At 39.8% G+C, this 144,179-nt stretch overlaps 2 protein-coding genes across 3 annotated transcripts; one reads left to right on the top strand and one right to left on the bottom strand.

Annotated features, from left to right (window-relative positions):
• The first annotated feature begins 27,613 nt into the window (after window positions 1–27,613).
• On the top strand, window positions 27,614–73,387 carry LOC123829141 (cytochrome P450 2C21-like). Of its 2 annotated transcripts, none has more exons than XM_045854697.1 (9): window positions 27,614–27,811; window positions 31,247–31,409; window positions 33,127–33,276; window positions 36,018–36,178; window positions 37,528–37,704; window positions 39,777–39,918; window positions 50,152–50,339; window positions 51,177–51,318; window positions 73,365–73,387. In XM_045854697.1, the coding sequence occupies exons 1-9, from the start codon at window positions 27,629–27,631 to the stop codon at window positions 73,370–73,372; spliced, it is 1,314 nt and encodes a 437-aa protein (XP_045710653.1). In that variant the 5' UTR covers window positions 27,614–27,628; the 3' UTR covers window positions 73,373–73,387. The 2 variants fall into 2 exon arrangements, with proteins under 2 accessions (XP_045710653.1, XP_045710652.1); XM_045854696.1 differs by lacking the exon at window positions 73,365–73,387 and adding an exon at window positions 56,905–57,808.
• LOC123829142 (cytochrome P450 2C19-like) lies at window positions 63,141–131,266 on the bottom strand. Its single transcript, XM_045854698.1, has 9 exons — window positions 131,032–131,266; window positions 122,421–122,583; window positions 122,096–122,245; window positions 85,355–85,515; window positions 83,832–84,008; window positions 79,941–80,082; window positions 73,595–73,779; window positions 64,231–64,372; window positions 63,141–63,489 (listed from the first exon to the last, which is right to left on the bottom strand). Exons 1-9 carry the CDS (start codon window positions 131,191–131,193, stop codon window positions 63,308–63,310), a joined length of 1,464 nt encoding a protein of 487 aa, XP_045710654.1. The 5' UTR covers window positions 131,194–131,266; the 3' UTR covers window positions 63,141–63,307.
• Window positions 131,267–144,179: the final 12,913 nt, after the last annotated feature.

Raw genomic sequence — 144,179 nt, 5'->3', positions numbered from 1 at the left:
ACTTTTACCCTGAGCTGTACTCCCTGCAATGTTGTCTGCTCCATTATTTCCAGAATAGTTTTGATTATAAAGATCATAATCTTCTTAACATAATGGAAATGTTTGATGAGAATGTCAGGATTCTGAGCTCTCCATGGATACAGGTGAAGCAAAGAACATTTCTTCACAGGGAATCCTTTATGCTCTTTTCTCACAAAAGCCCAAATCTCTGTATGTATCAAGCTGTAAAGTGAATGGGTGGACACCATAGTCCTTCCCAGAGCTCAGAATCATGAAGTGCTCATCTGGGAAATTTGGCCAAGTCCTTTAATGATAGACTGGAAAAGGCATGTTCAGAATACAGAACTGGAATTCAATCCATCGACCCTGTCCAGTGGATTTTCTACTAAATTCTAAAGCCCAGTTTCTCATAAAGTACTTTGTTAACATCCCCAAAACATGCCCATAGTACTAAATGGACTTTTCAGTTCTTTTTGAAGGGCTTCCATTACCCACAAGTCTTGTCATCTAATCAACAGTTAGTGAGTTCTTCAGTACCTTAGTTGGCATTTAGGAAGGAAGAGAATACTTCCTTCTAAAAGAGAGAGTATTTGGGACCACAGATACTGCTATAGAACACTAAGGGTAAGAGTATTTGATGTTTCACTTGGCATCCTGACAAGGTAATTGTTTTGGGGATGACAAAATGATTGCTCATATAGTGTATGAAACATAAACAAACATCACAATTTTTACCCTGTGCTGAGATGATAGTCTGCCTAATAAATGGTGATGTCATCATAGAGACATCATTTAACTACTCTGGTCACAGTTATTTTATGTATAAAATGTTATTTTTAAAATTTTATTTTAATTATTGTTCAAGTACAATTTTCTGTCTTTTACTCCCATCCCAGCCCACCCACCTTGCCCTCCCCACCTCCCACCCATTTTCACCTGCCCCTAGTTTTTGTCCATGTGTCCTTTATACTTGTTCCTGTAAACCCTTTTCCTTTTCCCCTGAAATTCCTTCCCCTCTCCCCTCTGGTCACTGTCAGCCTGTTTTCTATTTCAGTGTCTTTGGTTATATTTTGCTTGTTTCTTTGTTTTGTTGATTAGGTTCCTGTTAAAGGTGAGATCATATGGTATTTGTCTTTCACCACCTGGCTTATTTTGCTTAGCATAACGCTTTCCAGTTGCATCCATGCTGTTGCAAAGGGTAGGAGCTCCTTCTTTTTTTCTGCTGCATAGAATTCCATTGTGTAAATGTACCATATTTTTTTGATCCATTCATTTACTGATGGGCACCGAGGTTGCTTTCAACACTTGGCTACTGTAAATTGTGCTGCTATGAACATTGGGGTGCATAGGTCCTTTTGGATTGGTGTTTCAGTATATCTTAGGATATAGTGGAATCATAGCCAGCAGTGGAATTGCTGGGTCAAGAGGCAGATCCATTTTTAGTTTTCTGAGGAAATTCCATAGTGTTTTCCATAGTGGTTGTACCAGTCGGCAATCCCACCAACAGTGCACTAGGGTCCCCTTTTCTTCACAACCTCTCCAACACTTGTTATTTGTTGATTTGTTTATGATGGGCATTCTGACTGGCGTAAAGTGGTATCTCTTTGTGGTTTTAATTTGTATCTGTCTGATAGCTAGCAATATTGAGAACATTAAACCCAAAACACTCAAAATCATGGAGATTAAATAGCATGCTATTAAATAACGAATGGGTCAAGATTGAAATTAGGGAAAAAATAAAAAAGTTTCTGGAAAAAAATGAAAATGAACTCACAACAACCCAAAACATATGGGACACAGTGAAGACAGTCCTGAGAGGGAAATTCATAGTGATACAGGCCTACCTAAAAAAGAGAAACATTGTGAACAAACAACCTAACCCTATGTCTACAAGAACTCGAGGAACAACAACAAAAACAGCCCAGAGCAAGTAGAAGGAAGGAAATAACCAAGATAAGAGCAGAATTAAATGACATAGAGACTAAAAGCACAATTCTAAGGATCATGAACCCAGGAGCTGGTTCTTTGAAATGATAAACAAAATTGACAAGTCTTTAAGCAGACTCATGAAGAAAAAAAGAGAGAAGACCCAAATAATACAATCAGAAATTATAGAGGAGAGATTACAACTGACACCACAGAAATACAAAGGATTGTAAGAAATTACTATGAAGAACTGTATGTTAAATTTGAAATTTGAAAACTTAGGTGATATGGACAAATTTCTGGAAAAATATAATCTTCTGAAACGCAATCAAGAAGCAGATGGCCTAAACAAACCAATAACAGCAGATGGAATTGAAGCAGTAATCAAAAAACTCCCAACACACAAAAGCCCTTGACTGGATGGTTTCACAGGAGAATTCTACAAAGCATTTAAGGAAGAGCTAACCCCTATCCTTCACAGACTATTCTAAAAAACCCAGAATGATGGAAGACTCCCAAACTCTTTTTATGAAGCCAGCATCATTCTAATCCAAAAACCAGATAAAGACAATAAAGAAAGGAAACCTCAGGCCTATATTGCTGATGAACATAGTGCTAAAATCCTCAACAAAATATAGGCAAACCACATCCAGCAATACATTAAAAAGATCATACACCATGACCAAGTGGGATTCATATCAAGGATGCAAGGATGGTACAACATTAACAAATCAATAAAAGTAATACATCACATAGACAAAAAACAAAGACAAAAATCACACAATCATATCAGTTGATTTAGAAAAAGCATTTGATAAGGTGAAGCACCCATTTATGATAAAAACACTCAGCAAAGTGGGAAGAGAGGGAGAATTCCTCAACATAATAAAGGCCATATATGAGATCCCTACAGCCAACATCATACTCAATGGGCAAAAACTAAAATCTTTCCCACTAAGATCAGGAACAAGACAATGTTGTCCACTTTCACCACTTCTATTCAACATAGTATTTTAAGTTTTAGCCACAGCAATCAGACAAAAAAAAAAGAAATAAAAGGCATTCAAATTGGAAAGGAGGAAACAAACTCATTGTTTGCAGATGACATGATAGTGTACATAGAAAATCCTATAGACTCCACAAAAAAGACTGCTTGACCTAATAAATGAATTTGACAAAACAGCATAATACAAAGTCAATATCCAGAAATCAAAGGCACTTTTGTATACCAATGTTGAAACATCAGAAGCAGAAATCAAGAAAAAAATCCCATTTGATATAGTAACAAGGAAAATAAAATACCTAGGAATAAACCTAACCAAGGAGATAAAAGACCTGTACTCAGAAAACTATACAAAACTATAGAAGAAATCAAGGAAGATACAAACAAAAGGAAACATGTACTGTGTTCATGGGTCAGAAGAATTAACATCACCCAAATGTGCATACTACCCAAAGCAATTTATAGATTCAATGCAATACCTACTAAAGTACCAATGGCATATTTCACAGATATAGAGCGAACACTTCAAAAATTTATACAGAACCTTAAATGACCCTGAATAGCTGCTTCAATTTTGAGATAGAAGAGCAAAGTAGGAGGGATCACAATACCTGATACCAAACTGTATTACAAAGCCACTGTAATCAAAACAGTCTAGTACTAGCATAAAAACAGAGAGATAGGCCAATGGAACAAAACTGAGAGCCCAGAAATAAACCTAAGTCTCTATGGTTAGTTAATTTTTGACAAAGGGAGCAGCAGCATAAAATTGAGTAAAAATAACCTCTTCAACATATGGTGTTGGGAGAACTGGACAGCTACATGCAAAAAAAAAAAAAAAGGAACATGAGCACCAAGTTACATCATACACAAAAATAATTCAAGGTTGATAAGACACTCAAATATATGTCATGACACCATAAAAGTCCTTCAGGAGCACATAGGCAAGAAAATCTCAGATATTTCACACAGGAGTATTTTCGTTGATATGTCTTGTAGAGCAAGGACATACAACACAGTATAAACAAATAGGATGTTATCAAAATATAAAGCATCTGCACGGCTAAAGAAAACAGCATTAAAGTGAAAAGAGAACCAACTATATGAGAAAACATATTTGCCAAGGATACCTCAGACAAGGGTTTGATCTCCAAAATATATAAAGAACTCATACAACTCCAGTCCAGGAAGACAAACAACCCAATTAAGAAATGGGCAAAAGACTTGAACAGTCACTTCTCCAAGGAGGACCTACAGAAGGCCCAGAGACATAGGAAAAGTTGCTCAGCATCACTAGCCACCAGAGAGATGCAAATTAAAAACACAGTGAGATACCATCTTGCGCTAGTCAGAATGCCCATCAAACAAATCAACAAACAAGTGTTGGAGAGGATGTGGAGAAAAGGGAACCCTGGTGTACTGTTGGTGGGAATGAAGACTGGTGCAGCCACTGTGGAAAACAGTATGGAATTTCCTCAGAAAACTAAAAATGGAACTGCCTTTTGACCCAGCAACTCCAGTGCTGGGATTAGACCCTAAGAGCCTTGTAACACCAATTCAAAAGAACCTATGCACCTCAATGTTGATAGCAGCAAAATTTACAATAGCCAAGGGCTGGAAGTAACCTAAGTGCCCATCAGTAAATGAATGGATCAAAACACTATGATACATTTACATAATGGAATTCTACACAGCAAAGAGAAAGAAAGAGTTCCTACCCTTTGCAACAGCATAGATGGAATTGGAGAGCGTTATGCTAAGTGAAATAAGTCAGGCAGTGAGCGACAAATACCACATGATCTCACCTTTAACTTGAACATAATTTTTTAAAAAAACAAACAAACAAGATATAACCTGGAGACATTGAAATTAAGAACAATCTAACAAGAGCCAGAGGGAAGGGGGATAGGGCAGTAGGGGAAAGGATTTTCAGGAACTACTATAAAGGACAAATGGACAAACCAAGGGGGAAGGTGGAAGCAAGGGAGGGAGGTAGCATTGGCTGGGATGGGAGGGAGTGGGAGGGGGCAAAATGTAGACAACTGTCCTTGAACAACAATAAAGGAATTTAAAATATATGTATACATGTAAAAAATCTTATATTTAAGGAAACAAAGATTGTTCAACTAGGAGCTCTGATATTAACTCACTATGTGACTATATGCAAAGCTTTTTGCCTCTGTGTGCCATTATTATACTGCTCTTAAAATAAGGAAGTAATAAATTTTATTAGATTATTTCTAAGATCTATTCCTGCTCAATTACTCCTACATTTTCTTCCTTCTTTGAAGAGAAAAATGGCCAAATATATGAACCCCCAGGAAAGTTGCATAGGCTGAGCTAAGGTGTGAGTTTGTTACACCAAGTGATGGCTCTGAAGAGAGACAGCAAGAAAAAGACAGAATTCAAGATATATATGTATATAAACTATTTTAAAATCGACTCTTCTTCCAGGACTAGAAATGTCCTGAGGGCACTGTATATTAGATATGGGATGGGACAGCTGATGACAATATTTCTTAGAAATCAAGTTCTCTGACTCTTTGAACCCAGGATTTCTTCAGTTCTAAAGATGACAAAAGGAAAACTTTTCTAAGCTCTCATTTTTATTTACCCATGGTGAAATCAGTGATCAGTAACAGTTTAATCTTAAATCAAATATCTAATGCCTAAGTACAATGGTAAGATACATAATAATTGTTCAACAAATGTTTGTGAAATATAATTAAATTAAAATACTTTCCAATGCAGAGTTCACAAATTATAAAACCAGAGCTGGAGTTCTTACCATGCCTTAGAAGTGGAAATTTGGGTGAATTCCATCGGTTCTGATTCTGATTTTCCTCTGTAAAGTGAATAAAGAATACCTGTCCCATGGATTGATTATGAGATTCAAATAAGATGTTCACAAAAGTGCTTCATAAACTTCATAGAAACCTACACATAAAAGGGATTATTTTTTAAAAATATATTTTATTGATTATGCTATTACAGTTGTCCCATTTCTCCCCCTTCATTCCCCTCTACCCTGCACATCCTGTCTCACCCACGTTCCTGCCTTTTAGTTCATGTCCATGTGTCATAAGTTCTTTAGCTTCTATATTTCCATACTTTTCTTGCCTTCCCCCTATTTTCTACCTACCACCTATGCTACTTATTCTCTGTACTTTTACCCCCTCTCTCTTCCTCCCACTCCCCTGTTGTTAACCCTCCATGTGATCTCCATTTCTGTGGTTCTGTTCCTGTTCTGGTTGTTTGCTTAGTTTGTTTTTGTTTTTGTTTTCGGTGTGGTTGTTAATAATGGTGAGCTTTCTGTCATTTTACTATACATGTTCTTTATCTTCTTTTTCTTAGATAAGTCCCTTTAACATTTCATATAATAAGGGCTTGGTGATGATGAACTCCTTTAACTTGACTTTATCTGAGAAGCACTTTATCTGCCCTTCTATTCTAAAAGAAAGCTTTGCTGGATAGAGCAATCTTGGATGTAGGTCCTTGCCTTTCATGACTTGGAATACTTCTTTCCAGCCCCTTCTTGCATGCAAGGTCTCTTTTGAGAAATCAGCTGACAGTTTGATGGGAACTCCTTTGTAGGTTACTCTCTCCTTATCTCTTGCTGTTTCTAGGATTCTCTCCTTCATCTCCTTGGCTAATGTAATTATGATGTGCCTTGGTGTATTCCTTCTTGGTTCCAACTTCTTTGGGACTCTCTGAGCTTCCTGGACTTCCTGGAAGTCTATTTCCCTTTGCCTTAAATAATTAAGGGAAGTTCTCCTTAATTATTTGTTTAAATAAGTTTTCCACTTGTTGCTCTTGCTCTTCCCCTTTTGGTACCCCTATAATTCGGGTGCTGCAACTTTCAAAGATGTCCTAGAAGTTCCTAAGCCTCTCATTTTTTTGAATTCTTGTTTCTTCATTGTTTTCTGATTGGATTTTTTTTTCTTCCTTCTGGTCCACTCCATTGATTTGAGTCCCAGTTTTCTTCCCATCACTATTGGTTCCCTGTGCATTTTTCTTCATTTCACTTAGTGTAGCCTTCATTTTTTCATCTAATCTGTGACCAAAATCAACCAATTCTGTGAACATCCTGATCACCAGTGCTTTGAACTGTGCATCTAATAGGTTGGCTGTCTCTTAGTTACTCAGTTGTATTTGCTGTGGAGCTTTGATCTGTTCTTTCATTTGGGCCTTTTTTTTTGTCTTGTCACACCTGTTGCATATGGGGGGAGGAGATTTAGGTGGAGCAACCAGAGTGGGGCAACCCAGTTTCTGGGCTGTGACTCTTATGGGGGGGCAGAGACCAAAAGGGAACAATGGTGTTTGCTCCACTCTCTGTGGGATTTCATTCCCTTCTGCCACTTCCCCCAAGCAAACTGGGCCTTTCTGGTGCTGATTCCCATGTGGTTTGGCTTCTGTACATTCTAGGACCCTGTGGGTCTCTCCAACAAACTCTCCCATGAGGCTGGGAGTCTCTTCCTGTGCCTCAATGCCCACAGGTGTTTTCAATCAGTGCCCTGAGGCTCTATTTTCCAGTGCTGGGAATCTGGGTTGTGTGGTATGTCTCGCTCCCCAGCCTCGCCTGGTTTATCTGTTGGACCTCTGGGTCAGCCAGCCACCTTGCATGCTGTGCCTCACTTCACAATTGCCACCTTGCTGGGTCTGCCTGTAGCCACCCCGTGCCCAGGGTCTGCCAGCTGCCACCTGCGCTTGCCCCAGGTCTGCCCACTTCCATCTGGCGCACCCAGTGCCATGGCTTTTTGTGCTGCCACCCCTCTCTGCCTGGCCGCCTGACTCCACCCCGCCTGCTAGTCTGGATGAATGTGTCTATTTTAACTCCTTGGTTGTCGAATTTCCATACAGATAAATTTTCTATCAGTTTTGGTTGTTATTTTGTTTTTAAATTGTTGTTGTCCTTATTTTGGTTGTGTGAGGAGGCACAATGTGTCTACCTACGCCTCCATCTTGGCCGGAAGATCAGGAATTATTCTTTTTAAATTAAAGAACGCATTTTATTTTCTTTTAATAAAGTACATTAAGATTCTGGGCACTTTATATAAAAATCTAATAGTGGTTTTACAAAATACATTTCAAAGAAGGTCTTTTATGTGGTATAAAGTGGAATTTTAATTTTATTAGATGCTGATTTAAATATATTATGTTCTTGTCTGTGGAATCTGTATATGATGGTCCTTCCAGACTGAGGTATTTTTGATGTAGTTAGTTCCCCACACTCCAACTTAAGCTCAAATACCAGGTGACAGCTTATTAGACTTGCTTCTTTGCCAAGACAGAGGCCATGGAGGGATGCTCTTGTCTCACAGGAATGCCCTGCTGACTTCCTCTGAGGTGGACTCTTTCCACTGCAGGACTGAGTGCACTTCATTATTAGCTGTACAGATGATAACAACAGTGGGAGTCCTGTGTTGTGTCCACATCTCCATGGCTCCTAAAATGGGAACTTCTTTCCTTTGGGCTACTGTAGTATCAGCATTCATTTCTTCTTGTTTTGTTTTGTTTTTTTATCTTCACCTGAGGACATGTCCACTGATTTTAGAGAGAGGGGAAGGGTGGGAGAAAGGAAGGGAGAGAAAAATTGATGTAAGAGAGAAATATTGATTGGTTGCTTTTTCTTATGTGTGCAGACCAGGTCAAAACTAGAAACCTAGGTATGTGCCCAACAGGGAATTGAACTGGCAAACTTTTTGTTTGTGAGGTGATGTCCAACCAACTGAGCTACAGAAAGGAGGGCTCTTTTCTTCTTTTCTTTTCTTTTCTTTTCTTTTCTTTTCTTTTCTTTTCTTTTCTTTTCTTTTCTCTTTTCCTTCCTTCCTTCCTTCCTTCCTTCCTTCCTTCCTTCCTTCCTTCCTTCCTTCCTTCCTTTCTTTCTTTCTTTCTTTCTTGTGAAAAGGAAAGGAATTATTTATTCAAAAGTTACACAGACTTAAGAGTAATGTCTTAACATCTTCCTTGAAATCCCAAAGTCCCTTAAAACACCCACAAACACACACAGTCCTTCTTTTCCCCCTTTGCCCAGTCAGGGGTACTGTATCTCAGGAAAAGAAATAGAAGTCCTTGGCTTAGGTCCCACCTCCCACCATTATTACTGTGCTCTGCTGGCAGGCCTCACGCAGTTCCCAGCACCATCAACTGTGTCACCACCATGATCTCTAGTTCTTAATCCAAACCCATGTGGCACCTTCTCCTGGCCCACCAGGAAGAGTCCTTTTACTCCTTTCCTTCCCGCAGCATCTCTTCTGCATTCTTTCAAACTGCTAAGAGAGAGCTCTGCATCATGGCTACAGCTTGCTTCCCAGCTTCCTAAGCTGCATGGCAAAGGGAGCCCCAAAGCCGAGCGGTTCTCCCTTTCTTGACAAAAGCTGCATAGTCCCTCAGAAAGGTTCTTCTTTTCTTCATTTAGAACTGATGTATGTGATGTATTAGACATGCTAGGTTCAAATTCCAGTTTTACCATTTATGAAGTAGGAGGTATCTGTGTTGACTCAGGCATCTCTTTTGAGAATAAGTGGTGTCAGAACTACTGACTTATATAGAAAAGGGCTTTGTCAAGTAGTTGGGCTATCTCTATTCTAAGACAAGACTAGCTCCCTACAACCTTCTTTTTAACCCCACCTTCTCTCTATCTTTGATTCTGTCCCTTTCCTGAGACAAAGCACTAAGAGAGTACTTTTTTTTCTTCCGACTATATGATGGTTAATGTTGATATGAGATATTCTCTTTCATAATTTGTCAAAATTATAAATTTTAGCTCTTTGAAAATCTGCTAGCTTTCAATTTCACTATTAAAATATAACTCATGTTTTATATATTTGAGTTATATTTCATATAACTCATATTCTGAAGAAGTGAGAGTTAATTTTCAGTTGGAATTTTCACTGAAAATGTAGGTGACTTTAAAATTTTTTATTTATTGATTTTAGAGAGACAAAGAGGAAGGGAGAGAGACAGAGACAGAGAGAGATATTTCTTGTTCCACCTGCTTATGCATTCATTGGTTAATTCTTGTATGTATGTACCCTGACCAAAAAACAACCTGCAATCTTGGCATATAAGGACAGCACTCTATCCAAGTTACCTGGCCAAGGCAAGGTCACTATTTTTTCTAATTAAATTTATTAGGGTAACATTGGTTAATAACCTTATATAAATTTCAGGTATACAACTTTAAAAAAATACAACATCTGTATATTCTATTGTGAGTCCACCACCCTAAGTCTAGTCTCCTTCTATTACTGTATATTTCACAACCTTTATCTTCCTTGTCATATCCCTGTGCCCCTTCCTTTCTGGTAACTACAGTTCTGTTGTCTGTATCTATGAATTTGTGTTTTTGTTATTGTTGTTGTTGTTTTGCTCTACTCTCTATCAGCAGGCCAAAGTACACTGAAGATAAAACAATATTTACCCCAAAGTTCACAGATTTAGTGCATGTTGGAAGATCAGTTAGCACTTAGTATTTATAAAATCTTTGGATTAATAACTTTCAATTGGATTTATGCAAAGCACATCAGTGGATCTCTTCATATTCCTAGAGATTTATCTTTCTTGTTTGATTCCCCTTTTCCTATGGATCCAAAGCTGTGCCCAAGGGAAGCTTCCACCTGGGCTCACTCCTCTTCCAATCATTGGAAGTATTCTACAGATAAATATTCAGAACATCAACAAGTCTATAAACAAGGTTAAATATGACTAATTTTCTTCCGATTGTTTGCAGTGAGTAAATAAGACAGATGTATATCTAAGTAAAATGTGGTTTCAACACCATGCTTTACAGAAGTAGTTTGAAAGGGAAGTGTCCACTGGACACTCAGATATAATTTTATTTTTAAATTTAATGAAATATAATGGGGTAACATTGATTAATAACATTTTACAGATTTTAGGTGTACAAATCCATAATACATCACCTGTGTATTGCATTGTGGGCTCACCACACAAAGTCTAGTGTCCTTCCATCACCATGTGTCTCACCTTCTTTCTCCTCCACTCAAACCTCCTCCTCTTTTGGTAACTACCATACTGTTTGTGTATATGAGTTTGTTCATTTGTTCATTTGTTGCTTTCTGTTTTATGTCCCACACATGAATGAAATTCATTTGGTCCTTGTGCTTTTTCACCAGATGTGATATTAAATGGTGTACCAGAAATCAGCCAGAAGAGAATGAGAAGTATGAGATGATTATTAAAATTGCCAAAGGTAGGAATTCCTTGTCCATATTGTGAACTAGATCTTCTTTCTAGTAATTAATTTTCAGTGAACTCTAATAGCAATGAAGCTATTTTCAATTAAAAATAAATCTGCTAACTTAGAGAGTCACAACACTAAGTTTTCCTAAAAGCACACTGATGTGAAATTAAGGAAATAACTAAAGGTTCAGGAACTTTCACAATTTCTATTATATTTGCTCAACAAATGAGTGAATAACTGCTCTACTCTTTGCTATTTATTGAGCAACAGTGCTCTAAATCTTGAAGGGATTTTCTAAAATTTGTCTTCCCTGAGATAGGTAGTTATCAGAGCTCTGTCCCTGGAAGCTCCTTCTTCTTGTGTTTCAGGCTCTGGATTCAAAGAGACTGTGTCAGCACCCTATGCATCCATTCATTAACCCACAGCCTTGGGAGTTTTTAAATCTCTCCAAGCTTTAATTTCCATTTCTTTAAAAGGTGAATAATAATGTCATGGAGAGGAAGATGGCAGTGAGGTAGGAGGGAGCAGACTCTACTTCTGCTCATGGGAGAAAACCTAGCTGATCTACGGAGGAACAAAGCAAACAGCCAACAGTACTTCAGGATATATAAAAATAGGAGACCAAAAATTGTAGCAGACAGTGAAAAACCAGACAGGAAGGAGACTACTTCAGGACAATAAGGTCCCAGGGACCAGCATGAGGACCATGGCGGCTGCAGCCCCAGACCCAGTGCCTGCTGTCAGGTGTACTACGGGGTTCTTGGGAGAGAGCTGGGTCAACTTCTCCCTCAGTGGCGAAACAAAGTTGGAGAAGCACCAGGAGAGATCTGGTTACTTGAAGTCTCAGAGAGGGGAATAAGGACTAAGTGGCAAAAACACAGGGGCTGTGAGGACCCACAGAGTTGAGAGTCGCACCATGATGGGCCCTGACCTGGTAGTCCCCAGTATGGCTGGAGAATTGGGCTGTGGGAGAGGCCAGGCCATTGTATGGAGCGGCAAGCTTGAGTAAGAGGAATTTCTCAAAAAGAAAAAGTGAAAAAAAAAAGACACTGGGGAATTCTCCTGCACTCTGGCCTCATCCCCACCCAGCCAGGCAGTGCTTCTGAGGGGGCATAGGAAAACACTGGGAAGGGTGTGTGCCCAAACCCATAGGGCCAGAGGCAGCCTGGCCAGCTGCGTGCCTGCAACCCAGGGCGAACACACTCAGCAGAAGGCCCCAGCACACAGCGGTACCCCTGGGGGGAGAGTGCACTCTGAGGAAGACCTGGATCCCACACCCAAGGCCCTGTGGAGAGGAACCAGGCTAGCTCTAGGGAGAGTACTCACCAGGCTGACTGAGTGCTGATTGGGAAAGGAGAAGAGCCCCTGAGCAGCCAACAAGACCAGAAAAACAGGTGTGGCCAGTTTGAAACAAGCAAGAGGTTTTTTTGTTTTGGGGTTTTTTTTAGAGTTTTAATTTTTTTAATTTTTATTATTTTCTTATCTCTCAATTCCCTTTTCCTCTCTCTCCTTCTTTATTATTTTATTTCTTCTTTCTTTCTTTCCAACTTTATCTCTTCTTCCTTCCTTCTGCATTTTTTTAATACCCACAAGTGAGACAAAAAACCTGGAACTGTGAAAAGACCAGAGTTGGACCCAAAGAGGGGGCATCCCAACAGCTGAGACAGTGGGACAAATTTCACTTTGCTATTACAGAGAACCTGCAAGTTATTGCATATCTATATGATCATTTTTCATTATTCTTACATCTTTTAATTCAATAGTATTTTTGTATTCCTCTTCTTCCTGTTTAGTCTCTTTTGCTTGGTTGTTTATATTGTATTATTTAATAGGTTTCCCCTGTTCTCTCTTTCACAGTGTATTGCTAATTTACTGTCCTTCACTTCACTTGTGTCCCATTAGCACACTACTCAAGGTTTTATACTCCCTATTCTTGTTATCTAGATCTCATAGATTCTGTCATATGATTGTTGCTCTAATATTATTGTAAATAATAGCTGTTCCATAAAATCATAGATACTACACAACACCCCTCCCAGATCTTAGCCCACTTCACGGTTTCCTGAACTCTATTACTGTAGTGGTTGACTCTATTCTCTCACACACTACACCTATTTATTATCCTTTACTCTCACCTTACCTCAGAATCTGACTTCCCACAACCTCGCTGCCTCCTAGATCCAAATCATAACTCTTCCCTCCCCAACAAGAGTCTTATCTTCTTTCCATCCTTTCTAAAAAGTGGCTAGTTGGGTGGAAGATCACGGTTAACACTATACATAGCCAAAGGATCTTCTATCTCTTCTCTACTGGCTGCTACTGTAAATATCATAGAATAGTCTCTTGCTGTCTTAAACCATTTTTCCTTCCCCCTCCAACTGATCACAAAAAAGAGTAGGTGGAAGTGGTGAACACCAGGATACCCACTGGAAGAGGAAACCCAACAACAAAGGAACCACAAACAGATAACAACAGAAGAAGGTGAAGCAGGGAGTGAAAGCCACACTAACCTCAATCCAGGGCCTATCTGGAGATACAACTAAATAGTGGAGAAATAACCCAGAACAAACAACTGAACAAGAGCAAGAGAAAATCCTCAAAATCTTGTATACACAGAAGAACAAGCTTCAACACAACCTGTTCACACCTGCACAACAGAATTCAAGACATGGTGGACAGAGTGACCCTCAGTTAACCAACTGGAGAGAAGGACCCACCAAAGAAATGCCCAACAACAATCAAAACTCAAAGACATACAGAGAGCCAACTTAAAGGACATCCCAAGACCAGCGAGCTCAGGAGATCAAGGAGACTGCACAACTGAATCTCACAGTCTTCTACCATAGAAGTTCACATGATAATCACAGGGAGCTAGAACAAATCAATTTAAGAAGCTGAGGCTAACAAGAAGAGTCTCACTCTCAATGGGAAACAATCCCCAAATGAAAGGAAAGGAGGAAGCCTCAGAAAGTATGCTAAATGAAATATAGTCACAGCAAGTATCAGATATTGACTTCAAAGCAATGGTTATAAGGAAGCTCAATGAGCTCGCTGAGTATTACCAAAAATTACAGGGAAACTACAGTGAACTCACTGCAAACTATATCAATGTAAAAAAGGAAGTAGAAACTATCAACAAAGACTAAGAGGAAATGAAGAATACAATTTCTGAACTCAAGAACACAGTAGAAGGTATCAAGAGCAGGCTCAGTGAAGCAGAGGATTGGATCAGCGAGTTGGGAAAAGTAGAAAAAACACTCAGAAAAAAGCAAGAAAAAGAGACTCAGAAAGAACAAAGAGGAGTTAAGGAATCTGCAGGACAACATATGAAATGTAAAATCACACAAATCCAGGAAACACAGAGTCCCAATCAAGAGGAACACAAAGAAGCCCACTTCAAGACACATAATTAAAATGGCAAAATTCCAAGACAAAGAGAGAATCTTAAAGGCAGCAAAGGAGAAACAAGAAATAATATAAAAGGGAGCCCTGATAAGACTAGCAGCTGACCTCTCAATGGAATGCTCCAAGCCAGAAGAGAATGGCAAGAAATATTGCAAGTAATGAAAACCAAGGGCCTGAAATTGAGACTACTCTATCCAGCAAGGCTCTCAATTAAAATGGGAGGCCAAATAAGGAGCTTCTTAGACAAAAGAAGCTTCAAAGAATGTACCTCCTCCAAACCAGTTCTGCAAGAGATGCTAAAGGGTCTGATTTAAGAACAGGAAGATAAACAGTGAGAAAGAGAGAAACACAGGTATGAAAAAATGGCAATGAATAAGTACCTACCAATAATAACCTTAAATGTAAATGGTTTAAATGCTCCAATCAAAAGACATAGAATAGTTGAATGGATATGAAATCATGACCCACACATATGCTTCCTACAAGAGACACACCTCAGAACAAAAGACCTACACAGACTGAAAGTGAAGGGCTCCAAACAAATATTCCAAGCAAATGGACAGGGAAAAAAAAACCCAGGGTAGTAATACTCCTATCAGACAAAGTAGACTTCAAGAAAAAGGCCATAAAAAGAGACCCAGAAGGTCACTTCATAATACTCAAGGGAAGAATCCATCAAGAAGATATAAACATTGTAAATATATACGCACCCAACCTAGGAGCACCCAAACACATAAAGAAAATCTTAGAGGACTTCAAGGAAGATATTGACAGCAACACAATCACAGCAGGGGATTTTAAAACCCTACTGTCAAAAATGGGTAGATCTTCCAAACAAAATATCAACAAAAATATTGTGGCATTGAACAATGCCCTAGATCAAATGGACTTAACTGATATGTAGAGAAAGCCTTTCACCCCAAAGAAGCAACATACACATTCCTTTCAAATGCACATGGAACATTTTCAAAGATAGAACACATGATAGGACACAAAACAAGTCTCAACAATTCAAGAAAAGTGAAATCATATCAAGCATTTTCTCCAACCACAAGGGACAGAAACTAGAAATGAACCTTAAGGAAAAAAACCCAAAACACTCAAACTCATGGAGATTCAGTACTATGTTATTAAACAATGAATGGGTCAAGAATGAGATTAAGGAAGAAATCAGAAAGTTTCTGGAAACAAATGAAAATAAACTCACAACAATCCAAACTTTATGGGACACAGAAAAGGCAGTCCTGAGAGGAAAGTTGATTGTGATGCAGGCATATCTAAAAAGATAAAAATATCTTGAATAAACAACCTAACCCTACACCTACAAGACTAGAGCAAGTAAAAGAAAGGAAAAGAACCAAGATCAGAGCAAAATTAAATGACATAGACACTAAAAGCACAATTATAAGGACCAATAAATCCAGGAGCTGGTTCTTTGAAAAGATAAACAAAATCAACAAGCCTTTCAGCAGACTCATCAAGAAAAAAACAGAAAGGACCCCAATAAACACATTCAGAAATGAAAGATGAGAGATTACAACTGACACCACAGAAATACAAAGGATTGTAAGAATTACTACAAAGTACTACATGCCAAAAATATTTGAAAACCTAGGTAAAATGGACACATTTCTAGAAAAAGGTAATCTTCCAAAATAAAATGAAGAAGAAGCAGAAAGCCTGAGCAGATCAATAAGAGCTGATGAAATTGAAGCACTAATCAAAAAGCTCCCAACACACAAAAGTCTTGGAACGGGTAGTTTCACAGGAGAATTTTACAAAGCATTTAAGGAGGAGCTAACCACTATCCTTCACAGATTATTCCAAAAAGTTCAGGAAGATGAGAGACTTCCATACTCTTTTTATGAAGCCAACATCATCCTAATCCCAAAACCAGATTAAAACATAAGAAAGAAAGAAATGTGCAGGCCAGTATCATTGATAAACATAGACACTAAAACCCCCAACAAAATATCGGCAAACTCTATTCAGCCTTTGTTTAAAAGATCATACTTCATGATTAAGTGGGATTCATCCCAGGGATGCAAGGATGATACAATATTTGCAAATCAATAAATGTAATACATCACATAAACAAAGTGAAAGACAAAAATTACATGATCATATCAATAGATACAGAAAAAGCATTTGATAAGGTACAGCACCTATTTATGATAAAAACACTTAGCAAAGTGGGAATACATGGACATTCCTCAATGTAATAAAGGCCATATAGGAGAGACTTACAGCCAACATCATACTCAATAGGTAAAAACATACAGCTTTCCCTCTAGGATCAGGAAAAAGACAACGATGTCCACTTTACAACTCCTTTTCAATATAGTATTGAAAGTCCTAGCCACAGGGATCAGACAAGAAAAAGAAATAAAAGTCATGCAAATTGAAAATGAGGAAACAAAACGCCATTGTTTGCAGATGGCATGATAATGTACATAGAAAATCCTATAGAATCCATGAAAAAACTGCTCACCTAGTAAATGAATTTGGCAAAACAGCGGGATACAAAGTCAGTATTTAGAAAATAAAGGCATTTTTGTACACCAAGAATGAAATATCAGAAACAGAAATCAGGAAAAATATTCCATTTGATATAGCAACAAGAAAAATAAAGTACCAAAATAAACCTAACCAAGGAGGTAACAGACCTGTACTCAGAAAACTGCACAACACTGAGGGAAGAAATTAAAGAAGACACAAACAACTGGAAGAATGTCCCATGCTGATGGATTGAAAGAATTAACATCATCACAATATCTATACTACCCAAAGAAATTTATAGATTCAATGCAATATCTATTAAAGTACTAATGACATATTTCACAGATATAGAAAAAAAATTCAGAAATTTATATGGAATGATAAATGACCTTGAATAGCTGTAGCAATTTTGAGAAAGAAGAACAAAGTAGGAAGGATCACAAGACCTGATATCAAACTGTTACAAAACCACTGTAATCAAAAGAGCCTGGTCCTGGCATAAGAATAGATATATGGACCAACAGAAGAGAATAAAGAGCCCAGAAATACACCCAAGTCTCTATGGTCAATTAATATTCAACAAAGGGAGCAGCAACATAAAATGGAGCAAAAATCCCCTCTTCAACAAATGGTGTTGGGAGACTTGGACAGCTACATGCAAAAAAATCAAACTTCAGCACTAACTTACACCATATACAAAAATAAACTCAAGGTGGATAAAAGATTAATGGTATGTCATGACACCACAAAAGTCCCAGTGGAGAACATAGGCAGAAAAATCTCAGACATTCCAAGCAACAATATTTTCACCAATATGTCCCCAAGAGCAAGAGACATAAATGAAAAAATAAACAAATGGGATCTAATCAAAATAAAAAGTTCTACATGGCTAGAGAAAACAGCATTAACTTCCAGACAAGATGGAGGCACAAGTAGACACACTGTGCCTCCTCGTACAACCAAAAGAAGGACAAAATCAATTTTAAAACAAAAAACAACCAGAACTGACAGAAAATCAAACTGTATGGGAAGTCCAACAACCAAAGAGTTAAAGAAGACACATTCATCCAGACCAGTAGGAGAGGTGGAGTCAGGCAGCCAGGGTGGAGAGGACTCCCAGAAAGGTAGCTGGAGGACCGGGGCAGGCAAATGGCTACTGCTGGACCCAGAGAGGCGGCTGATTGTGAAATGGGGCATGGAGCACAAGGCTGCAGCTGGCCAGCAAGGCAGAGGTTGGCTGACTGGGCAGTCCGACATTCATGAGCAGATAAACCAGGTGAAAATGGGGATCAGGATGGACTGCACAACCCAGGGTCCCAGTGCAGGGAAATAAAGCTTCAAAACACTGAGTGAAAACATGTGTGTGGGGGTGAGGTGGCAGCAGGAATAACTCCCAGCCTCACAGGAAAGTTCGTTGGAGAGACCCACAGGGTCCTAGAATGTACACAAACCCACCCACCCGGGAATCAGCACCAGAAAGGCCCAATTTGCTTGTGGGAAGCAGGGGGAGGTGACTGAAATCCGGCAGAGAGTGGAGCCAGTGTCATTGTTTCCTTTCAGACCTCTGCCCCACATACAGCATCACAACCCAGCAAAGTGGGTTACCCCACCCAGGGGGAATACCAAAGGCTCCACCCCTTACTATGTAGCAGGTGAGCCAAGACAAAAAAAAAATTGGCCCAAATGAAAGAACAGATAAAAGCTCCAGAACAAATACAACTAAGCGATAAAGACATAGCCAACCTATCAGATGCACAGTTCAAAACACTGGTAATCAGAATGCTCCCAGAATTGGTTGAATTTAGTTGCAAATTAGATGAAAAAATTAAGACTATGCTAAGTGAAGTGAAGGAAAATGTACAGGAAATAAATAGTGATGGGAGGGAAACTGGGACTCAAATCAGTGGTGTGGAACAGAAGGAAGAAACATCCAATCAGAAAAGAATGAAGAAACAAGAATTCAAAACAATGAGGAGAGGCTTAGGATCCTCCAGGACATCTTTAAATGTTCCAACATCCAAATTATAGGGGTACCAGAAGAGGAAGAGGAAGAGCAATGAGTGGAAAAGTTATTTGAACAAACAATAAAAGAGAACTTCCCCAATCTGGCAAAGGAAATAGACTTCCAGGAAGTCCAGGGAGCTCAAAGAGTCCCAAAGAAGTTGGACCCAAGGAGGAACACATCAAGGCACATCATAATTACATTACCCAAGATTAAAATGAAGGAGAGAATCCTAGAAGTAGCAGGAGATAAGGAGATAGTTACCTACAAAGAAGTTCCCATCAGACTGTCAGCTGATTTACCAAAAGAGATCTTACAGGAAAGAAGGGGCTGGAAAGAAGTATTCCAAGTCATGAAAGGCAAGGACCTACATCCAAGATTGCTCTATCCAGCAAAGCTCTCATTTAGAATGGAAGGGCAGATGAAGTACTTCCCAGATAAGGTCAAGTTAAAGGAGTTCATCATCACCAAGCCCTTATTATATGACATGTTAAAGGGATTTATCTAAGAAAAAGAAGATTAAAAAAACATGTAAACTAAAATGACAGCAAACACAATTATTAACAAACACACCTAAAACAAAACCAGAAACAGACTAAGCAAACAACTAGAAAAGGAACAGAACCACAGAAATGGAGGTCACATGGAGGGTTATCAACAGGGGAGTAGGAGGGGGAGAGAGGAGGAAAAGGCACAGAGAATAAGTAACATAGATGATAGGTAGAAAATAGACAGGGGGAGGGCAAGAATAGTATGGGAAATGCAGAAGCTCAAGAACTTATGACACATGGACATGAACTAAAGTGGGGGAATGTGGGTGAGAGAGGGTGTGTAAGGTGGAGGGGGGAAATGGGACAACTGTAATAGCATAATTAATAAAATATATTTTTAAAAAACTCCTTTAGGAAGAAGAAAAAATGGAGAGAAAGAGGAACACAGATACAAAGGGAAAAATGGCAGTGAATAAGTACTTATCATTAATAACCTTACATGTAAATGGATTAAATGATTCAATCAAAAGACATAGGGCAGCTGAATAGAAAATAGGACCTGCATATATACTGTCTGCAAAAGAACCACCTCAGAATAAAAAATTTACACAGACTGAAAGTGAACAGAGGGAAAAAATATTCAATGCAAATGAAGATGAAAAGAATGCTAGGGTAGCAATACTTCTATCTGAACAAATAGACTACAAACAAAGTCCATAGTAACAGACAAAGGGGGACACTACATAATATTTAAGGGTTCAGTCCAACAAAAGGATATGACCTTTCTAAACATATACGCACCCAATATAGAACCACCTAAATATATAAAGAAGGTCTTGCAGGACTTTAAGAAAGAGAATGATAGCCATGCAGTCATAGTCAGGGATTTTAACAGCCAATTGCCAGCAATGGACAGACCTTCCAGACAAAAAGTCAATAAGGATATAGCAGCATTAAATGACAATCTAGAGCAATTGGATTTAACTGATATCTACAGAACATTTCACCCCAAAGAAGCAAAATATACATTCTTCTCAAATGCACATGGATCATTCTCAGAGACAGACCACATGGTAGAACACAAATAAGCCTCAACAAATTCAAGGAAATTGAAATCATCAAGAATTTTTTTTGTTTAGCCACAGCAATCAGACAAGAAAAAGAAATAAAAGGCATCCGAATCAGAAAGGAGGAAACAAAACTGTCACTGTTTGCAGATGACATGATAGTGTATCTAGAAAATCCTATAGACTTTGCCAAAAAACTGCTTGACCTAATAAATGAATTTGGAAAAACAGCAGGATACAAAGTCAATATCCAGAAATCAAAGGCATTTCTGTACACCAACAATGAAACAGCAGAAGCAGAAATCAAGGAAAAAGTCCCATTTGAAATAGCAAAAAGAAAAATAAAATATCTAGGAATAAACCTAACCAAAGAGGTAAAAGACCTGTATTTAGAAAACTACATAACACTTAGGAAAGAAATCAAGGAAGACACAAACAAATAGAAACATATACCGTATTCATGGATTGGAAGAATTAATATCATCAAAATGTCCATACTACCCAAAGCAATTTACACATTCAATGCAATTCCTATTAAAATACCAATGGCTTATTTCACAGACATAGAACAAACACTTCAAACATTTATGTGGAACCATAAACAGCCCCGAATAGCTGCTGCAATTTTGAGAAAGAAGAGTAAAGTGGGAGGGATCACAATACCTGACACTAAACTATACTACAATGCCACTGTAATCAAAACAGCCTGGTACTGGCATAAAAACAGGCACATAGAGCAATGGAACAGAACAGAGAGCCCAGAAATAAACTCAAGTCTCTATGGTCAATTAATATTTGACAAAGGGGGCAGCAGCATAAAATGGAGTAAAAATAGCCTCTTCAACAAATGGTGTTGGGAGAACTGGACAGCCACATGCAAAAAATGAAACTTGAGCACCAACTTACACCATATACAAAAATAAATTCAAGGTGGATAAAAGACTTAAATATAAAACATGAAACCATTAAAGTCCTAGAGGAGAACGTAGGTAGGAAAATCTCAGATATTTCACACAGAAACTTTTTTACTGACTTGTCTCCTAGAGCAAGGGACATAAAGGAAAGAATAAACAAATGGGACCTCATCAAAATTAAAAGCTTTTGTACAGCTAAAGAAAACAGTATCAAAATAAAAAGAGAACCAACTGTATGGGAAAACATATTTGCCAAAGATATCTCAGACAAGGGTTTAATCTCCAAAATATATAAAGAACTTACACAACTCCACTCTAAGAAGACAAGCAACCCAATTAAAAAATGGGCAAAGGTCTTGAACAGACACTTCTCCAAGGAGGACATACAGAGGATCCAAAGACACATGAAATGATGTTCAATATCACTAGCTATCAGAGAGATGCAAATTAAAACCACAATGAGATACCACTTCACACCAGTCAGAATGGCCATCCTAAACAAAGCAACAAACAACAAGTGTTGGAGAGGTTGTGGAGAAAAGGGGTCCCTAGTGCACTGTTGGTGGGACTGCAGACTGGTACAACCACTATGGAAAGCAGTATGGAACTTCTTCAGAAAACTAAAAATGGATCTGCCTTTTGACCCAGCAATTCCACTGCTGGGACTCTATCCTAAGAATACTAAAACACCAATCCAAAAGAACCTATGCATCCCAATGTTCATAGCAGCACAATTTACAATAGCTAGATGCTGGAAGCAACCAAGGTGCCCATCAGTAAATGAATGGATCAAAAATCTATGGTACATTTACACAATGGAATTCTATGCAGCAGAAAGAAAGAAGGAGCTCCTACCCTTTGCAACAGCTTGGATGGAGCTGGAAAGCATTATGCTAAGCAAAACAAGCCAGGCAGTGAAAGACAAATACCATATGATCTCACCTTTAACAAGAACCTAAACAACAAAACAAAGAAACAAGCAAAATATAACCAAAGGCACTGAAATAGAGGACAGGTTGACAGTGACCAGAGGGGAGAGAAGAGGGAATTTCAGGGGACAATGGGAAGGGTTTACAGGAACAAATTTAAAGGACACATGGACAAAAACTAGGGGGAGGGTGGTAATGGAAGGAAGTGGGAGGGTTGGGAGGGTGGGCTGGATTGGAAGTAAAAGGGAGAAAACTGTACTTGAACAATAATTAAAATAAAATTTAAAAAAAGAATTTTTTTTTATCACAATGGCCTGAAACTAGAAATCTACATTTTAAAAAAACATTCAAATACATGGAGGATCAATAAAACGGTTTTAAATAAAGAACAGTTTAACAATGAGATCAAGAAAGAAATAAAAAATTACCAGGAAACAAATGAAAATAAACACATAACAACACAAAAGCTACAGGACACAGAGAATGCAGCAATGAGTGTGAAGTTCATAGCTATATAGGCCTACTTAAAAAGAAAGAAAAATCTCAAATAAACAACCTAAACCTATATCTAAAAGGACTAAAAAAGAACAAAGCTCTGAGTGAGTAGAAGGATAGAAATGATCAAAATCAGAACAGAATTAAATGAAATAGATACTAAACAAAAAAATTCAAAAGATTGATGAATCCAGGAGCTGGTATATTGAAACAAGTTAACAACCTTTAACCTGACTTATGAAGAAAAAAAAAAGAAAGAACCCACATGAGTAAAATCAGAAATGAAAGGTTAGAAGTAACAACTGATACCCCAGAACACAAAGGATTGTAAGAAATTACTATGAACAACTATACACCAAGAAATCGGATGACCTGGGGAAAATGGACAAGTTTCTAGAAACATATGGTCTTCCAAAACTGAATCAGGAAGAAGCGGAAAACCTGAGTAGACCAAAAACAACTAGAGAAATTGAAGGAGTAACCAGGAGGAGTGGGGAGAGGGATAATACAGGAAGGGCCATCAAGGAAAATGTATAAGGGACACCTGAACAAAAACAAAGGGAGAAGGTCAAGGGTGGGAGGCACGAATGGGTGGGATGGGTGGGACAGGTGGGGGGGAATGATGGGGTGTAAATGGAAAACACTGTACTTAAACAACAATAAAAATAATAACTTTTAATAATTTGAAAAATATGAAGAGGTATTGACTATTTTTAAAAAATCCCAGCACATAAAAGCTCCAATTCTATGCAGCAGAAAGAAAGAAGGAGCTCCCACCCTTTGCAACAGCATGGATGGAGCTGGAAAGCATCATGCTAAGCGAAATAAGCCAGGCAGTAAAAGACAAATACTATTGATCTCACCTTTAACAGGAACCTAAACAACAAAACAAAGAAACAAGCAAAATATAGTCAAAGACACTGAAACAGAGGACAGGTTGATAGTGACCAGAGGGGAGATGGGAGAGAATTTCAGGGGAGAATGGGAAGGGTATACAGGAGCAAATATAAAGGACACAAGGACAAAAACTAGGGGTGGGGGGTGGAAATGGGAAGGAGGTGGGAGGATTGGTGGGTGGGCTGGAATGGGAGTAAAGGACAGAAAACTGTACTTGAACAATGATTAAAATAAAATAAAATAAAATAAAATAAAATAAAATAAAATAAAATAAAATAAAAAAGCTCCAGACAGATGATTTCACAGGCAAATTTTAGCAATCATTCAAAGAGTTAACACCTATCCTTCTCAAAGTATCCCCAAAAATTCAAAACAAAGGAAAGTCTTCCAATTCCAAACTCTTTTTACAGGGCCAGTATTATCCTAATTCCAAACCAGGTAAAGACATAATAAAAAAAAGAAAATTTCAGGCTAATATCTCTGATGAACTTAGATGGTAAAATCCTCAACAAAATATTAGCAAACCAGATCCAACAACACACCAAAAAATCATATGCCCTGATCAAGTGGGTTTTATCCAGGGATGCAAGGAGGGTACAATATCCATAAGTCAACAAATGTGATACACCACATAAACAAAGTGGAGGACAAAAATTACATGATTACATCAATAGATATGGAAAAAGCATTTGATAAAATTCAGCACATATTTATTATAAAAACACTCAGCAAAGTGGGAATACTGGGGGGGCACCTCAACATAATAAAGGTCATATATGAAAAATATACTGCCAACATCAAACTCAATGGGCTAACCTAAAAGCATTTCCCTACTGCAATCACTCCTTGCATTCAACACAGTACTGCAATCACTACTTGCATAGGTCTGCAGTCACTACTTGCATTCAACATAGTACTGGAAGTCCTAGCCACAGTGATCAGACAAGAAATAAAGGGCATCCCAATTGAATATTAAAAAACAACAACAACAACAAAGCAACAGCTAAAATGAAAAACCTTTAAAAAGGGTGCATACAGATTGAAAAAGAGGAAGTAAGCTGTCATTATTCAAACTCAACATGATATCACATATAGAAAACTCTGTAGTTTCCCCCCCCCCCAAAATCTACTCATCCTAATAAATGCATTTGGCAAAGTAGCAGATTACAAAGTCAATATTTAGAAATCAATGCCATTTTTATACACCAATAATGAACTATCAGAAAGAGAAATTAATACAACAATTCCATTTACTATTGCAATAATAATAATAAAGAACCTAGGGATAAAATTGACAAGGAGGTAAAAGACCTATACTCACAAAACTATAGGATACTGAAGAAAGAAACTAAGGAGGCTACAAAGAAGTAGAAAAAAAATACCTTATTCACAGACTGGAAAAATTAACTTCATTAATATGTCCATAGTACCCAAGCAATCTATAGATTCAATGCAATTCCTACTAACATACCAAGGGCACATGACACAGATCTGGAACAAATATTCTAAAAATTTATATGGACCCAAAAATGAACCCCAAAAGCCTCAGCAATCTTGAGACAGAAGATACAAGTTGGAGGGATAACAATTCCTGATATCAAACAATACTACAAGGCCACTGTAGTCAAAGCAGTCTGGTACTGGCATAAGAACAGACACATAAATCAGTGCAATGGATGGAGAGCCCAGAAATAAACCCAAGTTTTTATGGTCAATTAATATTTGATAAAGGAGGCAAGAGCATTCAATGGAGTAAACAAAGTCTCTTCAATGAATGGTGTTGGAAGAACTGGACTGGTACATGCAAAACAAATGAATCTAGACCACCTTCTTACACAATACACCAGAAAAAAACTCAAGATGGATAAAAGACTTAAATATAAGTAATGATACCACAAAAATCTTAGAGGAAAGCACAAGCAGTAAAATTTTCAATATCTCACATAGTGATGTTTTTCACAATACAACTCCCAGGTCAAGGGAGATAAAGGAAAAATAACCACTTGGAACTATATCAAACTAAAAATCTTTGGCACAGTTAAACAAACCATCCTCAAAATGAAAAGGAGATCAACTGCATGGGAGAACACATTTGCCAAAGATACACTCAAAAAGGGTTTAACCTCCAAAATACATAAAGAGCTAATATGACTCAACACCGGGAAGACACAAAAAGCAACCAAAAAAAAAAAAAAAAGAGGGGACAAAGGAACTGAATAAACACTTCTCCAAGCAGGACATACAGATATCCCATAGACATATGAAAAAGTGCTCAACATCACTAGCCATCAGAGAGATGCAAATTAAAACCATAATGAGTTATCACCTCACACCCATCACAATGGCTATCATTAATAAATCAACAAACAAGTGCTGGTGAGCATGAGGAGAAAAGGTGGAACCCAAGTGCACTATAGAGGAATTTCTCACTGGTGCACCATTGTGGAAAATAGTATAGAAGTTCCTCAAAAACTAAACATGGAACTTCCTTTTGACCCAGCATTTTTGCTCCTGATATTATACCCTAAGAGTCCCAAACCACCAATTCCAAAGAATTTATGCACCCCCATTTGTATAGCAGTCCTATTTACAATAGCCAAGATTTGGAAACAGCCTAAGTGCCCATCAGTAATTGAGTGGATTAAAAACTGTGGTACATCTCCACAATGAAATACTAGGCAACAGAAAAAAAGGAATTCTGACCTTTTGCAACAGCATGGAAGGAACTGGAGAGTATTATGCTAAGTTAAATAAGCCAGTCAGTGAAAGACAAATACTGTATGATTTCAGTTATAAGAGGAATCTATGGACAAAATAAGCTAATGAGCAAAATAGAACCAGAGACATGGAATCATAGAACAGACTGACAGCTGTAAGAGGGGAGGGGAGAGGCAGGGACTGATTGAAAAAAGGTGAAGAGATGAGTAAATGAACATATATGAGAACCCATGGACATGGACTATGGGTGTGGGAATTGTCTAGGGAAGTGTGGTATGTGCTGGGCAAAGGGTGGCAAAGGGCCAACTGTAATAGCATAAACAATAGAAGAGTAAAAATGTAATATCTTCAGCAGATTCAAAGAGACAAATGATAGCAAACAGATTCAATGCTGTAAGAAATTATTAACCTAAGCTATTACATAAATCAATTATATTAACATGTGTTTTACATTTTAATTTTATATAACTTTAATGCTAAAAAGCAGATTTTTTAAAAAATTATTGACTTTAAAGAGAAAGGGATGGAGAAAGAGAGAAAACATGGATTTGTTCTTTCACTCATTTATGCACTCATTGATTGATTCTTGTATGTACTCTGACCAGAGATCAACTCAAAACCTTGGTGTGTAAGGACAATGCTCTAACAAACTGAGTTACTTGGCCAGGGCAACATGACAGTTTTAAAAATTAACTTTATTAGGGTAACATTGGTTAATAACCTATATCAATTTCAGATGTACAAGTTTAAAATAATACAGCATCTTTATATTCTATTGTGAATTCACCACCCAAAGTCTGGTCTCCTTCTGTCAGCATACATTTCATACCCTTTACCTTCCTTGTCCTACCCCCTACTGGTCTTCCCTCTGCTAACTACAATTCTGTTGTCTGCATCTATGAATTTGTGCGGTTTTTTTTGTTGTTGTTGTTTTTCTTCTACTCTCTACCAGCAGGTCAAAGAACACTGAAGATGAAACAATATTTAACCAAAAGATCACAGAGAGTGCTTGTTGGGAAATCAGTTTGCATTTAGTATTTAAAAAATTTTGAGGTTATAAACTTTCAATTGCACTTATGCAAAACACATCAATGGATCTCTTCATAGTCTTGGCGATTTGTCTTTCTTGTTTGATTCTCCTTTTCCTATGGAACCGAAGCTATGCCCAAGGGAAGCTGCCACCTGGTCCTACTCCTCTCCCAATTGTTGGAAACGTTCTACAGATAAATATTAAGAACATCAAGGAATCCATAAGCAAGGTTAAGTATGATTAATTTTCTTCCAATCATTTGCAATGAGTAAATAAGACAGTGCTATATCTAAGTAAAATATGGACCTAGACACCATGCGTTAAAGAAGTCGTTTGAAAGGGAAGTGTTCACTGGACATGCAGATACAATTCCATTTTTAAAATTTAATTAAATATTCTGGGGTAACACTGATTAATAACATTTTACATACCTCAGGTGTACAAATCCATAATACATCACCTATATATTGCATTGTGGGCTCACCACACAAAGTCTAATGTCCTTCTGTGACCGTGTATCTCACCCTCTTTATCTTCTTTCTCCTCCACTCAACCCTCCCACCCTTTTGGCAACTACCATACTGTTTGTGTCTAAAAGTTTAGTTTTTTGTTTATTTGCTGCTTTCTGCTTTGTATCCCACACATGGTCCTTGTCCTTTTCCACATGACATGATTTTAAGCATCTCACAGCTAGAGGTGTCCAAAAGGGAATGAGAACAATGAGGTGATTGTTAAAATCTTCAAAAGGAGGAATTCCCTGTCAATGTTGTGAGCTAGGTCTTCTTTGTAGTAATTAATCTTTGGTGAACTCTAATAACAATGAAAGTACTTTCAGATTTTGAAAAAAATTACTGATTTATAGATTCACAACACTAAATTTTCCTAAAAGCACACTGTTGTGGAGTTACGGAAATAACTATAGGTTCAGGAACTTTCACTTTCTATTAGATTTGCTCAACATGTAAGTGAATAACTGCTCTGCTCTTTGCTATTTATACAGTAATGGTTCTCTAAATATTGAGGGGCTTTTCTGAAATCTGTCTTCCCAGACACAGTTGGTTAACAGAGCTGTGCCCCTGGAAACTCCTTCCTGTGTTTCAGACTCTGGATTCCAAGGGATGTGTCAGAATCCTTTAACTTTCAGCCTTGGGCAAACTTTTTAAAATCCATCTGACTTCAGTTTCCATTTCTTTAAAAATGATCGCTAACCCTGGCTGGCGTAGCTCAGTGGATTGAGAGTGGGCTGTGAACCAAAGTGTCGCAGGTTTGATTCCCAGTCAGGGTACATGTGTGGGTTGCAGGGCATGGCCCCCAGCAACTGCACATTGATGTTTCTCTCTATCTCTTTCTCTCTCCCTTCCCTCTCTAAAAATAAATAAATAAAATCTTTAAAAAAATAAAAATAAGTAAAACATTAAAAAATTACTGATAATTATTCTGTACAAATTATTAGTTATATATTCAACAAGTTATCAAATTAATACTTTGTATTAGACACCATGTTAAGTGCTTGGAATTTTTTTCAATACTATTTTGTATTGGTTTCAAGGGTACAGCATAGTAATTTCACAATCACATACTTCACAAAGTGTTCACTCTAACATTTCAGGTAGGTAACCATCTGGCACACTACATAGTTATTACAATATTATTGACTGTATTCTCTATGCAGTACTTTACATGCAGTGACTGTTCTGTAAATACTGATTTCTACTTGTTTTAATTTTATTTTTTATTAAAGATTTTTATTTATTTATTTTTAGAGGGGGAATGGAGGGAGAAAGAGAGAGAGAGAGAGAAACATCAATGTGCGGTTGCTGGGGGTCATGGCCTGCAACCCAGGCATGTGCCCTGACTGGGAATCAAACCTGCGACACTTTGGTTCATAGCCCACGCTCAATCCACTGAACTACGCCAGCCAGGGTGATTTCTATTTCTTAACCCCTTCACCTCTTTCACCTGTTCCCCTAAACCCTCATTCCCTCTGGCAATTACCAGTCCTGCCTCAGTGTCTATCAGTCTGTTTCAATTTTGTTTGTTTGTTTTTGTTCTTTACATTTCACATATAAGCGAAATCATATGATATTTGTCTTCCTCTGACTGACTGATTTCACGTACCATAATAACCTTTTGATCCATCATGCTGTTGTAAATGGCAGGATTTTAGTCTTCTTTGGTGCACTAGGAATTTCCAATGGTGAATGGGGAAAAAAAGTCCCGAGAATTATAGAATTTACAATCTCAAGGGTAGGCATGAATTTATGATATAATATGCAAATAACTGTATGATGACAAATGAAGTGACAGGGATCCAATGGACACCAGCCATGGAGTTTGGCAGGCTAGGGGGAGGAGGACCAGTCAGCAAAGAGTTTTCTAAGGAATTGAATTTGGAGCTGAGATCTAAAGAATGATCAGGCATTAACTAGACAAAAATCAGATAAAAAATTTGTCTCAGGATTTTCCAATGTGGAGAAGAATGACTTGAGAGTCCTGGAAAAGGGAACAATTTGATTATAGCCCAGAAAGTATTGTAAAAATATACCATGAGTTGAAATTGAAGAGTTCAACTGGGACTAGAGCATGATGGTTTACAAGGATTTTAAGAATTGTGGTCTTTAGCAGAAGAGCAATGTGATGACTTTAACATGCTTAAAGGACTGTTGTGTTAACATTTGCCTTGTGGAAAGACCACTCTGGATAATGAATTGGAAAATGAATTGTAGTTGCAGAATGAATTTTAAGGTAGCAGAAGGACTCAAACATTGGATAGCTGGAAAGACTTCAAGTCCTACTATGCTGAATTAGCTGCCAGAAGAGAAAGACTCCCATAATGCAATGGCTTAAAAAAGTCAAGAGTTTATTTGTATCTCCATAAGATACAGAAGTGATTGCTGGTGGGCTGCCTTTCCTCTATGAAGCTATTCAGAGAACCAGTTTTTCTCAATCTTGTGGTTTACCTTCCTTTGCCCTTAGGCTCTTGTTTTCATTTTCATAGTCAGAGTGGACCATCTGCATGCTGGTTACCTCAACCCTGAGCAGTGGGAGAAGCAGAGAGCATGTTGTGACCATTTATGCCACAGTGTAGGATTTTCCCACGTGATCACTTCTGCTGACATCAGCTGATGGAAGCTTAGTCACATGGCCACACAGGGAAGCTGGGAAAGGTGTGTAACAAGGCTGCCATGTGCTTATGTAGTAATAGAACATAGAGGTCTCTGGTGCTAACGAGAAGATGCAGAGAATGGGTAGTGAGGGATGATTATTTGCCTGCACCTGGGACAAGATGGGAAAACTTCACTTAAACAGGAGATATGTATCACTTATCATAATGCAAGTATAGGAAGGAAGGAAATTTGGAGCAATTAAAGTTTGGCAGAAAGAAATTAATAAAATAACATGAACAAAATTTATGACAGAGTCATATAAGATAACTACTAAAGGTGATAATAATAATAGCAATATTACCAATACCATAATAATAATAATTACCATTTAAGTAATTGGTTTCTATTAAATTGCTGGATCTAGAAGATGAAATCTGGTATAATGAGTGAATGGATATTAAAATGTCTCTCAGTAAGATTAAAAGTATTTATCTCACTTATCTCCATTCTTAGTTTTGAAATTCTCACTCTTCTTGCATCTCCTATTTCTTTCTTAGCTAGCAAAAGTCTACGGCCCGGTGTTCACTGTGTACTTTGGAAGGAAGCCCACTGTGGTGCTCTATGGATATGAGGCAGTGAAGGAAGCCCTGATTGATCGGGCTGAGGAGTTCTCTGGCAGAGGCAGTTTTCCAATTATAGACAATATCTTCCAGGGATCAGGTATGCTTCAATCTGGGGAACGTGTGTGTATTCATAAGTTGCAAAGATTCCAAATAGGCTAAGGAACTGAGAGACTTAAACATAGAGAAATGTATGGAAAAATATACTTCCAAAATTTTCCATGAAGGATCATTAATCCATATTTAAAATTCTGAGGGTGACACAATGTCTCCATAAAACAATAAATGCAATTTAAAGAAATTCACAAAACACTAATGTTCTATGAATTTGTGACTAAGCTATGTTCATTATGCCTTTAAAGATTTTATTTGTTTTTAGAGAGGGAGAAGGGAGGGAGGAAGAGAGGGAGAGAAATATCAATGTGTGAGAGATAAATTGATTGTCTGCTCTCAAACACTCCCTACTAGGGACCTGGCCCACAACCCAGGCATGTGCTTTGACTGGGAATAGAACCAGAGATGTTTTAGTTCACAGGCTGGCACTCAATCCACTGAGCCATTCCAGCCATGGCTAAGCCATGTTCATTTTCAGTTATGGCCTGTTAAGAAAGAGAAAGAGGCAGAGAGAAAAGAGGGATGAGGATATTCACCAAATTATCCTATTCTCCAAATATTTTGCTTTCTATCCTGACTCATGGTTGCCAAGAGATTATTTTATAAAGCTTGCATTGTATGCATGGAACCAACATAACAATGGAATATTTCCAACCTTATCTTTAATTCTTCTCATATTCTAAAAAGGATAAGTAATATTTGGATTCAATAGAATACAAAGCATAAAGCACAAATATGCACTGAAAAGGGGACTATGGAGAAACACATAGTAAGAATGAATTGGAATTGATATTACAAAAAGCTGTTTAAAGTAATTACTTGAACTATCTTTCATCTGTGTTTGGAGCACACTTAAACTGTCCAGTCCTCTGGAGGGTCCCTGGGTTCTGACTAAATTAGATAAAGTCTGAATGGGGTCATTTTTTCTTCCACTTATTGTCAACAATCTTGATCAAATTTCCCATGAGCATTGTTTCCCAACCCTTCCCCACACACCCAACTCCCGTTGTCTTGACTCGGGAAGTCTGATGTTGAATTTCCTTGGTATTACAAGCACATTACAAAACTGGCCAGTAGCCAGTGGATTAGAGCATCATTGAGATACACCAAAGTTGTGGGTTGGATACCTGGTGAAGGCACATGAAAGAATGAACAATGACTGCATAAATAAGTAAAACAACTCTCTCTCTCACCTTGCCTGAGAATTAGATTTTCATGAGCATCCTTCTAATGCACAAGAGCTCTCTCTCCTTCTTTCAAGAATTGACTCCATTTGTTGCTGCTCCTAAAATTTACTTACAATGCATAGAAGTTGACCCTGAAAATTTAACCTGTTACTCAGGCTCACCACAATTTATTAGCTGTGTGATCAAGTAGTAAACATATTGCCTTTGTGATATTCAGCTTTCTTATCAGTTAAATGGTGACAATAACTAGGTCACAGAGTTATTGTGACACTTATAAGCATTAATGTATGAATAACAGTTTAATAATGTGTAAAGCCAAGAGTCTTGACAGTAAGCTTCTAGGCTGGGGTAATAGAGATGGCAGGCAAAGTAGGACTCAGTAGGAATTCCTAAAGCTGGTAACACTATATTTACATTTCTGCTTAAGTGACATTATCATTTCCTGAGATAAAAGTCCCTCACCTAGAATTAATGAAAATTGAAGTCTTCTTTAACATTTATGTTTTGTCATGATAGGTATTGTTTTCAGCAATGGGGAAATATGGAAACAAACTCGGCGATTCTCCCTCATGGTTTTGCGGAATATGGGAATGGGAAAGAAGACTATTGAAGACAGAATACAAGAAGAAGCCTTGTGTCTGGTGGAAGCATTACGAAAGACCAATGGTGTGTATGTCTTTGTATAATTACTAGGAATAGTTTGGGTAGACTGAATGCTGTTACAAGTAGATCAAATGTTGTTACAAGTAGATCATAGAGAGATACAATGGTTCAAGTGGGGCCTAAGTTTACTTTTTGCTCACATACCAGTAGTAAGAGGTGAAGGGGTTGGTTTTTTCAGGCCTTTCAGGTACCAGGCTGTTAGGGGCTTTGACATCTTCACCATGTGGCTTCCAGTGTTACCCAGGATTCATCTGTTTTCATGGTAGTGGGAGGAGCAAAGAACAAGGAAAGGAGCCAATAGTGTTTTGAATGGGCCAGTTAAGGCCATGGTCCACAAGCTTTCTTTCCCATTCCTTGGGCTGTAGCCTAATCAAAGGGCTACACCTACCTCTAAGAAGAACTGGGAACTATAGTTATCTAGGTATTCAGGAAGAAGAGAACACAGATTTTGCTAATCAACTAGTAGTTTTGGCCACAATAACTCGAAAAATTAAGGAACTTCTCTAGTAACTTCTTGAGAAACATTGCAAATATCTCACAATATATGTACATTAATTCATTATGCTGTGTATCTTAAACTTATACAGTGCTGAATGTCAATTATATCTCAGTATAACTGAAAACAAAGCACTGGTGGTTCAAGGTAGAATCCATGTCAAATTCTTTTCAATGCACAGGGCTGCATTACAGATGAGCTAGGAGTGTAGGGTGAAGAAAGGAGGGAGCTGTGGTAGCCCACATATGTTCAGTGTGTATATATCAGTGTATATGTGCAGTGTGTATGTGTCTATGTACACACAGGACTAGGAGAGAGGGTGGTAGAGAAAGGGGTGGGCAGGAGACTTGGCAAGAAAGTGGTAAGATCAGGAACATGAGACATATGTGGTTTTTAACCACAATATTTAAATATTTTCCAAAAACATTATTTATATAATAACTCATCTATGAGAGAGAGAAACATCAATTGGTTGCCTCCCACAACCAACTCAGCAATCTGGCTAGGACAGAGTTCTGTTTTTAAACTGTCTAGATGGGTTATTTCCCTTTCTCTAATATTAATATAAAAATGCTATGATTGCATACATTTGCATAATTCTGAGGTCTTCCTTAGAATGGATTTCAGGAAATAGTAGAAGATATCAATGAACAACATTGTTTGGAGTTTTGACACATATGACCTAGGAATGGGAGGAAGACCTGGCAGAAGAAGGGATAAGATTATGAGGCCTGTACTGGGTATATTGTTTTGTGACCTTATGTTTAAATTTAGTATATTAAATACCTATTTTTCACATGTTTAATTTTCAAATATTTTTAAAGAACATTATTAATGAAACAGCACACTATTCCACTATGTTGGATGTACCATAGTTTATTTAACTGGTCTTTTATTTTTGGCCAAATAGTCAATTTTCAGTGCCTTGTTGCTATTTATATAAAAATAATGCAATCCATATAAACCATTGCATATCCCTGAGTACTTTCCTGAGAACAAAATTTTGGAAATGGAATTAATATGTGAACAAATGTTGAGTTTTGATACATATTATCTGGAAAATGATTTTGTGTGCTTAATGTATATTTCAAGCAGAGTTCATTATTGACTGGTTCCTCTTTCCCCATAGTAATGCAACTCACACACCCAGCTTTTTAAAAAATTTTATGGATTTATTTTTAGAGAGAAGGTAAGGGAGAGAGAAAATGAGGGAGAGAAACTTCCATCAGTTGCCTCTGGCCTGCCCCTAACAGGGGACTTGGTGAGCACCTAGACATGTGCCCTGATGGGAATTGGACCACAGACATTTCAGTCTGCAGGACAGCATTCAAAACGATGATCCTCAGCAGTCAGGGCACATCCAACATCTTTCCACTGCATTTTGTAAAAAAGCATTGCAAGTCTGCTTGGTCTTCTGTATTTTCTTACTAGATTGCTCAATTTCTTGTGGGCACCATGAAGAAGAATTCATAATGAAGACTAAATTTTATACCTTTTAACATATACTTACCGCATAAAAATGAAATCTTACCATTTGTGAAAGCATGGAAGGACCAAGAGGACCTTATATTAAATAAAATAAGTCACCCAGAGAAGAAAAATACCATATATTTCACTTATATGTGGAATTTAAATAACAATATAAGCTAACAAGCAAAACAGAGATAGACTCATAGACACAGAGCACAGACTGGTGGATGCCAGAGGGGAGGAGGGCTGGGCGACTGAGTGAAGGGATTAAGAAGTAGGGAGGTGGGATGGCTGGGGTGGGGGTAGGATTGTTGTGGGGAAAAGGCAGACAACTGTACTTAAACAACACTAAAATAATAAGTATGTAAATATATCTATAAAGAGAGAGAAGTACAGATTTGCACTTACAGAATATGCATAGTCACGGGGATATAAAGTACAGCATAGGAAACAGTAACGTATATTGTAAATTTTTCAAGATATTTTTTAAAAACCTCCTTTTTGTGAATTACATTGTGGCTCTTATTTGGAGAATGCTGTAAACAGGAGAACACATTGTGGGGAGAATTAAGAAATAAATTGGACTGGATTAGACACTTCTGTCTGGGGAAACACAATAATGTTATTTTAGGCATGTTGAGTTTCGAGTGATGGTGGCATGTCTAGGTACTTCCTATACTTAAAAAGGCTTTGAGGTCAACCCATCTCAATGATTTTAAACAGTCAGCTGGAGACTAAAATGAAATTTCTAAACTAACTTAATTTATATTGTTTTTAGCATCTCCCTGTGATCCTACTTTCCTTCTGAGCTGTGTTCCCTGCAATGTGATCTGCTCCATTATTTTCCAAAACCGTTTTGAGTACAGTGACAAGCAATTTCTAACCTTGATAAACTATTTTCATGAGAACTTCAGAATTGTAAGCACCTTCTGGATACAGGTAAATTCAAGGTTCTCTTGAAGTAGGGAATAATTTTTTGACTAATCTATTGCTCATATATACCACATCCTTTTGCCCTATTTCACAATGTCTGAAGTGTTTATCACACTGTTGTTTTTTCCCAATTAGTGAGTTATCAAATCAATTCAATGTGCAAAAATTAAATTTAAAACATGAAATATAGTAATAGAAAGAAAATATTGTCATAGTGTACCAAATTATGCAAGGTAATTTTTTTTGAGGAATCATTTTTCCTGATTTTTACACACATAGAGGAAGAAGGTTCTGGTATAAAATATTTCTTTTTTTAACTTTCTTTTAATTGTCATTCAAGTACAGTTGTCTGCATTTCCCCACCACCACCACTTCCCCCAATACCAGCCATCCCCCCTTCCCTCCCCTGTTTCAACTGCCCATGATTTTGTCCATGTGTCCTTTATAGTTGTTTTGAAAACCCTTCCCAGCTTTTCCCTCATTATCCCCTCCTACCTTCCCTCTTATTATAGTACATTGTAGGAAAATATTAGTCGCCTATGATATATGATGATTAACAACTAAAATCCTGTGTGGATTATAAGGTCATGACAGGTTCCACCTGGAAGAGACCCTGGTGAACAAATAGTCAACTCATTTTTTAGAGCAGTAACTATCACCAACACATACGATGTATATTCTCCAAAGCAGCTTATCTGTCACAAAGAATGAGTCAACCTAGAATCTAGATTTCTCCATTCTCTATCTAGTCTGATACAAACTACCAGCCTGAATTAATTGTTTCAGTACCTACCAAGAGTATTATTAAGTCATGAAGGTACTGGTTACAGCAAATCAATAAACTCTGGGATGGGAAAGACCCAATAATTACAAGCAATGTGCATGTTCTTGAGGTTGTAAAATCCTAAATAAAACTATGCTAAGTAATTTGGGCATTCTCTTAATCTTCCCAATGTACTGTTTCTTCACTATAAAACTAGGGTATGAATGCTACAAACTTTTTTGATGCCTGTAGAAATAGGTGTAGGGTAAACTGTGGAGAACACTGACCTCTAGCTCTGTCACTACTTTGTCTTAGACTGGTGGACTATCCTTTCTGAAGTTCAGTAACCTCATCTGGAAAGAGGTGGTTGGCCCCTGAATTCCTTCAGAGAGTTATCATTAGGAAATGAATGTAAATGGTTTAGGAATTGCTTTGTAAATTGTGTGTTCTGTGACTCTAGACATTTTATCAGTTCCTTGTCTTTCAACTCTTTTTATCTTTATTTACTCAGCATGTAGCAAAGTCTCTGATTTGCAATATAGGCCTGTAAATGTAGGCTGAGTGACTAATGAATGGTTTTTTACTCTTTCAGCTCTACAATTCTTTCCCCTTTTTAATACATTATCTCCCAGGAAGTCATAATGAATTATTTAAAAACATTGCTGAACAGAAAAAATTTATTTTGGAGAAAGTAAAAGAACACCAGGAATCCCTAGACCTCAACAACCCTCGAGACTTTATTGACTACTTTCTGATTAAAATGGAAAAGGTATAAATAACCCTGTTTCAACTTCACCTTTTTTTCTTTGTTCTTTACTATTGTTTAAGTACAGTTCTCAATTTCCCCCTAAGCACTCCCCCCACCCCATGCATCTCCATGTCCCACCCACCATCCTAACCCCATTTGTGGCTTTGTTCATGTGTCCTTTACACATGTTCCTTGATGACCCTTCTCCTTTCCCCACCCACATTATCCCCTCATGCCTCCCCTCTGGTTACTGTCAGTGTGTTCTTTATTTCAATGTCTCTGGTTATATTTTGCTTGCTTTTTTAATTGTTATTGATTAGTTTCCCCTTATAGGTAATATCATGTGGTATTTGTCTTTCACCACCTGGCTTATTTCACTTAGCATAATGTTCTCCAGATCCATCCATGGTGTTAATGAAGTGTAGGAGCTCCTTCTTTCTGCTACGTAGTGTTCTATTGGGTAAATGTGCCATAGTTTTCCTCTTTGTGTGTGACGTGACTCATGGATTAGTTTTGATCTATCCTGTAAAATTAGGATATTAAAACAAGCCTATCCCTGGCTGGCCTAACTCAGTGGATTGAGCACGGGCCATGAACCAAAGCATCGCAGGTTCGATTCCAAGTCAGGGCACATGCCTGGGTTGCAGGCCACAGCCCCCAGCAACTGCACATTAATGTTTCTCTCTGTCTCTCTTTCTCCCTCCCTTCCCTCTCTAAAATTAAATAAATAAAATCTTTAAAAAAAAGAGTGAGGGCTTAATAACCAAAAGTACTATTAAAAAATTTTAAAATACTAAAACAAAAAAACCAGATGCCTCTTCCTAAAGAGGTATTAATTGTTTGTGCAACGTCTTACTAATGCAAACAATGCTTGATGGCTTGAGATAGTTTGAAATTCTCACTAAATATGACTTACAAGAGTTTATATTTACCTTTTTAAAGCTGATTTTTATTGTGAGCAGATTGAACTACATACATTCAGGAAGCACACACATTCTAGATTAATGATAAATGACACATGTCATTCATACACTAAGTTCCATAAATGCAAGATACAACATGTGAGGGAACACAGGAATGGATAGGAATCAAGAAAGACTTACCTTTGGAAAGATACCAGGACATCTTCCAAGATGAGGCAGTGTTAGAGGAAACTCTGGCTTAGAATAACAGATGAGACACAATAGGTCTAGGGAATGATGATCAAGTGTGTGGAATTCTCATAGAAGTTATCTTGACGTAATTGAGGAACTGTCATGGGTGTAATGACTGGTGACATTGGGAATAGTGATGCAATTACAGGGGATGGTTTGATGCTTGAATGAGAAATTTAGACGTGATAAAATAGACAAGAGATGCTAGAACTGAAAGTGAGTGGCCATGATGACTTGATAAAAACTATGTTTGAAAGAACTGATTGGCTCTCATGGATGAGAAAGTAGGGATATCAGAAATGACTCATTGAAAGTTTATAAATCTGATTTTATGTATGTAGGTATGTATTTATTTATTTATTATACATGTGTTTTTTTATTGCTATTTGGTTACTGTTGTGTCACCTTTCTCCCCATTTCTCTCCCCAGCCCTGTCCCCACCCCCACTTCCACAGAATTTGATAATGTTTATTGAGTTTATTTATTTAGTTAGTTCTTTATTTATGTGTTAATGGTGTTTTTTGTTGTTGTTCAAGTATAGTTCTCTCCATTTCCCCTCCACTGCTCACCCTCTCACACATCCCCACCTTGCACCATGGATCCTACTCCCGTTTGGATTTCTCCATGTGTCCTTTATACATGTTCCTTGATGACCCTTCCTCTTTCCCTTCCCCTCCCATTACCCCCACTCCCATCACTCTGGTTACTATTGGTTTCTTCTTTATTTCAATGTCTCTGGTTATATTTTGCTTGTTTCTTTCCACAGTTTAAAGGAACCTTAACAACTCATCTAACTTTACCTTTAGCTTTATATTCTCTAATATCTGACTTAATTTATCAAATAAGACAGTTAAGCAAATAATGATGTTGTACTGAGTTATGTTATGGTATCCCTAAGGCTCCTTTATTTATCAAGTAATTCTAATACATCATTCCTAGGAAAAGCACAATAAACACTCTATATTTACTATGGACCACTTGATCACCACCATATTGGATGTGTTTGGTGCAGGAACAGAAACCACGAGCTCCACCCTTAAATATGGAGTCTTGCTTCTGCTGAAGCACCCGGAAGTTACAGGTAAGACCACAGATGATGGGTGAGATGAAGTTCTGGGAAACTACTGGCAGGAAACACTGGTGACTATTCCACTCTTCACCTGCCTAGATGATGCACATGAAAAATTTCCATCAGTGATATATCTTCCTATCATTGGATGAGTTAAATTCAAATTAGATTATGGTACAAAAGGAGAAAAAAAGTATGTAACTAGCAGCACAGATTTGAAGGGCAGAGGTCATTGTTCTCCCTCCTATGGTGGAATGTCTGTGTATTGGGTCAGACCAGATGTATACACAGAATTGTCTTAGGATCTAGAGAGAACTAGTTTTCTTCTTTCCATAAAAAGATATCAACTGGTATATCTTCCATGTCCAGATGAACATATTTTTGGTAAAAGATACTTCTACTCAAATGCATTTGGAATTGAAAGAGTTACAACGAAATTGTAATCTTTCTTTTTTTTTAAAATTTAATTGTTGTCGCAGTAGAATTTTCTATCTTTTACTCCCATCCCAACTCATCCACACAGCCCTCCCCTCCTCCCTCCCATTTCCACTCACCCCTAGTTTTTATCCATGTGTCCTTTATACTTCTTCCTGTAAACCCTTCCCCTTTCCCCCTGAAATTCCCCTGAAACTCCCTCTCCTCTCCCCTCTGAACATTGTCAGACTGTTCTCTATTTCAGTGTCTTTGGTTATATTTTGCTTGTTTCTTTGTTTTGCTGATTAGGTTCCTGTTAAAGGTGAGATCATATGGTATTTGTCTTTCACCACCTGGCTTATTTTGCTTAGCATAATGCTATCCAGTTGCATCCATGCTGTTGCAAAGGGTAGGAGCTCCTTCATTCTTTCTGCTGCATAGAATTCCATTGTGTAAATGTACCATGGTTTTTTGATCCATTCATTTACTGATGGGCGCCTAGGTTGCTTCCAACACTTGGCTATTGTAAATTGTGCTGCTATGAACATTGGGGTGCATAGGTTCTTTTAGATTTGTGTTTCAGGGTTCTTAGGATATAACCCTAGCAGTGGAGTTGCTGGGTCAAAAGGAAGATCCATTGTTAGTTTTCTGAGAAAACTCAGTACTGTTTTCCATAGTGGTTGTACCAGTCTGCCATTCCACCAACAGTGCACTAGGGTCCCCTTTTCTCCACAACCTCTCCAACACTTGTTTGATGCTTTGTTTATGATGGCCACTCTGACTGGTGTGAAGTGGTATCTCATTGTGGTTTTAATTTGCATCTCTCTGATGGCTAGTGATGCTCAGCATCGTTTCATGTGTCTCTGGGCCCGCTGTATGTTCTTTTTGGAGAAGTGTCTGTTCAGGTCCTTTGCCCATTTTTTAATTGGGTTGCTTGTCTTCTTAGAGTGTAGTCATGTAAGTGCTTTATATATTTTGGAGATTAAACCCTTGTCTGAGGTATCATTGGCAAATATGTTTTCCCATACAATTGATTCTCTTTTTATTTGAATACTGTTTTCTTTAGCTGTGCAGAAGCTTTTTATTTTGATGAGATCCCATTTGTTTATTCTTTCCTTTATGTCCCTTGCTCTGGGGGACATATCAGTAAAAATGTTGCTGCGTGAAATATCTGAGATTTTCCTGCCTATGTTCTCCTCTAGGACTTTAATGGTGACATGACTTATATTTAGGTTTTTTATCCACCTTGAATTTATTTTTGTGTATGATGTAAGTTGGTGCTGGAGTTTCATTTTTTTTGCATGTAGCTGTCCAGTTCTCCCAACACCATTTGTTGAAGAGACTGTTTTTACTCCATTTTATGTTCCTGACCCCTTTGTCAAATATTAATTGGCCGTAGAAATAAGCCCAATTAACTTTGGTTTATTTCTGGACTCTCTGTTCTGTTCCATTGGTCCATATATCTGTTCTTATGCCAGTACCAGGCTGTTTTGATTACAGTGGCCTTGTAATACAGTTTGATATCAGGTATTGTGATCCCTCCTACTTTGCTCTTCTTTCTCAAACTTGCAGCAGCTATTCGAGGTCATTTACGGTTCCATATAAATTTTTGAAAGGTTTGTTCTTTGTCTGTGAAATATGCCATTGGTACTTTAATAGGTATTGCATTGAATCTATCTATAAATCTTTGGGTAGTGTGGACATTTTGATAATGTTAATTCTTCCAATCCATGAGCATGGTACGTGTTTCCATTTGTTTGTGTCTTCCTTAATTTCTTTCTTCAGTGTTGTGTAGTTTTCTGTATACAGGTCTTTTACTTCCTTGATTAGATTTATTCCTAGGTATTTTGTTTTTCTTTTTGCTATATAAAATGGGATTTTTTTCTTCATTTCTGCTTTTGCAGTTTCAATGTTGGTATACAAAAATGCCTTTGATTTCTGGATATTGACTTTGTATCTCGCTATTTTGCCAAATTCGTTTATTAGGTCAAGCAGTTTTTTGGTAGAGTCTATAGGATTTTCTACGTACACTATCATGTCATCTGCCAACAATGACAGTTTTGTTTCCTCCTTTATGATTTGGATGCCTTTTATTTCCTTTTCTTGTCTGATCGCTGTGGCTATACTTCCAATACTATATTGAATAAAAGTGCTGAAAGTGGAGAACCTTGTCTTGTTCCTGATCTTAGTGGAAAAGATTTTAGTTTTTGCCCATTGAGTATGATGTTGGCTGTAGGGCTCTCATATATGGCCTTTATTATGTTGAGGAATGCTCCCCCTATTCTCACTTTGCTGAGTGTTTTTATCATAAATGGGTGCTGTACCTTATGAAACGCTTTTTCTGAATCTATTGATATGATCATGTGATTTTTGTCTTTGTTTTTTATGTGATGTATTACATTTACTGATTTGCAAATATTAAACCATCCTTGCATCCCTGGGATGAATCCCACTTGGTCATGGTGTATGATCTTTTTAATGTATTGTTTGATGTGGTTTATCAATATTTTGTTGAGGATTTTAGCATCTATGTTTATCAGTGATATTGGCCTGAAGTTTTCTTACATTGTTGTGTCTTTATCTGGTTTTGGGATTAGGATGATGCTGGCTTCATAAAAAGAATTTGGGAGTCTTCCATCATTCTGGATTTTTTGGAATAGTCTGTGAAGGATAGGGGTTAGCTCTTCCTTAAATGCTTTGTAGAATTCTCCTGTGAAACCATCTGGACCCGGACTTTTGTGTGTCGGGAATTTTCTTGATTACTGCTTCAATTTCATCTCTGTTATTCGTTTGTTCAGGCTTTCTGCTTCTTTTTTTATTGAGTTTTGGAAGATTATACTTTTCTAGAAATTTGTCCATCTCACCTAGGTTTTCAAATTTCTTAGCATATGGTTCTTCATAGTAATTTCTTACAATCCTTTGTATTTCTGTGGTGTCCGTTGTAATCCCTGCTCTTTCATTTCTAATTGTGTTCATTTGGATCCTTTCTCTTTTTTTCTTGATGAGCCTGCTTAAAGGCTTGTCGATTTTATTTATCTTTTCAAAGAACCAGCTCCTGGATTCATTGATCCTTAGAATTGTGCTTTTAGTTTCTATGTCATTTAATTCTGCTCTGATCTTGGTTATTTCCTTCCTTCTGCTTGCTCTGGGCTCTTTGTTGTTGTTCCTCAAGTTCTTGTAGACATACGGTTAGGTTGTTTGTTTGAACTGTTTCTGTCATTTTTTTAAAGATTTTATTTATTTATGTTTTAGAAAGGGAAGGGAAGGAGGAAGAGAGAGAGAAACATCAATGTGTGGTTGCTGCGGGTCATGGCCTGCAACCCAGGCAGGTACCCTGACTGGGAATCGAACCTGCGACACTTTGGTTCACAGCCCATGCTCAATCCACTGAGCTACGCCAGCCAGGGCTGTTTCTGTCTTTTTTAGGTAGGCCTGTATCACTATGAACTTCCCTCTCAGGACTGTCTTGGCTGTGTCCCAAAAGTTTTGGGTTGTTGTGAGTTCATTTTTGTTTGTTTCCAGAAAATTTTTGATTTCTCCCTTTATTTTATTCTTTACCCATTGATTATTTAATAGTATGCTATTCAATCTCCATGATTTTGAGTGTTTTGGGTTTCTTCCCTTGGGGGTTGGTTTCTAGTTTCAGTCCTTTGTAGTCAGAGAAAATTCTTGGTATAATTTCCATTTTTTTTTTAATTTTTTGAGACTTGCTTTGTGTGCTATCCTGTGGTCTATCTTTGAAAATGTTGCATGTGCATTGGGAAAAAATGTGTATTTTATTTCTTTGGGATGAAGGGTTCTATATATATCAGTTAAGTCCATTTCCTCTAGGGTATTGTTCAATGCTACAATATCTTTGTAGATATTTTGTTTGGAAGATCTGTCCATTTTTGACAGTGGGGTGTTAAATTCCCCTGCTATAATTTTGTTGCTGTCAATATCTTTCTTGAAGTCCTCTAACATTTTCTTTATGTATTTGGGTGCTCCTATGTTGGGTGTATATATATTTACAATGTTTAAGTCTTCTTGGTGCATTCTTCCCCTGAGTATTATGAAGTGACCTTCTGGATCTCTTTTTATGGCCCCTCTTTTGAAGTCTATTTTGTCTGATATGAGTATTACTACCCCAGCTTTTTTTTTCCTGTCTGTTTGCTTGAAAAATTTGTTTCCAGCCCTTCGCTTTCAGCCTGTGCAGGTCTTTAATCCTGAGGTGGGTCTCTTGTAGGCAACATATGTGTGGGTCATTCTTTCATATCCATTCAGCTATTCTATGTCTTTTGATTAGAGCATTTAATCCATTTACATTTAAGGTTATTACTGATAGATACTTATTTATTGCCATTTTCATACCTGTGTTCCTCTCTCTCTCTCTCTTTTCCTTAAAACAGGGCCTTTAGCATCTCTTGCAGAGCTGGTTTGGTGGAGGTGTATTCTTTTACACTTCTTTTATCTGGGAAGCTTCTTATTTCACCTTCTATCTTGATTGAGAGCCCTGGTGGGTAAATTAGCCTTGGTTGGAGACCTCTGGTTCTCATTACCTGGAATATTTTTTGCCATTCTCTTCTGGCTTGGCGTGTTTCCATTGAGAAGTCAGCTGCTAACCTTATTGGAGCTCCCTTGTATGGTACTTCCTGTTTTTCCCTTGCTGCCTTTAAGATTCTCTCTTTGTCTTGAAATTTTGCCATTTTAATTATGGTGTGTCTTGAGGTGGGCCTCTTTGGGTTCCTCTTGATTGGGGCTCTCTGTGTTTCCTGGATTTGTGTGACTTTTTCTCTCATCAAATTAGGGAAGTTTTCCATCATTACTTTTTCAAATAGGTTTTCTATCCCTTGCTCTTCCTCTTCTCCTTCTGGTGTCCCTATTATATTGATATTATTAGGTTTTATATTGTCTTGCATTTCTCTTAACCCCTCTTCATTCTTTTTGAGCCTCTTTTCCTTTTGTTGCTCCCTCTGGGTGATTTCTTCTACTTTGTCCTCTAGCTTGCTGATCCAGTCTTCTGCTCTTCCAGTCAGTCCTGCTTTTCATTCCTTCTACTGTGTTCTTCAGTTCAGAAATTGTATTCTTCATTTCCTCTTGGCCCTTGTTGATAGTTTCTATTTCCTTTTTCATCTTGATATAGTTTGCAGTGAGCTCATTGTAGCTTCCCTGTAGTTTCTGGTAGCTCATTGTGAGCTTATTGAGCTTCCTGACATTCGTTACTTTGAACTCAATATCTGATAGTTGAGTTGTCTGTATTTCATTTAGCATTCTTCCTGAGACTTCCTCCTTTCCTTTCATTTGGGGATTGTTTCTTTGTCTTCCCATTGTTTGTGAGACTCTTCTTGTTAGCCTCAGCTTCTTAAATTGATCTGTTCTGGCTCCCTGGGTTTGTGGTGTGAACTTCTGTGGTAGACTACCTTTGAGATTCAGTGGTGCAGTCTCCTTGATCTCCCAAGCTCACTGGTCTTGGACTATCCTTTAAGTTGGCTCTGTGTTTGTCTTTGGGTTTTGATTGTTGTTGGGTCTTGCTTTGGTGGTTCCTTCCCACCAGCTGGTTAAATGAGGGTCACTCTGTCCACCACCTCTTGTATTTTGTTGTGCTGGTGAGGGCAGGTTGTGTTGAAGCTGGTTCTTTTATGTGTATAAGGTTTTGAGGATTCTCTCTTGCTCTTGTTCAGTTGTTTGTACTGGGTACTGTCTCTACTGTTTAGTTGTATTTCCAGATAGGTCCTGGATTGAGGTTTGTGTGGTTCCCACTCCCTCCTTCACCTTCTTCTGTTGTTATCTGTTAGTGGTTCCTTTGTTGTTGGGTTTCCTCTTCCAGTGGATATCCTGGTGTTCACCGCTTCCACCTACTCTTTTTTGTGATCAGTTGAAGGGGGGAGGAAAAATGGTGTAAAACAGCAAGAGAGTATTCTATGATATTTACAGTATCAGCCAGTAGAGAAGAGATAGGAGATCCTTTGACTATGTATAGTGTTGACCATGATCTTCTACCCAACTAGCTGATTTTTAGAAAAGAAGAAAAGAAAATAAGACTCTTGTTGTGGAAGGAAGGATTGTGAGTTGGATCTAGAAAGCAGTGAGGTTGTGGGAGGTCAGATTCTGAGGTAAGGTGAGAGCAAAGGATAGTAATGTGTAGTGTGTGAGAGACTAGAGTTAACCACTACAGTAATAGAGTTCAGGAAATCTTGAAGTGGGCTAGGTTCTGGGTGGGGTGTTGTAAAGTATTTACAATTGCATGAAACAGCAATTATTTACAATAATATTAGACCAACAATCATATGACAGAATCTATGAGGTCTACATAACAAGAACAGGGAGTATAGAACCTTGAGTAGTGTGCTAATGGGACACAGGTGAGGTGAAAGACAGTACATTAGCAATACACTATAAAAGAGATATCAGGGGAAACCTGTCAGGTGATACAATATACCAGTCTAGCAAAGCATACTATACAGAAAAAAGAGGAATACAAAAATACTATCTTAAAAAATCTAAGAATAACAGAAAAATAATAATAATACAAATATGCAATAACTTCCAGGTTCTCTAATAGCAGAGTGAAATTTGTCTCACTGTCACAGCTGTTGTGATTCCCCTTCTTTGGGTTCAACTCTTGTCTTTTCACAGATTCAGGTTTTTGTCCCACTTGTAGGTTTTTAAAAAATAAAAATAAAAAAGGCAGAGGAAGGAAGGAAGAAGAGATAAAATTGGAGGAGAGAAAGGAAGAAGGAATAAAACAAGAAAGCAGGAAAGAGAGAAAAAATAAATTAAAAGAGAATAAAAATAATGAAAATTAAAAATTTAAGAATTGTTTTTAAAAAATAGAATAAAATTAAAAAGTCTCTTGGATTCAAAGTGGCCAAACCAGTTTTTCTGGTCTTTCCTGCTGCCGCGGACTGAGGGGTGATTGGTATGGCTTTTCTACCTTCATTATCAGCACTCGGTCAGCCACGCGCACTGTCTGGGGATCTATTGTGGCTCTTGGGCCCTGCGCCCTGGGTGTGGGAATCAGGTCTTTCTGCAGGGTTACTGCTGTGGACTGGGGTGCGGAGATGCACTCCCATGCAAGAGCTGGAGCGTGTGTGCACCCTTGGCCAACGGCCTCACCCTTCCCAGTGCTATGGGGGTGCGCAGGGTTTTGCACAGAAGCACAACGCTCTGTGCAAAGTTGGGATGCTGCCTGGCTGGGTGTTAGGAAGGCCGGCGATTGCTGTAGGAGAATTCCCCAGTGTCTGTCTTTTCACTCCTTCCTCTTGAGAAATTCCTCCTATTCAAGCGCCTGCGGCTCCACACCGTGGCCTGGCTTCTCCTGCAGCCCAACTCTCCAGCTAGACCAGTGACTGTGGGGGTCAGGGCCTGTTGTGCAATCTAACCCCAATGGTGTCCACAGACTCTGAGGGTGCTCACAGCCCTTGTGTGTTTGCTAGTAACTGGGTTCCTCTCGGTACCACTCAGACCCTGTTTTGCTGGGGAGGGAACAATTGTGCCGGCTCTCTCCTAAGGACTCTGTGGCAAACCCAGCAGTGGGCGCTGGGCCTGGGGCTGCAGCCCTCCCCCCACCTCCCCATCCCTGAGCTGGTCCCTGGAACCCTACCGTGTTGCAGCACTCCTCTCAAAGACTGGTTTTTCGGTTCTGCCACAATCCTTGGTCCCCTGTTTTCACATATGCTGAAGTGTGTTGGTTGTTTGCTCTTCCACTCTGTAGATTGGCCAGGATTCTCTCCTGTGTGCAGAGGGAAGCCAAATCTGCTCCTTCCTACTCCGATGCCATTTTCCTTCCTCCGGAATTATAATCTTTCTCTACCAAAGAGACGCTCTAAAAATAAGTTATACACAAATAAGAATTATTATTTTTTTATAATTACCATATATCATTGTATACATTTTTTAAAGATATTATTTATTTATTTTTAGAGAGGGAAGGGAGGGAGAAAGAGAGAGAGAGACACACACACACACACACACATCAATGTGCGGTTGCTGGGGGTTCTGGCCTGCAACCCAGGAATGTACCCTGGCTGGGAATCGAACCTGGGACACTTTGGTTCCCAGCCTGCACTCAATCCACTGAGCTACACCAGCCAGGGCTAAATAAAAATTATTTTTAAATATACCTTTTTGTACAAATAACTTTTTCCTCACAAACATGACTTCTCTTACAAATGTAACTTTCCTATTTTCTCCCTCATTTCTATTGAGTACTCATCTAAGAGGATATTTCCTTCATTACTGTATCATTTTCTGTTTCTGACACTTTTAGTGTAATTAAATTTCATGAGCTTATCTCCATAACATCAGCATCAGATTTTTCTACTTCATGTGAAGTCCTCTGCCCTCCCTTATAAATGAAATGCTCTCCACATGGTGCAATTTAGAGGCATGGCCTCTAAGTTCCTTCACAGGTACACATTATGGAATATGATGATGATGTGTTTCTTTCATGTGACACATTCTTTTAGTCAAAATGCTTCACTAACACTTATAAGACCTATATTGCTTACAATCATCAAATTATATGATATTTCTCTCAAACATTTAAAGCCCTCATTGTGTCCTATTTCCTCATCACTCCCATTGTCATTTACCATTGGGGATTTTTCTTGCATCAGACCCATTATATTGTCTTTTTTTTTCTTCCCATCATCATTTCTTAATGTGACACTTTACTAAGAATATGATTTTTTATGCAGTTCCTAACCACTTTGTATGTTACCCTCTTCTGGACAAAATTCCAGACCCTCAAGTTGAGAAGGCAAAGTTTAAAACTCCTCTAAAATTTCTAACTTTTTCTTCCTTAAAGCTAATAAGACACAGAATTTCCACAAACTCCATTCAAAGACCCATTTTCAGGTGGTACATAAATCCCATTTGACTGAAGTAGCAATCTGGTATTAGAGAAGATGGGTTCCAGTCTCTAAAAATAGTGACTTCCAATTCTGACTCTACTGAGTAGCTCTGCAACCAGAGCCTCATGTACCTCTTCCATATGTAGGTCCCTCAAATCTTTAAGGGAAAAGAAAATAATTCCTAACATGCACAGTCTTTCCCACAAAGGAAAAGTTAATAAGAATTTGTTTAGAACTAATGAATAGTCTTAATTAAACTGTGTATGATTACTCTGAGGTACTTTGTAGATAAAAGAAAAATAATTCACTAACATGACTTACTTTCAGTAATCTTATTCATTTTCTAAGACTGTGGATTTGGGAATGAGAGAGACCACATAACACCTGGATGTCCTTAAGAAATATGTTTACTTTTCTGGACCTGTTTCCTCAGTTTTAAATATAAAAACTAATGCTCAAGACATAGAACTATTTTGAGAAATTATAAAGTAATATAATATATAGTGTGGCATGGTGTCAAGTTTTGCATGCTAAATAAATGTTAACTTCCTTCTTGTTTCTACTGCTGCATCAACTAAATGTTTTATTTAATTGTTCTGTTTATTAAGAATTTACTGTACTGGGTACTTCATAGCACCTTGGAAGTTACATACTTAAGGAAATAAAAACAATACATGCAAAGAAATTAAACTACATGGTTTGTAGTGAGTCTTCAAGATCCCAGACCTCTGAGTGTATAAAAAAAAAATACACAAAGTAGAGAGTCAGAGTAGACAACTAAATTTCAAGGTACCATTGTGTTTTACATGTACATACATTTAAGTATTTAATGAGATTCCAATTTCCCCTAAAGCTGAAATTCTGTCTCTTTTTTCCCCTTGTGGAGGTAGCCATATGTAATTTTCCCTTCTCCCCATCTCCACCACAAGAAACCAAAATTAAGGTCACTTCTAAAATATTATGCATTTCACATGAATTCTGATTCCTACATTGCCAGCTAAAGTCCAGGAAGAGATTGACCGTGTGGTTGGCAGAGAACGGAGCCCCTGCATGCAAGACAGGAGCCACATGCCCTACACAGATGCTGTGGTGCATGAGATCCAGAGATACATTGACCTCATCCCTAACAACCTGCCCCATGTGGTGAGCCAGGACATTGAGTTCAGAGACTACTTTATTCCAAAGGTGAGAGATATTCCATCTACACTCCTCCATAAGAATGTCAGGTTTTAACAATTGCTGTAGTAGAACTATAGACTGCCTAAATTTCTACAGGTATCGCATACTCAGAAATCAGGCACCTCACCCTCTGGCTACATGCTCTTTTGCTTCTAGTTTGTGGATACTATTTTATGAATATAATACTGCTTAGATTCCCACAGGATTTTTAGTTCAGTCCACCTACCCATCAGCCCAGTCTGCTGTTCACTTCTCTGCTTTCCAGGGTATGTTTTATCACTCTTACCTCTTAGCCAGATTCTTATACTCCCTTTACCACCTAAACTATCTGTTTCACTTACTTGTCAGTTATTTCAAGAAAGAACATATGCAACAAGTCAATTGAAGCTAGTAAGCAGTGGGAGGGGACACTTACCAGTTTCTCATTTTGATTGGGAAATAAGGGGTTTTCTAGAAGATAGCCACTCAGGTAGAGTTCTGAAAAAAGACCTCATACTTGGTTCCAAAGAGCATGAGCTGGATTTTCAGTGACACCAGCACTTTTAAACAATAGAGCATTTTATTTCAAACAATGAATTGCAGGGAGCTTCCTTAGTTTTCTGAAAAGCAAGTGCTGACGTTAGACTTCAAACTGAAGAGGATGGCCTCGGAGTCAGAGCAGTGTCCTGAACTGGCATGATATAAGACTTGTTAGGCTTGGTCATTGACATGAAATATATAAATTATCTTTTTGTATCTCAATATCCTCATGTATGAAACAAGAGGATTACATGAGGGACTAGTTTTTTTTCAGGCTCCATAACTTTCTTTATAACCCTGTTTATCTGCTTCTCTTTGTATCAGGGCACAACCATATTTACATCTCTGACTTCTGTCCTGCATGATGACAAAGAGTTCCCCAACCCAGATCAATTTGATCCCGGCCACTTCCTCGATGAAAGTGGCAACTTTAAGAAGAGTGACTACTTCATGCCTTTTTCAGCAGGTAAGGAAGCTTCATTTTTATCTGTACATGAGGGGCACAAGAGATGAGGGAAGGCTTCGCATAGAGGCTACTCTGGCCTGGACAAATGCACAATTGCATGAGGCCAGTGCCACCACCCCAAAAGTCCAGCTTATTTCTCCTTGGATTGGAGTCTGCTCCATGAGCTCTGTCCCACAACCCCCCACTGAGATTCCCCTAGAAGTCCAATTGCACCCAGACTTTTCTCACCTTCCCTTAGAAGCCAGTTCATTCAATGCACTTCGCTAAGGATCCTATATGTGGCAGCCTCATGCTCAGATCCAAGGATAAAACATGAGTAAGAAACAGATCATGTAGAGAGAGTAAGGCAAATTAACAGGCAATGTAACCCCAGAGAGATAAGTGGTCATTGAGGAGTTGTTGTGGGAGCTCAAGCAGAGGAGCTCCTGAATCTTGCCTTTTGGTGGGGTGGAGCAGAAGGCAACATAGGTGGAAGGTGAGGGAAATTTTCTTACAGGAAGTAGCATGTGAGTATCTTCCTTTAATTAGTCAGGGTCCTGGGAAGAAATAGGTGGTATGCTCAAAAAGGTCCACTAAAGAAAGTTTAATGAAAAGACTGTTTCCAGAGGTGTGGGGAGGATTAAAAGGAGTAACAGTGTGCTAAAGTCCTCAAGGGCTAGCACCTACAGAAGGACATTACCATCCTAGGATGGAAGAAATGAAGAAAGGGCTCTGTTACTGGAACCCAAATAGATCTTTAGGAAGGAGAGATGGGATGCCTCAATAATAGATCTGTCTATAGGTGGAGGAATACAACAACTGTCTAAACTGTGGCCTGACAGGGTGGTACTACAAAAAATAAATATTCTGGCTATTTCCATATCTAATCCTCTAAGTTCATTCATTGCCCAGAAGGAACTAACTTCTGGGTTTATGCAGGTCATAGAAATCAGCTTCCTGAACACAGAGTAAGCTTGAAAGACAAACGTGCACAGAATGGACCTGAAAGGATGGAGAAATAGAGAATATTCAGCACACTCCAAAGGAGAAAAAGTGGGAAGAGTAGAGGGTGATGGGCCTTTCTCATAAAAGTCACTGAAACAGAGAAAAAAATTATAGATTTGCATCTAATTGAAAGCTAAGAAAATAGGTATCAATCAACCCTTGGCTTTGTTGTCCCAAGATTATGAGCAATTCCAAGAGATGATCCTAAAGCTAGACATTGCTATGCTCCTTATCTTTCTTCCTATACAACGAGCCTGTTCAAGATTTCTATTCATATCATAAGACCTGCAGGCTAGCTTTTGTCTGGACACTGTGGGTATAGTCATCACTAGATATAAAGCCTCACCTTAAAAACTTAAATTGCAGAATTCTAGACAGATGAATAATTAGAATTTATTTTTAATATATTTTTTAATCCTTACCTGAGGACATTTTTTTCCTTGTTTTTTAGTGAGAAACAAAGCGGGGAGAGAGGGAGGGAGGGAAACATTGACATAAGAGAGAAACATCAATCTATTGCCTTTCTGATGCCTTCAAGCAGGGACCAAATCCCCAACCAAGGCATGTGCCCTGATGGGGAATAAAACCTGTGAACTTTTGGTTCACAGGCTGATGCTCCCACCACCTGAGCCACACCAGCCAGAGTGAATGATTAGAATTTCCTGTGAAGTGTGCTATATTAGAAGCATTAATGATGGTTGCAGAAATCAGATAAGCAAGTGAGTTATACATATCAAGAGCACATCAAGGAAGATTGTGTACAATATATGAAATCTGAACTGGTCTAGAAAAATTAAGAATAACAGCAGGCAGAGCAGAGAGGAAGATTTTCACTTGGAAAAATGAGTGGAATCTGAGATAAGATTGAAATATCCTGTCTGAATGGGGATTAGTGAAGAGTTATGCTTGTGACTAGTTTGTGATGTTTCTTCTTATACTTGGCAGTGATAAACTCTTGAAATTTTTGAAGTCAGGGTCATAACAAGGTTAAAATTGTCTTTTAGAAACTAGATGAGGAGAAATATACCTATTGATGAATCTTGGGTTGGAGATAGATGGAAAAGTATAATGTGTTTCTCGTACCAACTAGGGAAGGAAGGTGACTGTGTATGTTTGTGTATGTAAAAATGTCACAATGAAGACTTCAGCAAAGTAAATCCAATGTGGGTGCACACAAAAGATTTTTTCCTAAAGCATGCACACAGAAATATGTGCTCCAGTCAACATGGAGGCGTAGTTATACATGCTTTGCCTTCATGCACATCTATAGTAAAAAATACAGCTAAATTAGACAACTAGACAAAATACAACTAGACAAAACAAACATCACCCAGAATTGTCAGAAAATCAAGCTTTGTGGAAGTCTGACAACCAAGGATCTAACAAGCCACATTCATCCACACAGGTAGGAAAGGTGGAGATGCAGAGAGGAACAGAGAGGCTCAAGGAGATGTGTGGAGATGGAGAGGCATGTACACTTGGAGTGGAATGGAGAGGAGTGGAGATGGGAATGGGTGGTCCCACATCCACATTTGGTGGATAAAAAATGGGAGGAATATCTCAGAAGCAAGGTATTCCAGCCCCAGTCCAAACCACACAGCCCAGTGTCCTGGTGCCAGGAAAATAAGACCCCATAACTTCTGGCTGTGAAAACTAGTGGGGGTGGGTGCAGCAGAAGAAACTGCAGGGTTTTCAAGACACTCTTGTTAAAGGGCACTCAACAGACTTAAGACTCACACAGACACACCCACTCTGGGATACAGCAGAAGGGCAACAGCTGGAAGGGTACCAGTGACATATGGGGAGAAAGTGAAATGCAAGTGCTGGGAGACAGATTCCTCCTGCGCAAAACTCCAGAGGCTAGGCAGCAGTATTGCCACCTCTGTGCATCGATGCTCATGCAGAGTAACAGAGCAGTGACATGGGATGCCCCACCCTTGCGATTACGCAAGGCTCTGTCCCATATAACTTAACAAGTGAGCATTTCTACCATAGCCCACACTAAGACAGGGAGTCAAAGCAGTTCTATCTAATATACAGAAACAAACACTGGGAGAGTGCCAAAATGAAGAAGTATGGCTCGAATCAAAGAACAGAACAAAACTCCAGATAAAAACTAAATGAAATGGAGATGAGCAAACTCTCAGATGTACAGTTCAAAACACTGGTTATCAGGATGCTCCAGGAACTCACTGGGTACCTCATTGGCATAAAAAAGACCCAGAAATGAACATGGCATTAGAAATACAGCAAAATCTACAGGGAACCAACAGTGCAGAGGATGAAGCTGAGAATCAAATCATTGATTAGGAACACAAGGAAGGAAAAAGCATTCCATCAGAGCAACAGGAAGAAAAAAGAATTCAGAAAAACAAGGGTAGGCTTAGGAACCTCTGGGACATCTTTAAATGTACCAACATCTGAATCACAGGGGTACCAGAAGGAGAAGAGGAAGAGCAAGCAATGGAAACATGTTTGAAAAAAAACAATAAAAGGAAACTTCCCTAATTTGGTGAAGGTGATAGACATTTAAGTTCAGGAAGCACAGAAAGTCCCAAACAGGATGGACCCAAAGAGGACCACACCAACACACATCATAATTAAAATGCCAGAGATTAAAGGAAAGGAGAGAATCTTAAAAGCAGAAAGAGAAAAGCAGAGAGTTACCTACAAAGGAGTTCCCAGAAGACTGTCAGCTGGTCTCAAAAGTAACTTTGCAGGCTAGAAGGGACTGGCAAAAAGTGTTGAATGTGATGAAAAGCAAGGACCTACAGCCTAAATTACTCTATCCAGCAGAGCCATCATTTGGAATTGAAGGGCAGATAACATGGTTCCCAGACAAGGTAAAAGTAAAGGAGTTCATCATCACCAAACCATTATTACATGAAATGCTAAATGGAATTATGTAAGAAAGAGAAGATCAAAACAATGAACATTAAAATGGCAATAAATTCAGAGCTATCAAAATTGATTCCAAAATTTAAAAAACTAGGCAAACAAGAAGGACAGGGACATAATCGTAGCTAGGGAGATCATTTGGAGGAATATCAGTTGGGAGGGGAAAGGGGAAACATGGGGGAAAGGTGCAGGGATTAGGAAACTCAAATTGGTAGCTGCAAAATAGATAGGGGTATGTTAAGAATATTAGAGGTAATGGAGTAGCCAAAGAACTTATATGCAAGACTCCTGGACATGAACTAAGGAGAGGGGGATTGCTGGAACAAATGGGAGCACTGGGTGGAGGGGGCAAAGGAGAAAAAATGGGGAAAATTATGAGTATAATCAATAAAATATATTTATTAAAAGTATGTGCTGAGGAAATTAAGAGAACACAGCCTGGGTGTAGATAGGAGAAAACAGTTTAATTAGTCTTTCATTAATATATTTATTTATTTGCTATAATTATTTTATTGTTGTTCAAATGCAGTTTGTCTGCATTTACACCCCACCCCAGCCATCCCCACTTCCCTCTCCTGATTCCATCCCCCCCCCCTTTGGATTTGTCTGTGTGTCCTTTGTAGTTGTTCCTGAAAACACTTTCCTCTTTTCTCCCCCATTTATCACCTCCAACCTCCCCACTCTGGTTACTGTCAGATTATTCTTAATTTCAATGTCTCTGGTTATATTTTGCTTCTTTGTTTGTTTTGTTGATTGGGACCCACTTAAAGGTGAGATCATATGGTATTTGTTTTTGATGACTTGGCTTATTTCACTTAGCATGATGCTCTCCAATTCCATCCATGCTGTCACAAAGGGTAGAAGCTCCTTCTTTCTTTCTACTATGTAGAATTCTATTGTGTGACTGTACCATAGTTTTTTGATCCAACCATTTACTGATGGGCACTTAGGTTGCTTTCAGCACTTGGCTATTGTAAATTGTGCTGCTATGAACATGGGGTGCATAGGTTCTTTTAGATTGGATTTCAGGGTATAATCCCAGCACTGGAATAGCCGGGTCAAAAAGCAGTTCCATTTTTAGTTTTCTGAGGAAATTCCATACTGCTTGCCACAGTGGCTGCAGCAGTCTTCATTCCTGCCAACAGTGTACTAGGGTTTCCTTCACTCCACATCCTCTCCAACACTTGTTGTTTGTTGGTTTATTATGACCATTCTCACTGGTGTGAAGCAGTATCTCATTGTGGTTTTAATTTGCATCTCTCTGATGGCTAGTGCTGCTGAGCATCTTTTCATAGCCCTGGCCATTGTAGCTCAGTGTTTTGGAAGCCGGCCTGCCAACCAAAGGATTGCCAGTTCAATTCTCAGTCAGGGCACATGCCTGGGTTGCAGGCCCTGTCTCCAGTTGGGTGTGCTGGAGAGGCAACCACACATTGATGTTTCTTTCTTTCTCCCTCCCTTCCCGTCTCTAAAAATAAATAAATAAAATCTTTAAAAAATATGTTTACCTTTTTTATTCATTCCATTTTCAATACTTAGTATTTTGTTGTATTTTTTCCATTACCATTTATCCCCCATACCTTCTTTCACTTCCACCCACACTTCCCCCCCACAATTATCACACTGTTGTCATTCCATGTTTTTAAGACTGTATGCTAACTCAGGAACAGAAATAAAATGAATATTTAATTTGCATGTCATTTTTAGGAAAAAGAGTTTGTGCTGGAGAAGGCCTCGCCCGCATGGAGCTGTTTTTACTACTGACGCACATATTACAGCATTTTACCTTGAAATCTGTGGTTGATCCAAAGGACATCGACACCACTCCACTTCTCAGTGGGATAGGCTCTGTATCACCCTCCTATGAAGTCTGTTTCATTCCAGTCTGAAGAAGGACAAGCTGCCAACCACTGAGCCAGTTTTGCTAGCATTATCCGAACAAGCAGCTGCTGTACAACTAGTGTTTTAGCTGTTATCCACCTCTTTCTTAGCAGCAGGAATGGCATTTCTGAGCTGTCTCTTCTAATTCTTCCCATTCTTGAAAAACTATAAAGCCTCTAGTGTGAGATGTAAGACAATGTCTTTATGACTTAGACCTCTGCAAATATTTCTGAAAAATTAGGCTACAAAAGCACTAATGATGAGAGATCAACAAACAGGTCTTTCTTTAAATGAATATTTAAACTTCTATCTATTCATCACAAGATACCATTTAAGATAATCAAAAGGGACGATGCTCACTAAGTATTTGCAATGAATATATCCATGAAATGACTTATATTCAGATTTTTCAAAGAACTAAAAAAACAATCCCACAAAGACACCTCAAGTATTTTAAATGGGCAAACTCTTTGACTAGTTACTTCACAGAAGAGGGTTTTCAAGTGGACAATAAATAGGAGAAAGGATATGCAACTTTTTTAGTTATGTGGGAAGTAATAGTAAAATCACAGTGAATTACTAGTATGTACCTACCATCCACTAAAACCTATATCTATGTGAACAAGGATGAACAAGGATGTGTTTTGTTCACTAATAAATATCAATCACTTGAGCAGTGCCTGGCATATGTAGGCTCAATAAATACTTGACAAATGAATGATTACCTGAATACATGAATGAAAAATGAATGGTTTGTGGGAATATGAATTCATGCATTCTCCTTAAAGGACAGTTTGATCATATCTGTTAAAATGTAACTGCACACACCCATCTTTCAAGCAATTCCGTTCCTTAGGCATTTATTTGATGGCTATTCTTGAATGTGTACCTGGATCAATATGTATATGGGTGTTCATTTTATGACTATTCACAACAGATTTGAAAAAAGTTAAAGTGCTAATGGAGGGGCAATGTACATTATGGTACACTTTTACAATGGACAAATATGCGCAGGGTAAAAACAATTTTCACAATCACATAATTCTGAAGTATTCATGAGGTGGTAGGCTCTGTCCTCATATGAAAACAATTTGCTCAGTCCTTTTAATTCAGTGAAATTAGTACAGTTTAATTCACCCCCACTTAACTGATGAGGACACTGAGGCACAAGCATGTTTATTAACATGTCCGAAAGCAAAAGGCCAGTAAGTGACAGAGCTGGAGTGTGGAAAGAAGGTCTAACTCCATTGTTGACCTTTCAAAGTCTACAGTATGCTGGGTTTGATTCTGGGCAGTCTCCTCAGTGTAATCCTCCTGGACTGTAGGGCTGAGAGGAACAGCCTCTCTCCCGTCACGTAAAACCATCCTGATGTCAATGATCTCTTCTTCCTTTTCTTTTCTGCTATTTCAGAATCTGAGCAGAAATTTCCTAGCCTCTCAGTGCTAAGACTCAGTCCTGAGTCTTAAACATGGACTTTCTTTAACAAAATTAACATATTTTTTCTCTAGGTGTCCTGGAAAGAGGAGAGATTGGGGATTGTCTTCCTAGGTTTTCATACTTCCTGTGGTTTTCTGCCCTTGGCCTCACAGATGGGACCCCTGCATCCCTTTGTGGCTTTGTGTAATCTTGGTATCCTCAGCTTTTGAGATATTAATGTCCTTTGATATTTGTTGTTGCGGTCTTTTCTATCTTGGTTTGCTAGAAATTTTTGTAAAATTTGGATTTTTCTTTTCCAAAGCACTTACATATTTTATTTTATTTTTTAAATTATTTTATTGTTGTTCAATTAGAGTTGTCTGCATTTTCTCCCCACCCATCCCCCTCACCCCAGCCAAACCCACCTGCCTCTTATGCTTCCATTTTCCCCCTTGGTTTTGTCCATGTATCCTTTATAGTAGTTCCTGAAAACCCTTCTCCCTACTGTCCCCTCCCCCCTCCCCTCTGGCTATTGTTAGATTGTTCTTAATTTCTATGTTTCTGGTTAATTTTGTTTGCTTTTTTCATTTGTTGACAATTTACAATAGCCAATTGCTGGAAGCAACCTAAGTGCCCATCAGTAAATGAATGGATCAAAAAACTATGGTGCATTCACACAATGGAATTCTTAGCAGCAGAAAGAAAGAAGGAGCTCCTACCCTTTGGTACAGCATGGATGGAGCTGGGGAGCATTATGCTAAGTGAAATAAGCCAGATGGTGAAAGACAAATACCATATGATCTCACCTTTAACAGGAACCTAATCAACAAAACAAACAAGCAAGCAAAATATATCCAAAGACACTGAAATTAAAAACAGGCTGACAGTGACCAGAGGTGATTGAGGATGGGATTATAGGGGGGAAAGGGTGAAGGGTTTGCAGGAACAGTTATAAAGGACACATGGACAATAACAATGGCAGGATTGGAAATAGGGGTGGGAGGTAGGGACTGTTGGAGGGAAAGGCAGAAAACTGTACTTGAACAACAATAAATTTTTTTAAAAAAGGCAATTGCTTACTGCCAAACAATTACAATGTGTTACATATTGTGTGATCTCTAATACATGGAGCTATAAAAACGTCACAATAACACAAATGCTGGAGGCAGGAAAATAAAACTATATTGGGTAAGGATCTCAGAATATTTGGAAAGCAGTATAACATTGTTTTAGGGTGACTGTGATAAATTTATATATATATATATATATATTCCCTCTAGCAACCTCCAAATAAAAAAATGTTTGTATCAGATTTCTATTGTTGCTGCAACAATTACCACAAATATAGCAGATTAAAATTATATAAATTTATTATCTTACAAGTCTGTTTTTTCAGAAATCTAGCATACACCTCATTAGGTTAAAAGGCACACTATTGGCAAGGTTGCATTGGTTTATGCCTTTTCAAGCTTCTAGAGACTGTCCACATTCCTTGGCTTGTGGCCACCTTTTCCATCCACCAATCCAGCAATAAGAAGGAGCAAGTCTTTCTCAAGACACACGTCTGTGGCCATTCTTCTATCTTCTCTGTCTGCCCAGAGTCAGGAAAGCTTCTTGCTTGTACAGATGCAGGTAATTAGGTAAGAGAATCTGGGATAATCTTCCTATTTCAAGACCTCTAACCTTCATCACAAAGGCAAAATCCCTTTTGCTACCTAAGACAACATATGCAAGTTAGAGGGTTAGAGTGTGGACATTTTTAGGGGGCACGTTTTATGCTACCACAGAGTTGCAACTGATAGGCCATCAAATAAGATACAGTGAGAAAGAGAAGAGGGGACAATGAAAAGCTACTCTTTACATTAAATGCCAGCAAAAATACATAAAAGGAATAGTGTTAGAAAATAGCCATTTTGCCACCATTGGAATAATAATTAATTTAGACAGATTCTTTCATAAATTCTGAAATTGATGGAAAATTTCAGTGATACAGGATGTTTACAGCATCTCAAATGCTCTCCTCATGAATTACTGATGTTTTTCTGGACAGAACATTAACCAAAGCAAACATCACCAACAGTCAGGCAAATTTAAATCAAGTGCTTCTTGATCCTCTCTGCTGGCTGCACAACACAATGTACCTGATACTCCCCTCAGAAATGTATGACCAGAATTTAATAATGAGGAAATGATTAGGCAAACACAAATTGAGGGACATTACACAGAACACTAGGTGTGTACTCTGCAAATGATGGCTCCATTCTCCAAGGGGAAATGACATCCTTGCCCTTTGTGTTCCTAAGAGAATCCTGGGCCCAAAATTCATTATTTGACAGTGGCCTTGGCTTATTGGCTTCTACTAGAATTAGAGGCAGAGACACAATATTAGATGATCACATACAGTGAAAATGGCCAAATGAATGGCTGCTTAATCATCCTATCTGTCCACACATGCTATCTTCTTCCTAGAGATGTAAGGAGCCCAATCATCTGTTGACAAGTTGTTTTCTGATAAACTATTAAAAAATAGAATAAGACTGAAATAATCTGGGGGGGGATATACCATCCCCTTTTACCTAGTTATGATAAATAAAATAGAGCTGAAAGGCATTCTTTGACAATGTTGGGACATTTGAGGAAATTTGAATAAGGACTAAATAATAGATAACATAATAAAATAATTATTTTACAATAGTCATATGGTACTATGAGGAGGTCCTCATTCTCAGTGATTCATGCTGAAATCTCTGTGGATGAAGTGTTATGGTTCAATTCAAATAATTCAACAAAATCATTACATATGTAACTACATATAACTATATAATATTATTTGTTACAGTATATATGGTAAATTTATGCAAATGTTTGCATATTTATATTTATGTATATACAGATATGTATATATAAAATATATATAATTAGAGAGAATTCAAGCAAATGTGGGAGAAATTAGCTGGTGTTGACTCTGCTCCAGTGCAACTACTAGCTTTGGAGTCCAGGTGGGGAATATGTGATGATCATGATTCCCTTCTTTCAACCTTCTTCAGGCTTAAGCTTTCCCAGCTAAAAAAAATTGTGGTTCCTAGAGCCCTCTCCAAAATGCTAACAATTTTTTAGCTGTTTCTTAACTAGCCATTTCAAAAAGACTATCATGTATGTCCATTTTGCTCTGGGTAACTAGTACCCCAGGCAGCAGGGAGTCTGAAGAAGGAAGACATCTTCTTTCCCAAGGAACAACTGTTTCAGAGAATCAGCCTCAAGTGATAGGACAATGGATGCAAGGGCTCTTTATACCCTATTAAGTGAAAGTACCTTGATAACTAAGATTTTGTTCATATATTATGCATGATGGTAAATAAAAAAACAAAGAGCTATATTAAAATAATAACTGTTATTATCTCTGAGCAGTAAGGTTATCAGTGATTTTATGAAAATGTTAATCTATCCTAAATGCAAATGTCTTTTTTGGAGAAAACAGTTTAGGGAAAAAATATTGACTCGGGCCTTGTGCTTTACTGTTACCCCAGCCAGTCTCCTGAAAGCTAAGGTTCACACCATTGGTCCTGAGCAATAAGTCACTTATATACTTCTCTACATATTAGCCCTTTCAGTGGTGCAAGGATGACTCTGGGGGGACAAGCTTGGATCAGAAAACATTTGAAGTTGAAGCCCTACTTGATACCCACTTTTCTCCTCCTACCAACTCCAGCAATTCCTCTGAATAGGGTAAAGGTGTATGTTCTTTGAGTTTTTATTATTCAAACCTCATTTGACTAACACATAAAACTATTTTGTTTTAGAAAGCTCCCGAAAATGGTTCAAAAAATGAGTTGAGACAGGTATTGTTAAAGAGATGAAAAAAGATTACCAAAAACTATCCTATTTTATTGTTAACTTCTCCTCCAATCTCCAGGTTTTCATCCTCTTCCACTCTCTGCAACTGCAGATTCATGACTGAGAAACACTGAATTCATGCACTTCCTTCTACTCCTAGATAGCATTTCAACCAAGGAAATGATATCAAATAAAATCCTCCTGATTTTAGTAGGTAGATCCTTAGAAGGGAAAAGTTTGTTGACACATAAGAACACAAGCCAATATACTGTTCTTATGAACCTTGATCTCCATGATTCCCTGATTCCTCCAGTTGTGTTCTACCTACTGTTCTTCTTCTCTCTATCTGATTCTCTCTCTCTCTCTTTCTCTCTCTCTCTCATTCTCTCAAGACATACACCTACAGACCACAGACAAAACCATACAGACACACAAATATCCAAGAGATGTTTGAGTTAGCATTTAATATTAATAGTCTCTCTCTTCATGGGTTCATTTGATCCTTGTTCCAGTAATTATCATACCTATGTGACTGAGAAGAAGCTGAAGTGGGAGAGAAGCAGAATACAAAGAATAACAGAAAGCCCTGGCTGGTGTGGCTAAGTGAGATGAATGTTGTTCTGCAAACCAAAAGGCCATGGGTTCACTTCTTGGTCATGAAACATGCCTGGGTTGCAAGCCAGGTCCCAGGTTGGGAATGTGGGAGAGGCAACCGCTTGAGGTTTCTCTCACACATTGATGTTTCTCTCCCTCTCTTTTTTCCTGTCTTCCCCTGTCTATATAAATAAATAAAGAAGAGCAGATAAATCTGTGCAGTGAAATCAGGAAATTCTCTTTAATGAAGGTTGGATGTGAGAGGGAAGGTCAGAGAAGGCATTCCTGGGAAGGAAGTGAAGTGGGAAGGAAGTGAACAAAGCACCCAGGGGTGTGTGAGTTATAGATGACAGCACAGCAGAAGCCAGAAGTTCTGCTCTTCCTTCACACAGGAAGGAAACAGAGCTGGTAAGGAGGTGGCACAGAAAAAAACCCATTGAAAACTGGGGTAATGTCGATGTCCTCTGGGTCGACCATGGATTTCAAGGTAAATTTTTGTAAAATGGTGGTCAGGAATAAAAACAGCTCAATGCGGGCCAGGCCCTCTCCTGCACACGTCCGTTTTCCTGAAAATAAGACACACACAGAGAATTCCTTGAACACTTATTTTCTGGATGCCAGAAAGAGAATGTGCAATAATTATTTGATTAATGGTTGAATGGGTGAATGGAAGGCAAAATAGCTGGACAAACAGATTGATAAAGGGTGGACATATATCCTATCCACCTAACTTCTTATCCTAACAGGTACTCTTCTTTCAATAAATATTTATTGAGTATCAGCACTATGCCAAGTATTTTATTCAGTTTTTTCACAGTATTAACTTCTCTTTCAAGTTCCCATCAACCTTTTGTAGAAACACACATACTTTAGTTGTACTTTCTGTTTCTACTCTGATATTTCTTGAACTTTCTTCACATTCTTCTCAGCCTCTGTTCTTGCTCTAAGTATATTTACTCTTCATCAATCTCCAACACACCAGGAAGATTCAAGTTCTATACAACACTCTTCTTTTTGTTTGGGATGCATGTACTTCTCTTATGTTTTCAGTACCAAACTCCAATTTCATTTCTGATTTGGAAGAACTGAGTCACCTCTGCAAAGCGCCAGCAATCCAGCCTAATAGTGAGGCTGTACCACGAGGAGGGGAAGTTCATGGGCATTGGGAGTGGGGCTTCTGATCATGGACAAAGAGAAATTCTACCAATCCCAGGGTGAGCGATTCTACCAGTCCCATGGTGAGCATTACACAAGTTCCAACTGATCCCCAAAACATATCCTGTCCAAAGAAAATAAACTTTTATTACCTGCTGAGAAAGGCATGAAGTAGTCACTCTTCTTAAAGTTGCCTCTCTCATCCAGGAAGTGGCTGGGGTCAAACTTCTCTGGGTTAGGGAATTCTTTGTCATCATGCATTACGGAAGTCAAAGATGCTACTATGGTTGTGCCCTGGAAAGAAGGGAAGATTAACTGAGTTATGAAAAAGTCATGGAGCTAGAAGAAAGGTTGCAAGTCAGTTAGTGCAAAATTAGGATCTGTGGGTGAGGAATTTGAGGTCCAAAGAAGGGCAGTGGCACTTTCAACCGAAGAGAACAAGTAATAGTCTTCACCTGATAACTGTTTACTACTTAGTCCCTCTGGTTCAAAATGCTACTGCCCTTCTTTGGACCTAAGATTCTTCATCTGTAGATCATGAAATTGGAGTAAGCGAGTGGATCAAAAAACTCTGCTGAATTTACACAATGGAAAAGTATGCAGCAAAAAGAAAGGAGCTCCTGCCCTTCATGACAGGGTGAATGGAATTGGAGAGCATTATGCTAAGTGAAGTAACCCAGTTGGTGAAAGACAAATACCATATGATCTCACCTATAAGTGGAACCTAATCAACAAAACAAACAAGCAAGTAAAATATAACCAGAGACACTGAAATAAAGAACAAACTGAGAGTAACCCGAGGGGTGGGGGGAGGGGATAACAGGAGAATGAAAGAGAAGGGTCATCAAGGAACATGTATAAAGGACACATGGATAAATCCAAAGAGGGGTAGGATCGAGGGTGGGAGGAACATGGAGACAACTGTAGTTGGACAACAATAAAAATATATATAGAAAATTAAAAAGTCCATGATGTGATGTTGCTAAAGTAAATTACAAAATCACATTTGAAGAATTGAGTCCATGAGTCCTAGATATCCAACCTCCTGAATTCATTTGGCTTTTCACCATGTTTTGACACTGGTGCATGTCCTCACCTGCTACTTTATTTTATCACTTCAATATTCACCCATATAATACGTGGATTACAGTTTAAAATGGAAGTCTCTGCTGGAGCTTGAAATGCCTAGAGTTATCTGTTTATAAGGCATTTTAAAATAGACATCTGACCTAATTTTAAAAATCTCTTCTCTTCAAATGTTAGGAACTCCTTTCTTTCTGCTGTATAGTATGCCATCATGTAAGTGTACCACAGGTTTTTGATCCATTCATTTACTGATGTGCACTTAGGTGCTTCCAACACTTGGCTAATATAAGTCGTGCTGCTATGAACATTGGAGTGTAAAGGTTCTTTTGAAGGGGTGTTTCAGGGTTCCTAGGATATAATCTCAGCAGTGGAATTGCCAGGTCAAAAGGCAGTTCCATTTTCACTTTTCTGAGGAAATTCCATATGGTTTTCCACAGTAGCTGCACTAGTCTCCATTACCAGCAACAGTGTGCTAGGATTTCCTTTTCTTCACATCCTCTCCAACACTTGTTTGTTGATTTGGTTATAATGGCCATTCTGACTGGTGTGAAGTGGTATCTCCTTGTGGTTTTAATTTACATCTCTGTGATGTCTCTGGGCCCTCTGTATGTCCTCCTTGGAGAAGTGTCTGTTCAGTTCCTCTGCCTATTTTTTTAAAGATTTTATTTATTTATTTTTTAGAGAGGGAAGGGAGGGAGAAAGAGAGAGAGAAAAACATCAATGTATGGTTGCTGGGGGACGTGGCCTGCAACCCAGGCATGTGCCCTGACTGGGAATCGAACCTGCAACACTTTGGTTTGCAGCCAGCACTCAATCCACTGAGCCATGCCAGCCAGGGCCCCATTTTTTAATTTCATTGTTTTCTAGAGTGGAGTCATATGGGTTCTATACATATTTTGGGGATCAAACCCTTGTCTGAAGTATCATTTCTGAATATATTTTCCCATATAGTTGGTTCCCTTTTCGTTTTGCTGATGTTTTCTTTAGCCATGCAGAAGATTTTTCCTTTGATGAAGTCCCATTTTTATTCTTTCTTTTATGTCCCTTGCTGTGGGATTGAAACATTTGAAATAAACAACCTAACCCTACATCTACAAGATCTGGAAAAACAAGAACAAACAAAGCCCAGAGCAAGTAGAAGCAAGGAAATAAGCAAGATCAGAGCAGAATTAAATGACATAGAGTCTAAAAGAACAATTTTAAGGATCAATAAACCCAGGAGCTGATTCTTTGAAAAGATCAACAAAATCAACAAGCCTTTAAGCAGACTCATCAAGAAAAAGAGAAAGGACACAAATAAATAAAATCATAAATGAAAGAGGAGAGATTACAACTGATACCACAGAAATACAAAAGATTGTAAAGAAATTACTGTGAACAACTATATGCCAAAAGACTTGAAAACCTGGGTGAAATGGACAAATTTCTGAAAAAAGTACAATATTCCAATACTGAATGAAGAAGAGAAAAAAGCCTGAACATACTGATAACAGCTGGTGAAGTCAAACAGTAATAAAAAAACTCACAGCACACAAAAGCCCTGGACTGGACGGTTTCACAGGAGAACTTTACAAAACATTTAAGGAAGAGCTAACCCCTTTCTTCACAGACTATTTGAAAAAATTCCAAGCAGAAGAAAGGCTCTCAAACTCTATTTATGGAGCCAGCATCATCCTAAGTATATTGTACTGATAATGCTGTGAGAGTTATCCCAATTCTTACTCTTTGCTCCCCTCCACTCAGTACCCTCCTTCTCTCCATTGATACCTCCCACCCCATTAGCTCATGTTCATGGGTTGTGCATGTAAGTTCTTTGGCTTCTTTCTTTCCCATACATTCTTAACATCCTTGTCTATTTTCTTTCTACTAATTATGTTTCTTGATTGCTGCACCATTTTTTCCTTTCTTCCCCTTCCCTGTCCCATCTGACAGCCCTCCAAATTATCCCCATAGCTATGATTATAAATCTGTTCTGGGTGATTGTTTACATGGTTTTAGTTTTTACTTTTTACATTCAGTTGTTGATAGTTGTGAGTTTGTTGTCATTTTAATGTTCATAGATTTGATCTTCCTTTTCTTAAATAAGTCCCTTTAACATTTGATGTAATAATGTTGCAGGTGAATTCCTTTGGCCTTATCTTGTCTGGGAAGCACTTTACCTGCCCTTTGATGCTAAATGATATCTTTGCTGGATAGAGTGATCTTGGTTGTAGGTCTTTGCTTTTTTATCACTTTGAATACCTCTTGCCAGCCCCTTCTTGCCTGCATAGAGAAATCATCAGACAGTCTCATGGAATCTCCTTTGTTGGTAACTCTCTGCTTTACTCTTGCTGCTCTTAAGAGTCTCTCTTTGTCTTTAATCCTTGGCATTTTAATTATGATGAGTCTTAGAGTGGGCCTTTGGGTACAAGTTGTTTGGGACTTCCTGGACTTGTCTGTCTGTTTCCTTCACCAAATTAGGAAAGTTTTCTTTCATTATTGTTTCAAATGACTTCCAATTTCTCACTCTTGCTCTTCTCCTCTGGCCACCCATATGATATGATGTTGGACATCTTGAGGTTTCTTATACTGTCCTCTTTTGGGGATGATTCTTTTTTCTTCTTTTTGTTCTGACTGGTTGTTTATTGCTTCCTTATGTTCCATATCCTTGATTTGATTCTTGACTTCATATACTTTACTGTTGTTTCCCTGTAAAGTGTTCATCATTTCAGTTGGTGTATTCTTCATTTATCACTGGATCTTTATTATGTTTTCGGGGTCCTCACTAAGTTCCTTGATCATCCTTATAACCAGTGTTTTGAATTCTGCATCTGATAGATTGCTTATCTCCATTTTGTTTATCTCTTTTTCTGTAGTTTTAATCTGTTCTTTCTCCTGTGCCATGTTTCTTTGTCTCCTCATTTTGTCAGTCTCCCTCTGTTTGTTTCTATGTATTAGGCAGAGGTGCTTTGACTCATATCTTGGTAATATATGTAATGTAGTAGGTGTCCTGTAAGGTCCAGTGGCACAACTTCCCCTATCACCCAAGCTGGGTATTTGAGGGGTTCCTTTCAGGTAGGCTGAGTAATCCTCTCTTGTATTTGAGCCTTGGTTGCTGTTGGAAGATCAATGAGGGAGACTTACTCAGGCCATTCAGCTGTAGGGATTGGCTGTGACCACTTTCCACTGAACTCTTTTCCTCTGTTGAGGGTCAGCTGTGCAGGGGAATGGTGACGGTGCTCCTTTGTGGTCTGTTGATGTCCATTGGGTGAGCTGGCCATGTGGTTTCCCAGGCGGTAGAGGCTAAAGTCATCCCCTACCTGTGTCTTGTTCAGGGCTGCCCTTCCTGAGCTATAAAGCATCTGAGATGTCTGCTACCTGTGTTGGACATGGAGATTCCCAGGTAAAGCCAAGCTGTGAATCTAGACTGGCTGCTGCTAATGCCTACCCTGGAGCTCTGTGAAGCCAGCTATTCCTTATATGATAGCATTTAGGAAGTGTGCAGTATGAGCCAAGACCAGCCAGTCACATGGAAAAGCAGCTTGGGTGGGCTTGCAAATTGTGTAGGGAGGAGTCTCTGGGGATCTCCAAGGCAGGTCAAACAGTGTTACCCAGAATGATGGAGTCTCAGATATGGCAGCATCCTGCCAGCTGCATGGCACTGTGGCAAGAGGGCTCAGAAAAGGAACCATGGTGTTTCCTCACATTGATGCCAGACACTTCACACTCTCCCAGTATGCCCCTAGTGCCCTTCAAGCTGCCACCCTAGTGCTGAAACTCAGAGGAATGAGAATGAGTACGCAAGTTCGTATGTGGGGTTTTTTAAGAGGAACTTCTTGGAGCTCCAGAAACTTTTTCCACTGCCTCTATCCCTCCCTTATTTTTGCAGCCAGAAGTGTGGGGACTTATATTCCTGACAGTGTAGCCCTAGGTTGGAGGCCTGGTGTGGGGCTGGGTTGGCTCACTCCTGAGATGCCCCTCTCAAATTTATATCCACCACTTGTGGGTAAGAGACCAGCCCATTCTGTGTCTTTTCCCCTCTTAGCAGTCTTAGTGAATGCAGTTTATTTAATTCTGTAGTTGTCAGACTCCATTCAACTTGATTTAAGATGGTTCTGAGTAATGGTTGTTCTATATTTTAGTTGTAATTTTGATGTGGTTGTGCTAAGAGGTGAGCTATGTCTATCTATGCCACCATCTTGACCAGAAATCCCTATACATGTAGGTTGTTACATTTAAAAAAATTTATTCAAAGTTGGGGGAAAATTTCATCTTCTACATTTATCATGTAATAGTTCTATAACTCTAGTTTGAAAATTACTACCTTCTGTGTATACGTGTGTGTGTGTGTGTGTGTGTGTGTGTGTGTGTGTATTTTCAATCCTCACATCAGGAAATTTTTACATTATTTTTAGAGAAAGAGGAAGGGGAGGTGAGAGATAAAGAGAGAGAGAGAGAGAGAGAGGGAGACAGAGATATTGATGTAAGGGAGAAACATTGATTGGCTGTTCCCATATATGCCCTGAATGGGGATGAATCTGCAACCCAAGGATATGCCTTGACTAAGAACTGAACCCACAACCTCATGGTGTACAGGACAATGCTTCAACCAACTGAGCCACCCAGCCAGGGCTGCCCTGCATATTTTTCAAGAAATAATAAATGAAATATTTCTTTTTTTAAGATTTTATTTATTTATTTTTAGAGAGGAAAGGGAGGGAGAAAGAGAGAGAGAGAAACATCAGTGTGAGGTTGCTGGGGGCTGTGGTCTGCAACCCAGGCATGTACCCTGACTGGGAATTGAACCTGCGACACTTTGGTTCGCAGCCCATGCTCAATCCACTGAGCTACACTGGCCAAGGCTTGAAATATTTCTTTAAGATACAAAAAACACAGAGTTCCAGCCAAGATGGAGGCATAGGTAGAAACTCTTCACTTCCTTGCACAACCAAAAGGAGGATAACAACCAATCTAAAAACAATAAACAACCAGAAGTGCTATAAAATCAAATTGCATAGAACTCCAACAATGAAGGAATTAAAGAAACATTCAACCAGACCAGTAGGAGGGAGACAGGCAGCTGGGCAGGTAGAGAATACCCACGCCAAGGCTATGGACTGCGCAGGCAAGGCTGGCTGAAAGGTCCTGAAGCAAGGCAGCAGACTGTGTGAGTTAGGCAGGACTTGCTGAATGGTAAATTAAGACTCAAAGGTAGCTGTAAACTCCAGTGGGGGTTGCCACACTGGGAAAAACTCCCAGTCTCACATGAGAGTTCATTGGGAAGTGGGGGTAGAGCCGAGCAAGAGAGCCACATTTTTCCTTCTAACCCCTCCCCTACAGACAAGACAGCACAACAATGCAAAGAGGGTTGCCCTGCCCTGGAGAATATCTAAGGCCCCACCCTCTCATAACATATCAGGTGTGCTGAGACAAAGAAATGTGGCTCAAATGAAAGAACAGTTCAAAACTCCAGAAAAACAGCAGAGCAATAAGGAGATAGCCAACCTCTCTGATGCAGAATTCAAAACACTGTTAATCAAGATGCTCAGAGAATTGATTGACCTCAGTCCCAAAATGAAGGAACAAATGAAAGCTACCCAAAGTGAAATAAAGGAAAATATCAGGGAATCAACAGTGATGTGAAAGAAACTGGGACTCAAGTCAATGATCTGGAACAAAAGGAAGAAAGAAACATTCAATCAGAACAGAATGAAGAAACAATTTGAAAAGATGAGGAGAGGCTTAGGAACATCTGGGACAACTTTAAATGTTCCAATATGTGAATCACAGGGGTGCCAGAAGGAAATGAACAAGAGCAAGAAGTTGAACACTTATTTGAACAAATAATTAAGGGAAATTTCCCCAATCTCACAAAGGAAATAGATTTCCAGAAAGTCCTGGAAGCCCAGGGAGTCCCAAAGAAATTGGACCCAAGGAAGCACACACCAAGACACAACATCATTAAATTACCCGAAATTAAAGATAAAAGAGAATCTTAAAAACAGCAAGAGAAAAGGAGACAGTTCCCTACAAAGGAGTTCCCATAAGACTTTCAGCTCATTTCTCAAAAGAAACCTTACAGGCAAGAAGGGGCTGGAAAGAAGCATTTGAAGTCATGAAAGGCAAGGACCTACATCCAAGATTACTCTATTCAGCAAAGCTATCATTTACAATGGATGCACAGATGATATGTTCATAGAAAAGGTAAAGTTAAAGGAGGTCATCATCACCAGCCCTTATTACATGATGTGTTAAAGGGACTTATCGAAGAAATTGAAGAAGATCAAAAACCATGAACAGTCAAATGACAACAAACTCACAACTATCAACAACTGAACCTAAAAAAGAGAAGAACAACCAAACAAAAACTGAGAAAACAACTAGAACAGGAACAGAATTAGAGAAATGAACATCACATGGAGGGTTTTCAGTAGAGAAGGGGAAAAAAAGAATATGGTGGGAACTGTACAGGGAGTAAGAATCGTAATTGCGTAGGCATAAAATAGATGAGGAGAGGTTAAGAATGGTATAGGAAACAGAGAATTCAAAGAACTTATATGTACAACCCATGGACATGAACTAAGGTAGTGGAATGCTGGAGGGTTGGGGGGTACAGGGTGGAGGAGGGGTAAACAGGGGGAAATGGGAAAACTGTAATAGTGTAATGAATAAAACATACTTAAAAATAAAAAATAAGATAAAAAATTACAAAAGTCAGTATGTTTTGATCAAGTGTTGCTCAAATAATTGGATATTCATAAAGAGATAAAGAAAGCATGACAAGCGCTACACAACATAAGTACAATTTTACCTTAATGTATCAAATAATCAAAATGTAAGTACTACTACTATAAAGTTGTAGAAATAGATAATGGTAAATACTTAAGACCCTTTCTCCAAAATATTCTTCAGATAGAACAAAAAAAGCACAAATCAATCTCATATCATTACAGAGTGTTCTGCTGATAGTCTTAGACATTGACAAATAGTAAGCCATGCATTTCAAGGACATGGCTAGGTGGCCACAAGAAGAAGACAAGAAGACAATCAAAATAAACCCACATTATAGCACATTTCTCACCACTTTTATGAGGCCAACATTACCTTATATCAAAAATATTACAAGAACATTTTGAAGAGGAAAATCTATAGATCAAAAATGTCTTATCAATATAAATACAGAAGTCCTGAAAAAAAGTATCAAATCAAATACAGTTGAGTATGTATACTTAGAATATGTACATTGAGTGGGGAAAGTGAGGCCAATATCCAACTATTCCAATGGATGTAAAAAATTGATATGGAGGAGGGTGCACTCAGCTTGCACAAAGAGCACACCTCAGTTACTCAGCTTGGGTGATAAGAGAGGCTGTGCCACTGGCCCCTACAGCACACCTACTGTTTGAAAGTTTCCCCTTTTCTCTACATCCTCACCAGCACTTGTTTGTTGATTTATTAATGATATAAGAACAGTGATTGCAGACACCCCTGTATTGTTCCTGATCTTAAGGGAAATGCTTTTAGCTTTTGCCCATAGAGTATTATGTTGACAGTAGGTTTTTCATATACGGCCTTTATTATGTTGAGGTATCCTTCGTCTCTATCCACTTTGCTGAGGGTTTATATCATAACTATGTGCTGAATTTTATCAAATGTTTTTCCACATTTATTGATGTAATCATGCCTTTCTGACCTTCATTTTGTTTATGTTATGTATCACATTCTTTGGTTTGCACGCATTGTACCATCCTTGCATCCCTGTATAAAACCTATTTGATCAGGGTGTATGATTTTTTGATGTATTGTCAAATCTGGTTTGCTAATGTTTTGTTGAGGATTATACCATGAGCATATAGCATGTCTACTAATTGAAAGAGTCAATGTGCCATGATGTTAAGACTTGCCAAACTAATCTAACATCACAGCAGATTGTTTTGGTAAATTGACAAATAGATGCTAATATTGGTTAGGAAATGTAAATATCTAAGATTAGCCAAACAATGTGAAAGAAGTGGAACAGCCCTGACTGGTGTGCCTCATTGGGTTGAGCATAGTTCCACCAAAAAATGTTCCCTGGTTCGATTCTTGGTCAGGGCACATGCCTGGGTTGCAGATTTGGTCCCTCGGTGAGGGCATGTAAGAGAGCCAATCAACCCATATTCCTCACTCACATCCATGTTTCTCTCCTTCTCTTTCTCCCTCCCTTCCTGCCTCTCTAAAGATGAATAGATTTTTAAAAAGAAGCAGAACAAATTTGGAAGACCTACAGTGCCAGATGTCCAAACCTGTTATAAATGTGTATAATTTAAACTGGAAACCACAGCGTCCATCAAGCAGCTACATGTCTGATTTTTGCACTTCTCTCACCTTTGTTGGTGGAGGACAAAACCCATACTGTGAAAATGGGAACTTCAAGACCACTGAAGTCAGTATAAGAGAAACAAATCTTACCTTGGGGATGAGGTAGTTTCTGAATTTAATGTCACAAGTCACCGCATGGGGCACACTGGGGATGAGGTCAATGTATCTCTGGGTTTCATGCACCACAGCATCCAAGTAGGGCATGTGACTCCTGTCCTGCATGCAGGGGCTCCGGTCTCTGCCAACCACACGGTCAATCTCTTCTCGGACCTTAGCTGTAAGACACAAGCAAAACTGATGCAAAAAGAGAAAAATGCATACCAGAATTACATGATGATCCAAGGAACATGAAGCACTACCAACGTGTCTAGACATTATTACAAACACCAGTCATATGCCCCAAAATACACCTAGACAAAGAGAAATAATTGCTGGAGTAGATGCATGTGACTCTCCTACAAGCTAGGCTTAAGATACATCACCCATACCTATATATCAGCATACGTGATAATATAAACAGAAATGATGAAATGTTACAAAATATACACAGAACATAAGTCAAGAAAACACAGTTCTTGCCCAGAATGTCATGGCTCAGTTGGTTGAGCATCATCCTGCAAAATGAAAGGTTGCAAGTTTGATTCCTGGACAGGGCATATGTTTGGGTTGTGGTCCAGGTCCCTGGTTGGGGAGCAGGCAAGAGGCAGCTGACTGATATTTCTCTCACAAATCCATGTTTCTCCCCCTTGCTTATCTCCTTCTTTCCCCTCTCTCTAAAAACAAATCAGTAAAATCTTTTAAAACAGAAATACAATTGGAGACAACTGTATTTGAACAACAAAATAATTTTTTGAATTCTTTTATTTTATTTTATTGTTGTTCAAGTACAGTTGTCTGCCTTTTCCCCCCATCACTCCCCGCCACCAGTTATCCCCACCTCCCTCCCCTGATTCCACTCCCCCCTTGGTTTTGTCCACGTGTTCTTTATAGTTGTTGCTGAAAACGCTTCATTCTTTTCCCCCCATTATCCCTTCCCATTTCCCCTCTTGTTACTGTTCATTTATTCTTAATGTCAATGTTTCTGGTTATATTTTGCTTGCTTGTTTGTTTTGTAGATTAGGTTCCACTTAAAAGTGAGATCATATGGTATTTGTCTTTCATTGTCTGGCTTATTTCACTTAGCATAGTGCTCTCCAGTTCCATCCATTAAAATAGGACAAATCACATCCTTGCAGAAAAAAAAATAGGAATTCAAATATGAATTTTCTATAAAATAATGTGTGGGTTGAATAATTAAATTATAATGTATGTTTTGTGTGCATGTGTGTTTTGTGTTGTTTATACAATTTGTAATGGTACTCTCTTCATCCTCCAACTTGACAGTGTGACCAATTGAACACTCTACCTATTTCTCCTGAAATGCATTCTCAATTTCAGAACAATGATTCACTCTTTCTATTTCTTACTCACCTATTTTTAGGCTATATCTGATTTCCTGGTATGGAAGGTGAGAATTTACCTCCAACCCCACCTCATGCAAAATACAGACATGCATGCAATTTTCCTTACTACACTCCCCCCAACCAGTTAGGTTACATTTTAACAACATTCTGTCTACATAAACAATCTATAATTTTGTTTCACTTTTGGTACTTTCTTGGACTTAACCAAGATTCTTTTATTCAATTCATAATTTCCTGTATCTCAATTTTAATTATTTCTAACTACTGAGGTCAGTGTTTCTAACTCCTAATAATAATTACAGTATTAAGAAATCTCTGGCCCTGGCTGATGCAGCTCAGTGGATTGAGCGCAGGCCTGTGAACAGAAGAGTGGCCAGTTCAATTCTCAGTTAGGGCACATGCCTGGGTTGTGGGCTAGTTCCCCAGTAGGGGGACAAGCAAGAGGCAACCACACACTGATGTCTCTCTCCCTCTCTTAAAAAAAAAAGAAAAAGAAAAAGAAATCTCCGAACATTGGGGTGCTTAGGTTGTTTTGGATTGGTGTTTCAGGGCTCTTAGGGTGTAATCCCAGCAGTGGAATTGCTGGGTCAAAAGGCAGTCCCATTTTTATTTTTCTGAGGAAATTCCATACTGTTTTCCACAGTACCTACACCAGTCTGCATTCCCACCAACAGTACACTAGGGTTCCCTTTTCTCCACATCTTCTCCAACATTTGTTTGTTGTTTTATTTATGATGGCCATTCTCACTGGTGTGAAGTGGTCTCATTGTGGTTTTAGTTTGCATCTCTCTGATGGCTAGTGATGCTGAGCATCTTTCCATATGTCTCTGGGCCCTCTGTATGGCCCCCTTGAAGAAGTGTCTGTTCAAGTCTTTTGCCCATTTTCTAAAATTTTTATTTATTTATTTTTAGAGAGGGAAGGGAGGCAGATGGAGAGAGAGAAACATCAATGTGCGGTTGCTGGGGGTCATGGCCTGCAACCCAGGCATGTACCCTGACTGGGAATCGAACCTGCAACACTTTGGTTCGCAGCCCGCACTCAATCCACTGAGCTACGCCAGTCAGGGCTCCCATTTTTTAATTGGGTTTTTTATCTTCCTGGAGTGGAGTCCTGTGAGTTCTTTATATATTTTGGAGATCATAGCCAGGTGCTGGAAGCGACCTAAGTGCCCATCAGCAAATGAATGGATCAAAAACTATGGTACCTTCACACAATGGAATTCTATGCAGCAGAGAGAAAGAAGGAGCTCCTCCCCTTTGCAACAGCATGGATGGCACTGGAGAGCATTGTGCTAAGTGAAATCAGCCAGGCAGTGAGGGACAAATACCATATGACCTCACCTTTAACTGCAACATAATCAAGAAAAGAAAAAAGCAAGCAAAATATAACCAGAGACATTGAAATGAAGAACAATCTAACAATAGCCAGAGGGGAGAGGGGAAGGGGCAGTGGGGAGAAGGGTTTTCAGGAACTACTATAAAGGACACATGGGCAAAACCAAGGCTGAAGGTGGAAGCAAGGAAGGGAGGTGGGTTTAGCTGGGCTGGGAGAAGTGGTGGGGAGAAAATGCAATCAACTGTAATTGAACACAATAATTTCTGAAATAAATAAATAAAATGCAGAAAAAGAAATCACTGGTAATCAATCGCTTTTATTCTTCTTGGTATCCCTTCTCACACTTGTGTCATTCCCCTAATCATTTTGAAGTGGATATTTTCCAGGCCTGGTGTCTAACAATCCCCCAATTGACTTCCTTCCCCTTTGAGTCTTCCTGATTCCTGAGCCCATGGCTTCTAACATGATATAAGACATTTGGACAAAAAAGGGAAAAGAGTGAGCAAAGTTTCTGTCAAATGTACAGGTCTGAGAATATACCCTTTAATACATAATTTGACAGCTGCTCTTTAGAATACTGATGGCATTGTGAATGTTTATCCTTACATATGACATGATGCAGCTCTCTGGAAGCTTTTGCGATTTTCTTCTTAATCCTGGTGTTCTGAAATTCAATGATCATGTTTCTTGTATTAGATAGTTTTTTTTTTTTTCACTCATGCTGATCCATGTTTCAAGAGAACTTTCTATCCACATAACAAACTACAGAAGTCTTTCCTCCAGAGCTGTTCATTTTCTGGAGGTTTTTGTTTGTTTGTTTTTTAAACTGGCTGCTGAATTTCAGGAAACAGGATGGAGAAAGAAGTTAAGAGTCTCTTAACTCAAGAAAAAGATTGTTATCTAACCTTTCTTTTCAGCCCTACACCTCACTCTTTCCCTGTCCTTGTCCAATGTCCCTGAGTGGAGGGCCTCTCAGGTTCCATTTCTCCATAGAGTAAACTTCCCTCAATCTGTTGGGCTAAAGCAGTTATTTCATTAAAAAAAGCTGTCAATTTCAGTGTCTTTTGTTATATTTTACTTGTTTGTTTTGTTTTGTTTATTAAATTCCTGTTAAAGGTGAGATTATATGGTATTTGTCTTTCACCACCTGGCTTATTTTGCTTAGCATAATGCTTTCCAGTTTTATGGAGAGGGGAAGGAATTCAGGGGGAAAGGGAAAGGGTTTGCAGGAACAAGTATGAAGGACACCTGGACAATAACAGAGAGGGGGGGAACTGGAGGGAGGTGGGGAGGCCTGTGGGGTGGGGTGGGCTGGGATGGTGGTAAAAGGCAGAAAACTGTACCTGAACAACAATTAAAATTAAAAACAAAAAACTTCAAAAAATCCAAACCAATCTATAGTAATAGAAAAAAAAAAACCCATGGGGTTGTCAGGGGAAGGAGAGCGGTAGGAGGAAGGACTTCCAAGGGTGAGTGGACACTTTTGTGGCTGATTGGTAAGCTTGATTAATGTCAAAATCCATCTAACTATACACTTTAAATACATGTAATACATTGATTGTCAATTATATCAGAGTAAAACCATTTTTAAAAAGCCATCCAAGGGGCCCAGGGCAAGGAGAACTATCTTTTTCAGCTGGTTTATACCTCTACCTTCTTTGACACTTGGTACTTCTAAACACCAAAATGTACAGGGATGTAGGGATACACAAATATCTTTTCCTCATCATGTAACTTCTTCTGACACTGAGGTTATAATTTTATCCTCTCTATCGAGTTCATGATCTCCTCTCAGTATGCTGTCTGTGTTTCAGAAATTTGTTGGGATTTGTTGGCTATTTCCTGACTGCCTCTTATCCAGATTTAAAAGACTAATTCTCATTTGTAATTGATTACAATCATCTTAGTGGGAATTTGACACAGTACAAAATAATTATGTTTCTAAAACACTACGCACAACCATAACTTTTGCAAGGGTATCCAAACTTTTGGTGTCTCTGGGCCACACTAGAAGAAGAAGAGTTGTCTTGGACCACACATTAAATACACAAACACCAATGAAAACTGATGAGCAAAAAGAAGGGTTTTAAGTAAATTTATGACTTTGTGTTAGGCTGCATTCACAGCAATCCTGGGACACGTGCAGCTTGTAGGGTCCCAGTTCAGACAGACCTAAAGGTAAATTTCTGACATACACTGCTTTGTAAAAGATCGAATTATTGACACTTCTTCCAAAATTCTTTTTTTGTTTGTTCCTTTGTTTTCATTCATTTATTTATTTTGAATCATTCTTCTTTTTTTATTTAAATTGTTGTTCAAGCACAGTTTTCTGTCTTTTACTCCCATCCCAGCCCACCTCCCCAGTCCTCCTCACCTCCTCCTCCATTTCTACCCTCCCCCTAGTTTTTGTCCATTTGTCCTTTATACATGTTCTTGTAAACCCTTCCCCCTTTCCCCTGAAATTCCCTCTCCTCTCCCCTCTGGTCACTGTCAGCCTGTCCTCTATTTCAGTGTCTTTGGTTATATTTTGCTTGCTTCTTTGTTTTGTTGTTTAGGTTCCTGTTAAAGGTGAGATCATATGGTATTTGTCTTCCACTGCCTGGTTCATTTCGCTTAGCATAATGCTTTCCAGTTTCATCCATGCTGTTGCAAAGGGTAGGAGCTCCTTCTTTCTTTCTGCTGCATAGAATTGCATTGTGTAAATGTACCATAGTTTTTTGATCCATTTATTTACTGATGGGTATCTAGGTTGCTTCCAACACTTGACTATTGTAAATTGTGCTGCTATGAACATTGGGGTGCGTAGGTTATTTCAGATTGGTGTTTCAGGGTTCTTAGGACATTGTCCTAGCAGTGGAATTGCTGGGTCAAAAATCAGATCTATTTTTCATTTTCTGAGAAAATGCCATACTATTTTCCATAGTGGTTGCACCAGTCTGCAATCCCACCAACAGTGCCTGAGGGTCCCTTTTTCTTCACAATCTCGCCAACACTTGTTGTTTGTTGTTTTGTTTATGATGGCCATTCTCACCAGTATGAAGTGGGATCTCTTTGTGGTTTTAATTTGCATCACTACCTTTCTGGAAACAGACTTCTAAAATAACAAAATTCCTTCATAAAACATCTTAAGCTGGAATAGTAACACATTTCCTGTGAAACTGAATTTTTAGAACACTTTCTATACTGTGTAAATTGCCTCAGGCAGCCTCATTAAATCTCTAAGATTTTTAACTTATGCTTCAGTAAGATTTCCCATTAGAACCCTACATTTTCAGAAAGAGGAGAGATTTCTGCAATGATACACCTGCTGTTCAAAGTGACCCACCTATTTATAATAAAACTAGTATGCAGTGTCAGGTCAATACATGCTGGCTGTACCTGCCACAAATAACCTCCTGTGAAAGCCAGACTCTGCTTTACTGCTTCTGCTACTGCCCACCATGTCTTCACTCCTCTCAGTCATCTGCCTGTATTATAGAAAGATGTCCCATTATTATCTCTTCTTTAAACCTTTAAATTAATCAGGGCAAACAGAAATTTTAGTGATGACTCTTCTCTAAGACAAGCAAGATACAATGCACTAGCGCCACCCCTCCTCCCATTCTGAAATTCACTCCTCCTGCCAAGTCCAGCATACCTAAGACTTCTGGGTGCTTCAGCAGGAGTAGCAGACAGTATCTAATGGTAGTACTTGTTGTCTCTGTTCCAGCTCCAAAAAAATCAGATACAGTGACTGCCAAGTTTTCCAAAGTAAACACCGACTGTGGGTTGTGCTTTTCCTAGGAACAATGTGATTAAATTATTGCACTAATTCACTTGTCAGAGTTACAGTTAATCCAAAACAACTCACATTGATATAAAGTGAAGGCAACATATTAACTGCAAGGTGTAATTTTAGAAAAAAGACTTCTACAGGGTTTGCCAAGAGACTATAAATTATTTGATGCAAACATCATTTTCTACTGCCTTATCCCTCACTTGCCTGAATGTCATCCCATACATTGCCTCATTTGCAGGTGGAATTAGTCATGCCACATAGTTTTAACCACTGAGATATAAGCAGAAGCCTATTGATGTCATTTCTTCTACCTCCTCCTTTCTCCTCATAACAAAGGTGTGAAGGAAATGGTAAATAGCATCCTGGGGTGAGAAGATCCAATCATTAAGTGTGGCCTATCGACTAAGTGTGGGAGAAGAGAAATGCAAACTATTTGACTCTGAAGTTTTGGGGTTTCTGTACATCCCTCCACTGACACATCACAAGACTCCTTTTATGGGAGGTGAATGAACCCTCTATTTGGTAAAGCCATGGTTAAAATGTTTTCTTTTATTTGTAGACAAACACAATCTTAATTGGTAGAAATAGGTAAAGAGGTGAAAGGCCTGTACACTGAAAACTAAAGTCATTGTTAATCAAAATAAATAAATAAATGAAAAACCAGCCCACATATAAATATTAGAAGATTCAACATTGATAAAATGGTAATAGTCCCTGAAGCAATATAAAGGTACAATGAAACCCATCAAAATACCAAATGTGTTTTTGTAGTAATGGAAAAGCCTATCCTCCTAATTCACATGGAACTGCAGAGGAGGTCACAACTTCCCAATTTGAAAATTACTGCAAAGCTACCATAATCAAAGCAATACATTTCTGGCAAAAAAAAAATCAGAAAACAAGACTGATGGAATACAATTAAAATCTTTATATAAACCAACAGACTGTTAGCCTATTTATTTTCAACAGGGTACCAAGGCTATTTAGTTCATAAGAAGATGCTCTTCAACAAATTGTGCTAGAAGAAGTGGATAACCACATGAAAATGGATGAAGTTAGATCTCTGCTTCACTCCAAATGAAAAATAGAACTCAAAATAAATTAAAAAATTAAATATGAGAACAAAACCTATAAAACTCTTTGAAGAAAATGGGAAAATCTTCACAAATTCATCCTTGGAAATCAATTCTTAGATTTGACACCAGAGAAAAAAAAGAAAAAATATTTAAACCAGAATCTATCAAAATAAAAAAGGTTGTGCATCAATAAGGGGACAGTAACCTACAAAGGAGTTTCCATCAGACTCTCAGCTGATTTCTCAAAAGAGACCTTACAGGCAAGAAGGGGCTGAAAAGAAGTATTCCAAATCATGAAAGACAAGGACCTACATCCCAGATTGTTCTATCCAGCAAAGCTTTCATTTAGAATGGAAGGGCAGATAAAGTGCTTCTCAGATAAGGTCAAATTAAAGGAGTTCATCATCAACAAGCCCTTATTTTATGAAATATTAAAGGGACTTATCTAAGAAAAAGAAGATAAAAAGCATGTATAGTAAAATGACAGCAAACTCACAATTATTAACAACCACACCTAAAACAAAAACAAAAACAAAGTAAGCAATCAACTAGAACAGGAACATAACCACAGAAATGGAGATCACATGGAGGGTTAGCAACAGGGGGATGGGAGGAGGAGAGAGGAGAAAAAGGTCCAGAGAATAAGTAGCATAGATGGAAGGTAGAAAATAGACAGGGGGAGGGTAAGAATAATATGGGAAATGTAAAAACTAAAGAACTTATGACACATGGACATGAACTAAAGGGGAGAAATGTGGGTGGGAGAGGGTGTGCAGGGTGGAGGGGAGTGAAGGGGGGAATGGGGCAACTGTAATAACATAATGAATAAAATATATTTTTTAAAAAGGGTTGAGCATCAAAGGATATAATCAAGAATGTTGAGTGACAAGCTACATAATGGGAGAAAATATTTGCCTTTCACATCTGTATAAAGGTTTAATGCCTAAAATATACCAACAACTCTTACAGCTGTACAACAAAGACAAGCAACACAATGTTTAAGAGGCAAAGGACTTGAATGACATTTTTCCAAAGAAGATGGACAAATGGGGAACACCACATGAAAATATGTTCAACATCATTGGTCATCAAGGAAATGCAAATCAAAACCAAAGTTACATATTTATATTGACTAGAATAGCTTTAATAATTGCCAAAAAATAGAAAATAAATATTGGCCACTGTGTGGGAAAATAGGTACCTTGTTCAGACACTGCCAGTGGGAATGTAAATGTTGCAGTCACTGAGGAAAAGTTTGGCTGTTCCTCAAATGTTAGACATAAAATTACCATATGTCCCATTAACTCCTCTCCTAGGAATGTACCCAACAGAAATGAAAACACATACATGAAGAAACTTGTACAGAAAGTTTTATAGCATCATTATTCATAAGAGCCAAAGGTAGACACAATACAAATGTCTATCAATAGATGATGAAAAAATAAAGTATGATATGTCCATAAAATGGAATATTATTCAGCCACTAAAAATACATACCACAACTTGATGAACCTCTAAAAGACAGAGCAGATTACAGGTTAACAGGAGATGGAGTAGAATAAATGGGGAGAGATCATTTAATGAATCATCCAGTTTTTTCAGAGTAATGGAAATGTTTTGAAATTAGAGAAAGCTAGTGGTTATCTAATATCAAGGAATGTACTTAAATACCACTAAACTGTATACTGTAAAATGGTAAATTGCAGGGTATGTGAATTTCACTTCAGTTCTTAAAATGGTATTATTCTATGAATGATGTACAAATTTAATGCAATCCCTACCAGAGTCCCACTGACTTCTTTGCAGAACCTGACATATTTATCCTAAAATTCATATGGAAATTCAGAGGACCTAAAATAGCCAAAAGAATCTTGAAAAACAATAACAATGTTAAAAGACTCACAATATCAATTTCAAAACTCACTAAAAATCTAGTAATTAACACTATCAGAAGGTGTGTTACTGGCATTAGAATAATGCCACACAGATATTATTGGATTAGAATTGATATCAAAGAAATACACCCTCACATTTTCAGTCAATTCATATTTGATGAGGGTGCAAAGGCAACACATGTGGGAAAAATAGTCTTTTCAACAAATGGTATAAAACTCATGCTTACCAATATCAACCTCCACTTCCAATCCTATACCAATTCTTTCTATTTTGCACTCTATGAGGCTTCTCTCTTCCATCCACCTCTTTCTCACAACAACTTCTGCACCTCTCTCCTTCACTGTAAATTTATGAAGATTTGCTTCCAATCACTGGATAGGCAGGAAACCCAGCAGGCTAAGCCAGTCTTTTTCATTCTCTTATACATTGTATGTAATGATAATGTATGTTTTCATATTATGCCATTGTGTATTTTTTAATATGTTTGTAATTGTTTCCATGTGTCCTGAGGTGTCACTCTGTCTCCCCTCAGGTAGATTATTAGTACCTCAAAACAGGACTAATGTAGTCCAGTTAGTTAACAATTTGCTTTTTATTTCACTATTTAATATTGTATTTTCCATAATGCTTAGTGTAGATTCATACACACTTTATGTCCTTAAAATGCTTGACAGGATTGCTTGCTTAACCATTGAAATATCACTGGTAAATACAAAAAAATATTCAATGAACCACAAGAGGCACAATCAAAATAAGTGATCTCTTGAAAACTGTTTACCTGGTCCATTTTGATCAGGAAATAATCAATAAAGTCCTGAGGATTGTTAACGTCCAGGGATGCTTGATGTTCTTTTGCTTTCTCCATAATATATCTTCTTAAATTAGCAATATTTTCTAAATATTTGTTATGACTTCCTGGGAAATAGTCAAGGAGAATAGGGAAATTATTGCAGAGCTAGAAGAGAAAACAATAGTGTATTAGATAAGAAACATTTAATGAAGACATATACCATATCATAAGCCCTGGTTATAAATGGTACTCTATTAATGAAATGTGGTCTTTGTCTTGAGGGGAATTATTATTTTATAAGTAAGTAATTTTCTACATTGATAGGTTTATTTCTACATTGAGGGAGAAAATTCTGACTGAGGATCAAAGATGATAGTCATTCCTATACTCATACGGTGTGTTTATATTATAAAAACACCTGACCAGGGACTGACCCTGCAACCCAGGCATGTGCCCTGACTGGGAATCTGACCAGCAACCTTTCACTTTGAGGGATGATGCCCAACCAACTGAGCCACACTAGGCAGGGCAAAAAATAAACTCTTTAAAATAAAACAAATAAATCAAATAAAAACTTCTGTATATGTTTTCTCACTTTTTACATCAATTCTTCCCTGTAGTCTTGAAATATGGGGTGGCATAAAATACTATGATTAATATTTTGTAGATGATAGCAAAAGTGAAGAGAGTTAGGGAAGCCTGATAGAGCACACAAAAGTAAACCCTGATATTTCTATTTCTTTCCAGTAGCCTCAGACATCAAATCAGTAGTTAGAACTGGGAGGATGCTGACGAGACCATGAAACATGATTCAACATTTTACATATAAAATAATTGTGCACCAGAGCTGTTAAGTGACGTCTCTAAGATGACATCATCATTTTTTATGTAGACTGGAGAACGCAGCATCTAAGCACAAAGTAAAATTGTAATATTTGTTTATGGTTCATACAACATGTAACGAATCATTTGGTTTTCCCACAATAATTGTCAGGATGCCAAGTGAAGCATCAAATACTCCTCCTGCAGTTTGTGTTCACTAGCAGCATCTGTGGTCCAAACTATACTCCCTTCTTGAAGGAGATATTCTCTTCCTTCCTAATTTTATATGTTTCTGACAGCTAATTTTCTAAAGAAGTCACTAAGTGTTGATTAGATGACAAGACTTGAGGGTAATGGAAGCCTTTGAAGAAATGAGAAGTCCATTTAATGCTACAGCCATGTTTTGGGGAAGTTAACAAAGTACTTTATGGGAAATTGGGCTTTGGCATTTAGTAGCAAAACCACTGGAAATGGTCTATGGGATTGAATTCCAGTTCTGTATTCTGGAAATGCCTTTTCTGGTCTATCATTAAAAGGTTTGGCCAAATTTCCCAGATGAACATTTTATGATGATGAGTTCTGGGAAGGACTGTGGTGTCCACCCTCACTTCACCATTTGGCTAATATTGAAATTAGTACATTGGTAAAAGCATAAAGGAGGCCTTGGGGAGAAACAATCTTGGACTCACCCATATCCATGGAGTGCTAAGAATCTTAGCATTCTCCTCAAACCCTTCCACAATGGTTAGAAAATTATGATCTTTATAATCAAAACGATTCTGGAAAATAATGGAGCATATCACATTGCAGGGGGCACAGCCCAGGATAAAAGTGGGATCACACGGTGATGCTAAAGAATGAGAAACAATTTTAAAACATCATTAAAATGCACAAATGAAATGCTTTATTTATGAAATAACAGGGAAAGGTAATTTTAGATATTTTAAAGTAATGCCTTACCTACAAATTCTCTAACAGAAAAATATTCAACATGCAAAAAAGCAAGACATCACTTTTACCTTAACCTGAGTGTTCTATTTCAACCTAGCTAGTTAAATAACAGTTTTCTGAAAAATACTCAATTGGCATTCACTGCCTTTAGTTGTACCCTTTTGAACCTTTTGATTAGGAAGAAAAGAGAAAGAAAAAACATTTAAAGGGGACATTTTTATATCATTTTATAATTAAACTTATCAGTGGTGAACATCATTTGTCTGCAAGGACTGTAGAAAACTAAAGGGTGATATAGAGAAACAATAGGGACCCCACAATGTTTTATGCATAAGGAATAGTTAAAAAATCATGTGTACAAGCAAGAGCAGAGACTAAAGAGAAGGAGATCGTGGGTGAATCCATGTATTTGAAGAAATAAGTGTAAAAACACAGGACGCATTCATGTTGTATAAGAAAAACTAGTACAAGTGAACAATTATTATAAAATGGATTACTTTGTCTAAAATAAAAATAGAATGAGAAACTTTTATTTCAAAAATAAACCCAGATAAGTGAAACCAAAAAGGTAAACTAATAAATGGAGTTCTTTTAACCTTTTATTTTAATGTTTATTCACATTTATTTACTTTTTAGTGTTAAGTAGAGTTGTCTACAGTTTCCCCTTACCACTCCCCTCCCACACCACCCTTCTCCACCTACCACTCACAAAATTACCCCCTTTGCCTTTGCACATGTGTCCTTCATACATGTTCCTTGATGACCCTTCCTCCTTTCCCCATCATTATCCCTCTACCCACTCCCCTCTGGTTACTGTCACTTTGTTCTTTATTTCAATGTTTCTGCTTATATTTTGCTTGCTATTTGGTTTCTTCATTAGGTTCCACTTATAGATGAGATGATTTGGTATTTGCCTTTCACTACCTGGCTTATTTCACTTATCACAATGCTCTCAAATCTACCCATGTTATTGTGATGGGTAGGAGCTCTTACTTTATGCTGTGTAGTATTCCATTGTGTAAATGTGCCACAGATTTTTTATCCACTCATTTACTGGTGGGTGGTAAGGTTTCTTCCAACACTTGGCTATTATAAATTGTGCTGCTATGAACTTTGGGTTATATAGGCGCTTTTTGAATTGGTGTTTCAGGATTCTCATGGTATAAGTCCTAAAGTGGTATTGCTGGGTCAAAAGGCAGTTCTATTATTAGATTTCTGAGGAAATTCCATACTGTTTTCCACAGTGGCTGCACCAGTCTACATTCCCACCAAGAGTGCACAAGGGTTCCCTTTTCTTCACAACCTCACCAGCATTTGTTGTTTGTTGACTTATGATGGCCATTCTGACCAGTGTGAAGTGGTATCTCAATGTGGTTGTACTTAGCCTGTCTCTGATGGTTAGTGATTCTGAGCATCCTTTCATATAGCTCTGGGCCCTCTGTATGTCCTCCTTGGAGGAGTTCCTGTTCAAGTTCTTTGCCCATTTTTTAATTAGATTGGTTGTCTTTCTAGAGTAGAGTCACGTGAATTCTTTACGTACTTTAAAGATCAACACCTTGACCGAGGTATCATAGGCAAATATGTTTTCCCATATAGTTGGTCCTCTTTTCATTTTAATGCTGTTTTCTTTTTTCATTTTTTTTAAGATTTTACTTATTTATTTTTTTAGAGAGGGGAATGGAGGGAGAAAGAGAGAGAGAAACATCAATGTGTGGTTGCCTCTCACATGGCCCCCACTGGAGACCTGGCCTGCAACCCAGGCATGTGCCCTGACTGAGAATCGAACCTGTGATGCTTTGGTTCGCAGCCCGCGCTCAATCCACTGAGCTACGCCAGCAAGGGCTAATGCTGTTTTCTTTAGCTGTGCAGAAGCTTTTTATTTTGATGAGATCCCATTTGTTTATTCTTTCATTTATGTGCCTTGCTCTAGGGGACATATTGGTGAAAATATCACTGTGTGGAATATCTGAGATTTTCCTGCCTATGTTCTCCTGAAGGAGTTTTATGGTGTTGCCACTTACATTTAAGTCTTTTTCCCACCTTGAATTTATTTTTGTGTATGGTGTAAGTACAAGATCAAGTTTCATTTTTCTGCATGTAGCTGTTCAGCTTTCCCAACACCATTTGTTGAAGAGGCTATTTTTGCTGCATTTTATGCTGCTGCCAACTTGGTCAAATATTAATTGACCATAGAGACTTGGGTTTATTTTTGGGCTCTCTATTCTGTTCCATTGGTCCATATGTCTGTTCTTATGACAGCACCAAGCTCTTTTGATTACCATGGCCTTGTAATAGTGTTTGATATCAGGTATGTGATCCCTCCTACTTTGTCCCTCTTTCTCAAAATTGCTGCAGCTATTTGGGGTCATTTATTCTTCCATATAAATTTTTGAAGTGTTTGTTCTAGATCTGTGAAATATGTCATTGGTGTTTTAATAGGGATTGAATTGAATCTATAAATTGCTTTGGGTAGTATGAACATTGTGATGACGTTAATTCTTCCAATCATGAACATGGTATATGCTTCCATTTGTCTGTGTCTTCCTTAATTTCTTTCTTCAGTGTTGTGCAGTTGGCTGAGTACAGGTCTTTTACATCCTTGATTAGGTTTATTCTTAGGTACTTTATATTTCTTGTTGCTATATCAAATGAAATATTTTTCCTGATTTCTGTTTCTGCTATTTCATTCTTGGTGTACAAAAATGCCTTTGATTTCTGAATATTGACTTTGTATTCTGCCATTTTTCCAAATTCACTTATAAGATCAAGGAGTTTTTTGGTGGAGTCTATAGGATTTTCCATGTACACTATCATATCATCTGCAATTATTTTGCTTCCTCCTTTTGAATTTGAATGCCTTTGTTTCTTTTTCTTATCTGATTGCTGTTGCTTGGACTTCCAATACTATTTTGAATAGAAGTGGTGGGAGTGAACATCCTTGTCTTATTCCTGATCCTAGTGGGAACACTTTTAATTTTTTTCCATTGAGTATGATGTTTGCTGTAGGTTTCTCACATACAGCCTTTGTTATGTTAAGGAATGCTCCTCCTATTTACACTAAACACTTTGTTGAGTGTTTTTTTTTTTTTCATAAATGGATGTTGTACCTTATCAAATGCTTTTTCCACATCTATTGATATGATTGTATGATTTTTGTTTTTCCTTTGTAATGTGATGTATTATGTGTATTTATTTGTGAATATTGTACCATCCTTGCATCCCTGGGATGAACCCCACGAATGCAAGGAATATGATATTTTTAATGGTTTGCTACATGCAGTTTACCAATATTTTGTTTAGGATTTTAGCATCTATATTCATCAGTGGCATTGGCCTTCAGATATCTTTCTTTGTTGTGTCTTTATCTCATTTTGAAATTAGGATGAGGATGCCTTTCTAAAAAAGTTGGGGAATCTTCCCTCTTCTGGATATTTTGGAATAATCTGAGAAGAGGGATTAACTCTTTCTTATATGTTTTGTAAAATTCTCCTGTGAAACCATCCAGTTCAGGGCTTTAGTGTGATGGAAGTTTTTTTGATTACTGCTTTTGATTTCATCAGCAGTTATAGGTCTATTCAGGCTTTCTGCTTCTTCTTTATTAAGCTTTGGAAGATTACATTTTTCTAGAAATTTGTCTGCTTCACCCAGGTTTTAATATATCTTGGCATATGTTTGTTCCTAGTAATTTCTTACAATCCTTTGTATTTCTGTGGTATCAGTTGTAATCTCTCCTATTTCATTTCTGATTGTGTTTATTTGAATCCTCTCTTTTTTCCTTGATGAGTCTGCTTAAAGCCTTCTCAATTTTTTATCATTTCAGAGAAAAAGTTCCTGGATTTATAATACTGCAATTGTTCTTTAAGTCTATATGTCATTTAATTCTTCTCTGATGTTAGTTATTTCCTTCCTTGTACTTGTTCTAGGCTTTGTTTCTTGTTTTTCCTTCAGTTTTGTAGATGTAGGGTTGTGTTGTTTATTTGAAATATTTCTATCTTTCTTAAGTAGGTCTATATCACTATGTACATACCTCTTAGGACTACCTTTGCTCTGTTCTATAAGTTTTGGAGTATCCTGTGTTCATTTTCATTTGTTTCCAGAAATGTTTTGATTTCTTCTTTGGTCTCATTATTAACCCATTCATTGTTTAATAGCATGCTATTCAATCTCCACAAATTTGAGTGTTTTTTAGTTTTTTCCTTGAGGTTGGTTTATAGTTTCAGGCCCTTGTGGTCAGAAATGCTTGATATGGTTTCAATTGTCTTGAATTTGTTGAGGCTTGTTCTGTGTCCTATCATATGGTCTTTCAAAATATTCCACGTAACATTTCGAGTAGAAATATTCCAAAGAATGGAAAAAGCCTTGGAAAAGGATGTGTACTTTGTTTCTTTGGGATATAGGTTCTATATATATCTGTTAAGTCTATTTAATCTAGAGCATTGTTCAATGTCGCAATGTCCTTGTTGATATTTTGTTGGAAAATCTATCCATGTTTGACAGTGGGGTTTTAAAATCCTATAGTATAAGTGTGTTGCTATCTATATCTTTCTTGAAGTCCTATAAGATTTTCTGGATATATTTGGTGCTCCTGTGTTGGGTACATATATGTTAACAATGTTTATGTCTGCTTGGTAGATTCTCCCCTTGAGTATTATGAAGTATCTTTCAGTGTCTCTTTTTATGGCTTTTGTTTGAAGTCTATTTTGTCTAGTATAAGTATTACTACACCAGCTTCTTTTTCCTGTCCATTATCTTGGAATATTTTCTTGGAACCCTTCATTTTCAGTCTGTGTAGGTCTTTTTTTTCTGAGGTGGGTCTCTTCTAGGCAGCATATGTGTGGCTCATGTTTTCTTATCCATTCAGCTACCCTATGTCTTTTTATTGGAGCATTGAATATATTAACATTAAAGATTATTATTGATAAGTACATATTCATCTTTCCCCTTTTGTATCTGCGTTGCTCTCTCACTCTTTTCCTTCCTCTTTTTATAGCAGTCCCTTTAGCATATCTTGTAGTGATGGTTCGTGGAGGTGTATACTTTTAGCCTTCTGTTGTCTGGGAAACTCCTTATTTCTCCCTCCATTTTACTGGAGAACGTCACCGGGTAGAGTAGTCTAGGTCGTAGGCCTTTGCTTTTCATTACTCGGAATATTTCTCGCCATTCTCTCCTGGATTGCAGTGTTTCTGTTGACAAATCAGCTAGTAGCTTTACCGGAGGTCCTTTGTGTGTTACTTCTTATTTCTCTCTTGCTGCTTTTAAGATTCTCCCTTTGTCTTTAAAACTTGGCATTTTAATTATGGTATGTCTTGAAGTATGCCTCTTTGGGTTCATCTTGATTGGTACCCTCTGTGCTTCCTGAACTTGTGTGGTTTTTCCCCTTCCCAAGGTCAAAAAGTTTTGTCATTATTTTTTCAAACAGGGTTTTTACCCCTTGTTTTTATTCTTCTCCTTTTGCTATTCCTATGATTTGAATGTTGTTGCATTTAATGTTATATTCCAGTTACCTTAAGCTATCTTCACATATTTTAAGTCTGTTGTTTATGCATCTGCTCTACCTGGGTATTTCTTTTTACCTAGCTTACAGCTTACTAATTTAGTCTTCTGCTTCATTCATTCTGCTTGTAATTCCTTCTAGTCTGTTTCTTATTTCAGAAATTGCATCTTCACTTCTTCCTAGTTCTTGTTTATAGTTCCGATTTCCTTTCTCATACTGTTGTAGTTCTCTTTCAGTTCTTTGTGCTTGAGTTCCTTGAGCATCCTTATGACCATCCTTTTGAACTCTTTATCTCATACTTTCCTTGCTTCCATTATATTTATATCTTTTAGTCAGTAGTCTTCCCTTCTTTTCAACTGCAGGTTCTTTCTTTATCTCCCCCAATTAGGTGAGTCTTTTTGTTGGTTTCTGCAATTCCCCATTCTCTGCTTTGCTAACAGTCTTTGTAGGGTGAACTTCTATGGTAGGAGTTCTGTGGGACTCTGGTGTGGTCTCTTTGATCTCCCTGTCTGGATGCTCTAGCATTGCCATTGGTTTCCTCTTGAGTGGGCATTCTTGTTGTACTTAGGTTTTACCCACTGGTGGCCCCTTTGTTGGTGAGTTCTCTCCTTCAGTAGGTTTACTGGTATTCAAAACTTCCACTTAGCTTATATGTGATCTAGGGCAGAGAAAATGTAGAGTGGATTATGACAGAAGTAGAGTATTCTATGAGATTTATACTACCAATAAGTGGAGAAAAGATAGGAGATTCTTTGGAGAAGTACAGCAATAACTGTGATATTTCATCCAACTAGCCATTTTCTTAAAAGGTGAAAAAGAGATAAGACACTTATTAGAGGGGAAAACCATGTGAGCTCACTCTAGAAAGCAGAGCATGTATGCTAGGTTACATGGTGAGATATAGTGAGAGCAAGGGATAGAAACTTGGTATGGTGTTTGAGAGAATGATTAAACACAGCAGTAGTAAACCACAAGAAGACAGTAAAATGTATGAAGACCAAGAAAAGATGCTGTGTGGGAATGGGAACAGCAAAAGAAGAAAAGAAATACATGATATGGATAAAAATTAAAATTGAAAGACAAACAGTAGTGTGTTACAGGAATATTAGAGAAATGAAGGAAGAGAAACTAAAATGCAATATGAAAGGGAGAACAAAGAAAACCAGTCATACAATGAAGTCAAACAAACAAAGCAAACACCCCTACATGGAAGGAAGAAAAAGAAAAAATAAATAGGTCCACATGAAGACACATCATAATTAAAATGGTAAAATTCCAAGACAAACAGAGAATCCTAAAGGAGCAAGGAAAAAAAATAACATACAAGGCAGCCCTGATAAGACTAGCAGCTGACTTCTCAATGAAAAAACTCCAAGCAAGAAGAGAATGGCAAGAAATATTGCAAGTAATGAGAACCAGAGGCCTGCAACCAAGACTACTGTATCCAGCAAGGCTCTCAATTATAATGCAAGGCCAAATAAGGATTTTCTGAGACAAAAGAAGCCTCAAAGAATACACCTCCACCAAACCAGATCTGGAAGAGATGCTAAATGGACTGCTTGAAGAAAAGGAAGAAAAAAGTGAGAGAGAGAAGAACACAGGTACAAAAACATGGCAATGAATAAATACCTTAATAACCTTAAGTGTAAATGAATTAAATGCTCCAATCAAAAGACATAGAATAGCTGAATGGATAAGAAAGCATGACCTGCACATATTCTGTCCACAAGAGACTCACCTCAAAACAAAAGACCTACACAGACTGAAAGTGAAGGGCTCCAAACAAATATTCCAAGCAAATGGACAGGAGGAATAAAACAGGGTAAGATTATTCATATCACACAAAATAGACTTCAAAAAAAGGGCTATAAAAAGAGACCCAGAAGGTCACTTCATAACACTCAAGGGAAGAATCCATCAAGAAGACATAAACATTGTAAATATATATGCACCCAACATAGGAGCACCCAAATACAGAAAGAAAATCTTAGAGGACTTTAAGAAACATACTGACAACAACACAGTTATAGGAGGGGATTTCAATACCTCACTGTCAAAAACAGATAGATCTTCCAAACAAAATATGAACAAAGATATTGTGGCATTGAACAATGTCCTAGATCAAATGAACTTGACTGATATATATGAGAGCCTTTCATCCCAAAGAAGCAAAATACACATTATTTTCAAAAACACATAGAACATTATTGAAGACAGACCATATGACAGAATACAAAACAAACCTCAATAATTTCAAGAAAACTGAAATCACATCAAACATTTTCTCTGACCACAAGGGACTGAAACTAGAAACCAACCTCAAGGATAAAACTCAAAGCCACTCAAACCCATGTAGATTGAATAGCATGCTATTATACAATGAATGGGTCAAGAATGAGATCAAGGAAGAAATCAGAAAGTTTCTGGAAACAAGTGAAAATTAGCTCACAATAATGCAAAACTCATGGGAAACAGCAAAGGCAGTCCTGAGAGGGAAGTTCATAGTGATACAGGTCTACCTTAAAAAGATAGAAACATTTCAAATAAACAACCTTACCCTACACCTACAAGAACTCAAAGAACAACAACAAAAAACCATCCCAGAGCACATAGAAGGAAGGAAATAACCAAGATTAGAGCAGAATTGAATACATAGAAACTAAAAGCACAATTCTAAGGATCAATAAATCCAGGAGCTGGGTCTTTGAAAAGAAAAACAAAATTGACAAGCCTTTAAGCAGCTCGTCAAGAAAAAAAGAGAGGACCCAAATAAACACAATCAGAAATGAAAGAGGAGAGATTACAACTGATACCACAGAAATACACAATGGATTGTAAAAAATTACTATGAAGAACTATATGCCAAGAAATTTGAAAACCTAGGTGAAATGGACAAATTTCTAGAAAAATATAATCTTCCAAAACTCAATGAAGAAGAAGCAAAAGGCCTGAACAAACCAACAACAGCTAATGAAATTGAGGCAGTAATCAAAAAGCATATGACACACAAAAGCCCTGGACAAAGTGGTTTCACAGGAGAATTTTACAAAGCATTTCAGGACAAGGAAACTCCTACATTTCAGAGAATATTCAAAAAAATTCAAGAAGATGGAAGACTCCCAACCTTTTTTTATGAAGCCAGCATCATCCTAATCCTAAATCCAAATATAGACACAAAACAGAAAGAAATCTTCAGGCCAATATCACTGATGAACATAAACACTAAAATCCTCAACAAAATATTGGCAAACTGCATCTAGCAATACATTAAAGAGATCATACACCTTTGAACAAGTGGGAGTCATCCCAGGGATGCAGGGATGATACAATATTCACAAATCAATAAACGTAATACATCTCCCAAACAAAAGCAAAGACAAAAATCACATGATCATATGAATAGATGCAAAACAAGCATTTGATAAGGTACAGTGCCCATTAGTGATAAAAAAAAATACTCAGCAAAGTTGGAAAGAGGGAGCATAGCTCAATGTAATAAAGGCCACACATTAGAGACCTAAAACCAACATCATACTCAATGGGAAAAAACTAAAATCTTCCCCACTAAGATCAGAAATAAGACAAGGCTGTCCACTTTCATCACTTCTATTTGACATAGTATTGGAAATCCTAGCCACAGCAATCACACAAGAAAAGGAAATAAAAACCATCCAAATTGAAAAGAGGGAAAAAAATTGTCACTTTATGCAGATGACATGATAATGTACATAGAATATCCTACAGACTCCACCAAAACACTCCCTGATCTTATAAATGAATTTTGCAAAACAGTGGTATACAAAGTCAATATTCAGAAATCAAAGACATTTTTGTACACCAAGAATGAAATAGCAGAAACAGAAGTCAGGAAAAATATCCCATTTGATATAGCAACAAGAAAAACAAAGTACCCAAGAATAAACCTAATTAAGGATGTAAAAGACCTGTACTCAGCCAACTACACAACACTAAAAAAAGAAATTAAGGAAGACACAAACAAATGGAAGCATATACCATGTTCATGATTGGAAGAATTAACGTCATCAACGTGTCCATACTACCCAAAGCAATTTATAGATTCAATTCAATCCCTATTAAAACACCAATGACATATTTCACAGATCTAGAACAAACACTTCAAAAATTTATATGGAAGAATAAATGACCCCAAATAGCTGCAGCAATTTTGAGAAAGAGGGACAAAGTAGGAGGGATCACAATACCTGATATCAAACACTATTACAAGGCCATGGTAATCAAAAGAGCCTGGTGCTGTCATAAGAACAGACATATGGACCAATGGAACAGAATAGAGAGCCCAGAAATAAACCCAAGTCTCTATGGTCAATTAATATTTGACCAAGTTGGCAGCAGCATAAAATGCAGCAAAAATAGCCTCTTCAACAAATGGTGTTGGGAGAGCTGAACAGCTACGTGAAGAAAACTGAAACTTGATCACGTATTTACACCATACACAAAAATAAATTCAAGATGGATAGAATACTTAAATATAAGTCATACCACCATAAAATTCCTTCAGGAGAACATAGGCAGGAAAATCTCAGATATTCCACACAGTGATATTTTCACCAATATGTCCCCTAGAGCAAGGCACATAAATGAAAGAATAAACAAATGGGATCTCATCAAAATAAAAAGCTTCTGCACAGCTAAAGAAAACAGTATTAAAATGAAAAGAGGACCAACCATATGGGAAAACATATTTGCCAATGATACCTCAGACAAGGGTTTGATTTCCAAAATATGTAAAGAATTCACACAACTCCACTCTAAGAAGACAAGCAACCCAATGAACAAATGGGCAAAGCTGTTGAACAGACAACTCTCCAGGGAGGACATCGGAGGATCCAGAGACATATGAAAAGGTGCTCAGTATCATTAGCCATCAGAGAGATGCAAATTAGAACCCCAAGTGAGATACCACTTTGCACCAGTCAGAACGGCCATCATAAACAAGTCAAGAAACAAGTGTTGGAGAGGATGTTGAAGAAAGGGACCTCTAGAGCACTGTTGATGGGATTGCATATTGGTGCAACCACTATGTTAAACAGCATGGAATTTCCTCAGAAAATAAAAAATGGAAATACCTTTTGACCCAGCAATTCCACTGTTAGGATTATAACCTAAGAACCCTGAAACAACAATCCAAAAGAACTTGTGCTTCAATTTTCATAACAGCACAATTTACAACAGCCAAGTTTTGGAAGCAACCTGAGTGCCCATCAGTAAATAAATGGATCAAAAAAACTATGGTATATTTACACAATGGAATTCTAAGTAGCAGAAAGAAAGAAGGATCTCCTATTCTTTTCTACAGCCTGGATGGAACTGGAGACCATTATGCTAAGTGAAATAAGGCAGGCAGTGAAAGACAAATACCATAGGATCTCACCTTTACTTGGAACCTAATCTACAAAACAAACAAGCAAGCAAAATATAGGCAAAGACATTGAAACTGGGAACAAGCTGACAGTAACCAGAAGGGATAGGGGAGGGGATAATGAGGGAAAAGGGTGAAGGGTTTACAGGAACAACAGTAAAGAACATGTGTACAACATGAGGGGTGGAAACAGGGTGGGGAGGTGGGGAAAGCTGGGGTAGTGGGGGAGGGGGTGAAGGTAAAAGTAGAAAACTGTACCTGAAAAACAATAAAAATCAAAAGTATTTTAAAATATAAGAAATAAAATAATAAAAATATAATAACAAAAAATAGAAATTAAAAAATAAAATGCAAGTCCTGTAGGATAGCAAAGTGAATTTTGTCTCAGTTGTTGGTGTTACCTTTCTTATCTCTCTCTGAATCTGTCTTTCATCCTTTCAGAGCTCCAAGTCTTACTGTCTTCACACTTGGAAGGAAAAAGGAAAAAGAAAAGAATGCCTTCTGCTGACTTGGAATCCACCAAGTGGGTTCTACTGGTCTTCATTGATGATGCATGCAGAAGGGGATTAGGCTTGGGGTTTGTTTGTTTGTTTGTTTGTTTGTTTTTCCTGTGGTTCTGCATTGGGGACTCAGTCTGGGCTGCAATGTTCACAGGTGTCCATGTTCAGCCCAAGCCCTCAGAGTGATGAGTAAAATTCCATACGGATACCCACAGTCCATATGCAGCAGGCCAGTGCCTTTAATCCACCTTGTTACACAACTCTTTAATTAGTCCGTGAGATGCACTGAGTGGGACAACTCGCACCCCTCCTCCCTCTTTGATGGTCTGTGTGCTGCACACTCACTAAGTCCCTTCAGGGCAGTTTAGTTCCCCTATTAAATTAAGACTCTCTGGGGACTGCAAACCCCCTGAGCCCCTGCCACCCTACTTTAATCAGTCCATGAGGCACCCTAATTTGGACCAAATCATGTTCCTTCTCTTCCCTCTTCACTGGCCTAGCTGCAGCATGAAAGGTCCTTAAACAGTGGCTGAGAGCCTGTTTTTGAGTAAATTCCTCTTGTTTGCACCTACTGTTCTTAACAACTGACTGGCTTTTCACACAGCCCAATTCTCTGACCAGTCTAGAAACTATTGGGGTTGGGGTCCATCATTGCTCAAATCTTCTCCCATCTCCAGGTGTCACCTGGCTCCCCAACTTCTCTGGTACTGTCCCACATGGTGGTACAGCCACAGTCCCAGTGGTGGAACACTGCTTCTGTGCATCTCCCACTGAGTCTTTATTCTTCCCAGTGACTTCAAGCATCCAGGTCTCTCCAGGTGCAGGACTACCTTTCTTGCTCTTGGAGGGAAAGGAGCTGTGAAGTTACAATCCCTGATCTGGCTCTCCTTCAAAGCCCCTATACAGCACCCACCATCCCCAGTGCCAGGTGCCAGACCAGGGACTGCAGCAGCCTTGGACCCATGGACCTTACCATCCCTATGCAGCCTAGTTATGGCCTATTTTTCAATGTCCTCTGCAATCTTTGGCTTCTAAACATCACATAAGCTGGGATCCCATTGGCTGTTCACTGTATTCTTCAAAAGATAGGCTGGGTGTCCCAGTTGGATGGATGAGCAAGTGGGTTCAGCTCCCACATACCTCACCACCATTTTAGATCTCCCTTTGTACATATTCCTTGATGACCTTTCTCATTGCCCCCTCACTCTGTTATCCCTTCCCCCCTACTCTCTGGATAATGTGAATTTGTTCTTTATTTGAATGCCTCTGGTTATATTTTTCTTGCTTGTTTGTTTTCTTCATTAGATTCCACTTATGGGTGAGATCATATGGTAAAAACAAAAACAAAAACAAAAAAACCCTCCTGGAGGATCTAAGAAGGCAGTGGAGTAGGTGGATGTTACACTCACCTCCTCCAGGACAAAACAGGAAATACACTAAAATATACAGCAATTTACCTGATTAACTGACTGAAGTCTTGCTGAAGAGAAGTCTAACAACCAAAGATTTCAAGAAAAAGCCACACAGAGCCTGGTAGAAAGAGCAGAGACACTAAAAGGGCTCTCCCAAATTAAATAGCACCAGCTGCTGTTCTAGAGAAATATCTCACCTACAGGGGTTCCCCCTGAGAAGAGTGGGGATTCTATCCTAAACAAGTCCCCCCCCCCCATCCCAGAGCACCAAACCAGGAAAAGGCCCCACACAACATCTGGCTGCGGAAATCAGCAGGGATTCTGTCCACCAGAGAGAGTCAGGAGTCCACTAGAGACCCACCTACCCTCTTAAAGGTCCAACACACAAAATCTCATTTGAAAGACTCACCCTTGACTCTGGTGGAGGAAGGGGAGAGTAGACTAGAGTCGTGTGAGCAGAGACTGGATTTGTGGCTCTGGGGAGAGAGCTGAATGAGCACCCTCCAGAGCCCCTTTGTTGAGTCCCTCTCCCACACTGCAGACACCATTTTTCTTGGTTGGAGCTCCACATTCTGGACTCCCTGTCACCCCACCCTGAGAAGCTTTTGCCCAGGTGAGAAGTCAGCTGCATGAATGGGGGTATAGAGGTCTGGGCAGACACAGGAGGTGTCAATGACTGAGTTCTGTGGCTTCCTGGAGGGGGACATCCTCCTGTGACTTTCCTATGCACCCAACTGGTGCCTGCCCATCAAGGGAGATCCTCTAGCCCCACTCTGCTGGCTCCCAGCACACCCACCCTCCCAATACCTGGTGACTCTGCCCTGCGGAGGTCTAGGGAAAATGTGGGACAGACTGAATTATGTGTATGTGAGCTGGGGGCCACTTCTTTCACCTTCCCCCAAGCCTGACCAGCTTCTTCCTGTAACATGAGATCCACTAGTCTTATCCTCCTCAGTCTTGGAGGCTCCCACCCACCTCAGATTGGGGTACTTATAGCATACGGGACAGACAGTTCTGTGACTCCAGGATAGGGCCCATGTTTTCTTTACACACCTGACCAGGGTGGAGCCATCCCTTCATCTGGCCAAATCTTGCTCTCTTTGGTCATGATAAACTCTGATGGATTCACCCTGATGGTTCCCTGAGACACTGCCCCACAACAAAGGTATGCAAGCTACCAGCAGGTGATAGCTAGATACGGTATACTCTGGGACATTTGCTAAGTGGTTTCAGAACCAGCACTGGCACTGAGTTTCACCTTGTATCCATTTGGTAAACACCACTCACACCTTCCTAGTGACTTACTGAGAACCAACCCCATGCAACTCAAATGCTTCCAGAGGCTCACTCAATGGCTGAGCCTAATAGGCAGCCAACAGGCACAGGAAGATCTTGGGACTTTTCCTGACCTGCAGTTGAACAAAGCACTGGTAAAAGCCAGCCCTGGTGCACAGCTTAGTCCTGGCCCAGTCCTGGGCCCAAGAACACCCAGATCCAGCAGAGGCAGCCTTGAACTGTGGATGATTTTATATCACCAAACAGGTTGCCTAGGGCCAGTGAAAAGCAGCATCTTCAATTGGCCTACACCACGGCTTCTCTCAAGAGGCCCCAGGACAAAAATACCCAGTGGCCATCCTCCAACAACATCAGAAAAGGATCTCATTAGCTTCACAAATCGCATATCCAAAGGGAGATCTCAGCAGGTGCCAGGCCTTGCTGAGGTGAATTCCACTCAGTATGGTCAGCACCTGCACAGAAGCATCTACACTGTGGTCAGGGTTGATGCTCACAGTCATCCAGCCTGAGAGTCAACCCCAAGCACAAATGGGCCAATAGCAACCAAAATGTCATTACAACAGGAGGGTCCACAAAACCCATGGAAGGGCCATTCTTGGAGCACCAGCTCTCATGGTCAAGGAGATTGTCCCACTGGGTCCCAAAGTACACCTATGACATACAGCCACCATTCAAACACTGGGAGTCATAGAAAATATACTTAATACATAGAAACAAACAAGAAGACACAGCAAAATGGAGAGAAAAGGAAACATGCCCCAAACAAAAGAACAGCAGACGTCTCCAGAAAAACATTAAATGGATTGGAGGCAAGTAATTTATCAGACAGAGAGTTCAAAACAGTGGTTATAAGGATGCCTAATGAACTTAGTGAGAACCACAACACCATGAACAAGGACATAAACACTGTAAAAAGGAGCAACTCAGAAATGAAGAATACAATATCTGAAACAAAGAATACAATGGAAGGATCAACAATAGGTTGGATGAACGGGAGGACTGAATCAGAAGACAAGGTAGGAAAAAAATACCCAATGATAGCACCAGAAAAAGAAAGGTAATCTACATGAGGATGGCTTAAGGGAACTTTGGAACAACATGAAACATAACTTCATCCACATCACAGGAGTACAGAAGAACCAAGAGAGCTAGGGACTGAGAACCTATTCAAAGAAATGGTGCTGAAACTTTCTTAACCTGGTGAAGGAAAAAGACACACAGGTCGAAGAAATGCAGAGTGTCCCAAAAAAGATGAATCCAAAGTGGTCTACACCGAGACACATTGTAATTAAAATGGCAACTGTTAAAGACAAAGAGAGAATCTTAAAAGCAGCAAGAGAATGTTAGTTACCTACAAAGAGCTCCCATAAGACTGTCAGCACATATCTCGACAAACATTTCACACCAGTAGGGAGAGGCATGAAATATTCAAAGTGATGAAAAACAAGGACCTACAACCAACACTTCTTTATCAAGCAAGGCTATCACTAAAAATTGAAGGAGATATAAAAGGAATGTACATTGAAAATCAAGATGGCAGAGGAGTAAGTGGAATCTATACTAAACTCATCCTAGAACGAATCTGGAATTACAACAAAATTGAAGAGAAATCATCCTGAATAACCAACTGAACACTAGCTGGAGAGAAGCCTTCTAAACAAGAACAGACAAAAGAAACTAGTTCACCACAACAAAACTGCGAGGCAGTCCAGAAGAGGTGCGACAGGGCTGACTGGGCTCCCACAGGTGGCAGCTGAAGTTCCAGAGGGATATTCCAGTGGCTGGGGTGTTCCACCTGAGAAGTGGGAGGTCTAAATAAGAAGCTGGGCTCCCAGCCTACAGCACCAAAGCCAGAAAGAATCTAGATAACATCCAGCTCTGAAAAGCAGCAGGGTTTCTGCCTGGTATGGAGAGATGGCTGAAGATGCAGAGAGACTATTAAAGGGCCAATGCACTAAATTTTGTTTGCAGCTACTTACTCTGGGCTCTGGCGGAGGGAGGGCAGGATGGACTAGAAATGCTTGAATACAGTTTGGGGCTGGTGACACTGGGGAGAGGACTGAAGGAACACCTACCAGGATCCCTATGCTGTGTCATTCACCATACCGCAGAAGCCATCTTTCTCAGGCAAAGCACTCCTCTCCAAGTGGCATCAGCTGAAGAGGACCAATAGCCCTGCCTCAGGAATTACTCTACCACACTCTGTTGCTCAGGTGGGACTGCTGATTAAAGACTGGTTATATGAATAATTGATTGGTTTAACAAATGTGTACTTTAACATCTAAAATGGAAAGCACAGGTATTACAAAGAAGCAGCCAAAATGGGAGGGTGAAGGAACAGACCCCAAATGAAAAACTATTGAATTCTCCAGAAGAACTAGATGAAGTGGAGGAAATTTATCAGATAGATAGTTTAGAGTAATGAGTATAAGGATACTCAAGAGCATGAAAAGAGACATAGAAACCATAAAAAAGTACCAGTCAGACATAAACAATGCAATATCTGAGGTAAATAATGCACTGGAAAGAATAAGCAGTAGCTTAGATGAAGTAGAGGCTAGAATTAGTCTTTTGGAAGACAAAGTAGAAAAAAAAAACACCCATGCAGAGCAACAAAAAGAAAAAAGAATTTTAAACAATGAGGAGAGCTTAAGAAACATGTTGGACAACATGAAGCATCATAACTACTGAATGATGGAAATACCAGAACGAGAAGAGAGTGTGCAAGGGATTGGGAACTTATTTGAAGAAATAATGACTGAAAACTTCACTAATCTGGTGAAGAAACAAGTCATACAACACCAAGAATCACAGAGTCCCAAAGAAGTTGGGCCCAAGAGACCTCCACTGAGACATCATAATTAAACTGACAAAGCTTAAAGACTAGGAGAGAACCCTAAAAGTCATGTAACTCAAGCAAGTAATTACCAAAATGGAGCACCAATTAGACTGGCATCTGATTTCTCAGCAAACATTTCAGGCCAAAAGACAGTGGTGTGGAATATGCAAGGTGATAAATAGCAAGGACTTACAACCAAGGCTCTTTTACCCAGCACAACTATCATTTAAAATCAAAGGAGAAATAAGGAGCTCCTCAGACAAGAAAAAGATAGAGGAATTTATTGACACCAACTCAGTGCTGCAATACATGTTAAAGGGCTTGCTTTAAAGAGAATAAGAAGTCTTTTTGGTCAACATGGAGGTTGACACCTTTGCTTCCTCACACAACCAAAAGAAGGATAAGTACCAATTTAAAAACAAACAAACAACAAAAAAAAACAGAACTGTGAGAAAATCAAACTATATGGAAGTCCAAAATCAAGTACTTAAAGAAACATTCGAGCCCTGGCTGGCGTAGCTCAGTGGATTGAGCACAGGCTGTGAACCAGTGTCGTAGGTTCGGTTCCCAGCCAGGGTACATGCCTGGGTAGCAGGCCATGACCCCCAGCAACCGCACATTGATGTTTCTCTCTCTATCTCCCTCCCTTCCCTCTCTAAAAATAAATAAATAAAATCTTTAAAAAAAGAACTTTTAAAAAAGTACTTAAAGAAACATTCAAAGAAATAACATGAGTCTACTCTAAGAAGACAAGAAACCCAATCAAAAAATGGGCAAAGGACTTCAACAGACACTTCCCCAGGGAGGACATACAGAGGTCCAGAGACATATGAAAAGATGTTCAATATCACTAGCTATCAGAAAGATGCAAATTAAAACCACAATGAGCTACCACTTCACACCAGTCAGAATGGCCACTATAAACAAAGCAACAAACAGTAAGTATTGGTTGTGGAGAAAAGGGAATCCTAGGTCACTGTTGATGGGATGGCAGACTGGTGCAACCACTATGTAAAATAGTATGGAATTTCCTCAGAAAACTGAAAATGGAAGTGCCTTTTGACCCAGCAATTGCACAGCTAGGATTATATCCTAAGAACCCCAAAACACCAGTCCAAAAGAACCTATGCACCCCAATGTTCATAGCAGCATAATCTACAACAGCCAAGTGTTGGAAGCAACCTAAGTGCCCTCAGTAAATGAATGGATCAAAAAACTATGGTACATTTACACAATGGAAGTCTATGCAGCAGAAAGAAAGAAGGAGCTCATACCTTTTGTGAGAGTATGGATGGAACTGGAGAGCATTATACTAAATGAAATAAGGCAGGCAGTGAAAGACAAATACCATAGAATCTCACCTTTAACAGGAACCTAATCAACAAAATGAACAAGCAAGCAAAATATAACCAAAGACATTGAAATTGATAACAGGCTGACAGTGACCAGAGGAAAGAGGGGAGGGGATTATAGGGGTTATGGGGATTAAAAGGGTGAAGGGTTTGCAGGAACAATGATAAAGAACACATGGACAATAACAAGGGGGGTGGAAACAGGAAAGGGTGGTGGGGAGGGCTGGGTTGGTGGGGAGGGCTGCAGGGAAAAGGTAGAAAACTGTACTGGAACAACAATAAAAATGAGAAAGAAGGAAGGAAGGAAGGAAGGAAGGAAGAGAGGAAGGGAGGGAGGGAGGGAGGGAGGGAGGGAGGAAGGAAGGAAGGAAGGAAGGAAGGAAGGAAGGAAGGAAGGAAGGAAGGAAGGAAGGAAGGAAGGAAGATTTACCCAGACTTCTAGGAAGGGCAGAGATGGAAAGCTAGGGAAGCAAGGATGAGCAACAAGGTGGCAGCTGGCAGATTGAGGTGAATGAGGTGACAGCTGGCAGGCCAGGAATCTGGGTGGAGCAATGAAGGAGTAGGACAGACCACACTACTCAGGGTTCCAGAGGAGAAACCAAAGCATCAAAAATTCTGGCTGTAAAAATCTGTTGGAGGTGCATCAGTGGAAGAAATGCCCAGTCTCCCACATGAGTGCATTGGAAAGACGCACAGGGTGCTAAAACATACACCAAAAACACCCACTTGGAAGCCAGCAACAGAAGGACCAAATTCACTTGTGGGTATTGGGGGAAGTGACTGAAAATGGGGCAAGAGCTGAGCAACTGGCATTGTTCTCTCTCTGAACCTCCCTCAAATACAGCACCACAAAGCAGTGAAGTGGCTTGCCCCACCTTGAATACTTAAGTCTCCACCACTTAAAATGTTAACAGGTGGATCAAGACAAAACAATGTGGACCAAATGAAACAACAGATAAAGACTCCAGAAAAAAAATCATAGCTGGTGTGTCTCCGTGGATTCAGCACTGGTCTGTGAACCAAAAGTCACCAGTTCAAGTCCCAGGCAGGGCACATGCCTGGGTTTTGGGCCAGGTCTCTAGTGGGGGTCATTTGAGAGGCAACCACACATTGATGTTTCTCTCCCTCTCTCTCTCTCTCTGCCTTCCCATCTGTCTAAAAAAAAATCTTTATAAAAAAAACTCCCAAAAAAGAGCTAAGAGATGAGATAGCTAACCTATCAGAAGCACAGTTCAAAACACTGGCAATAGGATGACCACAGAAATAGTTGAGTATGTCGGAAAATAATGAAAAAAGTGAAGGCTATGCAAAGTGAAAAAAAAAAAATAAACAGGCAACCAACACTGAAGGGAAGGAAACTGGCACTCAAATCAAAGATTTGGAAAAGAAGGAAGAAAGAAACTTTCAACTGGAACAGAATGAAGAAACAAGAATTCAAAAAGTGAAGACAGACTGAGGAACATCTGGGACAACTTTAAGTATTCCAATATCCAAATTATAGGGGTGCCAGAAGCAGAAGAGGAAGAGCAAGAAATTGAAAACTTTTTGGAAACATACTGAGGGGAAACTTCACTAATCTGGAAAAGAACTAGACATGCAAGTCCAGGAAGCTCAGAGAGTCCCAAAGAAGTTGGATCCAAGGAGAAACACAGCATGACACATCATAATTAAGTTACCCAAGGTTAAAGATAAGGAAGGAATCTTAAAGGCAGTGAGAGAAAAGGAGACACTCATTTACAAAAGAGTTCCTATAAGGCTATCAGGTGATTTTTCAAAAGAAACCTTACAGGCAAGAAGGGGTTGGAAAGAAGTATTCAAAGTTGTGAAAAACAAAGATCTACAACCTAGATTATTCAACCCAGCAAACCTATCATTTACAATGGAAGAGCAGATAAGGTGCTCCCCAAGTATGGTCAAGTTAAGAGAGTTCATCATCACCAAGCCCTTATTATGTGAAATGTTAAAGGGGCTTACCTAAGAAAAAGAAAAAGATCAAAACTATGAACAGTAAAATGATCAAATGCTCAAACTGTCAACAACTGAACCTATTAAAAAATGAAAACACACTAAGCAAACAACTAGAACAGGAACAGAATTACAGAAATGGAGATCACATGGAGGGTTATCAGCCATGAAGGGGAAGGGAGAGGATGGGGAGAAAATGTACAAGGAATAATAAGTATAACTCATATGCACAAAATAGGGGAAGGTTAAGAGTAGTATAGGAAGTGGAGAAGTCAAAAAACTTACATGCCCAACCCATGGATGTGGAATAAGGGGAAGGGGAATGCTGAAGAGAGTGGGAGTGCAGGATGAAGGGGAAGAAAGGGGAGAATAAAATGGGGCAAGTGTAATAGCATGATCAATAAAATATACTTTAAAAGGAAAAGAAAAACAGAAAAAAAAGAGGAAAACAGTCTGATAATAAAATGGCACTACATGTGTATGTACCCATGATCACCACAAGCTCTACAACCAAAAGACACAGGGTAGCTGAATGGATAAAAAAACAAGATACACACACACACACACACACACACACACACACATATATATATATATATGCTGTCTCCTAGAGACCATTCTCAGATTGAAAAATACGCAAAGACTAAAACTAAAGGGTTGGAAAAAGATATTTTATACACACAGAAAAGAGAAAAAGCTGGAGAATCAGTACTCATATCTGACAAAATAGACTTTAAACCAAGGCTATAGGAAGAGACAAAGAAGGACACTGATAAGGGAACAGTCCAACAAGATGATATAGTCCTAGGAAACAATTATGGACCCAACAGAGGAGCACCTAAATATGTAAAGCAAATCTTGATGGACGTAAAAGGAACAATTTACAGAAATACAGTCACAGCTGGGGATTTTAAACACCTATTGCCTTCAATGGATAGATCTTCTAGACAGAAAAAAGAAAGACAGCAGCCTTAAATGATACACTAGATCAAATGGATTTAATTGATATCTTCAGAGCATTTCACCCCAAAGCTGCATAAAATACTTATTTTTCAAGTGCACATGGAATGTTTTCTAGGATAGACCACATGTTAGGACACAAAACAAGTCTCAGTAAATTTAAGATTGAAATGATATCAAGCATCTATTCTGACCACAATGCAATGAAATTAGAAATCATTCACAAGAAGAACACTGAAAAACACATAAAGACATGGAAACTAAATAAGATGTTATTAAACAATGAATGGGTCAACAGTAAGATCAAGGATGAAATTTAAAAAATACCTTGAAACAAAAGAAAATGAGGACACAACACTCCAAAATCTTTGGAACTCTGAGAAAGCAATCCAAAGAGAGAAATTCATAGCCATCACAGGCCTGTCTCAAGAAATTAATCAAGAAAGAGCTCAAATAAACCATCTAACTACGCACTTAAAGGAACTTGAATAAAAACAATGAATAAAGTGAGAAGAAAAAAGGACATAACAAAGATCAGAGTGGAATAAATGAAATAATCCAAAAAATGATACAAAAGATCAATGAATCCAAGAGCTGGTTCTTTGAAAAAATAAACAAGATAGACAAACATTTAACCATACTCATCAGGAAACAAAGGGAAAGGACACAAATAAAATCAGAAAGGAAAGGGGAGATATAATAACTGACACCACCAAAAAATAAAAAGGTCTTTAAGACAATATTATGAATAAATATACCAACAACTTAGACAATATGCAAAAGGGGATAGGATCGAGGGTGGGATTTGGGGATGGTGGGGCAGGGGGATAGTGGGTTGGGGTGAAGATGTAGAGAACTCTACTTGAACAAGAAAATAAATAAATAAATAAATTACATACAGATAAATAAGAAATAGCATTGAAAAAAAATCCAACACCTGATTATGATAAAAAATCTCAGCAAAGTGGAAATAGAGGAAATATATCTGAACAAAACAAAAGCCATAGATGATACGCCCACTGTCAGCATCATATTCAATGGGCAAAACCTGCCAGTGTCCCACTGAAGATCAGGAACAAGACAGGGATGTCCACTTTCACCTCCCTTATTCAACATAGTACTGGAAGTTCTAGCCACAGAAATCAGACACAAAGAATAAATAAAAGGGAGCCAAATTGGAAAGGAAGAAGTAAAACTGTTTTTTATTTGCACATGACAAGATACTGTACATACAGAACTTCAAAGATTCTACCAAGAAACTAACAGATCTGATCAATAAATTCAGCAAAGTAACACGACACAAAATTGTTATACAGATATCAGTTTCATATGCCTAAAATGAACTAACAGGAAAGGAATTTTTAAAAAAAAAAAACCATTCATAATTGTGTCAAAAAGAATAAAATACCTAGAAATAAACCTAACCAAGGATGCAAAAGACCTATACATGGAAAATTTTAAGACACTGAAAAAAGAAATTGAAGAAAGTACAAATAAATGGAAGCACAGAGTCTTCAAGGATAGGAAGAATTAACATCATTAAAATGTCCATAATACCCAATGTATTCTATAGATTCAACACAAATCCTATCAAGATTCCAATGATATATTTCATGGAACTAGAACACATATTTCACAAATTTATATGGAACCAACACAAAAGGCCCCACATAGCAACAGCAATCCTGAGATAGAAGAACAAAGTTGGAGGAATCACACTACCTAACATCAAACTCTACTACAAGGCCATAGCAATCAACACATCATGGTACGTACACACACACACACACACACACACACACACAAAGAAAGAAAACAGACACCTAGATCAATGGAACAAAATAGAGAGCCCAGAAATAACCCACATCTTTATAGTCGATAATAGTCATAGAGGAAGCAAGCACATACAATGGGTTAAAGATAGTTTATTCAATAGAAGGTGTTGGGAAAATTGTATAGATGCATGCAGAAAAATGAAACTAGACCACTTTCCTACACCACACACAAGAATAAATTCAAAGTGGATCAAAAACATAAAAGTTAGACCTGATCTGAAGAGAAACCAGAGAGAGACTAGAGGGGAGAGGGGAGGGAATTTCAGGGGAAAAGGGGAAGGGTATACAGGAACAAGTATAAAGGACACATGGACACAAACTGGGGGGGGTGGAAATGGAAGGGAGGTGGGGAAGGATGGGTGGGTGGACTGGGATGGGAGTAAAGGACAGAAAACCATACTTGAACAATGATTAAAATAAAATTAAAAAGAAAAGAAAAGGTAGACCCAAAACCATAAAAATCCTAGAAGAAAACATAAACAGCAAAATCTCAGGTATTGCTTGTATATTTCTTTTTCTCAGATACATCTTCCCAAGCAAGGGAAACACACAAAAAAATAAATAAATAGGACTACATCAAACTAAAAAGGTTTTGCACAGAGGATGAAAACATCAACAAAATAAAAAGACAGCCTACAAAATGGGAGAACATACTTGCCAATATATCTGATAAAGGGTTACTATCCAAAATCTATAAAGTACTTACAAAACTCAGCACCAAGAAAAAAATCAAATAATTCAATTAAAAATAAGTTTAAAAAAAACAAAAACAAAAACGAAAAAAATGAGTAAAGAACCTGCTTCGCCAATGCAAAAAATAAATTAATTAATTAAAAATGAGCAAAGAACCTGAATGTCACTTCCCCTAAGAAGACATACAGATGGCCAATAGACATATGAAAAGATGCTCAACATCACTAATCATCAGAGAAATGCAAGTTAAACCCACAATGAGATACCATCACACACCTGTCAGAATGGCTATCATCAATACATCAACAAACAAGAAGTGCCGGAGAGGATGTGGGGGAAGGGGTGCATTTTTGCACTGTTACTGGGAATGCAGACAGGTGCAGCCACTGTGGAAAGCAGTGTGGAGATGCCTCAAAAAATTAAAAATGGATCTGATTTGGGGTTCAGAATATAATATTAAAAATGGATCCAGAAAGCAATTCCACTGCCAGATATATCTAAAGGAACCCAACACCCTCCTTCAAAAGACCACAAATACCCAGAAGTTTGTTGCAGCATTATTTACAGTCACCAAGATATGGAGGCAGCCTAAACGTCCATCAATAGAAGAGTGGATAAAACACCCATCGAACATTTACACAATGAAATTACACTCAGCCATAAAGGAAAGAAAATTTTACCCTTTGCAACAGTACGGATGAACCTGGAGAACATTATGCTAAGTGAAATAAGAATGTCAGAGAAAGACAAATACTGTATGATTTCACTCCTATGTGAAATCTAGTGAACAAACTCAACTAAGAAGCAAAACAGAGACACATTCACAGATGAGGAATAGATGACAGCTAGTGGGATGAGAGTTAGGGATTGAAGAGTTTGAGCAAAAAGGAAAAAGGACTCACGGACTTGGACAACAGTGTGGTGATTGCTGGGTGGAGATAGGTATAAGGGTACTAAATGGTGGTGGCAAAAATTACAATAAGGATTAAACTTAAAATAAAATAAAATACAAAATAACATTGAAGCAGAAATAGAGAGCTTCCCAGAAAAGAAAAAGCTAAAGGAATTCATTACCACATAATCAGTATTACAATAAATATTAATGGGTTTTCTTCAAACAAAGAAAATTAGATGGCAATATCTCCAATGAACAATAATGCTAAGAGCCTTAACAAAATATTAGCAAACCAGATTCAGCAATACATTGAAAAGATCATACAACATGATCAAATGAGATTTACTCTGGAGATGCAAAGTTCCTACAATATCTGCAAATCAATAAACTTGATACACCACATAAACAAAATGAAGAAGAAAAACCATGTGATAAGATCAATGGAAGCTGAAATTACATTAGATAAGATCCAACACCCATTTATAACAAAAACTCTCAGTAAAGTGGGAATACAGGAAATATACTTCAGCGTAATAAAGGCCATATATGGTGAATCCACAGCCAACATTATATTCAAAGGGCAAAACCTAAAAGTGTTTCCCTTAAGATCGGGAACAAGACAGGGTTGTCTGCTTTCATTACTCTCATTCAACATAGCACTGGAAGTCATAGCCACAGCAATCAGACAAGAAGAAGAAATAAAGGGCATCCAAATTGAAAGAAGGTAGTAAAATTGTCATTAGTTGAGGATGATATGATACTGTATATAAAAAACGCTAAAGATCCTGCCAAGAGACTACTAGAATGGAAGAATGAATTCAGTAAGTAGCAGAATACAAAATTAATATACAGAAATCAGTTGCATTTTTATAGCAATAATGAACTATCCGAAAGGAAAACTAAGAAAACTATCCCATCTATATTGCATCAAAAAATACCTAGGAACTGGAAAGCATTATGCTAAGTGAAATAAGGCAGGCAGTGAAAGACAAATACCACATGATCTCACCTATAAGTGGAACCTAATCAACAAAACAAACAAGGGAGCAAAATATGATCAGAGACATGGAAATAAAGAACAAACACACAGTAACCAGAGGGGAGGAGGGAGGGAGAAAATGGGGGAAAGAAGGGAAAGGGTCATCAAGGAACATGTATAAAAGACACATGGACAAAGCCAAAGGGGGGTAAGGATTGAGGGTGGGAGGTGGGTATGGCTGTGGTGGGGTGAGAATGGAGACAACTGTACTTGAACACTATTTAAACAGAGAGAAAAAATGATTTGTTAAGAGACATATCATGTGTTTTTTAATTTATTTTTATTGTTGACACTATTACAGATGTCCACATTCCCCCTCTTTGCCCATTTCACCCAGTCACCACCTCCCCTTTCCTGTGGCCATCACCACACTATTGACTGTGTCTATGTATTATGCATATGTGTTCTTTGGCTAATCCCTTCACCTTCTTTTATCTGGTGCCCTCTCTCTCCTCCCCACTGACACCTGTCAGTCTGTTTCATCTATCCATGCCTCTGTTTCTGTTTTGTTTGAAAGTTTATTTTATTCATTATATTCAACATATAAGTGACATATGATATTTGTCCTTCTCTAACTAGCATATTTCATTTAGCATAATAATCTTCAGATCCATCCATGCTATCACAAAATTGAAGATTTCATTCTTTTTTCCTTCTGCATTAGTATTCCATTGTTTAAATGTACCACGGCTTTTTTATCCACTCATCTCCATATGGGCACTTGGGTTGTTTCCAGATCTTGGCTATTGTAAGTAACACAGGGGTACGTATGTTCTTTCGAATTAGTGTTTTGGAATTCTTAGGATATATTTCCAGAAGTGGGATTGCTGGGTCAATGGCATTTTCATTTTTAATTTTTTGAGGAAACTCCTTTGTTTCCACAGTGGCTGTACCAGTCTGCATTCACACCAATGGTGCAGAAGGGTTCCCTTTGCTCCACATCCATACCAGAACTTGTTGTTTCTAGATTTACTGATGATGGCCATTCTGACAGGTGTGAGTGATATCTCATTGTGGCTGTAATATGAATCTCTTTGATGATTGGTGATGTTGAGCATCTTTTCATATGTCTATTTGCCATCTGCATGTCCTCTTTGGAGAAGTGTCTATTCCTGTGCTTTGCCCATTTATGAATTGGGTTTTTTTTTGTCTTCCTGGTGTTGAATTGTATAAAATTTTGGAAATTTACAACTTATCAGATGTATCATCAGCAAGTATGTTCTCCCATACAGTGGAGTCCTTTTTCATTTTGTTGATGGTTTCTTTAGCTGTGCAAAAGCTTTTTACTTTATTATAATCTCCTTTGTTTGTTTTTTCTTTGTTTCCCTTGACCTAGGATTCATATTTGCAAAAATATTGCTACAATTGATGTCTTAAATTTTACTACTATGTTTTCTTTTAGGATTTTTATGGTTTCACACATTACATTTAAGTCTTTTATTCATTTTGAATGTGTTCTTCTGTATGTGGTTTTTACTATAAATGTTATTTAAAGCATGGGGAGGAGATGGAAGGGCATGGAATAAAAGGAAACGTGTAGTTAGTGTCTTCTAGACCAGGCTCCATGGAACATTACAGGGCTGTGAGCTTTAAAGCAACTTTTATTGTAGCCTGATAGGTAGAGGATAATTTGAAAAGCCTTGGAAATTTCTTTGTCTGTATGTGATTCACAGGTGAAACATGATTTTCGGTTTTTCTTTTCACTTAATATGGAAAAAAGTATTTAAAAACAAGGTAATTTGTAAATCACACTATAAATCAGAATCATTTTGACAAGCAGTTTACAAGTCATTACAACTGGACATGGAAAGCAAATAATTTCCATTACTCATTACCAAAATCCAGTAAAGTTAGGGCAAAGTTTAGCAAATTGAAAACAGAGCGAATTCCACTTACAGAAGGCAGGGTAAGTAGTTATTCATAATGATTGAAGACTAGTTAAATAAAATAATTTATAACTTGGTATATGTGTATTTTGAAGAATCATAATGTAGCATGTATTCAAAATACATAAGTGAGTACAGTAAATAGTGGGTAACAGAAATAATTAATGCTCATGTTGATAATAATGCTATATCTTTTCCAAAGGATGTTATTTATTTATTTATTTATTTTTAGATGGGGAGAGGGGGAGAAAGGGAGGGAGAAAAATATCAACGTGGGGTTGCCTCTCAAAACCCCCCTAGTTGGTACCTGGCCCACAATCTGACTGAGAATTGAACTGATAAACCTTTGGTTTGCAAGCCAGTGTTCAATTCACTGAGCCACACCCACCAGGGAAAGTAGTTCTGCCTTTACAAAGAAATAATAATTGATGATAATTTCATGAAGACATGCCTAAGCAATGAAAACCATAGATGGCATCATTATCATTTAGAACTAAAGGCCTGGACTCTGAAAGCAATTCTCAGAGATGTCTGTGGAGCTGAGCACACAAACACAGGCAGATTTAATGAAAGCACACATCACTTGTTACATGCTCCATGATGATGTGGTGACTCATTCTCAGCTTTCTACCTGACAAGTACCACCTGGTGAAAGGCTCTAGAATTAAACCCATGTTTATGCTACAGAAAAGACAATGTTCCCTAACTTTTTCTATACAGGTCTCAAAATTATTCTATGTGAGTTTTGATTTGAAAACAATCAAACCATGTTCAAGAGAAAATAAATTAAGTAACCCTTTGTTTCTACCCACACTGTCTGTGTTACAGGGTGCAGCCAAGAGGGCGGACCCCAAATAGGCATTTGAAATGGGGTCCAGAACTTAAGGTGTCCAGGAGATTTTAAGGTGTCTTCACCCCTTCCCCCACAGGTGTGAGTTGGGGGGAAGGGGCACACAGAGCAAGAACATGCAGGGCAGCTTTGCAGCTAATCCATGGCATGGTCATTTAGCATACCTATAGCCTTTGGCTGGTCACTTAGATATGCTGAATAGCTATGGCCATGCTCAAGGCCAGGGGGATAGAAAGGGATCTCCCCCCCAAGATGTGACTGGGGGGCAGGTCCCCTGAGTTACAGCACCTGCGTGGGAGCTGGGAGAAGATTGGCTCCATGACATGGGGTGACACCTGCCCAGACCCATGATGGCGACCAGAAAACCTGGAGAAGACAGCAGATTGAGGGCAAGTGTGCCCGAGTGTAGGAGGAGTCAGAAATGGGGCTGCAGAAGAAGATTGGCACGGGGGATTTAAACCCAGACACGGCAGCCATTGAGGGGGGACCACGCGGCTTTGGACAGAGTGGGGACTCTCCCTTCCCGCAGCCCTGAGGAGGGAGAACCACACGGCCTCGACAGAGTGGAGACTCCTGTGGCCCTGGGAGAGAGGACCACATACCTGTGCCAGAGTGGGGACCCCCACAGCTTTAGAAGGGGGAATCACCACCTGGTTTTAGCAGAGATCCTGGCAACTCAGCCGAGGGTGCCGGGAACCCAGGGAGGTCTCCCGGTCGAGATGGAAGACTAACTAAGAACCAGAGGACTGCCTGAGCCATGGACTTCTATTTCCTTTCCTGAGATACGGTACTCTGGACTGGGCAAAGGGGAAAAGAAGGAAGGACTGTGTGTGTTTGTGGGTGTTTTTAGGGACTTTAGGATTTTTGATAAAGACATTAGGTCACTACTTTAAGTTAGTATAGCATTAAATAAACATTTCCTTTCCTTTTCACGAATCTCTGGCATTGAGAGATGTCTTTCCTAGGGCGGTGGACATAAGGGACCCGGGCCTTCTTTCAATAATAGTATATCGTCCCAGGCCCCCCCTTGTTGTGTTCTGTAACAGTTTTTGGCGACTCTGGTGGGACAATAATTGTCCGTGGCAGACCGACCCCTCAGGTGTGAGAAAGTGAGACTTTGGAGTTTTCCCAGTCTCGAGAATTCCTCTGCACTCCTCCTGAGGGCATTGGCCGCCTATCATGCCTGGAAAGGTGAAAAGGAAACAAAACGGGGAGGGAGCAGAGACGTGAAAGTGTTTTGGTTGAAAACTTGGTTTCTGAGTGCTTTTTGGGGGAATAATGGAGCTGGAATTGTGGGCAATAGCTGGGAAAATACCCAGTCTTTACGCTGTCTGTATTCTTCTAGGTTTGAATTTTTGCTTGTTTTGTTGAAACTGTAAGAGTAGTTCTGAGCAGGTCCCTAAGTGGAGCCCATTGGGTAGGATCCTAAGGGATTGGGAGAACTACTGTGCTAAGTCGACATACAAGAATCCCTTGATTAAGCAGTTAATGGTTTATTATTGTAACACGGTGTGGCCTACTTATGTTTTGGGTGATGAGCTGAGATGGCCAGTGAATGATTCTTTGAGTTACTGCATTATTGCTAGATTGAAACAGTATTGCAGGTGATATGAACTATCGGAAGAGTTACACTATCTTAATGCATTTATAATATTGCACAACAGCTTTGTGCCAGAGACAGAGAAGCGTGTGATGGTCCAGAAGGGAAAAGTGGTCTCAGAACCCCTCCCTGATAGTCGAACACAGGAAGAGAGAGAGAATGAGGAGATAAACCTCATTAATGCTCTGAACCCAGGGAATGGGGGCTCACAGGCAGGGGGGACTCCAGTGGTGCTGCGACCTCCCCAAGAGGTGGGGGCCGCCACGACTCCCCAGCCCTTGCAGGTGGGAGAGGTCTCCACCACAGATCCGAGAGTTGGCTCCTCTAGCCATCCCCACCAGCAGGTGGGAGGGGGCCCCTTGGCTCTAGAAACCAGAGCCGACGGGCTGTCGCCATCTTTACAGGTGGGCGCATCCTGGGTTCTGCCTCCACCTTCACAGGTGGGAGGGGCCTGCGCACTGCCCCCGTGTGTGGCACCGCAGCCCCAGTGGGCGGGGGCCGGCTCTGGAGTCCCTGCACCCCAGCAGGTGCACGGGGCCTGCGCTTGGCTTGCTGGGGCTGCAGCCCACCCTCCGTGGTGGGTGGGGGTTAGCCCCCGGGCTCTGCCGCCGCCCCAGCAGGTGGGCGGTGCCTTCCAGTCCACTTTGAGTCCCCAAGCCGGATCCACGCTGCCCCAGCAGGCGCGGGTGGCCTGCGCTTGGCCTGATCCGGCTGCGGCCCACCCGCAGGGGGTGGGGGTCAACCCGGGAGCCCCGCCGCCACCCTCACAGATGGGCGGGGCCTGCGCCTCGCTTGCTCTGCCAGCAGCCCAGCCACAGGGGGTACGGGTCAGCTCTGGAGTCCCGGGTGCCCCAGCAAGTGGGAGGCGCCTGTGCTTTGCCTCTGCCCAGCCCCCTGTGGGTCAGGGGCGTGTCTGCGGGGCACTGCCCTCCGCAGGTGGGAGGAGCCTGTCCCCCTCTGCAGGGTGAGGCCTTGGGGCACCACCCTCCGCACGTGGGAGGCGCCTCTGAGAGGGCACCACCTTCACAGCTGGTGGAGGTTTCTACACCTCCAGCCTCACACGGGATGAGAACTACCACTGCTGGGGTACCTCCCCCTGCACAGGCGGTGGGAGCCACCTCAGCACTGTCTCCTCCCACAACTGACCCTGAGTGGAGATTGCAGAGCCAACTGCTTCACCTCCACCTGCTGAGGAATGTGTCTCACCCCCCAGAACTAGCCAGGGCACCTCCTATAACCCGGGAGCCTCCAAAGGTGTAGCCAGCCAATACCCTTTGAGGCAATACCCGATAGGCGGAATAAATGAAGAAGGCCAGCCCGCTGGTTACTATTGGGCTCATACTCCGTTCTCCACTTCCGACTTGCTGAACTGGAGGAATGCCAATCCCTCATGTAGGAGTGATCCTCAGAAGATGGCAGATCTTATTGCCTCTGTTTTTGCCACTCACCACCCAACCTGGGCAGACATACAGGCCCTCCTGAACATTTTGCTAACAGCAGATGAAAGACGGTTGGTTCTAAGTAGGGCTGATCAGGAGGCCCAGCGTCTCCACGATGAGGGCACCAAGGGAATTCTTAACCCAGTGGAGGCAATTCCTCGGGTGGACCCTAAGTGGGACCCGAATAGCAGAGATGGCTTAACCTCTTTAAGACACTATAGAAGGTGCATATTGGAAGGACTTAGGAAAGGAGTGCCCAAGCAGAGGAGTCTGAATATGATACAGACTCTCCAGCAGAAGCCAGATGAGGATCCTTCTGAATTTTTAGAAAGGATCTATCAGGCATATAGGAAGTACACTGATGTTGATCCAGAGGCACCAGAGAATGTGAGAATGATAAACATGACTTTTATTGGGCAGAGCGCTCCGGATATCAGGAACAAACTTCAGCGTGTAGACGGAGTACTGGGAATGAGCTCCTCCCAGCTAGTGGACATAGCCTTTAAAGTCTACAATGCCCGGGAAGCAGAGAAGGCAAAACAGGCCACAGTGTTTTTGGAGTTAGCCCAGGGAAACCAAAAGAAGTCGGGCCCTGGGGCAGAAAAGGGAAACTCATCGGGTGCCCACCACCGGGCCAGAGGCAAAAGGGGCCCTATGGAGAAGAAAGGTGCACTAGGCCGTAATCAATGTGCCTGTTGCAAGGAAGAGGGGCACTGGAGGAATGAGTGCCCACATCGCAAAAGGGAAAGTAAGAATCCAAGTCGAATGATGGTGAGGCAAGAAATGGAAGATGACAAGAAATGAGGAGGCCCAGAGGCTCCATTGGACATCTCAAAACCCCTCCGAATTTCTGTTTTAGGTACACCCCCTCTGGATTTAGAGCACGAGGCACGAATTAAGCAATATGTACAGCATTTAGGGCAGACACTAACCATTTTGCACAAGTTTGCTCATTGCGGGTCTGTCTACCCCTCTGATGAGTCCTTGCACCCATTCCAGCCAGGGGACCAGGTCCTACTAAAGACCTGGAAGAGCCAAGGCCCTGAACAGCAGCTGTCTGAACAGTGGACTGGTCCCTATGATGTCCTGTTGACAATGCATTCCTCCCTGAAGCTGATGGGAATTAAGCCCTGGATTCACCACACACGGGTAAAACGTGCACCGCCGAAGGGAGACAAAGACCCTACTGCTGCAGCTGAGGCAGAAAGGGAAAGCTGGACCTGCACTCCGGAGGAAGGTTTGAAATTCCTCTTCCGGAAAGAGACAACGAATCCCCGTACAGGGTGACAGTGTTTGTCATGTCATAAAAGTGTGTGTAAAGCTAGAGACTTTTAGCTGCCATGTACTGAGTTCAAGTATAGTCCTTCCCAGTGTGGGAAAGAAACCAGGATTAAAAGAGAATGATAGTTAAATATGAGTAAGTAAAATTATGTGCAAAGGTTGTGAAAGTTTTAAACCTGGAGTAGAGGAAACCTGAACTACTTGTTTTATGGTTTCATGGGAAAAGAGCAAATTTCTCACATTGGTTTTGTTTCTGATCAGAAACCTTCTATACTTTAAGACCTAGGAAAGGTTGCTGTAACTGGTTGGGGAGAATGCCTTTGCCAGTCAGGACCCAGGAAGGGTCATTTGGGGCTGAGTGTTTCAGCCAGAGGCAAAGGGGGCATGTCTCTGCCATGAGACCGGATCAGAAGAGAGCAAGTCTCTGCCATTGGTGTTGTTTCTGATCAGAAACCTGTATTTGAGGACCTGTGAAAGGTCACCTGTAACCGGTTGGGGAGAAGGCCTTTGCCACGCGGGACCCAGGAAGGGTTGTTTGGGGCTGACAAGTGCTTCAGCCAGAGGCAAAGGGGGCATGTCTCTGCCAAGAGACCGGACCTGAAGGAGCATGTCTCTGCGAGGCACCAATGGATGCATTGGTGCAAGAGAATGCTTCTACCTGTGTATTATTCTGGAACTCTATGTTTGGATTTTGCTCTGTATCTGCTCTGCAAAGGAAATTGAGGATCCCAGGGAAGGTTGAAACTGTACACTCTGCAAGAAAGTGCACAGGGGAAAGTGTAAGATGTGTAAATGAAGAAGGCGTATGAAAGAAAGATGAGAGGGTTTGTGAATGTTGCAGAAGGTCTGTGGAAGTGAAGGTTTTGAGAAGCCTGGTGGATATCAGGAGGGAAAGGATTTTCCTTCACGCTTTGTATTTTTCTCCCTACCTGATCCCTCCAGAATTTGGCATTCTGAAGAAGTGAGTGATAATATAAGGTTTCTTTGCATAAAACCAATAAGACCGGTCGTTAATAGTGGTTTTGTTAACCGAGACTTTGACTGGAATGTCACGCCTAAAGGAAGCATGTATGGGTTCTGATCGTCACCAGAAAGCCCTGAGGAACTGGGATTGACTTGTGAAGCTAGCGTAAGCCCACGAAAAAGCCTGGTACTTTGGTTGGTTGTGTGGTTCATGGCAGTCTTTCCAGGGAAGGAACGAAGGTTGCTTTCCTGAAAGATGGCCAAAAGGAACCTGTAAGTACAATGGAAGCCTCAAGGATTTGAGTGAAACAACTGGTACAGGTGAAGCCAGATGGCAAATGTGTGGCTCTGCTTCGGTGCCCCAGGGGCGGACTGAGAAGTCAATCTAAAGGCTCCCTGTGTGAGTTCCAGCAAGGTAGACTCAAGGATCATAAGTGATCCAGGCTGCTCTTGGTGTGTTTATGCAAACAAACAGTCAAAATTAAAAGTGGGACTCAAAGTAGTCCCTGTAATAACAGTGAGGGTGATCTTAAGGAGAAAAATTGTGGTTCAAGGAAAATCACAATGCTTAGTATTGGACATCAGAATGGTGCAGCTAACTGTCTTAAAAGTTTGTTTTCATTTGAAAGTTGAAACTGAGTTTGTAATATCACCAAAGATGTACAATTTACAGGTACGGAGGACCTGTGAAATTGCTATTGCTAAATGTTATTGCAGGAAGAACCTTGCAATTGAATGTCTTCCCAAAAGACAGTCTCACAGGCACAGAGACTGGTTTGGGGATTGTTGTGTGAATTAACCTGTGTGTTCTTCTGTTTTCATAGGGCATATGCCTATGACTTCATTACCTGAGTAATTGGTTGAATGAGTGAGTGAATATAAACCTTAAAGAGCCCATTTTCATCATTACCCCCCGAGACTCAATGGTTTGGCTGAACTGAGTGGTTGGGGTTGGTGAATGGTTTGGGCGGTCTGTGGGCTTCACTTTAGAACTAATTTTGTCTTTTCTGTCTTGATGGCTTGGACAGAAAGGGCCCCAGATATCTGAAAGGAGGGAAATCCTAACATATTCCCCTCAGCCCGAGTGAAGTATAGTGGGCCACAAGTTTCAGATAGGTGTAGCATGCCTTGTACACCTTCCTCCAGATAAGCCATTCTTTACTTAAGCCCCTGCCTTTGTCATTTAGTGGTTATGATTTAATTGTGCCTTCCAATTCTTTCCAACTCTGTCAACTCCAGAATATGACCAGGATGCCAATGGTCCAGTAATGCCAGCCTTTGGACACCGAGCCTGCGACTTCCTGGTGACAGCCAACTGACCAGGATTCTGTAAGGTCCTTCCCCTTATAGGAAGGACTCCCTCCGTGCTGCACCTCCCCCCCCCTTTTCAGGGCACCCATGACCCATGGGTGGGTAAAACAATGTCCATTCCCAGGTGGAATCAGTTACAAGAAGATGAGATCTTCGTCCATTGTCCTTTAAAAGAATTTAAAGTGGGTGTATATCTGAAAGGAGGGATAAAAAACTGTTACAGAACACAATAAGGGGGGGCCTGGGACGATATACTATTATTGAAAGAAGGCCCCAGGTCCGTTATGTCCGCCGCTAGAGGAAAGACATCTCTCAATGCCAGAGATTCGTGAAAAGGAAAGGAAATGTTTATTTAATGCTATACTAACTTAAAGTAGTGACCTAATGTCTTTATCAAAAATCCTAAAGTCCCTAAAAACACCCACAAACACACACAGTCCTTCCTTCTTTCCCCCTTTGCCCAGTCCAGAGTACCGTATCTCAGGAAAGGAAATAGAAGTCCATGGCTCAGGCAGTCCTCTGGTTCTTAGTTAGTCTTCCATCTCGACCGGGAGACCTCCCTGGGTTCCCAGCACCCTCGGCTGAGTTGCCAGGATCTCTGCTAAAACCAGGTGGTGATTCCCCCTTCTAAAGCTGTGGGGGTCCCCACTCTGGCACAGGCACGTGGTCCTCTCTCCCAGGGCCACGGGAGTCTCCACTCTGTCAAGGCCATGTGGTTCTCCCTCCTCAGGGCTGTGGGAAGGGAGAGTCCCCACTCTGTCCAAAGCCGCGTGGTTCCCCCTCAATGGCTGCCGTGTCTGGGTTTAAATCCCCCGTGCCAATCTTCTTCTGCAGCCCCATTTCTGACTCCTCCCACACTCGGGCACACTTGCCCTCAATCTGCTGTCTTCTCCAGCTTTTCTGGTCGCCATCGTGGGTCTGGGCAGGTGTCACCCCATGTCATGGAGCCAATCTTCTCCCAGCTCCCACGCAGGCACTGTAACTCAGGGGACCTGCCCCCCAGTCACATCTTGGGGGGGAGATCCCTTTCCATCCCCCTGGCCTTGAGCATGGCCATAGCTATTTAGCATATCTAAGTGACCAGCCAAAGGCTATAGGTATGCTAAATGACCATGCCATGGATTAGCTGCAAAGCTGCCCTGCATGTTCTTGCTCTGTGTGTCCCTTCCCCCAACTCACACCTGTGGGGGAAGGGGTGAAGACACCTTAAAATCTCCTGGACACCTTAAGTTCTGGACCCCATTTCAAATGCCTATTTGGGGTCCGCCCTCTTGGCTGCACCCTGTAACATCTGCACAATCATGGGAGCACATGCAAGGAAAATAAACACACAACCCTGCGTGCTTCACATGGGGGCTGACACCACCACCCATAGGAAAGATTTGACCACCCCTGAAATGTTTCCAAGGATGTCACTAGGGAACACAACAGTCTGTTAAGATCAGTTATGCTGTATACAATCACCCACCATTGGTTTTTCTCAGCTCCTCCACAAGGCAGTGGGCTTCCTCTTGAACACGGTCCTCAATACTCCTCTTGACCATCCCCAAATTCCGCAGGGTCATGAGGGAGAAGCGCCGCATCTCTTTCCATCCATTTCCAGTGCTAAAAATGACTCCTAGCAGGAGGGGAAACAGAAACTGACACCGAGGTGCTAGGCAAGGAGTTGTAATCTGACACCTGGCAGTCACATGCAAGAGCCAAGATCTGCTGAAGAGATCTTTAACTTCCTGTTGTCCATCCTCTCCACCCTCATTATATTACTGAACATATATGGGCACATAGGCACCTACCTTGTCCTTTGTTAGCTTTTTCAACCACTGGGACACTTCCTCTGCCAGAGAACTCCTCCCCCCGATCAATCAGGGCATCCTTCACTGCCTCATATCCATGCAGCACCACAGTGGGCCTCCTCCCAAAGTACACAGTGAACACTGGGCCATAGACTTTGGAGAGCTGCCAAGTGGAAAGGAGGTGCAAATATTATCAAAAGAAGTCCCTCTTTGACAATATATTATGCCTAATTCAAAATGATATTAGCATCCTGTATTTATGTGTTTATTCTGTGACATAGCCCAATGTATTTTTGAAATTAATACATAAATATAAGGGTGATTGTGACTAGCTGCCACTTATATGCCCACAAATGGGCTGGGTAATTTGTACACATATTAATTACAATTAACCCTCAAAACAGGATCATCAGGAGGTTCCTTTGCTGCTATTACAGAAAAGGAAACTGATGTCAGAGAATTTCTTTTTTTAATGATTTTATTTTTAGTGAGGGGGAAGAGAAGGAGGGAGAGGGAGGGAAACATCAATGTGTGGTTGCCTCTTGAATGCCCTCAACTTGGGACCAAGCTCCCAACACAGGCCTGTGCCCTGACTGGAAATCAACTGACCACCCTTTGGTTCACAGGCCTGCACTGAATTCATTGAGCTACACCAGCCAGGGCTGATGTAAGAGAATTTCAATTCATTGTCAGTATCGCCTAGCTACTATGTAGAAGATCAAAATTTGAACCTCTTCCTATTCAACCTCTGATAGTTGAACAATATATCAATCCCCAATAATCACCATAGAAACAATACTCAGCTGACTGCATCAGGATCACTGGTGGAGCCTTTGTCATCAGAATTCTGATTCAGTAACCCTCTGATAAACGTGAGAAATGTATGCTTTAAAAAATATATCCCACATTGACGAGTGCTCACCTGCCTGCAGTGAGCGCAGAATGCTATGGATGGCTCGTCGAAACACAAGAAAAACATACACAGAGACAACCAGGTCCTGTGGGGGAATAGGGACAGAATGGCCACCCTCTCTCTTGTGGGGAGAGCACCCTGTCTCCATTCCCAAGCAGATTTTTATTGAGAAAACAGACTTAGTTTGTGGATTCACAGTCTGGCAGAAAAGATCAAAAGATGTAGGTAACTTACAAAGGTGCAGACAGAACACTGCTGTGATTCTGGGCAAAGTTTGGGGTCTTTAACATATGAAAAGACTACAGGTTCCAAAAGTTTCCTGCCTGTGCCTTTAAATTCCAAGTTAATAACATCCTCCAGCAAACAGATCTCACAGTGTTACAGGGTGCAGCCTAGAGGGGGGACCCTAAATAGGCATTTGAAATGGGGTCCAGAACTTAAGGTGTCCAGGAGATTTTAAGATGTCTCCACCCCTTCCCCCACAGGTGTGAGTTGGGGGAAGGGCACACAGAGCAAGAACATGCAGGGCAGCTTTGCAACTAATCCATGGCATGGTCATTTAGCATACCTATAGCCTTTGGCTGGTCACTTAGATATGCTAAATAGCTATGGCCATGCTCAAGGCCAGGGGGATGGAAAGGGATCTCCCCCAAGATGTGACTGGGGGGGCAGGTCCCCCGAGTTACAGCACCTGCGTGGGAGCTGGGAGAAGATTGGCTCCATGACATGGGGTGACACCTGCCCAGACCCACGATGGCGACCAGAAAAGCTGGAGAAGACAGCAGATTGAGGGCAAGTGTGCCCGAGTGTGGGAGGAGTCAGAAATGGGGCTGCAGAAGAAGATTGGCACGGGGGATTTAAACCCAGACACGGCAGCCATTGAGAGGAGAACCACGCAGCCTGGAGAGAGTGGGGACTCTCCCTTCCCGCAGCCCTGAGAGAGAGAACCACACGGCCTTGACAGAGTGGAGACTCCCACAGCCCTGAGAGAGCGAGATCCACGTGGCTTTGGCAGAGTGCAGACTCCCATGTTCCTGGGAGAAAGGACAACGTGCCTTTGCCAGAGTGGGGACCCCCAGAGCTTTAGAAGGGGGAACCACCACCTGGTTTTAGCAAAGATCCCGACAACTCAGCTGAGGGTGCCGGGAACCCAGGGAGGTCTCCCAGTCGAGATGGAGTACTAACTGGGAATAACCAGAGGACTGCCTGAGCCATGGACTTCTACTTCCTTTCCTTAGATACGGTAGTCTGGACTGGACAAAGGGGGAAGGAAGGAAGGACTGTGTCTATTTGTGGGTGTTTTAAGGGACTTTAGGATTTTTTGATAAAGACATTAGGTCACTACTTTAAGTTTGTATAGCATTAAATAAACATTTCCTTTCCTTTTCATGAATCTCTGGTATTGAGAGACGTCTTTCCTCTAGCGGTGGACATAATGGACCCGGGGGCTTCTTTCAGTAATAGTATATCGTCTCAGGCCCCCCTTGTTGTGCTCTGTAACAACAGGATCTTGCATATTCTATGTTCCAGGCCTGATTACCCCAGGGTCCGCCATTTTGGTCTGGACTACACCACCCCTGCAGGCCTGAGAAGGGCAGGAGACAGAGGCAGCCAGGAGACTTGGATTTCTCACATCTAAGAACAAAGACTCAGGCTTTGACAAAGCCAAGGGGGCGGGGGTTGATGTCAATCACCCCTTCATTTCCACAGCCCTGTGAGTTTCTTCCCTTAGGCATTCCCAAGTGATCGCGTCTGTCTTAGATTCATTCTCTTTCTTAGAGAATAGTTACCCATCATTGACTGCCGACCATGCAAAAGGGAAGCCAGGCATTAGAACAGGCAGCATTCATGCCAGGGAAATAAGTGTTGTCTCCTTAGTGGCTCCTGGTCTGGAGGTCTTTCACTCAGCCTAAGTCATGGGGGGTTACAGCTTCCTGAGACCAGGCAGGGCGGTCCCCAACACCACATGATTCTAATGCACAGCCTACTTCATGATCAACTGGCATTACTAACACAGAGGAAGGTGAGCACCACAGAGTCAGAAGCAGGGACGGCAGCAATTCAGGGATGGACAGTTTTGTGCTGGCTGTGGCCAAAGGGTCCTGTTCCCAAGAAATCAGCCCTGAGAACTTTTTTCTTTCATTCACTTATACTGTTTCTAGTCCCAGAGCTTTCCCCTTCACACCAGGCTTAATTTGCTTCCTCGAAGAAGTGGAGTTTTATGGCTATTCTGAACAAAACACATCATTTACATAGATCACTTCTTTTTAAATTAAATTTATTTGGGTAACATGGTTAATAAAATTATACAGGATTCAAATGTACAACTCTGTGACACATTATCTGTATACTGTATTGTGTGCCCAGCACTCCAAATCACATATTCTTCAAATGACTTCTTGAATGACATCTTTAATCAAAAACACTTTCCTTAACATTTACCTCCAGCTAAAAATCATCAAATGATGGGGAAACAGGAAAGGGTGACAGATCTTCTGTCTTTTGCTACTTTATTATTTTGGTTCTAGCATAGAGAAACCTAACGTACCTGTAGGGAAAATGGAGTCAGTCAGGATCCCTCACCCAGGTGTCCAGGCAACTAAGATAAACAGTATTCCCATGAACTTGAGAATGGGCCCACATGTGCAGAATCACACTTTGTTATCTAATATCTTGGCACCCTACTGGCCCTGTGTGCATCTAGTATATAAGGGAGTTGGGGCATCATGTGGCACAACATGCAGCTTGCAGCATGTGTGGATTGCCCCACCCTTGAATATAGGCATGGCAGGCATTCCCATGACTCTGAAAATTTTTTTCTGTCTGCCTGAATCCTGTATGCCCAGCCTTGACCGGCTGCAAGACAATTGGTGCCCTGGGAAGGATTTACCGCAGTATGCTATGAACATGGAGGAGCCTTTGGGACCCCAAGAGGGGGGCCAGGAATGGTGGCTGGTGCCCAGTATATGGTATCCAGTGGCAAGTCTCCTCACAGCATGGGCTCCCCCCTAGAAGTAGCCTGATGTTAGTGGCACAGCTGATATGGTAGAGAAGGTCCTGCAGGTGGTAGGTAGGTGAGACCCTAGAAAAGCCCAGCCTCTGGCCAGCCATGGGGGATGTGGACTGGGTGTTTCTTTCAGCTTTGTGAGCTGAGATGGAGACTGCCCTTCCTGTTGCAACAATGTTACAAGAACTTCAAGGAAGAGAGGAAGCCTTGTAGGCTAGGATATGTGCCATGAAGGAAGACCTCTGAGTGGCAGAGTCATGGAGATACCCCTACACAACAGTAGTGGACAAGGCGGAGGAGGACCAAGAAGAATCAAGTTCCCTGCACCTTCCCCAGTAGTGCTACAAAAGATGAAGTTGCAGCAGCCACTGGTGCCTGGTGGAGATCTGGCTTGCCCTGTTCAGGTGGTTGAACATACAACTTATCGCCCCTATATGCAGGCTGAACTGGTTGATCTCATGAAACGGTTTTGCCAATGACTCAGGGAGCCATTAGCAGTGTGGCTCTTATGTGTTTGGGATCTAGGGATGGATAGGATCATGTGCACTGATAATGAGACAGAAAGGTTAGCTTCTATCACAACTCACCTCTCCATGTGCAAAAGGCTACAGAATAGCCGGCGGCATGGAAGGACACAGGGATCACATTCCTTGTTGGAGTGGGTCATGGCAGCTATTCATATAGTCTGGATGGATGCAGGAGTCATGCAAATAGCAGTCCTTTGCACACTTAGTGCAAATCCTTGGGAGTTGAGCATGTGCCAGGATATGTTCAATCCCAATACTCATGGCCCTGATGATGAAGGTTTTATGGCAGGGATGCAGAATCTAGTGTTGTAATATACCCTTTCTGCCTCTTCTGGATCCTTCACAGCGAACCTGGCCCCATATGTCAGAGGTCACATCAACTATGTCACCACAATTGTGGTGAGTTTTGGGGAGGCAGAGACTTGCTGGCAGCAAAATGGAGAGAAGATAGTGTCCCACACTTCCCCTCTCAGTCAAACAGCGTCCCCGTGCAAGTAACCAGGACACAGATGGTATCTGACCTTTCAGGGGCTGGAATAGATTCAACTGAGACTGATAGGAAGACAGATGCCTACTTATTAGAACTTTGGAAACAGTTGTGAGCTGGCCAATGTTTTCTTCAGTCTGAAAAGAAGGTAGTGAGGAGGAAGCCTGGGGATACCACCTGAGAAGCCCTTCCAGTTTTGCTAAAACACCACCTTGCTGTGCCAATCTCCTAAAAAGAGGGAGGAGATATCCTTTGGACATTTGAATAAGGTGCAGGCCGAGGAACCTGTCTACAGGGGACAGATGGGGACCAGAGGCCACATGTAGAATTGGCTATTCATTGGTCCCCTACAAATCTGCAGTGGGTCCTGGCCTTAGTACATGCTCCTGTATGGAAACTCTGACAAGTTCCCAGGGCCTGAGGCCGTTACTGATGGCTATGGGGGACACAGTGTTTGGGTGAACGCTGTACACTTCTCCCTGGGCATTGGATGACTGCCACCCCCTTGAGTAAACTGTTTATGTGTCCCCTATTCCCGAGCATATCCTGAGTATTGATGTCCTCTGAGGACTGTGGCTATACACCACTGCAGGAGAGTTTCACCTGAGGGTGCAAGTGGTAAAAACAATTCTGTGGGAACATGCTAAGCAACTTCCCCATTCAGTTGCCTCCCCCACAATAGGTGAAGCCATATCTGTTGCCAAGGGGACATGAGGAAATTAGGGCAACTATAGGAGAGTTGGAAAAGGTGGGGATAATTAGGGCTGCTCACAGTCCCTGTAACCCGCCGTGTGGCCAGTGAGGAATCCAGATGGCCCATGGAAAATGATGGTAGATTACCAGGACCTTGGTAAGGTCATTTCCCCAGTGCATGCAGTGGTCCCTTCTGTGGTGGACTTGATGGACTGGTTAACAAATGAGCTGGGAACTTACTACTTTGCATCTGATTCTATGGGAAGTTACCCTGTTGGGTCCTATTACCTATGTAGATAAAAAATCTACTGCTCCTGCTTCTATAGAAGAAGTGGAGGCTAGCTCCTCCCGTGAAGGGCAGGCACCTATTCTCTCAGATGAGTGGGACACTGATTGGTCCAGCAGGGGCCAGCCCCCTGTGTGGAGGCTATAACAGGATCTGCCCCCAGGATAGTAAGAAGCACTTATCCCATTGCAGGGTGGGTTGGAGACTGGATAGCCAAGCCTTGAAGTGGAATGGCTCAGACACCCATGTTACTAAATGAGGAGCTTATCTGTAACAAAGGAGTACTCTGTCCACTAGCTCCCCACAGGCTGAGTTGCAGGAAGTGTTAGGTCCCATTACCTATGTAGATGAGAAATCTACTGCTGCTGCTTCTATAGAAGAGGAAGCTAGCCCCTTCCATGAAGGGCAGGCACCTATTTCCTCAGATGAGTGGTATACTGATGGGTCCAGCAGGGGCCAGCCTGCTATATGGACTGCTGTGGCAATTCAACCAGAAACAGACACAATCTGATTTGACACTGGACTAGGTCAGAGTAGCCAGTGGGCAGACTGCAAGCTGTGTGGCTCATGGCTGCCAATGAAGCACTGCCCCTGACTATTTGCACAGATAGTTGTGTGGTACACCAGTGGCTAACATGGATCTCTACATGGCATGCAAATAAATGGATGGTTATGCATATGACATTATGGTGAGAGGCCTTCTAGGAAGATCTATGGGAATAGGGCCATGAGAACAAATCACTGTATATCATATGACTGGGCATGCACCTCTTGCTTCCCCTGGGAATGATGAGGCTGACACTCTAGCCAAGGTGCAATGGCTGGAAACTGTGCCTACTGACCTATCAGAAACAAAAGTAGCCCAGTGGCTATACCATCACTTCTTACATGCTGGGCAGATCATCTGCTCTACTATAAAAGGCTGATGGTTCCCTGGCTGGCATAGCTCAGTGGATTGAGCTCGGGCTGTGAACCAGGCATGGCAGGTTTGATTGCCAGTCAGGGCACATGCCTAAGTTGCAGGCCAGGGCCTCCAGGAACCGCACATTGATGTTTCTCTCTCTCTCTCTCTCCCTCTTTCTCTCTCTCTCCATTCCCTCTCTAAAACATAAATAATAAATAAAATCTTTAAAAAAACACACAATTAAAAAGAAAAAGGCTGGTGGTTACCTGCCACCTCAGCAGAGGCACAGGAAGCTTATGATACCTCTGTTGTCTGTTGACAACAACATCCCTGGAGGCCTGTGGGCACATGGTTCAGAGTCGAGTACTGCTGACCAGTGGCAGGTTGTTGTAATTTGACCCCTACCTAGTTCAGAGGGCTATAAATATGCCATCCATGTGTGGACATGGCTACTGGACTCTTAGCAGCATACCCTGCGTGCCACCTGGATCAGAGAGTGGCAATCACTGTGCTGGAGAGTTTCCATGCTGCTTATGGGAGATCCTTGATCATTGAAAGTGATCAGGGGGCACATATTACAGGGGCCTTGGTGCATCAATGGGCCCAAGACCTTCAGATTGACTGGAAGTTCCACATGGATTATCACCCCAAGCCGCTGGAATGATCCAATGGTACATTGGTCTCTTAAAGCAGGGCCTGCACACCACAGCTACCACCCCTACACTGGGGGGATGGACAAAACACTGTGGACTGTCCTCCAAACTCTTAATGAGAGGAGTCAGAGGGGTGGCCCATCTCGTGGAAATGTTACTCCACTGGACTGCTGCCCCAATTCAGCTGCAGGTACAGACTAAGTATGTTTTCCTGAAACCAGGCATGGAAAACAAGGAAATATTCTCTTGCCTGTCTCTGAGGGGTTGGAATGAGGGCAAGCAGCCACTTGGACAAGGTAATATAAAAAAAAACACATGCAATGGGTGGCCCTTGTTGCCCCTGGGGCACAAGTGGTATAAAAATCTTGCAAATAGTGCTCTGGGTGATTAAGACATGGCCCCCAATCTTAAAGGTGACATACCCAGGGCCAGTAGATCATGAAATGCTTCTAAGTGGCAGCTCTGTGATATCTTTATGGTCCATTATGAGTTCTCCTTTGTTGGTGCAAGTAGATACTGAACCCCCAATGGAGGCATGAAAAGTATAGTATTCACACCCAAGAAGGTCCCCTCTGCTGGCCACTGTTTTATTGACTGACCAGAAACTTGCTTGTATATTGCCTGAAGTTCATGATTTGCCATTATTAGTTTTAATAACTGCTTTGTCTTTTTGTCTCTACACGGTGCAAACTAACACCTTAGTGGACTGGGTGCACACCCATGTCTCACTGGCTAACCAATCAATGTGCTGGGTCTGCACTGAAATTGTCCTGAGCACATCTGCTGGCCTCCCATTGTGCATCTCTCCAGGTTCTGTCTCAAATTAGACTTGGTTACAACACCAGTGGAACAGTGCATATTCCTTATGGAACGCGACCTGGACTGACTTCTATGCTGGGGGGAAGCAGTGTTATGACCAGCCCAGGCCTCACTCATTAAACATTATTTTCTTTCATTAGTCTTATTGATGAGAAACTAAAAATAGTACTCCATGGAGAGAATTTGCTGTACAATGACATATATAATAGTTTTAACATATTATGGTTTATTTACATGTATTTTAAGAAATACATTATATTAAAAAATAGACATTAATTTTTGTACCCTTTGCAAGCTGCGGAAGGAAATAAAACATACTCACATTACTTAAGGATTTGCTGATGTTCTTCACATCCAACTGTAGCATATTTCCAATAATTGGCAGAGGTGTGGGGCCTGGTGGAAGTTTCGCTTTTCCTTTCCACAGTGAAAGGAGAAGCAAACAGCAGAGACAGAGCACCAGGACCACAGCTGGGTCCATCATAGCTATCTCTTCTTACTGAGTCAACTGGGAGCTTAAAATCCAAACATCTATAAGACCCTCTGCTTCATAGTATGTGCCTTTTTGACTCTTAGGGTGAATAATTAGATAGATTGTTGACTTTGACCTTTGTTCCTGAAAGCCCCATTCTGGAGATCCTGGAGTTAACAGATTTGTGGTACAGCCAAGATACTGTTATTTTTTAACAAACTATAGGAAAGATCCCTGAAAGTATAGCCCTAAGATACTGTTTTGTTTTTTTTTTTAACCTCATGTGGTTGACAACGAGTGAAGTAATGTTTTCCTCAAAAATTTGTTCAACTTCCAATCAAGATAGTGGTGTAGGTCCACATGGTTTTCTTTCTCACAAAAACCAAAGTAAAAATGACAGCTAAAATACAAAACAACTGTCACCCAGAAATGTCAGAAAATTGAGCTGTATGAAAGTCCAACAACCAAGAAATTAAAGTCACATTCATCCCAATGTGTAGAAAGAGTGGAGATGCAGAGACATGGGATGGATGGTTCCACACCTATGTGTGGTGGATAAAAATTGGAAGGGATACCTGGGGAGTGAGAGATCCCAGCCCCACACCAGAGCACCCAGCCCAAGGATTTAGTGAAAGAAAAATAAGTCCCATACCTTCTGACTGTAAAATCAGCGATGGTTGGGGTGGCAGAATAAACTGAGGGATTCTCAGGCATTCCCTCTTCAAGTGCCCAAAACAGGCTTAGGGCTTATGAACTCACTCTCTCTGGGCTTCAGCACTCAGACAGCAGCTAGAAGAACACCAGTAAGACATGAGGGAAAACTGAAGTGTCTGGCACCAGGGCGAGTGCCAGGGTGGGTGCCAGGGCAGACAGCTTCCTCCTGGAAAAATACCCAAACAGTAGCTGTTGTCCTTTTCCTTAGCCCTCCATGACATTTAGACACAGTGCAGAGATGCCATTTCTGAGACTCTATCAACCTGGTTCACATGGGATGCACTGACAATTACCTAATGCTCCCTCCACCCCATCCAACTTATAGGTGTGTTTTTCTCCAATAGGATATGCTAAATATTGTGGATTGGGAGTCAAAACAGCTCTACCAGATACATACAAAGAAACACAGGGAGGTTGCCAAAATGAGGAGACAAAGCAATATGGCTCCAGTAATTCCAGCCAAGATGGACACATAGGTAGATACATTTTGCTTCCTTGCATGACCAAAAGAAGGAGAACAACAAATTTAAAAACAAACAAACAAAAAAACCCAAAACTGCCAGAAAATTGAACTCTAAAGAACTCTGACAACCAAGGAGTTAAACAAGAAACATTCATCCAGATGAGTGTGCTGAAACAAAGAAATAGGGGCCAAATGAACGTACAGGTGAAAATGCCAGGAAAAGAAGTAAGCAATGAGGAGATAGCCAATCTATCAGATGCAGAGTTCAAAACACTGGTAATCAGGGTGCTCAGAAATGACTGAGTTTCATTGCAAAACAGAGGAAGAAGTGAAGGCATGCAAAATGAAATAAAGAAAAATATGTATGGAACCAACAGTGAAGGGAAGAATCCAAAACTCAAATCAATGATTTGGAACAGAAGGAGGAAATGAACATTCAAATAGAACAGAAGGAAGAAAGAAGAATTCAAAAAAATTAGAAGAGGCTTAAGAACCTTCGGGACATCTATAAACATTCCAGCATCTGAATCACAGGGGAGCCAAAAGAAGAGGAAGAGCAAGAAGTTGAAAACTTATTTGAAAAAATAATGGAAAAAATCTTCCCCAATCTGGTGAAGGAAATAGACTTCCAGGAAGTCCAGGACGCTCAGGGCATCCCAACATGATTGTACCCAAAGAGGAAAACAGCAAGGCACATCATAATTAAATTAATCAAGATTAAAGATAGGGGGAGAATCTTAAGAACCTTAAAAGGGAAAGAAAAGGAGGTAGTTACACACAAAGCAGTTCCCATGAGATTATCATATGATTTCTCAAAAGAAACCTTATAGGCAAGATAGGGCAGGAAAGAATTATTCAAAGTCATGAAAGGCAAGGAACTACATCCAACATTACTCTATGCAGCAAAGCTATCATTTAGAATGAAATGGCAGATGAAGTGCTTCCCAAATAAGGTCAAGTTAAAGGAATTCATCATAACCAACCTCTTATTATATGAAATGTTAAAGGGACTTACCTAAGAAAAAGATGATGATCAAAAATATGAACAGTAAAAAGACAGCAAACTCACAACTATCAACAACTGATCCTAAAAAACAAAGACAAACTATGTAAACAACTATAACTGGAATAGAATCACAGAAATGGAGATCAATTGGAGGGTTATCAGGGGGCAGGCAGAGGGGGGATACTTGGTGGAAAGGTAAAGGGAATAATATGCATAATGGGTAGGTACAAAATAGACAAGGATATATTAAGTACAGTATAGGAAATGTAGAAGCCAAAGAACTTCCATGTCTGATCCATGGACATGAAATAAAGGGGCAGGGGAAACTGGTGGCAGGGGCATGCAGGGCAGAGAGGCATAAAAGGCAGAAAAAAGTGGAACAACTGTAACAGCCAAATCAATAAAATATACTTTTAAAAAAAGAAAAGTAATGTGGCCCACAGAAAGAACAGAACAAAGCTACAGAAAAAGAACTCAACAACATGGACATAAGCAAGCTACCCAGTGCAGAGTTCAACACACTGCTTTATAAGGATTCTCAAGGAACTCATTGGATACTTCAACAACACAAAAAAGACCCAGGCAGAAATGAAGGTTACACGAACTGAAATAAATAAAATTTACAGGGAATGAACAATGGGGTGCATGAAGCTAAGAATCAAATCAATGATTTAGAACATAAGGAAAGAAAAAGCATTCAATCAGTGTAGCAAGAAGAAAAAAGAATTTTAAAAAATGAGGATGGGCTAAGGAGTCTGTGAGACAATTTCAAACATACCAACATTCAAATCATAGGGTTGCTGAAAGGAGAAGAGATAGAGCAAAATTGAAAACTTATTTTTTTAAAGAAAAAAGTTCACTAATTTGTTGAAGGAAATAGACATGCCAGTACAGAAAACACAGAGAGTCCCAAACAAGAAGGACACAAAGAGGATCACACAAATATGCAGCATAGTTAAGATGCCAAAGGTTAATGATAGAGAGAATTTTAAAAGCAGCAAGAGAAAAGCATATAGTTATCCACATAGTAGTGCCTATAATACTCTCAGCTGATTTCATAAAAGAAATGTTGCAGGCCGAAAGGGCCTGGGAAGAAGTATTCAGAATGAAGAAAGCAAGGATCTACAATGCAGGTTACTCGATCCAGCAAAGCTATCATTTAGAATGAAAGGACAGATAAAGTACTTCTCAGACCACGTAAAGTTAAAAGAGTTCATCAGGTTCTGGCTGGTGTAGCTCAGTGGATTGAGGACAGGCCTGTGAACCAAAGCATCACCAGTTTGATTCCCAGTTAGGGCACATGCCTGGGTTGCAGGCCATATCCCCAGTATGGGGTGTTGTGGCAGATATCGGCTAGCAGTATCCATCCCTGCTGCGGATGCTCATAGAAACATGAGAAAAACATACACAGAGACAACCAGGTCCTGTGGGGAAATAGGGACAGAATGGCCACTCTCTCTAGGTGAGAGTACCCTAAGCCCCCATCTCAGTATGTTTTTATTAGGAATACAAACTCAGTTTGTGGATTCACAGTCTGGCAGAAAAGATTAAAAGGAATGGGTAACTTTTAAAGGTGCTGACAGAGCTCCCACTGGGATTCTGGGCAAAGTTTGGAGTTTTATCATTTGAAAGGACTACAGGGCACAAAGAGCTAATTTTGGTTTCCTGTCTGTGCCTTCAAATTTTAATTTAATAACATCCTCCAGCAAACAGATCTCACAGGATCTTGCATATTCTATGTCCCAGGTCTGATTAACCCAGGGGTCCTCCAGCTCTGGTCTGGACTATACTGCCCCTGTTATTTCCGCAGGCCTGAGTCAACAGAGGAGACAAAGTCAGCCAGGTGACTTGGATTTTTCACATCTAAGAACAAGGACTCAGGCTTTGACAAAGCCGAGGGGGCAGGGGTTGATGTCTATCACCCCTTCATTTCCACAGCCCCGAGTTTCTTCCCTGAGGCCTCCTCATGACCATATCTGTCTTAGGCAATTCCCTCCGTGGGAAATCTTACCCATCATTGGCTAACTGATCAAGCATAAGAGGCCAGGCACAGAACAGGCAGCGTTCATGCCAGGGAAATAAGTTTTGTCTCCTTAGTGGCTACTGGTCCAGAGGTCTCTCACTATGCCTAAGTCACGGAGGGATTACAGCTTCCTGAGACCAGACAGGACGGACCCCAACAGGGTGTGCTTGAGGCAACCATACATTGATGTTTCACTCCCTCTCTCTCCCTCCCTTTCCCATCTCTATAAAATAAATAAATAAAATATTTTTTTAAAAAAAGAGTTCATCATAACCATGTCATTATTATATGAAATGTTAAAGGGACTTATTTAAGACAAGGAATACCAAAACTATGAACATTAAAATGGCGATAAATTTACAACTATGAACAACTGAGTCAAAAAAAAAACCAAACTGAGCAAACAAGCAGAACGGGAACTGAATCATGGATATGGAGTTCATTTGGAGGGTTATTAGTTGGGAAGGGGAAGGAGAGAATGAAGGAAAAAGTGCAGGGTTTAAGAAGTACAGATTAGAAGTACAGAATAGAAAGGGAGATGCTAAGAAGAGTATAGAAACTTGAATATCCAAGGAATTTATATGCATGATACATGGACATGAATTAAGGGGGGTATTGCTGAAGGGAATTGGGGGAACCAGGTGGAGGGAGTCATAGATGGAAAAAAGGAGAAAACTATTTTATTGATTATATAATCAATATATATAAAATATATTGATTATATAGCATAATCAATAAAATACAAAATAAATTAAAAACTTAGAAATTGTTCATCATTCTGGAATCTCATTTAATGACCCATTGAGAATTTATAACTTTGGGGTGATCCTCATATTTAAAAAGTATTTCTTCTTTAATGTTTTATCAAACATTAGTATGTGTTGTCCTACAAAATGAAAGCCTTTGAAATATTTTAGTGTACTGTACTAACAGCCTAGCTAGCTAAACATAAACTAGAGAGCATTACTCACTAATCTTCAATGCCCATGTTGCATCAATTAATTAGCTAAGGAAATTTACACATACATTTTACACCAAACTCTGCCTCCACCAAAGAAAACACTGAAAAAAGGAATTATTATTTTTAGTTTTTAATCTGTGAAAGGAAAGTACAGCGAGTGGGACATCCACCCAGTGTCACAGAGCTCATAACCATAAAACTGGGATTGGAAATTAAGTTTTCTATGCCCACTGTGATGCCATATGGCTTCCTCAAGAACTGTTTTAGGAAAATAAAACCAAACACCCATAACATTAGTCTCTCTGGGTTTGTGTGCCACTGACTGTTCACTAAAGAATAGACTTCACATTAAATAGAAACCCTTATTTGGCTCCAAGGATAACAGTACAGATTCTCAAGAGAAGAAATGCAAGACAGAGAATATTCTCCTCTCCATCTCTCCATCACTGAGGGAAGAACCCATGTCAGAGAAGTTCTAGGGGAAGTCTTGAAAAAACAGTCACCTCTCCTTCACCTCCATGCACAGCTTTTTCCATGGCCTTGTTGGCCTGTTATTGTCAGGAATAATGAAATGATGTATGCACAGCAAAGAAGGGGGATTTTAGGCAGGACCTCAGGTATAGATTCTATGGAGGTAGAAGACAGGGGCTTCAGTGGACAACCCACAGCATGAACCAGTATTACATGCAGACCCAATCAAGGAACATTAAATAACCACGAGGATCCACATATCACTGCAATGACATGTTTTACTGGATCACTAATAGTAATGCTTGTACAAAGGCATATTCTGTAAAGACACCAAATATTTGTCCTAACTACATTACTATGATTATGTCTAAGTTCCATTAGTAAGAAAAATTAACACTTGTCAAGACCCCATTTACACAATATTTCATTCCTCATGTTAACAGGGAGGCTGACAAGTTACAGAATTTTCACATCCATCATATCTCTTTTATTTATTTTATTTTAATAATTGTTCAAGTACAGTTTTCTGTCCTTTACCCCTATTCCAGCCCACCAGCCCATCCCTCTCCTCCTCCCTCCCATTTCTACCCTCCCCCTAGATTTTGTCCATGTGTCCTTTATATTTCTTCCTGTAAACCCTTTCCATTCTCCCCTGAAATTCCCTCCCCTCTCCCCTCTGGTCACTGTCAGCCTGTCCTCTATTTCATCACATCTCTTTTGATATACTCAGTTACCTTCGCTGAAGGTAAAATTATGCCCATTTGAAGGATGAGGCAGCTGGCCATGAAGTTTCAGCACCCAGTTTCAAGGACACAGAGTTTTGCACCCTTTCTGAGTGTGTACTGTGCATGGTTCAGTGCCTTGTGACTTACCTTAATCAGCAACTATCAAATAAACATTAACTGAGTCAATATTGCAAGACAGGCTGATGAAAACAAGGGTCAGAAAGTTTACTGTAAACTCTAGAAGTTGAGTGAGTCCAGGTGTTGGCAAACCTTTATCCAGGACAAAGAGCAGCACAAAAGTGCTGCCTCAATAACACAGCTTTGTATTCTAACAGTCATGCTACCAAGTCTTGGTTGAAATGAACTCAGTGACCTTATTTTCATATAACCACATCAATCTCTGAGAAATACCTTACTTTCTGACACAACCATATATCCCAGGCCCACCTTGTTCTCCTCCTGCCCGAGCTCTCTAGCTGGCCATTTCTCCAATAAACCACATTTCTTAGTTTAAAATGCGGCTTAGAAGTCAAGCTCTGTGCACTAGGTGTACTCACTGCTATCGCAGCTACCATCTTCTCAGTGAACAGAACTAGGGAATATATGCACTGTGTGTGTGTGTGTGTGTGTGTACGCGCGCACACACTGGGTACTTTGAATTCATAATGATATACCTTATTCTAATCCAACACAACAGGGTATTTTTCCCTTTCTGTGTTTATACCTCCTTTTGCTGACTGTGGTGAACTTGTTTCCCTTCTTCCTTAATTTATTTTCTTATTTGATCATTTCCCTTATGGAATCAATCCTTTATGTCTGCCACCAAACCTTCCCCTGGATAAGGATATTCTCCTTACCCTACTTGGGATACAACAATCACCAGGCCACACTACCTGTGGTTGGCCACCATATCCTGATGAGGCCCTGGTACTCTGCAACAGACTGCTCCAGATGTGGATACTGTTTGAGCTCTGATACTCCACCTGGGACACCCATCTGAGAGGAAGCCCTTCTTCTCCTGCTGGGCCTCTGATTTCGCAGATCAAACAGCCTCCGTTGTGTGATCATTATCAGCATGGGTGAACCTTGGCTCCCTGAACCAGGTAGCTTCCCCCACCTGTCCTTGGAGGGGCCTGCCTCACCTCTCCTGGCTGTGACACCCCATGCTTCACTGCCCCTTCATGAGGATGCCCCTTTTCTCTCTCCTCGACTCTAGGTCCCATTGCAAGGCAGTTTTATCCTCTGCATCATACCCTCTGCTCCCTTCTAAAGCTCTGAGACCCCAATAAATAAACCATAAATAGGTAAATCTCAATCATAAAACTTCAAAGAAATTTTAAATGGGTAAAACCTTGAAAACACAATTCACAAAGAAATAACTGCACAAGGAATACATGCAAAAGTGATCTGCATCATTATACAACAAAGGAATACGAAAGAAAAGAATGGGATACCTCTCCTGTCTGGGGGCACTCAGCTGGTTGAAGCATTGTCCCATACACCAAAAGGTTGTGTGTTTGATCCACATTCAGAGCACATATCAAGGTTGTGGGTTTTACCCCGGGTCAGGATGTATACAGGAAGCAAGTGATCTGTATTTCTCTCTCATATCTCTCTCATATCTCTCTCTCTCTCTCTCTCCCCGCCTTCCCTCATTCTCTCTCTCTCTTCCTCTCCCTTTTTCTTCCTCCTTCTCTCTCTCTAAAATCAATAAGTATATTCTCAGGTGAGTATTAAAAAGATAGAAAAAGTCCTAGAATACATTGTTGAAATAAGATCCACCAATACATTGACTATTGGAGACATTAAACCAAAAATTCGGCGCGAGGAGGTCGGGGAGAACTTGGTGCGAACTTGGCGCGTAAGCCATCCGGGGCATGCAAGATCACAGCAGTGGACCCTGAGTACGCAAGCAGCGGCTGGCAGACCCAGTGAGGCGGCGACTGTAGACTAGGGCATAGCTCACAACCCAGGATACCAGAGAAGGGACTGAGATCCCAGGAGAACGGAAATACCACTATTGTTCCTTCCCATCCCCATCCCCACTCCCACCCCCGCCCCCACGTATAACGTCACAATCTAGCGACTGGGGTGCCCAGCCCTGGTGAACACATAAGGCTCCACCCCTCACCGTAACAAGAGCGACCAGACCAGGGAGAAAAAAAAAGGAGAGACAGGGAGAGAGACATGCGTCCAACAGAAGAACAGATCAGTCCCCCAGGACTCATCCTTTTGAGCGACCGAGAAATAGCCAATCTATCAGATGCACAGTTCAAAACACTGGTGATCAGAAAGCTCACAGAATTGGTTGATTTTGGGCGCAAATTAGATGAAAAAATGCAGGTTACCATAAAAGAGATGAAGGAAGATGCATGGAGAACCAATAGTGAAGGGAAGGAAACTGGGTCTCAAAACAATAGAGTGGACCAGAAGGAAGAAAGAAACAACCAAGCAGGAAAGCATGAAAAAATAAGAATTCAAAAAAACGAGAAGAAGCTTAGGAGCCTCCAGGACATCTTTAAATGTTCCAACATCCGAATTATAGGGGTGCCAGAAGGGGAAGGGAAAAAGCAACAGATTGAGCACGTATTTGAACAAATAATAAAGGAGAACTTCCCCATTCTGGCAAAGGAAATAGTCTTCCAGGAAATCCTGGAAGCTCAGAGAGCCCCAAAGAAGTTGGACCCAAGAAGAAACACACCAAGGCACATCATAATTACATTAGCCAAGGTAAAAATGAAGGAGAGAATCCTAGGAGCAGCAAGAGATAAGGGGACAGTAACCTACAAAGGAGTTCCCATCAGACTGTCAGCTGATTTCTCAAAAGAGACCTTACAGGCAAGAAGGGGCTGGAAAGAAATATTCCAAGTCATGAAAGATGAGGACCTACATCTCAGATTGCTCTATCCAGCAAAGCTCTCATTTAGAATGGAAGGGCAGATAAAGTGCTTCTCAGATAAGGTCAAGTTAAAGGAGTTCATCATCAACAATCCCTTATTTTATGAAATGTTAAAGGGACTTATCTAAGAAAAGAAGATTAAAAAAACATGTATAGTAAAAGGACAGCAAACTCACAATTATTAACAACCACACCTAAAGCAAAACCAAAAGAAACTAAGCAAACAACTAGAACAGGAACAGAACCACAGAAATGGAGGTCACATGGAGGGTTAGCAACAGCGGGGTGGGAGGAGGAGAGGGGGGAAAAGGTACAGAGAATTAAGTAGCATAGAATGTAGGTTGAAAATAGATAGTGGGAGGGTAAGAATAGTATGGGAAATGTAGAAGCTAAAGAACTTATGACACATGGACATGAACTAAAGGGGGGAAACATGGGTGGGAGAGGGTGTACAGGGTGGAGGGGAGTGAAGGGGAAAAATGGGACAACTGTAATAGCATAATCAATAAAATATATTTTAAAAATTCATAAATATTAGACATAAAAGTATGGAATGACACCCCGGGTGAATATCAAGGGCAAGAAAACTAATGTGGCAACATTAATAACTGGCAAAACAAAATTAGAGTGAAAAGTGGTCTTGGGGACATATGTATATTGGCAAAAGAAATACATATGTGTCTAATGGTATAGTTTTAAATTAAATAAAGCCCAAGCTAAAATTATTAAATTAACAACACTAACTGGTGATTTTAATATATTTTTCAGAAAACAATCAAACATAGCAAGCAGTAGAAAAATGAGAACTATTTAGAAGATTTGCATAATATTAATTAAACAGAAACATAGAGAAATTGATCCTCAATAATTAGAAAATATACAGTATCTTCAAGTGCAAATGGAAACATTTACTAAATTGACAATGAGCTAGGCCACAAATGAAGCATCAATATCTTCTTAAAACATAAACCTCCTGTGGGAGAGAAAAGAAGATGGCAAAGAAGGGACTTAGGTATCCCCCATCACTGAGTAGGAGGGTATATCGCACACCTCCTCCTGGAACCAATTCAGAAATAAAACTAAAGATGGCACTAGACACCTGAAATAAACTGAAGGTTAGTTGAAAAGGGGGCTTTTAACCAAGCAATGTAACAATAAAGGAACTATCACAATAGATGGGAAGGGTGAGGTCATTTAAGAGGCTGGTCCATTCACAAGGACAGCAAGCCAGGGCAGCAGCCCAGCTGTGGGAGCTTACACTTGAAAGAACAGAAGTGGTGAACACAAACCAGGCTCCCAGACACAGAACCCCATGTTTGGAATAAGCAGACCACATAGCACCAAGCAGTGAAAGTCACAGGGTTTGTCTCTGCTAGGGAGAGACGAGACCCACTAGACATGAAGCCACTAGTAGTTTTTCTTTTTTCTCTCATAATTCTCAAAGTTGCCAAAACACAGGTCTTGTGTTTGCAACCACTCACCTTGAGCCCCACAGCAAAGGGAAGGCAGCACAGACTGCAATCTCTCAAGGAGAGTCTAGGGTGGGAGGCGCTAGGGAGCAACGTGGGTGAGTGGCTATGGTTCTTTCTGTGCCAGAATATACCTGTGATCTGCAGTAACCATCTTGCTTGAGAAAGCAAGCCTCCCCCAGGGGAAAATCATGACCTTACCATCACCCCACATTCCCTCTGGAACCCTGTTCCCCCCACCTTTCATCTTTTCCCCCTTTTCTGTGGTTTGGTTTTTGCTTGTTTTGTGTGTGTCTTTTTCTTTTATTCTCCCTTTCCCCCCATTCCTCATTTTAAACCCTGCTGAGAAGGCAACAGCATAGGCAGACTCAGAGGGTGTCAGAGGTTGGCTGTAGTATGCAACCATACCATATATTCTCCCAGGAAACAGACTGGTGTCTCCACCTTGGGGGAAAGCTATGGAAACGCCCTCCAAGTTTCCAGCACACCCCAAATCTGGACTCTGGAGGTCCCACCCAAAAGCCTAGTAGGGCCCCCACTCTGCTGAATACAGGGAAATAATCCTGAACAGACTCAGATCACTGATTCAGGGGTAGAGGAACACACCCACCATCTTCTCTTAAGTCTGAAAGGCACCTGCCATGGGAGATCCAGGAGTCCCATCCCCCTGACACCAGCAGAAGCCATCTCAGAAACATTCAGGTCTATGACTAGGCTAAGGCAATAGCAGCCCAGCAGGCAGAGACAGACAGAGCAGATCCTCCAGTGACTTGGCTTGTTTGCTGACATACCCATATTGTTGTTAAAACTGAGCTGTGCAAAGCAACATGGCCCATCCTGGGTTCAGCCAAGCCTGGAGGAATCAGTCACAAAGTGTGGATTGCTAGTAGCCTCAAACAGACTGCCAAGGGCTAAATGTGAACAACATCTGATTGAGATTAGAGTAGAGCCATATCCAAAGGGAGAATCAAACAGCCAAGCATTAAAGTCTCCTTAGACAAATTTTATTTTGTTCTTTTTTGTCAATGTCATTATTTTTTCCTTTTCATAGGCTTTTACTAATATTTTCCTAACTTTTTATTTGCATCCATTTTTATTGCTTTATTTTTTCTGTCATATCTTTTACTTTACTGTTACCATTGATTACCCCATTCTCCTGTATTTTTTTGTTTGTCATTCTTTCCTTTTGTCCTGTTTTCCTATTTTTCTCTTTTAATTCATTATTCATATTAGGTGTCACCCATTTATCCCTCTCATAATCACTTTTCCATCCTTTTGTCTTCTCTTATTCTTTTTCTCTTATTTCCCTCTTTTTATAATCCCTTTTTCTTATTCTCTGATCTTTTGTCACTGAAATTGCTGTTGTGGTTGATGGGATTGCTTGTTTTGGTTTCACTTTTTGTGTTGTTTTGCTTTGTTCTGTCAGATCCAATACAACAGCCTTCAAAACACTGTGGGAGTTGAGCCTCTCAGTCTGCCAGTCAGCCAGAGGGAAGATGCCACCAATGAACACACCAACAATAACCAGGGCCCAAATACAACAGGAGAGCCCACATAAACCACACAGGACACCCCTAGAGCATCCAGATCAGGAGATCAAGGAGTCAGCATCACTGGTTACCATAACAGAACTCCTAACACATACAGCTACCCAACTCAAGATCAGGAGCTCAAGAAACTTTTTCACTTGTTTGACAAAACAAGACAGGGAGTCAAAGCAGATCTATTTAAACATAAAAACAAGTACAAAGAGATAGCTAAAATGCAGAGACAAATAAACAACCTCTAAATGAAAGGAAAGCAGGAATTTCCAGAAAAAGAGCTAAAAGAAATTGAGGCAAATTATCAGATATTGAATCCAAAGTAATGGTTATCAGGAGCTCAAGAAACTTAGAGAGAACTCAAAGAACTTAGTGAAAACTACATCAGTCTGAAAAAAGTCATAGAAACTATGAATAAGAACCAAATGAAAAGGAAGAAGGAAATATCTGAAATGCAGAACACACCAGAAGGAATTAAAAGCAGGCTGGATGAAACAGAAGACTGAATCGGCGATCTGGCAGACAAGGCAGAAAGAAAACTCAGAGCAACAAAATAGGGGAAAAAAAACTTTAAAAAATGAGAAGGGTTTAAGGGAACTTTGGGACAACATGAAATGTAACATAACAACATTTGCATCATAGAATACAACATGGAGAAGAAAGGGAGCAAGTTATAGAAAACTTGTTTGACAAAGTAATGAAAGAAAACTTCCCTAACTTGAAGGA

Source organism: Phyllostomus hastatus, unplaced genomic scaffold (genome assembly GCF_019186645.2).
Source record: "Phyllostomus hastatus isolate PE091 unplaced genomic scaffold, TTU_PhHast_1.1 phas_scaffold_1066, whole genome shotgun sequence".
Lineage (NCBI taxonomy): Eukaryota > Metazoa > Chordata > Mammalia > Chiroptera > Phyllostomidae > Phyllostomus > Phyllostomus hastatus.
This window is presented reverse-complemented; position numbering and strand designations above follow the sequence as displayed.

Bases quoted from the DNA above. Each gene is read 5' to 3' on its own strand.
- LOC123829142 (XM_045854698.1), bottom strand. From the start codon at position 131,193: ATGATGGACCCAGCTGTGGTCCTGGTGCTCTGTCTCTGCTGTTTGCTT. The intron at 84,009-85,354 runs GTGAGTCCAAGA...TTTCTCTTCTAG, and splicing joins TTAGCACTCCATGGATATGG to CTCTGCAATAATTTCCCTAT. The intron at 64,373-73,594 runs GTAAGATTTGTT...CCTTCTTTCCAG, and splicing joins GAAACTACCTCATCCCCAAG to GGCACAACCATAGTAGCATC.
- LOC123829141 (XM_045854696.1), top strand. From the start codon at position 27,629: ATGCAAAACACATCAATGGATCTCTTCATAGTCTTGGCGATTTGTCTT. The intron at 37,705-39,776 runs GTATAAATAACC...CATCATTCCTAG, and splicing joins TTCTGATTAAAATGGAAAAG to GAAAAGCACAATAAACACTC. The intron at 51,319-56,904 runs GTAAGGAAGCTT...TGTCATTTTTAG, and splicing joins CTTCATGCCTTTTTCAGCAG to GAAAAAGAGTTTGTGCTGGA.